The sequence below is a fragment of the Dicentrarchus labrax genome, unplaced genomic scaffold (genome assembly GCF_905237075.1).
Source record: "Dicentrarchus labrax unplaced genomic scaffold, dlabrax2021, whole genome shotgun sequence".
NCBI lineage: Eukaryota > Metazoa > Chordata > Actinopteri > Moronidae > Dicentrarchus > Dicentrarchus labrax.
In genome coordinates this window covers 6,242,467-6,386,645 of record NW_026136704.1, presented here as the reverse complement: position 1 = coordinate 6,386,645, position 144,179 = coordinate 6,242,467, and the positions used below count along the sequence as shown (strand labels likewise).

The 144,179-nt window shown below is 40.2% G+C and overlaps 3 protein-coding genes across 4 annotated transcripts in view; all 3 read left to right on the top strand.

Moving 5' to 3' along the window:
- Window positions 1-8,185, top strand: part of sdhdb (succinate dehydrogenase complex, subunit D, integral membrane protein b) — a 9,589-nt gene extending 1,404 nt beyond the window's left edge. Inside the window, exons 2-4 of the mRNA XM_051397771.1 lie at window positions 1,262-1,372; window positions 3,203-3,353; window positions 6,563-8,185. Of these exons, the coding sequence (XP_051253731.1) occupies window positions 1,262-1,372; window positions 3,203-3,353; window positions 6,563-6,728 (428 nt within the window). The 3' untranslated portion in view covers window positions 6,729-8,185. The remainder of the gene's footprint in view (window positions 1-1,261; window positions 1,373-3,202; window positions 3,354-6,562) is intronic.
- Window positions 8,186-27,833: 19,648 nt separating this feature from the next.
- On the top strand, window positions 27,834-33,361 carry bco2b (beta-carotene oxygenase 2b). Its single transcript, XM_051397766.1, has 12 exons — window positions 27,834-27,949; window positions 28,047-28,245; window positions 28,335-28,546; window positions 28,752-28,867; window positions 29,121-29,223; window positions 29,346-29,474; window positions 30,184-30,344; window positions 30,461-30,628; window positions 30,785-30,922; window positions 31,297-31,479; window positions 32,444-32,554; window positions 32,720-33,361. Exons 1-12 carry the CDS (start codon window positions 27,913-27,915, stop codon window positions 32,834-32,836), a joined length of 1,674 nt encoding a protein of 557 aa, XP_051253726.1. The 5' UTR covers window positions 27,834-27,912; the 3' UTR covers window positions 32,837-33,361.
- A 15,699-nt stretch (window positions 33,362-49,060) lies between these two features.
- On the top strand, window positions 49,061-143,801 carry sorl1 (sortilin-related receptor, L(DLR class) A repeats containing). 2 transcript variants are annotated; one of them, XM_051397761.1, is made up of 48 exons: window positions 49,061-49,408; window positions 66,598-66,714; window positions 69,482-69,616; window positions 73,943-74,104; window positions 74,689-74,756; window positions 84,461-84,641; window positions 100,734-100,835; window positions 102,467-102,636; window positions 105,339-105,531; window positions 107,300-107,417; window positions 112,488-112,561; window positions 113,824-113,912; window positions 114,792-114,970; window positions 116,631-116,817; window positions 118,338-118,466; window positions 119,008-119,093; window positions 120,332-120,504; window positions 120,730-120,861; window positions 121,708-121,799; window positions 122,714-122,960; window positions 123,046-123,184; window positions 123,369-123,542; window positions 123,665-123,778; window positions 123,863-123,985; window positions 124,447-124,566; window positions 124,815-124,940; window positions 125,874-125,984; window positions 126,626-126,757; window positions 127,953-128,084; window positions 128,273-128,407; window positions 128,889-129,041; window positions 129,229-129,405; window positions 130,124-130,252; window positions 130,501-130,627; window positions 130,790-130,959; window positions 131,367-131,479; window positions 131,802-131,906; window positions 132,025-132,091; window positions 132,741-132,823; window positions 132,929-133,019; window positions 133,117-133,307; window positions 134,660-134,779; window positions 135,907-136,071; window positions 136,891-137,065; window positions 138,003-138,109; window positions 138,993-139,185; window positions 139,746-139,958; window positions 140,599-143,801. In XM_051397761.1, the coding sequence occupies exons 1-48, from the start codon at window positions 49,088-49,090 to the stop codon at window positions 140,664-140,666; spliced, it is 6,708 nt and encodes a 2,235-aa protein (XP_051253721.1). In that variant the 5' UTR covers window positions 49,061-49,087; the 3' UTR covers window positions 140,667-143,801. The 2 variants fall into 2 exon arrangements, with proteins under 2 accessions (XP_051253721.1, XP_051253720.1); XM_051397760.1 differs by having other exon boundaries at window positions 129,226-129,405.
- The last annotated feature ends 378 nt before the right edge of the window (window positions 143,802-144,179 follow it).

Sequence of the window (144,179 nt, the reverse complement as noted above, 5' to 3'; positions counted from 1 at the left end):
TCCAAATAAAAGAGGACCTGATTGCTACTACCTGCTGCTGAAATGCAGCTGGGAGAGGGGCCACTTTCTCTACACACTTGTCACGGCATATCGTGTGTTTTTTAGACATGTTATGTTTTTTTAAAGTTTCGATACGAAACGTTGTTGACCCGCTCACAAATGCACTGTTTCCGGCCATATTCTGACCGCACTCCTGACAGTACACGCAGTGCATTGCGTTACGTCCTTTGTTGTACCTCAGCCAGGTAAATAGTTTCAGCCAGTCCTGTCTGAAGGAATATATTTTGACCTTTTTAATTTGGGTCTCGGAGCCGGGCTCTATCCCAGACTCGGTTGTCTCCTCCTCTGGTTCCGAGTCTGATGCTGTCGCCGAAGGACCGGGGATCGGCAGTTTTTAAACACACACAATTTAGCGCGACGAACAGGACCACAGCCAATCAGAGGCAAAGACCCGCCCGAGCCCTGTCTCTTATTGGTTTAGAACACAATATGATCCTACCATGAGTGTGTGAGTTTGCTCACAGGAGAACACAGAGAGATGATGTGCTTATATTTTCACCTGGGCAGCGTCAGGTGCACTCTGGAGCCCTGGGTCATATTCTACGCCCCCAGTCACTAGATCTCAACCACATATTGGAAAGGCTGGATAGAGACAAAACAAGAACAACTCTGGGGATAGATTCAGGATTTTTAAAATATTAATATTAACAACAAGCAGCAAACTCCATCTGATTCGGTAGGTGGCATTGTCACGGAAAACTAAGGTCCTACAAATGTGTTCCTGAAAGTGCCGCCTCTGGTTTGGCTGTGAATGGAAAGCAGATTTGTTGAATCCTGTTATTTTGTTGTTTTTTTTACCCAGTGTTTATAGCAGTATATAAAAGGAATGCACGACTGCTGTCAGAGTTCCTTCTGTTATGGTGGTGAATAAATGTTTTCAAGACAAAAAATATATAATATATAATCAACACTGGGAAATTGTGAAAATTGAAAATGAGAAATTATGTGGAAAAATTAACATATTTGTAAGTTTTTAAACTGTCTTCATAATGTCAGTGACAGGAACAGTTAATGTTTACAGTAAAAGTTTATGTCAAGTTATTTTAACATCATTTGTTTTAGTTGAGGCATTCTGAAATGATGTAAGAGTATGATAGTTTTATTGAGTGGTTTATAGATTTACATTCTGGGTTAAGCTATGTTAGAATGTGGTCATTTCTGAGCCCTTTTGGAAACATGACTGTTTGTCTTCTCTCCTCAGCTCTGTTCTACCAAAGCACTTTGCTGGCCAGGCCACTGGTTGTACCACACAAATACCAGGAGCAGCCCTACCTGCTGACAGCCAAGATTCATGCATCACAGGCTCTGCACGGTCAGTGCTGACAAGCATGCTTGTACATGCAGTGTATATACAGGAAGTATATTGAATAACAGGAAAATCTTAATATACATAGTAAAGCCACAGGGTGAGCCATAACCACAGAGTTGACCCCACTGACACAGTTCCATCAACCAGATAACGTATAAACTACACTTGGGTGGGGTTAGGATAAATCTAATACCTTTTTACTATAGTGCAAACAACAACACAGCAAATCATTTAACGTAAACTCCCAGCACACCATCTAGTGTCTCTCCTTCCAGGCAGGCGGACTGCTGATGACCTGATTCTCAGGACGTTGTTCGGAGTTCTTACATGGAAACAGTTTCTTTTTGATGAGATTAGAGCTGTCTTCAACTAGTGGTGTTCCATGCTGGTAGGCGTTCTTCCGATGGCATTTAATGGCAGACTAGAGTATTTGTAGGCACTTATGCTGCCCCGTCAGGTCCGGAAGAATTTTGTACGCTACTGTAGAAAAACAAGTACCTTAAAGTTTTATAATTTTGGCATCTATTTGGTCAGTGTCAGCTCTCGTGACATCCCTGGTCCAAGTATCACAGTACATTTTGAAATGGTCAGAGTCCAGCGTAGAATGTTGAATATTAATGGCAGTGAACAGGTTAAGGGTGTCTAACAGGATCATTTTGGTTGCTATTGTGGTGATCATTCAGTTTAGTTGCTTTTGACTGATGTGTGTTTTTCCGTTTCACATGAAAGCAGGCGGCCTCGATTTTAAATGGTGGTGCTATCACAACACCAGTTTCATATGAGGTCTGCTTAACTTGAGCAGGTGTCATCTGTGGCCCCATTACAGTGTGACAGAAGGGTCTCTGGAAAGCCACATGTACCAATGTGTCAAATACCAAAAGTGGGTCAAACTCTTAGTCTTGTTTACTTGAGTCTGTTTTCCTTGATTTAAATCATAATTTTGTTTTCTGAAGTGTAAAAAAAGTTATTTGGCAAAAAGTTGGCACCAGAACCAATACATTGGGTGAATTGAGAGTGTGTGTGTGTGTGTGTGGCATCATGTCATCTTCATGTAGCATGAAGTATTAAAAAGTTACATTCTTTGGTTGCATAATCATTGATGAGATATTTCCTGATCTAAACCAAGGAAGCTTTTTATCATGAGACCCACTGACAGTATATATAAGGTTAGACCACATTATTGTTGTTAAAGGTGTTTAACATTGACACATTGACCAATTTGACAGATTTTGTTAAATGAGAGGGGGTTCAACAGTCACAAAAACAGTTTGACACGTTGTTTCATACTAGGACTGTACGATGTGGTAAAAAAAAATCATACTGTGATTATTTGAACAAAGATTATTGCCAAATGATTCACGATTAGTGGGAATATTAGGTCACCATTATACGTTTTCCAGAAAGAAAAAAGGTATGAAGTTCCAAATACCTCGCTGTGTCTTATCCTAAAGAAAGACTTTGACTTTTTAGGAGTAATATAGATAATAAGGTTGATACCACTTGCTTATCTTTAGTCAACAGCCCGGTCAATAAATAGTTCAGTACAAAACCGTCATAAAACCACATTGTGTCTTTTTCATTTTCTTCTTTGGTTTGGTTTAAACAAACAAGATATGACCTGTTAATAAGAGAGCTGTAAAGATGCTGGTACGTGGATTTTGTTACCTTTGAGTCACGCTAGCTGTTTCCCCCTTTTACCCGTCTTTGTACTAAGCTACAAAGAGACAAAAAAACAACCACACAGACACAAAACAACTACAGAGAGAAACAAAATACTACAGAGAGACCCATAATGAAGTCTGCTAATAAACCACTGTTTCTCTTGCTCTACAGCGGGCTCTGGCTCTAAAGCTGCCTCTCTGCACTGGACAGCAGAGCGAGTTTTGAGCATCCTGCTGCTGGCCATGGGGCCCGCAGCCTATTTTAGCCCCAGTCCTATGGTTGACTACTCCCTGGCTGCTGCCCTGACCCTGCACGGACACTGGTAAGACGAGCAAACACTAACTAGAACCTGGTTGTCATACCCATAATTCAACTGTCAAACAGATCATGTCTCACTAATGATGCTTTCCTTCTATCTTTTTAGTTTTTACATTTAACACATTCAATGTTACACCGTCCATTTCCAACCGACCACTTTTACATGAGTGACTTCCTGTTTGCTTGGCAGGGACCCAGCAAAGACCACATACCAGAGGAAGGCCTAACCAAATACTGCTCTTTATGCAGCAGAGCACGTGAGCAGAGTGGAACAGTGAGGATTTCCGCTCCTAGCCCACAGAGCCGTGAGGGCGCTCTGCTCAAAACCGTTCCACGCTTAACTCAGAGTTCACCCCGCTCCACTGTATTTAAATTTGAGTTTAAATCCTGTTTAAGATGTGTGATACAGCTGTATGTCACACCGGGGACACAGGCAGCGGGACAGAAGCCCTCCCTGCTCTTTTTGAATTCATTGTTGCAGGAGAAGAGACACCCCGCTTATCCATGAACACATAATTCATGAGGTTATTATGAAAGTCAGCTGTACGTGTGATTTTTGTGATTTAAGGAAAGCAATACAGCTCATGCATGAATTGACAATGAATAGGAAGCCTGGAAATAATCCTGGTGCCACATACAGTCGTACCAGAGGTAGGCATACGCTTACCAGAGTGAGACTGGAGCAGGATGGAGCTGGAGATAAGGCGATGCTCCAGCTATTTTAAATAACCATCATGAAGGTTATAATCTTCAGCTTTTGTTGTTGTTTTTTTGACATTTCAGAGAGGTGTTCAAATTAGGGCTGCAGCTATCGAATATTTTGGTAATCGAGTATTCTATAGAATATTCCATCGATTCATCAAGTAATCGGATGAAACATACTTTTGCTTAATTAAAGCCCAATTATAAATACACAATAGAAAACAAGACAGATCACTGTTTTCAGTTTTCAGTCCCGGCGTTTGCCGTTCTGTACAGCAAAACTGTCCACACACGTTACAGAGCCCGCTTCCGTCTTCTTCCGCGTTGTGACGTAAGCACGTTGTGTCACACTAAAAAGAATCCGTGCACAATGTGAGCTTTACGAGGCTTCGAGGCAGACGAAATTCCTCGATCATTCTTTGTAATCGAGGTACTCGAGGTACTCTAGGAATCGTTGCAGCCCTAGTTCAAATTCTACTTCATGCTCATTTTGGGGGCTAACTGAATGCTTGCAATATTAGAAACCCCTCTCACTATAAACCAGGGTTTTTGGCTCAATGTCTAATAAGGGGAAACTAAATTTTATTTTTTACCAGCCATAAAACTGCATCATGCATTTTCTGGCTAAAACTAATTACCGTTAGTTTTGAGCCTTTCTGAACCTTCTGAGCATGGTGGTTCAACATGGAGGGCAACCCGCTGCATGTGTAGAAATAAACTCATTCTAAAGCAACAAAAACATAATTATTGTTATTTTCAGGTGATTATACACTAATGTAAACATAGTTTTGCATATTATTTAAACATACATTATATTGGATCCCCCCACACACACACACACACACACACACACACACACTGGACCTTTTACACCAGAAATTTGTTGCCACATCTCTAATAACATGTCCAGGAAAAACATAGACATTGTGTAGTAAGTTGATTTGATTTGATTTACTGCCGTCACAGTTGGTATGGTAAACAATGAGGGTCACATAAGTCTCAGCCGGTACACACCAATGTGGCCAGTAACCTGTTTATTTTTCCCCCAAACCCAAAATGTACCTGCATTGGGTACCTGGTGATTGTTCATTTTGGACCCTGATATAAATAAATATAAACTCCAGCCTCAAGAATGACCGGTTAATTGAAATGACACACTGACTTCACTTATCCTGGGAAAACGCAAATGTGGAGGGTAAATTCCTTCATCACGAGGTCTGCAGGGAGTTGTAGTCGAATGGGATTGGAGCGTTAATTTAGCATCCAGGTTAAGTGCAGTCATCCTCTCCTCCGTGGAGACTGCTCAGACTGCCATCTAACAGATCAAGGGCTTTTGGGGAGTATGAATGAAAGTTCTTCAAACCCTCCACAAACTTATTTCCCAACCGTTCCTACCCAGTAAAAGATTTAGCTTGTTCGCTGACCCTTACCGCACAAAAGGCAAACTTTGTGCCCCGGAGGGTTATTGGTGGGTGGGGTTGGGATTCAGCCATCTCGCCGTTAGCTGTCGGCAGCTATTAATTCAGCTCTGGTTAGTTCTGGCTCTGTTTGCAGACTTGAGAAGGTGGCTTTAGCTTAGCGTCACAGCGCTGTGTCCGTCCATCAGTTAGAGCGCAGAACGAACAGCATGGCAGGTGTAAGGCCACAAATCCCAGTCATGAGTAGTGAGAAGTCTTGTTAAGCAACAGCTTTCGGGGGCAGGTCCATTAGCTCGAAGGGTCAAGCCATGTCTGGTTTGACCAAAACCAGTTCGACAAATGCCCCGATGTCATTTGGCGACGTCATTGCCACGGTTTGAAACATAAGCAAAGTCTGTGCCTAATAGGATTTTATAGCAGTAAGGAATGTTGGAACTAAATGCCAACCTGATGAACATGGCTTCCATAAGTCATTAAGCTTTTTGAGTTGAGGTGGAAGAGGGGGCAAAATGGATGGTTAAACAAATGTGTTAAATTATGAAACTAAACTAATAAAGGCTAATTTTTCGTACTTTTCTATTTTACAGAAAAAATATATAGAAATTGACGTTAATTGATTTTGACTTGTGTTGTGCGCTCCGTAAACTTGCATGCAGTAAATACACTTAGGCAATGGCAGTATCTGATTTAATATGCGCTTGAACATCAACATATGTGGGGTTTTATTCTGTGTCTCAAGCTCACAGCTTTAGTCGCTGTATGCGTATACTGGGGAGGAATGGGAACACTTGGGAACTTTCCTGAGAACCCCCTGGTTTTTAACATTTCTTCAGAATCAAAGTAATTCATCTAATGGTACACAGCAAAAAATGTTAATGGCTAATTCAGCAAACTTCATTTTCCAAAATGATGGCGATACATCAGGAAAGGTGGCCTCTCCGCCTTAGCAGCTCCAGCTCTGTATAAGGTGACGTTTGTTTGGCCATCCTAACCACTTTGTATGAAGCACACTGAGGCCAGTTCTGAAAACAATCTGTTTCTCTCTTCACCGATTGCTCACCCTTTTGTGTTTGCATATATTTTTGTCTCGTAGGGGTATCGGGCAGGTGTTAACGGACTACGTTCACGGTGACACAAAGATCAAGATGACCAATGCAGGTCTCTTCCTCCTGTCCACAGTGACCTTCGCTGGTCTTTGCTACTTCAACTACAACGACGTGGGCATCTGCAAAGCCATCGCCCTGCTCTGGAGCAAATGAATAAAACTGTGGACTGGGAAACTTGGGAGGACCTAGACACTGGGACGCGAGCGATCTTGTCCTGGCTGATTGTAAAAATTCAAGTTGTTTAATGTAAATTCTTATAAATATCATTTTGACAATATTACGGTGATTCACAAGTGTGTAATTGTGATGACGTCGATCAATTCTGGCTCGTCTGTTAAGTTCTGGCTCTGTCTAGATACAATAATGATTTTTCAACTAGCATCCATTTTCGAATATGTGGGAGAGTAGCTTGTTTGTTGTCAGTGTGGACTCTAAGCTACGTTCCACGGTAGATCCTGAACAGCAACATGTCCAGTTATTTAAAGTGTCACTACCAGTTCTACAAATAAGAGATATCCAATATACTGAAATGTAATTGTTATATTTACTGTGGACATGCATGTTTTCAACAAAACTGCTACAACTTCTATCAAGTCGTACAGGAGAGTTTGATCTAATTTATTTTTTAAATGGTCCTTTTTGTGGCAGATTTCCTAAATGTGTTTTGTTTCTGTCACAATGTGTACATACCACCCCACACTTACAAATGAATTCATACACGGTCCACTTTGTGCGTCTGTTGTTACTCACCATGTCACTCAGTTTCGGTGTACTCCAAGGAGCAAATGTTGGAAGCAACTTGAAGTCACAGGTTGTATTATGAAACCTCTTGCATCGGCCTGTTTAATCCAGGAGATTGCTGCTCTGTCAAAGGTTCTATGAAGTCAAGGGAGGCTACATCTGATCAGAAATTCAAGCCATCCAGTAATAGTCAATGTTCCTGTGCATCAGCACAATGGCTAATGAAGTCTAGCAAAGTCTTGTCAGCTAACAGTGTATAACCCACAGCAGGGTCTGAAATCAACAGCTGCACATTGCCGTCCTCACTCAAGACAGTAACAGTGACTAATATGAATGCCTCTAACATATTGAGTCATGATGTACTTCATGTATGGATTACAAAGTCCTTCTACTGTGTGAGTGAGCAAACTGCATATTAAAAAAATTAATTTTGAAAATAGTAACAATGTACTTTAATTTAGACAATTTTACAATTCTTATAGTTAAGTTTACAACCTCATGGCAAATAAAATAAAGTCAGTTTCAGGCCCTGTTCCTGAACCAGTGAGAGCCTGTTTGATAAAATTGTGTCATGTAATCTAGGAACACTTACTCATGGTATACACACACAGTCCTTGCATGCAGCTATTAATACCAGCAATTGCCTGTGTACTGCTGGAACAAGTGTTAATCGCTGTAAAATTCTAAGTCCTGTATTCAATCTGTTGATGAGAGCTTACAAGTACGGTTGATCTGTTTGCTTCCTACAGCAATTGTCCATTTGTAATATCTGTTCAATTCATGTCATTTCAGATTATACGCACAAAATGAGATGTGGCAAGGAAAATGTGCTGTTCCTGCCTCAGCAGAATAAAGTTGGCTTTACAGAGGTTTTCATATTTGGACAATTTATGACCTGAAAATACACACAATATATACAATGACAAGAGTAGAAAAGGTATGTAATAGAGAACATAAAAATGAAGAAACAACACAAATGATCTGTACTGTTACACATTGAAATGAGTGATACAACTAGAAAAACTATATATAAATATAAAAAAAACTAATCACACCTACAAAAAGATGCATTCACTTTGAGTACCTTTCTGTTTTGTATTATTCGTATAAAAAAAACTGACATGAAGTCTTACTGGGAAAAACAAGTCTTGAAAAGGGACATTTTGAAATAAAAATGCCTATAATTAAATATAAATAAAATCCAATAAAACTTAACAATTAAAATGAATACTGAAATACTATAATATTCACTATAATTATTATAATTCAATGAATTGAAGCTGAACAATTTTTCCACTTGTGTCACAAATGGTTGGTTCATGTAGATGTCTCTATTTAATATTGAAAACCTCGGGTTTCCACATGCTCCAAGGTAGTTGTAATTAATTATATTTAAATGATTCAATGAAGAAAAATTTCTTCAACTCAAAACTCTGACACACAAGCTATTTATGAGACTGTCATCCCAGTTGGTTTGTCAAATGCGTCTTTTTGCTATTGAACAGAGCAATTATACTCTACTTATTACTACAAATGACACTATTCTGGCTTTGATAAAGGTCATGGAAACGGTATATTCCGTTTGGATATTCCGAATTAGGCCTCATTCCAAAGGAAGCATTTTCCACTAAGATATCTAGGATATTATTCAGGTTTTAGGAGCAATCTTTTTTTAGAAAAATACATAGAATTGAGCTTGGACCAATGTTTTTGATCACAAGAGTAAGAACTATATTTGTTTATGAAAAGATATATTACACACACATATACACAGATGACCACATTTGTTTGATCGTCATAAGAAAAGTACATCTGTACCAGATACTCGTTTCAGCAGAGTACCCGGCTCAACCCCAATGATGACATTTACAACTCATTTACACTTTGACTAAATTAATCTCGCAAGGCTCGTCCACACTCTCTTTACATCGCAGGACCAGTTTGTACAAAGTGCAATTATCTACAACCATTTCCTTAAATGCTAGGAATTTATCCCTGCAACAAGAGGACCGAAGGTTATACTTCATTGCTGACAACTTCTCCATGTAGAACAGCGCCCTGTGTTCATTTCCATCAATGTTTTCTGGAAGATCCTACACGAAAAAAACATGAGACAAACCTGATTTAATTGTCTGAATGGAAAAGGAAAAATAATTGAAAGTCTAAGCAGTATATGATAAAAAATAAAACCGGGATATCAATTGTGGTATCAAGGTGCAAAGACATTTCAGACAAGTTCTATGCAAGGAAATATGCATAGTTTAGCACAGTTCAGCATACCAAGCCTCAGAAAGCTTCTATTATTTGATCAAGATAAAATATGTTTTATATATTTTTGTCAAAGAAAATCTTTTTCAGTCATAATCTGTCTTCAATCTCATTTTGTGAAATAAAAAAATAAACTAATAAATTGTAAGAGAATCCTGAATCCAGCATTGAGAATTGATTTAACTTCTCTATTATCACTTGTTTATACCATTCTGCAGGACTTCCATTAACCCTTGAGGCACCTTTAAAACGAACATAGAAGTTTGAACCCGGGGACCCAAAATGGTCCCTCGTAAAAGTGTAATAAAAATGTCATATATAAACATTTTTTTTCACTTTCACCACATCAAATCTTTTCAACAACTTCAGACCTAACCATAGATACAGAGTTTTCATTATTTTCTTAAGTTCTTATGCCCTTTTGTCATAAAAACACCAGATTTTCTAAATGGGAAAAACACAATGTGATTATTTTCCAAAAATGAGGTGCAAAGTGGAATATTTGGGATGAGGTTATAAGAGCCTTGACTGGGTCAATAATTGATAACAACATTGATTTGGATGCATTATTATTTTTGGAACAACAATAAAAAACAAATCCTGGCCATGTTTCATACAATTAGCCTTTACACTGACCGATATATTGAGAATCAAACAAGTCAAAAAGGCTTTGGTACCCCAAGGTGCCTCGAGGGTTAAAGTGTAACAACACCCTTCAATTCTTCTAGCTCCCTCCGTCTCAGCAAATTTCAAAAATGGAGGGAGGCTGGGGGAGGTGGGCCGTCCTCCTCTGGTTCGAGGGCATTCATGATGTTTTTAAATATAAATTTCATTGCATAAAGTACTCCCATACGGTCAACTCTATGTCAGTACTGGCCTTGCAAGGTTCAGGGTGAACCGTTAAAACAGTAGACTGCGTGTTGAACCATTTTCAAACCACAAAATGCAGATGTTCATACATTTAGTAATAATGTCACTGTATAGTCAGTTTGCAGCTCAAGAAACAGGTTTTACAGTGGAGTACCTCTAATCTGATCTAATAATAATTTTATCTGATTTAATCTAATAATTGCAATAAGACTTTCTAATAATAATTGACTCTTAATCAGCTGCTATAACATAATTTCCCTTTTGGGGATAAATAAAGTCTCTTTCTTTCTTTCTAATCTCTTATGTAGGACATCTACCATGTAATTCCAGTGAAACTGTCTGTTCACTGTTCTTAATTAGTGCGCTGAAATACCTGTAATGAAAACAATCTGAATATCCAATATCTCATGAAAACATCTCACAATGAGTGAAGTCCTTCTGTGCTACATCTTCTGAACTAGGGACCTGCACCTGGCCTATATCGTTCGGGAAAATCTTGACATTGATTTGAGACAATGACATGACTGAATAGCTAGCTAGTCATGTTGTGAAACATAGTGTCAAATTATATTCACCATTTGTCGACTGCATGCAGTGTTATTGACTGAATTTTGCTAGCATAATGTTAGCTCTCTGACTTGTAGCCAAAGCGATCTATAAGTGGAAGGAACTAGAAACATCTCCCATTGCCAAGTCGCATTGATCGTCCTGTTTACTGGAGTCGTGAACAACATTTCCATTGCATTCTTCCGGGTAGTCGTTAAACCCTCAGGCATTACCAAAGAAACTGAGTCATGGCTTGACTTCGATTACAAAAGGCAAGTGGCCATGGTAGAAGCAAGATAATGCCCTGATTATAATGCTTCCATAATCAGGAATCAGTGGAATCAATATGTTTGATCAATGTATTAAACGAGACAATATGTTTGATCAATGTATTAAATGAGATCAAAACTTCAAATTTTGTCTCCATCAGAATATTTTTTACATGTGACAAATTCACCCCTCTTTTTGGTTTATTTAATAAAATAACCACTCTAATTGGACATTTACATTACACACACTGTAAATAATTGGAATTAATTTATATACACTCACCATTGGCTCAGGACGAACTTCATCATCACTGTGGTAAACCATCAGCTTCTTGCCATTTTTATCTTTCGCATATATCATGACTGCTATCCCATTGTATTCCTGTCCATCTGTACAATCACTATTGTATATCTTGATGTTGAATATGTTGTCTGAAAAGGAAATGCAGGATAGGCAAGAGGAAAAATCAGCATGTCACAGAATGAGGGAGGATCATTTACCTTTTTTTACAGCAGCCATTTTGGCATGAAATAGTAGGGTAAACACGGGTGTTCCCAATTATTATCACAGTGTGACCTGTAATATGCCATTTATGTATTCTTTTTTCCATTATCAGTAGATCAGTTTTAATGGACAGAACAGTTTGATTTTTGGATAATCTTGAAGGACCAGTGTGAAGGATTTAGTGGCATCCTGTGGTGAAGTTGCAGATTGCAACTAATTGGCATCTGTATTTGACAACCTGGGAATGAGTGCTCTCATAGGAGAAACTATGGTGGCTCATTCTAACTAAAAAACATTCCCAATGATTCCCAATGAAAATATACCTATGAATATTATATTAAATTTCTGACAATAGCTCCCCCTAAATGTTACACACTGCACCTTTAAGACAGTTCCTGCATGCTATATGTGCATTGAGTTCTTGGCCTCTGTAATCATTGCTTATGTTCATACTGGCCAGATGCCTTCCTAACAGGACTCCAATATAAGAAATGGGAAAAGTGCTTTCTGCTCACATTGAGGACTGGATTTTTTCATGTTCCCTAGTGGCTGAAAAACAATACTAATTCAATCCTAATTGACAGTTTGAGGGAAGCTTCAATTTTGTACTAATGTAAGATCCAACACATTTCTAACCTCCCCTTCCTCTCTAAATTTCTCTAGAAAGTAGTTGCCAAGCAGTTGTGTGACTTTCTACATAGCAACAGCTTATTTGAGGATTTTCATTCAGGATTTAGAGTTCATCACAGCACGGACACAGCACTTTTAATTACTTCTGACAGTGGACTTGTCTCTGTACCGCATTTGACACCATTGACCATAATATTCTTTTACAGAGACTTGAGCATCAAATTGGCATTAAAGGAACCGCACTAAGCTGGTTTAAGTCATACTTACCAGATCGTTCTCAGTTACCCGTTCCATAAACACTAAAGTTAGTCATGGAGTTCCACAAGGTTCTGTGCTTGGACCAACTCTATTCACTTTATATACAGCGGGTAAAATAAGTATTGAACACGTTACCATTTTTCTCAGTAAATATATTTCTGAAGGTGCTATTGTCATGAAATTTTCACCAGATGTCGGTAACAACCAATGCAAAGAAACCAAAATAAATCATTTCAGAAATTAAAATTATGTGTAATAAAATGGAATGACACAGGGAAAAAGTATTGAACATGCTTACTGAAATGTATTTAACACTTCGTACAAAAGCCTTTGTTGGTAATGACAGCTTCAAGACGCCTCCTGTATGGAGAAACTAGTCGCATGCATTGATCAGGTGTGATTTTGGCCCATTCTTCCGCACAGTCTTCAAATCTTTAAGTTTCCATGGGCCTCTTCTATGAACTCTGATCTTTAGTTCTTTCCATAGATTTTCTATTTGATTCAAGTCAGGTGATTGGCTGGGCCAGTCTAGCAGCTTTATTTTCTGTCTCTGAAACCAATTGAGAGTTTCCTTGGCTGAGTGTTTGGGATCACTGTCTTACTGAAATGTCCACCCTCGTTTCATCTTCATCATCCTGGTAGATGGCAGAAGATTTTTTATCAAGAATGTCTCGGTACATTTTTCCATTCATCCTTTCTTCAATTATATGAAGGTTGCCAGTGCCGTATGCCGAAAAACAGCCCCACACCATGATGTTCCCACCTCCAAACTTCACTGTTGGTATGGTATTTTAGGGGTGACGTGCAGTGCCATTTGACCTCCAAACATGCTGTGTATTATGGCATCCAAAGGGTTGAATTTTGGTCTCATCTAACCAGACTATATTCTCCCAGTATTTCAGAGGCTTGTCTAAATGTTGTGCAGCAAACTTTAAACACGCTTCAACAGGCTTTTTCTTCAGCAATGGAGTCTTGCGCGGTGAGCGTGCATACAGGCCACAGCGGTTGAGTGCATTACTTACTGTTTTCTTTGAAACAATTGTACCTGCTAATTCCAGGTCTTTCTGAAGCTCTCCACAAGTGGTCCTTGGCTCTTGGACAACTCTTCTGATAATTCTTTTCACTCCTGTCAGAAATCTTGCAAGGAGCACATAGTCTTGGCCGGTTTATGGTGAAATGATGTTCTTTCCACTTCCGGATTATGGCCCCAACAGTGCTCACTGGAACATACAGAAGTTTAGAAATCCTTCTGTAACCAATGCCATGAGTATGTTTTACAACAATAAGGTTGCGAAGGTCTCGAGAGAGCTCTTTGGTTTTACCCATCATGAGATGTTTCTTGTGTGACACCTTGGTGATGAGACATCTTTTTATAGGCCATCAGTCGGGACTGAATCAGCTGATATTAATTTGCACTGACAAGTGGCAGGATTGCTTTCTAATTACTGATACATTTCAGCTGGTGTCTTGACTTTCCATACCTTTTTGCACTTCCTTTTGTCATGTGTTCAATACCTTTTCCCTGTATTACACATAACTTAATTAATGGACATCTATGGTTTGATTTCTTTACATGTGTGGACTGCATGGGTTGTTACTGACATCTGGTGAAAATTTCATGTCAGTAGCACCTTTAGAAATATATTTACTGAGAAAAATGGTGACGTGTTCAATACTATTTCACCCGCTGTATGCTTCCCTTAGGCAACATTATTAGGAATCACTCCATTAACTTTCATGGTAGTGCTTTAGCCTCCAGCACCACTGACAGGAGTCTTGCAGTTATCTTTGATCAGGATAGGTCCTTCAACTCCCGCATAAAGCAAACTCCTAGGACTGCCATTTATCACTGACACATCATGTCACAGTAACATGCAGAAAAACGAATCCATGCATTTGTTAATTAGGCTGGATTACTGCAACTTTTTATTATCAGGTTGCCCCAATAAATCCATTAAGATGCTCAAATTAATTAAAAACGCTGCAGCACGAGTACTAGAGGTGTGAATTGTCACTGATCTCCCGATTCGATTACGATTATCATGTCAGCGATTCGATTCCTCGATGCATCACGATGCTTCAAATAAATTTTTCTATTAAAGCCATATAAGATATTTGACTTGCATTAAGATACTGTATAGTTCAATATAATACAGTTTTCTATATTACTTCATATGGTTGTTTTCATCCAAAAATACAAGTAGTAAGATATAAACAATTTATTATTTAACAGTCTGAACACAGCAGACAGCGCGCACACACACACGTCTCCCGATCGTGTCATTGGAAAGAGGGACAGTATTCAGTGTCTCAGCACTTTTCTCACCTATGATTGTGACCATGTCCAATGCTGCCGGAGTATTAGCTCCTCTGCTATTGTATGATGGTTTTTTGCACCTTGTGATGTGGTGGTGTTTGTACGAGGCTAACGGTGCGTTTTTATTTACCGATGCCGCGCTCACTAAATGACCGGCCTGTTGGCGATACTCATCGAGTATCCGATGAAAAAAGTCCAGTGGCTTATTGACATAACTGGGGTGTAAGGTCTCCAGGTGCCGTCTTAATTTTCTTTGGTTTCATGCTGTCCGCTGCCACAGTTTTAAAACATAAAACATACACAGGTCTTTCCTCATTTCCGACAGTATTCATGGTAAACCCAGGGCTGTGTATTTCCTGCTCTTATTAGGTTTATGCCGGTTACCGTCACTTGCTGTTCTTGCCTCTGACGTCTCCTCCGTTTTTCTTTTTACTCCTGTCAGAAACTTCTCCATCTCTCCTCCCCCGTCAGTCCCCCCTGCCTGTCGTGCCCCACTATTTGAGAAGGACTGGTCTAGATGAAACGGGTTAGGTTACTGAGAATGTTATTTTTCATTTGAACGTTTATGCCGCGGCCGGAAAATTAACGAGCGACATCATTGCGTTATAATCGATTATGGCCGGCCACTGCATCGATGCAGCATCGTCCATGTCTGCATCGATTATTCGATTAATTTCAACACCTCTAACGAGTACTGACAGGAACCAAGAAAAGAGATCACATCTCTCCTGTACTAGCTTCTCTGCATTGGCTCCCTGTAAAATTTAGAATAGAATTTAAAATTCTCCTCCTCACCTATAAAGCTCTTCATGGTCAGGCCCCTTCATATCTTAAAGAGCTCATAGTACCCTATTACCCCTCTAGAACACTACATTCTCTGAATGCAGGGCTAGTTGTGGTTCTTATAGTCTCTAAAAGTAGAACAGGAACCAGAGCCTTCAGTTACCAAGCTCCTCTCCTGTGGAACCAGCTTCCAGTTGTGGTTCGGGAATTCATAAACACTGTAACAAAGACTTTAAAATGTATTTCCAGCAAGTGGCTTTATTTCTAAATGCTGAAAATGTCCATATAGAAGCTATCAAAACCATGCTGCAATATGCGTTCTGCCCTGGAGCTGAACTAAGCTTAAGCTGGAAACCTGTCTATACAGGCTAAATTACAGTCTTGTTGTATTTGGCTGCATCTTACCAGTCTGATGTTGCTCGTCGCTACGTTCTTCTGCAAGAAATTGTTTTTCAGTTACGATGACAAATTGGTTTTCGTTGCTTTGGATCAAATATTGCTGGGATTGGCAAACGGATGCTTTGAAATGGTCTTCATGCACATCTGCATTTTAGATAGAAAAACATGTTACATGTTAACACCAGAAACACTGTGCACATGCAAACCTTACATGTACATTCTACTATAGATGGAGGATGAAGAAAAGCATAAAACTGAGGCAATACATTTGCCACAAATGTAATGGACTGTGCATTTCTGAAATATTATATATAATAAAGAATATGAGAATCACCTTACCTGTTGCAGGAGCTTTAAATAGGGAGGACAGTAAAAAAAGAAATGTCAGGATTGATACTGATATAAACATTAATAAAACTGGATCAGGGAATAGGTGTTAGGTTAAAACTAAAATATACACTATATTACACCATATAATAAGAATATCTAATTCACCTATTGAGAATGAGTAAAGTATGAAATAACTTACCTTCAAAGTAGAAGCCATCATTGCATACAGAAAAGAACTTCAAATGGGAGTAGCAATTGGTAGCCATCAGGTACACCTGTTAAAGAACGAGTCATCTTTGGTCATGGAATACACAGGGTGTACATTGCTGCTGACTTTTCAAAGTCTATACATACTGGCTTTAGGTCTAATGTGAATATTACACATAGAAAAAATGACCAGTGTGTAGAATAACCTAATAACTCCTTATTGATAGTAAGTAATGGAGTACGAATGAATGAATTACGCCCTTAATATGCTTTGTTCAGTAAAAGGCTTATCAGAGTCCAACTTTTTTAATATATAATTTTCCAGGTGCTTTTCTTGACAATACAGGACAGCACTTGCTCACAATATTATGCCACACTCCCCTTAAGAAACACGACATTTTAACAATATTCCTAACATGTCCTAACACGAGACAAAGGGCATATGTCTACAGTATATATACACAGTTTGTCTTCATGGATTATAAGAAGACTGTAGAACTTGAGGCAGACTGTTTAAAAATATACAATTTATCAATAAAATAAGTGCTTTTTGACTCATAACAGTGACTCATAACACTGTTAATTCACATTCACAACAGGTCAGTATATTCATTCAAAAGATTTCATGTTCTATTTAGCATTGACTATTTATAGATAATTGTGGGAAGACACTGGGAGTGCACAATTCACCGCAGGTTGGGATTTATAACGAGAAGACTGCAAGGTGTCTGCCGCGTGGTTTTACATATCTGAATATTTTCTTGCAGAAGAAGATTCTGAAGATGTGAGTACGCAATGTTTTATGAATCTACACTGAGGTTGCAGTCGGATCATGTACGCAGAAGTTATGACGAATCCCTCTTTCATGGCGAAGGTTTGAAATTGGATGCCACGGGACGCCACGCCACGGGACGCTACGCCACGGGTACAGTGTTGGACGGAAAAAACTGACTGCACTGACCAATTCTGAAGTAGATCCAATAGAACCTGTAGGAGGAGTTAGTTAAAATGACATCACAGTGTGACATTCGTTCAAAATGGCCAACTTTGTCGGCACGCCACGGACACGCCCTTCAACGTACAGTCATAAGTAGCACAACTTGTAATCAGCAACATTATTCAAGAGTACTGTCAAGTTTTGAAGCAGATCTGATAAATTCCCTAGGGGTTTGTTTGTTCAAATACAAGATCACAGACTTCAAAATGGCAAAATTTGACGGCACGCCACGGACACGCCCTTCAACGTACAGTTACAAAATGAACAGCGTTCATTCAGCACCATGTTTTGACTGTACTGAAGCAGATCCAATAAATTCCCTAGGAGGAGTTCGTTCAAATACAAGCCCAAAAAGTCAAAATGACCACAAAATGATGAAAAATAAAAATTGAAATTGCAGACTTCCTGTGGGTTTTGGGGCATGGGTCCAAGAGGCTTTTCTGCTTCTTTTATCATGATACACATGCGTAGCAATTTTCGTACATGTGGGCCATGTGGGTGTCTTTGGGGCTGATTCTGGGGGCACGGGGACAATGTCATATCGGTATTTTTGCTATGTTTGAATTTTGTGCAAATTTTCATGCCATTTTGAGGATGTTGAGGGGGCCAAATATGCGGCTGAAGTCCCAGAGGTATAATAATAATTCCTAGAGGAACAATAGGGTCCTTGCACTTGTTAGTGCTCGGTCCCTAATTACAAAAGCATATAAAAAAGACTTTTGGTAATGAAAATGGCCATTTCTATAGTATTTTTTTTTTTTTTTTTACCCTCCACAAGTGAAAGGCTCAATAAGTAGAAATGCTGTTGCCCCACCCGTGAGTGGGTTGTAATGACAACATGAAATATGAGCCCTTGGATTCCATCATTGCCTCAAGGGAGAATTCACAAGCTGAAATCTTCCACTAACTAGTACTAACTACTAACTACTTGTACTAACTAGGACAAACTACAGACAACCCAGTGATGCTGTTACGTAGAAATAATAACTTTTTTTTTCTTTTTGTAGCCATGTGCTGAGTGGCACAGCAGCTCCAGGTAATGTGTCTAGCTCACTCAACTTTCCCCTCGGCTGAACTTCTCGGCTGTCATCAAATCGTGGTATCATGCCACAGGTGTGTTAACGAGCAGCCATGTTTGACTGTTTTTTGGAGATGTAACGTACATACCTTTACGGGTGCGGTGGAAACTCTGGGTTCCTTTCTTCCCTTTTAGACGGCACGTCTCCTGAATGAGGGCGAGAAAATAGTACCCATATTTAATAATAAAAAACCAACCAGCCAAAGCCTTAAACTACAGTCTCAAAGCAATGTCAGTCGATTTCAAGTGTCAAGTGTGTTCCCTCAGTGCGGGCAGAGTAAATGCCGCTTATTCACGGTCTAAATAAGTGCACGTTCACAGAGGTGTGTTACCTCGCTCGCAGCCTGCTGCTCTCTGACGCCCGTGCCGCTGAGCGTCAGAGAACAAGAAGCCGATCACGTGATGTGTGTGTCGACGCGCGCGTCCTTGCATTAGGCGGAAGTGAAAATAAATGAGTTTACCAAACGAAAACGCTATTCCTGTTTCATTTTCTCCGAAATGTAAAAATATCCTGATGTACCCATTTGACTCTCACTCAGAGCCGTTTTTAACATAAAAAACCTCGTTAGTTAAGTTATCGTAGAGCAGTTTGAAATGTGTTTATGGGTTATGTGTTTCATTTCCGGTTGCTGTGGTGTGACATTATGGAAGTGACCCACTGTACTGTCTCTTTTTGAATATCATCGTGTTTAGGGGGTTTATGCAAAACACAGATGTTGATTTTTTTATGTAAGAATATTTTCATTAAAGGGTTTACAGGTGTAGATCTTCTAAAAGTTGCTCCAAGCTTTGTGGCATTTATAAATGACTTTCTTTAAATCCTTAAGACAAATAGAAAATAGTCTTAAGACTCTCTGAACTACTTGCATTATAACTCGATTAAACCCCCTTTAAGTTAATTAAACGTCATTTCTTTTTTTCTCTCTTTTCTGTTATAATATATGCTGTTTGTCATTTATGGCGTTAAAAAGCATTTTGAGAATGGTCATTGCTAACTCTAACCCTTATCATTACTACATTATCATTTTTACTTTTATTTTGAAGCCAGTTTCCTTCTCCTCTCCTCTGAAGGTTTGCTGACTGTTGAAGCAGTCTGCCACCAGAGGGCGCAAACGAGCTGAGGGGAAATATCAAGGCTGCAGAGAAGTCAGCAGTTTCATCCTGTGTAATTTCCGTGCATACAGTAATACATAATGTAATAATTTGTCACAAACTATGCACATGTACACAATGATTCAAGTTGCAGTAGCAGTTTGGTTTACCACCACTATAAAAGCTCTAAACAAGCACTACTTCACTCTCACTTGTTCTACAGTATCCTGAGTGACAGGCAAAACAAACACAGGCATACATGTTTACATTCTTTAGATATGTTACTGTTGCACACTGTAAAAGAGGAATTTATGGTATGGTGAAATTTCCCTAATGGCTATCAACAGTAAAAACCAGTTTTGCATGTGTTTTGTAATGTGATTTGATTTAAGATAAACACTTGCAACAGCATGTTTGGTATTCTGGGTTTTAAACTAAAAGAGATTCAACGTTTATTTTGTTCCATTTTTGAAGTTGTTTGTTCAACAACTCAAAGGAGTGTAGACTTGAAGTATACACTATAACAAGTTTAATTTAATTTAATTAAACTAATTGTTGAAATTGATTTCATAGAACATTTTAAGTATAACTAACAATCTTGGGAGCCCGGATAACTCAGTCGGTAGAGCTGGCGACCCATGTACGGAGTTGCTGCAGCGGCTTGGGTTCGAATCCGACATGCAGCCTTTTGCTGCGTGTCATCCCCCCTATCTCTACCCCTCTTTCCTGTCGATCTTCAGCTGATTACAGTCACACTTAAAGCAACTATAGTCATACACCGATCAGCCTTAACATTCTGAACCTATCAAAAGTGCTCCAAGGAAGGAAAAGAACCGGAGACAGGGTCATGGGGGGCCAAGGCTCATTGATGAACATGGGGAGTGAAGGCTGGCCCGTGTGGTCCGATCCAACAGACGAGCTACTGTAGCTCAAACTGCTGAAACAGTTAATGCTGGTTCTGATAGAAAGGGGTCAGAACACACAGTGCAGAGCAGTTTGTTGGTATGGGTCTGCACAACATTGTGACCACCAGGCTGCCCAGGTGCTCACAATGTTATGGCTGATCAATGACACTAGTGTTGGTACAAATGGATAAATGTGGTAAACCCTGAGTGATCTGTCATTGTTAGGCTGCCAATATATATATATATATATATATATATATATATGTTTAGGTGGATATTCAAGGATATTTTACTGTCATTTACAACACAAGGTTATAGAATGAAATTTAGATATAGTTCCCCTTGTGCTACTTTTAAAAAACAAAAAAGAAAATGGATTAATGAATCATGTATTAGTGATGGGAATTCCGGCTCTTTTTAGAGAGCCAGTTCTTTTGGCTCGGCTCACTAAAAAGAGCCGGCTCTTTCGGCTCCCAAGTGGCTCCTCAGATTTTATGTTGCTTAAATTAATTTATTACCAAATTATGTGTAAAATGAATTACTAATGTAAATACATACATTATATCAAATATTTATCATTAATATGGTTTTATTAATATATTCAACATGGAACAGAGTGCTACAAAAATAAATGAAATTTTTAACTTTGCACAGTCTACACTCTCGAACTGTCTATCACATATCACTTTACTACGTTTCCTGTCACTCATTTTCCTCACCTTTCCAGCGTGTAGTCTCTGTCTCCACACGGCACCTGTTGGCGTGCTCACTGTGCCGTGTGTGTCTGTCTGTGGTGGGTGGTGGAGGGTCGGGTGTGGTATGACGTGCAGGCTGTTGTTAGTTTTTCTGTAATTATCAGAGTGACACAGTTAATGGCCCTAAACCCTCAGTGTGAACATAACAGTTATGACCTTGCAACAATATGAAACACTGCTTTATCTGTTAAGTTCAGAGTGAGGACTTCCTTATCGGGAAACATTATTATATCTCTGAATCCCTGTTTAACAGTGGTTAAACTCTGTCTGACTTCAGTCGGATGAGATAAAAAACCATAAAGCAAGTCACTGAAAAGTCAAGGGGTTATATACAGTACGACAAACTGGCACTGAGTTGCACTCGTAAAAACACCCTATACATGTCCAGTCATTAGGAGGCTGCATTAAGCTATAAACCTGCTACTCTTTTCATGTTACAGCTGAGTTTTTGTCTTTTCTTTTCACCAAAGAGCAACAGATCATCAGCCAATTAGGTGAGGTGTTGAGTAAATTATGATCCTATCATTCTGTAGTGGATAGTGGTATTGTATTAGTTATTTGCTGCTGGGCCATGAGCCAGGTTCTCATCAACCTGCTGTCTGATGTTGAAAGACCCAATGATCGCATTGCATCACAGATAGTGTGTCCCATTGCACTGCAGGGTCTATCTCAAAAGCTAGCTCTCTGCCGTGGAGATAGTGGAGACAGATTTGTAAATGCTTACACGGCAACATTATGATTTATATCATGTCACAAATGACACATGTAGATGACAGAAAAAGAAAAAGGTAATAAAAACAACACACATATATCTACGATATAATCTGAGGTGGAAAAAGTACACATCCTTTACTCAAGTAGAAGTACTCATTCACCTTCTTCACTCAAGTGAAAGTGAAAAAGTACAGGCTCTGAAACATTAAAACTCGCTTGTTTTACATTTACAAGGACATTGCTACCGGCTGTTTCTGTGCAAAACTAACTGAAACTTCCCTCTCTTGTCTTTTTTACGTCGGTCATGCGTAATATGCAAAGGTCTTGAATTTGCGTGCAATGATGCAAAAAATACTAATTATCAATAATTCCCCTCAAATGCATTAAAACAAAACAAATGAGCGTGTTTTTAAAAGGTAAGGAGTAGAAAGTATGGATATTCGTATAAAAAAATTACTTAAGTACAGTAACAAGTCTGTGCTGTGTTTTATTGGGTTTACAAGTCATAAGTAAAAGCTCCTTGAACTAACATTGCTAGCAGGCTAGCAATAGCATTCCATAAAGTGAAAATTATTCTTTCACAACTCGAGCGAACCAAATATCATTCAGTACTTGAATTCAGCAGACTCTGCAGGCCCAAAAGCCCTGAAGCATGTTCAAGACTTGAGAGTCTGTATTTACTCAGTATGTAGACAAGCTCAAAAATATATCAGTACAAAGGAGTCTTGTTCATTTTTTCCATCTTCATTCTTAACTTTATTATCCAAAACAGAAGTTCACTTAGTCAAGGGTAAAAAACAGATACACAAAGAACAGCAGTTCATACAAATAGTACAGGGAGCTGCACATCATCAACATCAGTAACTGTTTAAAGGATAGGGTCAGGTCATTCGATGTCTACACTAGGCTACCCATATGTAGGCTGAAGAGGTCAGACTTGAAAAATAGGAGCCTGTCCTTTTATATATTGATTGCAGCTGGAACAAAGGCACAGACTTTTGAAGTCTATACTGCCGAAAAAGTATGAAGGATATCGATCGGTGTTGGCTCCATGCCAGATTCATTTTGTAGTTGTTAACATGATCAATACAAGTGTTTCCCAAAGACACATTTAAAAGCGAGACTAAGAATGCAACTTCATACATGTGATGCGAGTGATGTAAAAATCATATTTAAGATCATTTAAGGCCTGAAATTCAGATATGTATACAGATACAGATATATATAATTCAGAATATAGCAGACACCCTGAAGGCATTACTATTGACTTTCACCATAACTATGGTATATTAACACACATTGTTGACACAAGAAGAATGTGAAAGGCTTTCTCACAGAGGCTACCTCTTTAGTCACTGTTAGTCACACCCTTTTGTAGCCCAAACACTAATGACAGTGTATATTACCTATTGAGAGTTGGAAGGAAGCCTTTGTAACCTAGAGATGCATGGACTGTACAGAGGTCTGTCACAAGATAATGTAACACATAGTGACACCACACCTAATACCCCATGCAACACACTAATTAAAGCAAATGAAAAATACTACATAGTGTTAAAGATATTAACTTTTAGTAGTAAGGACGACCTTATGTGGATTGTTTGTAGTTTATCCCTTTAAAAAATCCTGGGTTCCAAAGTGGCCTTGTGAACCAAGTTAGCCCTTGATGTCTGTGTGAGTGGACCTTTGTGAAGCACATTGCCCAGAGCGCATCTTACCACAGAGCAGCTATTTCTGGGATCCAGTGTACTGGGGCAAGACTGGATGGGCCTTTCCCTCTGTTTTCTGCTTCCCTCATCTGTGCCAAGAACAAAATAGTTTACATAAAATGATGAATCAACTGCCTATGAAGCACAGTATATTGATTTTTCAAAAATAATTTAATCTAATAATAATGATAATAGTCTTCATCACATTAATACATACATGCCTTCACTATAATATTGGTTGGTATTGCCCAATTTTAAATTTTAAAGAAACTGTTCAACATTTTGGGAAATTCACTCAAAAGCTTTCATTCTGACAATTAGCAATCCTAGTCTCATTAAAGATTCTTTAAGTAACTTTCAGAAAATCGTTGTTAATAGTGACCCCAGTAGCAGTTAAGTGAACTACAGTGATTATACTGTTGATCATACTTTCACTCCGTACACGGGCCATGTGGTAAATGGACGGTAAATGGACCTGTACTTGTATAGCGCCTTTCTAGTCTTCCGACCACTCAAAGCGCTTTTACACTACGTGCCACATTCACCCTTTCACACACATTCACTCAGTGATGGCAAAGTCTATCAAACACAAACTAACTCACTCATACACATTCACACACCAATGCACAGCATCGGGAGCAATTTGGGGTTCAGTATAGTGCTCAAAGATACTTCGACATGTGGCGGGAGGAGCCGGGGATCGAACCAACAACCTTCCGATTAAGTTAAGTAACGTTATTATGTATCACATTAACTCATGAAGTAACTTTGCAAGCTAATGTTGGCCAAATAACATATAGTATTTTGTCACTCGTGTAGTCGAGCTCTGTCTAACTCCCATAAACCCAACAATTTGTGTACGGGTCGGAGTTGCAGTCAGTATTTGAGAGAGCCGGTAATGCAAGTAATGCACAGACATCAAGCAAACTGTTCCCAAAATGGTTAATTATTCCTTTAAGTTTCTTTTAAGAAATTTCGAAAGATCTTCTGTATGGATCCCTGTGGTTTCAGCTATATTATCGCTGGATATTTCCATTAGCTGTCAATCTGCAGCTCAAAGCAACAGATACAAGCTACGCTTTGTTCCAAGTTGTGTTATATCTGAAAACATATCAAATAAGGGGAGAAATAGCTTACAGTTGCTGCAATGTAGTGGAGAACTTGGAAACACTAGTTCCTTCTTTCTTGTATTCTCCTGATTCTGAGATGGTCAAATCATAGAAAAGTCAATGCACCAAAAAATAAAGCTGCTTTAATACTAAGACAGTAAATACATATGTTTTGAGTTTTCCCTGACACAGTAGTTTTTTTGTTTCCAGGGATAGTAGCTGATACCTCTGTTTCACATTTCCTCATTCTTATTGTGCAAACAGAAGCAAATGCATCTAGTTTATTGGGGTGAATTTCCAGTATTGACACACCACAGCTTTGACACTGGAAACTCTTTAAAGGGCTTAGTTATGCTTCGGTTTTTGTGCTGAGTCTACACTCAATGAGGGGATTGCTGCAGGGTACGAGTTGTTTTTGTGGGAATTTCCTAAATGAGTCACACAATAGCTGCACAAGTAGCTAGAATGATTTCATTATTTATGTTCTAGACAAAAGTGCTGTTAGAGGATCTGAAACTGGGCCGGGTCACAGAGGTCTATCTGGTGTCTCTCACCTCATCCTACAGAGCCAGAGCCTTCAGCTACCAAGCTCCTCTACTGTGGAACCAGCTTCCAGTTTGGAGTTTTGGAAGCCTACACATTCAAGAGTAGGCTTAAGACGTTCCTCTTTGATAAAGCTTATAGTTAGGGCTGGCTCAGGTGAGTCCTGAACCATCCCTTAGTTATGCTGCTATAGGCCTAGACTATCGGGGGATATTACTTGTTATATATATTATTGTTATTATTATTATTATTATTATTATTACTATTGTTATTACTACAGATACTATTATCTCTATAATCACTGCTCATTGTCCCCCATCGTTGTTGTCGTCATCGTCGTCATCATCTTCTTCGTGTTCATCACCATGAGTCACTACTATTAGTGTAGTTGTTGCTACTGTTGTTGCTGTGCACCTTTGCCTCTGTCTCTGTTCTTCTGTCGTTACCTCTGTTCTCTCTCTGTCTCTATGTCTCTTTCTGTCTTTTTCTGTCTCTCTCTCTTTGTCTCTGTCTGTCTCTGTCTCTCTGTGTGTGTGTGTGTCTCTCTCTCTCTCTCTCTCTCTCTCTCTCTCTCTCTCACCCCAACTGGTTCAGGCAGGCAACCACCCACCTAGAGCCGAAGGGTCTGTCCTAGGTTTCTGCCTTTTAACAGGCAGTTTTTCCTTACCCCCGTCGCCAAGTGCTTGCTCATGGTGGTACTGTTGGGTCTCTGTAATTAATGTTATAAGGAGTTTGGTCTAGACCTGATTATTTGAAAAGTGTCCTGAGATAACTTCTGTTATGAATTGGCGCTATACAAATAAACCTGAATTGAACTGAATTGAAAAAATGATTTAAATTAGGGCCTACTGAATGGTGGAAGTTACACTGATGATCCTTATTCTGACTTTGAAATAAGCTAAGCTAACTAAGCTGATGTGGTATCAATCTTCTTATCTATTTCTCTGACAAAAATGTTTGAGTGTTTTTAATTGTTAAAATATCAAACTTTTTAGCAACAATATCATTTATTTGCACAATTACATTTATAGTGAAAATGTACGTATTGACATTAACAGAATCTATGCTTATGTAGCAGTAATATATACTGAACTGATGTGTTTTTACACTAAAGTTTGGCACTGAAAAATGAATGCTGAGGCCCTCCTTTACATTACCTCCATGGGTCTGACTTTACACAACCAGGGCTGGACTCTATACGATGTGTTTTGGTCCCCCATTATTCACTGTTTTTGTTCGTTTTAAATGGATATACTGTTTCTATACAATAGAGGTGAACAAGAATGAGTATAAGATAGAATTTAAGTTATTTCCACTCCTGCCCCGTGGAGGAAAGACGTGCCCTTTGATTCACCCATAGGCCTACTACACGTTGAACAATGGCTGTTGATATAGGTACTGCAAAATGATAGCTAATAAAGCTCTTTAAGTATGCTTTTAGACCAGACATAGTGAAAAGAATGCATGTCCCCCCAAGCCTGGAATTTGTTCTGTTCTTTTCAGTTAAGATACATTAGTAGAATGAATCCTACACCTTTAATAAATCCAACAATAGGAGCATTGATAAGAGGCCTTAATTAAATATTAAGAAACAATCATATATTTCAGGCCTGTTTTACTTATTGTTCTATAAAAGTTGAAAAAAACAAAAACAAAATATCAGTAAACCAGTCCATAAGGTCCTCACTCCATGGCTGACTAATTACTATCTATTGTATATTGGCAATTTAGATTATTCAGTCCACCCGACCTACACATCTACAACCTTTGTGAAGAAACCCTGATCAACCCTGCATTCCTTGTCCTGTCACTTAACTGATTCACCTTTCAGTGTACCCGTGGAAACCATAAAATGGTTAGTACACATCTTTATGGGTGATATACATTGGGGAAATGTACAGTGTGATAAGCCGATATCAGACACTCCATTAGTGCTCCACATGAACCCAAATGGAAAATCCCAGCCAACGAGAGGAAGTTCCCAAATTCTATAATATTTCCAGAAATAGGAGATTGCAATAACATTGCAATGTTACCAAAAACAGGCTTCTATAAAGATTTTTGCCACTTGTCAGTAAGATCAAGTGATTATCTCTGTGAATAAGTTACCACTTGTATTATCTTGAGATCACAAAGTACTTCTGTTTTGTAGAGGCTTACACAAGCATGAAATCAATGTCTGCTTGCATACTTATCTGACTGTTTCTAGGGGGCGTCACAGCCAGAAGGACGATATAAAGCTGAGTACCAGTCTTGGAGAAACAGCAGCACCACAGGAGGAGCGTACATACTCGAGAGACAAATCTTCAGCCATGGACACCATCACACATCAGCAGAAAGATGCCTCAGGTAAGCATTCGATTCTAGCAGCAATGCACAAATTACCTTCACATCAATTATTTTCTGAATTGATTATAATGTCTCTTGTTTGCCATTTTTTGCATAGAGCTGAAAAAATCCAAGTCTATGAAGAACATCAACCACTTCACAGATGTGCACGGTCTGCCTTGCATTGAGAAGATTGTAAGCTCCGTGGAGGACACCCCCGAGCCCATCTGCACCAACATAACTGGCAAAATCCCAGAATGGATCAATGGCAGCTTCTTGAGAAACGGGCCTGGGAAGTTTGAGATTGGAAACCAGAAGTGAGTAGAAGTTAAAGTGTTAATGCATCTACTGCAGCCGCTACATCACAAGGCTGACTCCTTTCCCCTGCACCCTCCATTCTTATCAGGTTCAACCACTGGTTCGATGGTATGGCTCTCCTGCACCAGTTCAAAATATCCAACGGTCAGGTGACTTACAAGAGCCGCTTCCTGTCCAGTGACAGTTACCAAGCCAACAAGGAGCACAACCGCATCGCAGTGTCAGAGTTTGGCACTATCACAATGCCAGACCCCTGTAAAAACTTCTTCCAGCGCTTCCTGTCAAGATTTGAATTACCAAGTGAGTATTTTATCAAACCGCATGAACAGGAACCAGACTCTTTTACTACAGTGAATGAACTGTAATCTGAATGTAAACTTCCTTAAACAGTTAAGGTCACTTCCACATACCTACAGATATGTGAAATATTGAATATAAGTGAACACAAAGTTGTGGTTGTCCTGTTCTGTGTCGTTAACTTAGGCCCCTTATTCCTCCCCTCTAGAGCCCACAGATAATGCCAATGTGAGCTTTGTGACCTACAAAGGTGATTACTACGTCAGCACGGAAACAAATGTCATGCACAAAGTGGACCCTGAGACACTAGAGACAACTAAAAAGGTAACATAATGTTGAATGTGGTCATTGTTGATCATTCTGAGGAGGCATACAGTATCTGCGCACAGCAGTTCATTTTATTGACCCAGTGCTTTAAACATGACAGTAAAAGCAAGTCATAAACTAATACAATATTATTATGACTTTATAGCAGGCTTGCAGGCTACTGCGTCTCCTCATTCTATGGTTGACGGCTGGATAAAATCCAAAAATATAGTGTTAACAAAGTCTTTGCACTCATGCATTTGTATACTAGGTGGACTGGAGCAAATTCATTGCCGTGAATGGAGCGACCGCACACCCTCACACTGATCCCGATGGAACAACATACAATATGGGGAATTCCTACACCGCTAAAGGTATTTTAGTAACATCCAATCAGCATGTCTGTGTATTAAGTGACAAGTGTACAGAAAAACAACCCTGCTGCCCACGTGTCTGATGACCTTTACTGAGACACTAATTGTATCTGTGCTGACAGGAGCATCCTATAACATCATCCGAGTGCCGCCGACCAAGGAAACCCCTGAAGATACCTTGGAGGGAGCCACAGTGCTGTGCTCTATTCCTTCAGTGGACAAGACCAAACCATCCTACTACCACAGCTTTGGTGAGCAGAAGTTCTCAAATCAAAGCCATGACTATGGATCCATTTAAAGGAGTTAGATTCTATCTTAATGTACTTTCTACCCCGATGTCTATGAAGATTTCCTGTAAGGATGCACTGATCAGATACTCTGGCTCGGTATAAGCACACATACTGACCTTATTAAGTGAACATGGTATTGACCAGACGCGACCGATCCACATTAAATTCTGTTTCTTCGCCAATGTGATAAAAGCCAGTCTTAATCAAATATTATGTGATCTAGGGCTTCACTAATGATAATTTTCCTTTCCTTCCTTTATTTATTCAGTTAATTATCCCTAGATTATCCCTAAAATCCCTAGAGCCCAAGCTGACAGCTTGAAATCCTGTTTTGTCTGACCAAAAGTCCCAAACCCAAAGGTATCCAGTTTATGATACAGTATATGAAAAAGAGAAGAAGAAAATCCTCCCATTTGACAAACTAGAATGTGAGAAATCAACAAATTGTTTCAGATACACAGATTTTGAATTTAGAAAGAAGAGGGCACTGGTATTGGATTGGGACTGGGTACTGACCAATACCCCAAGTTGAGGTATCAGAATTGGTATCCAAAAAGAAAAGGCTGCATTAGGGCATCTCTAGTTTCCTTATGAAAATGAACACAATGCCAACTACAACTCAACTTTCAGAATTTGAAGTAGAAACTAATATAATCTCAATCCATTATAGCAATGTCTGAGAACTACGTGGTGTTCATTGAGCAGCCCATCAAGATGGATCTGTTGAAGATTGTGACCGGCAAGTTGACAGGGAAAAGCATCAGTAATGGCATTCACTGGGACCCAAAACTCAACACTATCTTCCACCTGATTCACAAGCAGACAGGGCAGGTAAGGCTCAAACACAGCCCTTGAGTTTTCTAAAATGCAGCCAATTCATTATGCTTGGACTGTATATTAAACAAATAGCGGTTGCCTTCATTCTTCTATTCATTCCTGCTTTTCAGTTAAGCTCTACTAAGTACTTTGCCAAGCCGCTGTCAACCTTCCACCAGATCAATGCATATGAGGAGGACGGCTCCTTGATCATAGATATGTGTGCTTCAGATGATGGCCAGGCAATCACTAACTACAACGTCCAGAACCTGCGCAAGTCCGGAGAAGCTCTTGATGAGGTAAGCGGGTTAAAAAAAGGTCACTACTCAAAGAATTGTACGTTCCTCGCTTCCTCCACTTGTCCAAACATAGTGGAGTGCTTAAGTTGCTTTCACTTTAACTGTAAAGTAGCTCGTTTTTTTGAGGCTGAAAAGATGTTAATATTTTCCCATCAGGTGTATAACACCTTGTGTAGAGTCTTCCCACGGCGTTTCATTTTGCCTCTCAATGTGGATGATGGTACACCCTACGGCCAGAACCTGAACAACCAGCCCAACAGCGAAGCTACTTCTATAAGAATTGCCAAGAACAAGGTAAGCTGACATGATTTACAAGAGATTCACAACTTCCTAATGGCTGTCTTTGACAGGTGTGTGATTGCACACTATCTTGCTAACATATAGAGTTATGACCGATCAGCCTTGTGTACATCACTGTACATATGGTGCATGTTTTCCCCATTGCCTCATATTCTAACTGCATTTATTTTAAATACATGTTATTTTTTCCAAGCACTGAATCTTTCTTTGTTCTCATAATGTTCTGTAAAACATCCCAACTGTTAATACCCATTGACAGGAAACCTATTTCTTACTTTACCAGTTAACTTTGGAAATGAACTATAGCACTGTAACAGCCAATGTTCCCTGAGTCTCATTACCCGGGTTGCTTTTTTTCCTCCGTGCAGGTCTTCTGTACCCATGAGGACCTCCATGGGGAGGATCTTCATCAATATGGAGGACTGGAGTTCCCTCAGATCAACTACAACAAGTACAACACCCACACCTACCGCTACTTCTATGGCTGCGGCTTCAGACATCTTGTAGGAGACACACTGATCAAGATGGACCTCCACGGGAAACACATGAAGGTGAGTCGAGTTTCATTTCTCCTTCTCGGATGTTTCCAGGCAAAAGTGACCTCTTTCAGTGATGTAGTCGTAGATGTAGTAGAGAGTGATATGCTGTAATATTGTAGCAAATGCAACAGAGATACATTCTAACTTCCAAATCAATGTTTTTTTTATGTAAATATATTTGAAGATATTGTATGATTTGTATATAATTTGCAGTATATTTATATGATAAACAACATAGCTTAAGATTTGTTAAATGCAAATATGATGACAATCAAACTGCAGCAAACTTGAACTCTAAAACCCTATTCGCACGGGACTAGTATTACCTGGGGACCTCATGTGATTCAGTAATTACCCCAGCACGTCTGTGTTTATTACCCCAGCACGTCTGTGTTCCGTGCGGCGCATTCGCACGGAATAAGCAAAGTCTGTGTTTTAACTCGAATTTACTGACATTAATCCCCCGGATATGATGTCAAGGCTCTGCGTAACCTATGCGTAACAGTCCGTTACTGATCTGACGTTACCTTTGCTGGCACCGTCGGGCCCGTGGAGCACCGTGCACTCCTCTATGCTGCCGAACGGCTCGAACAGCTTTCTCACGTCAGTGTCTGTCTGCTGTTTTCCCAGCATGCCCACAAACATCAGAATGCTGTCAACACTTTCATTTAGAATTGCCAACGCAGCCTCCGTAATTCTCGACCGGGAAAAAGGCAGAAAAAAGGCTCGGAAAATACAAAAAACCTTAAAAGAATAAAAAAAAAAAAAAAAAAGAGCCCAAATCACAGAGATGCCGATTCGCACGGGACTAATATTATCACATGACCTCTGTGTTTGGCGGTAGGTAATCTGCGGTGGAAATTATACTTTACAAATTACGGACATGGCAGATTCGCACTGGATTAAGATCACAGACGACCTCCGCAGTTATTCCAAATGACTAGAGGTCCAGACTGACAATTGTACTTTCCTACAGGTGTGGGAACAACCCGGTCTTTATCCCTCTGAACCCATCTTCGTACCCTCCCCTAATGCCACAGAGGAGGATGATGGTGTCATCTTGTCTGTGGTCATCACTCCGAATGAGGTCAGTCGGGTTCAGTAAAAGATTTTGGACAACTGTGCCTCAGATAAAGGCGATCGATTTCTCCTTCTGTAACTGTAACACATACTACACATCACATAGGCTACTACACTGCTTTAGAGTTAACTGTGGAAAGCTTACGTGTTTTTCTGTGTTCACTGTCTCCAGGACAAGAGTACGTTCCTCCTGGTTTTAGATGCCAAAACGTTTGAGGAGCTGGGCAGGGCTGAGGTGCCTGTCAACATCCCCTACGGTTTCCACGGGACGTTCAATGCCACAGCATAGAAACACATGTGAGGGGGAAGTCGTGGCAGAAGTTATACACTATGTAAATATTGTCTGTGATGTTTTGTTTGTCTCATCATACAAGCTTGTATTAGCAAAAATGAAAAAAAAAAAAGGTTTAAAGTTCATGGTGGAGCTGTTATATAGAACTACTGTACTGGGTTAAGAAACTACAAACATGTCCTGTTGTAAATAGGTTGTTTTTTCTAAATCATTGTTTTCAATATTTCAAGTATATTCACATTTTAAGATAAGGACTGTGGGTGGGTGGAAGCATCTGAGGACAAGTGCATTCTTGTTGTTCTCACTGTGACTGCACTAACGTTTTTTACATAACAGAAAATGTTCCAGTTCAGCAAAGACTTTTTATGGCCTCCAATTTTGTAATAAACGGATAAGTAAATGTACACTCTGGCACGGAGCCCACATGTTGGAGAAAGCTAAGTGAATGAAAATGTACACTTTTAAATACGCAGATGAAACACTGTGAATAGTCTGAATAAATAAAACTGGACTTAAACATCATGTCCATGTGCATTCGTTTCCTCCTTGCAGTAATAATTGTAGCCATAAGAAAAGTATTTTCATTCCATAAAAACTGTACATTCTATGAGTCATACATATAGTCCATTTATGAGGCTGTGGCACCTGAGTGTGGCACACTGGCACCCTCTGCTGGTCAGCCAGTATTAACACTGCTTGAATCCCATTTAAAAACGCAAGCTAAATGTATAGCAAAGATTATTAATTTAAAGGCACACTATGCAAGATTTTTATCTTAATATAACAGCTTCTAAGTCATTTCGATGGTAAATGAACTCGTAGTACAGCGAATCATCCCGATAGCAAAGCAGGAGAGGGACGCCGTTGGTAGAACCAGCAATGCAAGTCTGAAAGGTGGCGCCCCGCCAAATCTCGCCAGAATCACAAATTGCTTTAGGCGCGACGTCACATACATCAGCGACATAAGAAGCAGCCTCAATGGAAGACACTAGCAGGCATTCACTCAGACGTTACCTGGTCAGTAGACATCTTCAGAGTCTAACTTTGCCTGTTCGATGACCGACGCTTCCATCCTACTGAACATGTACCGGTATACAGGGGGGAGGGGATCAGGCCGTGGCTGCGTTTCATTAGTAGTTCCACTTCCCCTCGTTCACTTCCCCTCAGCCCTTGGTATGACGTAACAGCATAAAAGTGGGCGGGGGAGGAGTGGGGGATTTAAATGAAACGCACTTGCCCTTACACAGCGTTATAGCGGCAATGACGTAAACTGCAATGCATTGTGGGTGATATCCACCTCGGAGTGACCATCGTTGTTCACTCGCTCCCTCAGCCCTCCGAGGGTCCATCTCACCAAGTTCACTTCAGTTTTCCAGACAACTGGAACGACACCTATGATGGCGACGGGGATTCCGAGGGCAAGTGAACGAGGGCGCGTTGAACAACTAATGAAACGCAGGCCGTGAGTGCAGAGACGCAGAGCCGTATATAGAGACGGCTCTGGTGAGTGGTATTTACGACAGTTACCGTTAAATACAAGTACTCTGCAGCGACTCTAGGGGGAGCTGTTTGACAAAACTGGAAAACTGCATAGTGTGCCTTTAAGATTATTATTATTTTTGTGTGTTTAAGGAAAGGGCATCCCCCTCAGTCACTCTTTATATTAGCTTAACAACGACACATAAACATCTTTTGAATCCTTTGAAATTCTTTATAAACACACATACATTTGTGCATACTGAACTTTTGTTTACTTTAACTTTCTTTTTCACAAATTAAAAGCCTGGTATGAAGAATCAAAAAAAGTAACTGATAATAAGTGATTGGATCTGATGAAGAATAAATAATCTATTCAAAACTTTACTAACTCAATAAACCCATAACAGCACTTTGTCAATGTCACATTGTCACAGAGAATTAGTTAATATGACTAACATATAGACTATAGAAAGCACATGTACAATACACAAACAAAGCTCAGTGAAATAAACCGCTCCGTACACTTAACCCAGCAGTTTATCAGAAATTAGAGCCAACGTTTGCCTCAGATGGTTTTTCTTCTCTTTAAGGTAGGACTCAAGGTTTCGAGCTTCTGCCAAAATGCCCTCCAGCTCCTTCATCTGGGAGGTATCTGCTGCTGCTCTCTCCCTGGAACAAACCACAGATACCAAGAAAATTCTGAAGATTATAGTATATTGCTATGCATTTTAATTTAGAGTAATAATAATAACTTGGAAAGTGATGTTAATGTCAGTGCCAGCTATTGACAGTATATATATAATGGACACAACTTCTGGGTCTGTGAAATGAAGCCAATGTGGAATTGGTATGTAATGGCCAGCAGGGGGAGCTCCATTGGCTGCAACAAAAACCGATACTATACAGCCTTATGGAGAAATGAGCCGACTTCTCACTTGATTTATGAGCTTAGTAAAGAGTTTCCTAATGAGTTTATGGTCTCAATCTCTAGTTTCAGTCTTCTTCTCATTTAGAGTAAAACAGACCATGAAGTAGGGAATGCTTTAGGGCGGGCCTACCTTGTGATTGACAGCTCATTCTCAGTGAGTCGGCCCAGCTCAACGCACCGAACTCAGATCAAACTGTTAAACTAGGCAGTTTACAGAGCAAGACTTTCTTCCTGCGTTGACTATTTCTCAGCTAAAATTGTTTCACAAACATATTTTAGTGTACTGTTTATATATAAACAGTATACAGTATACTGACGAGTCAAAACTGTGCAGCCAATGACAGCAGCTCAACTCACAGTACATCAGCTCCCATTTTTTCCCAACATTTTCAGATGTCAGTTCAGTTCACAACTCTTAATTCTTTGAGCATATATTTTTCAAGGTTTTAAGCATAATGGATAATCAATAGTAAATCACAACATTGTCTAATGCAGTTGTTTAAATGTGACCTACCTTAACACTTCGGCAAATTTTGAAGCCAGCATGCTGACCTCTCTACTCACACCTAGAAAAGAAAGCAAAACAGGAGGGATGCTTAAGAGTTTTCACTCAATGACAAATTCATTCATTATGTGTTACAGTATTTTATATATGTCACTTATAAAAATGAGGTGTGGCTGCAAGTCAGAGGCCTGGAAGCAAGCAATTTGAACTATTTCAATCAGAGGAGGGATCAGCAGCAACAGTTTGGAATCACACTATCCATTTCTTAAAATGTGGTTACAAAACAAGCAAATTCAAGACACTTTTGACATATCCTGTTTCTCTTTTACTCCTCTCTCAAGCAACTTATGCCTTAGTCACACTGCATAACTTGCAATCGGGAGTCTTGATGTCATTGTGGTTTGCACAGCATGTGACTGATCAGCAACAGGAGGTCACGGACTACAAGGAGTCTGTCTGGTCTCCAAACTACATTTCATCAGCAGTCATTAATAACACCATTAATAACAAGCACATCATGTTTAATTAGGAATGTCATTTTTAAAAAATGCACACAAAGGGCAGCCATACTGCTGTTAGTACTACTACTCTCTTTAAGAAATATAAAACACATCACATATTAACAATTCCTAACATGTACATAAAAACATTTAAGTGTCAATCAATATAATCCATCAAGGTAAACATTTGGTCAGCTCAGCGCGCTCAGCCCCTCTTCTAGCTGCACTCTTTCACTGGGAAAAGAGTGTGGGAATGAGAGGCAGACCGATTCAATAATGAACATTTCTCACTAAAACTGTGAGAAAAAAATGTAAAAGTGCTGGTTGGTGGATCAGATACACGTCTAATTGAACACTGACTCAACACTGCTAATTTACCACCTGTTATGTGTTTGTGGCGTTTTTTTAAGCCTCAACCAAAGTAACTACTCGGTTCACTGCTTCCTGTCTGGTGCTGGAGAGAGACTGCTCTCACTGACTGTAGCTTGCTGTGTGGCTCCCTGATACGTCCAGATATCGCCTGCTATGTATTTTTCGTGCGTCCACAACGCATCGGTGAGCTCTTGGCAAACCCTCCGATCACATCTTTTAACAGTTTACACATAGCGAACGTCCTCACGGGAGCGAGCGCCAATTTGCGTCTAATCAATCTGGGGGACGTTTATCAGCAATCTCCAAAAACTGTCAGCGAGTAGAAAATCAAGGCTAAAATCATGCAGCGTGAGCTCAGCATTAGCTGACAAACTCTTTATTTTATCTATCTCATATTCTCATCATTTCCTGCGAGCTCATGTTGCCACAGCCTACCAGTGCTATATTTATTTGTTGGCTAAAATTTTCCAGTACAACTTTTCCAATACTGTCACTGGCAGTAGGACATTGCACATACCTTCAGTTGTAGCCTTAAACAAATCTGCCGACTCCAAAGTGGATGGTTTAGAGGGAGCTTTTTTCTTTTTTGGTGGAGATTTGTCTTGATTGGCAGGTGTACATTCCATCTATTGCAATGGGGAAAAGACTGGTTGCACTAAAACATTATTTACACATTGAAAATCTATCTCAAAACAAGTGAAAGTCTCAATAATATAGCCGCACCAAAAATTCTGTACCTTTTCCAGCACAAACACTACTTTAACCACTGTATGTTTAACTTTATTAGAGAGTCCGGCACACGTTCAGCAGGTCATTTGCTCCTTGACCGCATTTTCTTCTCAGTATCTGTTAGAATAATGTATTTAAGGTGCTGTCAGGGCTAAAAGCAGCTGTTCTTACCTCTTGGGGAGCTGTCTGTTTAGGGCCTTTGTTGTTGTTTACGGGCCTCTTGTTTAGCGTTGGTGGAATCAGTGTTCCGGCCATCGGCGTTGCTTCTTTCATTGTGACGTCCTGTTATAGCAAAATGTGAAATTAAATTACGACAATTGAATGACCAGTTGTTTGACACTCACAAAGGTCTCTTTGTCTCTCAATACCATCACATGCTACAGTATACTTTGTGCTGAAATAAGCCTTTATAGCAGTTTACATTCATATTGTAAACAGTGGAAACAGCCATTGGCTACTTCTCAAAGTAACGTCACAATACTTCAAAGCCAAAATGGGCCTAACTAAAGATAAGAAACACACACTGGATTTTGTGATGCTTTGGGCTGGCAGTTGTTGATCTTGTTAGTGACACTTTAAGCCACAGAGGCCTTCAGTGAATCTGTGAAGTCCAGCACCATGTTTGTCCTGCCGACGAGAATAACCTCTCTGAAAACCACAGCGTCTCTCCAACCCTCTGTTTGTTTGTTGTACCACAAGCACAGCTGTGTGCCTCTCTCTCTCCTTAGTTTTCTCCACCTTGTCCTCTCTTTTCATTCAGGCTTCTCTGTGCTGGACCGTCAGCCGTCCTAGGACCTCTCTCCCTCTCTCTCTCTCTCTCTGTGCCTCATTTAGGATGTTTAGGATCTGGATCTTCGTCCTCCTCGTCTCTCTCTCTCCCTTGTGTGCTTGTTTCCTTTCTTCTGTCTGAATGTTGTGTTTAAGCTTTTCCTTGTGTGTGTCTGCATAGTCTGTCCCCTTCCCAGCCATGGTGGAGAGGAGGTCGTGTGGCTCAGCTCTTATCTGTGTGGCGACACCTGAAGTTGCGTCCATATTCTTCAGATGTTCATCTATTTTTGGCATCCTGATTGTTCACACTGTAATGTTACTATGTTGCTTGGTTCTGTACACATGACATGTATGTAGTGATTTGTGATCTTGGGCTAATATATAAATATAAATTGACTTGACTATGAGTGACTATGACCTACATTTAATAGTGCCTGCTTCCTGGTTAGACAGATGATGCCATTTTATTAGGGCTGCAGGGACAATCCAAATATTGTCAAAATTATAATCCAAATTGCATAAACTGCCATTTTTAGTCAAATGTGTGACAAAACAGCATTATAATGAAGTATTGTAGTTCTGAAGAGCTGGAACTGGCCTACAGATCGTGTCCTCCATCATCATTACATAGAAAAGTTAAGGTTAAATTTGTGATGTAAAGATATGCGTGCAATATGATAGCCTTTTTACGATATCGTGCAGCCCTACATCTGATTAAGTTAACACTGATAAACCACTAACTAAAAGTCTTAATTTACACAAGAACTAGCATTATGCTGCCCAAGTTGCAGGGACAGGGGACAGTCATTATATAACTTATAACGTTATATATATATAGCAGCATACATTATAATCTGTAAAACCACCTTCACTATCTTATCTCTGTTCTTAATAACAATAATATCGCTAGCTTTCAGGTCTTAAAAGCTGAATCTAATGTTTAGTTGGTCAGCTCAGCATTAAATAGTCTATCCTGCGGCTGGCATTAGGCTAACTAACGTTAGGTAACACGAAGCTAAGACAAAGTGAGAAAATGAAATATTAAGTTAGCAGTTTAGCTAGCCGTTAATCTAACGTTACCTACTACTAACGGTAACCTAGCTAGGATTTGTTAAAGAGGCAACAGCTAACCTTGACTTTACTTACAAGGAGTGAATTGGTCTGTGTCGAAGAGTTGAGTGTTTCATATAACGTTACTCATTTAGCAGAAGAGAACATGGCCGTTAACCGCCGGTAGCTACAACCGACTGACTCTTCCTTCAACTCAAAGTCAAAATAACGCTCGGCCACTAGCGCGTGTATGCAAATGATGCATTCATGGTTCCTCGTAAATTCCGGTGTCACGGTTGGGCAGGTGGAAAGTATTGGAAAAATATCTACATGTTGGATACAAAACACATTCATTTAACTTTTTTTTAAAGAACAATCCGCATACACACCATAGACTAGTTTTTGCTTTAGCTGTCGAAACTTTATTTTAATTTTTAAATGTTATCTGACTTTAATAGCTTCCATTTGGTGTACTACTGAATAAAGGCAATGCCGTAAACATACAGTCAGTGAAGCATCATATCCGTTTTATGTACCAGGCGTGGGCAACTCTGTGGACCAGATTGACAAAACATTGTGTGATGGTCTGTTCATTAAAGCTGCAGTAGGTGATTTTTATTTCATCAGTTTTGCTGTAACGTCCACTATATCATGACAGTAGTACTATGAGACAGATAATCTGTGAAGAAAACCAGGTTCCTCTGATTCCCACCAGTGCTCCTAATGATGTTTGTCTATGTCCAAAATGTGTGTATCTAAAATAGTCTTGTGGATGTGCAGGCAATGAGAGATAACTGCCATTTTTATTTATTTACTGTAATAATAATATTATTAGCAGTTTCAGTGCTTTCGTATCTGGCACTTGAATCTGTGCTGTTTCTTTATAACAGATTTTAGTCGCTGTTTACAGACCTCTCCAGAGGAAACCTTTTCCACAGCAGCCACCAGTGATAACAGTTAAGGTTTTATTCTGTTCAGGTCAAACTGAGTGCTGGAGCTATTGAGAATGTTGGCTCACTTGAAATGGAACAAGATTGTAATTAGTATCATTAATAACACCTGTGTTTACCCTACTATTTCATGTAAAAATAGCTGCTGTGAAAAAAGGTCTTTTAGATCATACCTCCCCAACCCAGGGGCCATGTTGTTTTTCCTCTTTCCAGATTTAAAAGCATTCGGTATCCATTAAACATTAGTTCTTGCTAAACCAAGTTTCTACTGTCCATATTCACATAACAACTGTTGATGATTACTATAAGCTAAACTATTCTTACCATGAAGCAAAAGAGGCACATTGCAGGACATGCAGACGCTGCAGAAGAGGAGCCGCTCCCTCTGTATAAAAACAGCTCATTGTGTGTGTGTGTGTGTGTGTTGTGTGTGTGTGTGTGTGTGTGTGTGTGTGTGTGTGTGTGTGTGTGTATGTGTGATAATGATTTGATTTGATGATTCCATGGAATGGCGCCGGTGACAGCAGCAGCCTGTCATGGCAGCTCCTATCATTGTTGTAGTGTCAGTGTGTTTTCAGTGTTTTTAGCCTGTGTGGTTTTTATTATTTTTATTTTTAACTGTTTTCTTACTTTCTTACTTTCTTACTACTTTGTTCACGTCGCCTCAATACTTTTTGGGCGTTTTTGAGCAACGAGATTTTTGTTTGCACGTGTCTCCATGGCGACGGCGAATTGCATTGTTTACACCCGCGACCAGATGATCGCCCTGAGGTACCCGAGCATCCTGACCGGAGAGAGACCCTCCATACCGGAGGAGCTGAGGAGACGGCGAGGCTGCAGAGCGGGGGTTAAACGGAGGATGAAGAAGAGGAGCTTTAAACCCTACAAACGTGGCTACACGAGCAGATACCGGACTCCAACGTCACCATTCCCGGCTTCCAGACGGTTCGAGCCGACAGAGACACCACCGCGACCGGCATGAAGAAAGGAGGGGGACTGTCCGTGCTCATAAACAACATGTGGTGTAACGCCAGAGCGTCTGCAGCCCGGACATCGAGCTGTCACCGTCGGACTTCGTGTTATCTGCCACAGGAACTTTCCAGTGTTGTCGCCATCACTGTCTATATTCCTCACAGTGGTCTTCATCATCACCATCACTGTTTACATTTATGATGTCTTATTTATTCTCCTGTACAGCACTTTGGTCAACTTTGGTTGTTTTTAAAGTGCTTAACAAATAAAGTTGGATTGGATTGGATATAACGTAATATAATGTATATCATGTAATATAAGTTAGGCTATATGTTGTTACAACCAGAAATATTGTTTGTAAAAATAATTTGTAATTTAATGAAAAAACGATAACAATAACAACAAACATATCTTTGAAATACGAGGAGAATATTTTTGTCATGGCCGCAGCAATACACTGTTGTAGTAGACTCACCTTTATTTTAAAGCTATACCTTTAAAGGGTTATTTTCAACGCTGCCAACCAATTATTCAAGCAGAGCAGCTCTAAAAGTGACACATACTCTCCCAGATGTGGATTAAGATGTTCTTTTGCACATGAAACATGTCTCTTTCAACATGACTGTCATGGACATGCGATATCTTTAAATCCCTTCATATAGCCTGGGTGGATTACATCAATGGGATTATACAAAGGAAGATTAAAACTACACTGTGAGTAAAGTGGATACCGGACAAAGCTGCTAAGGTGGTTTAACTACGGATCAATTCTGCTGCTAAATGGATTATTTCATTGTGTCAAATAAAAACATAAAGCGCAACATAAACCAGACAGAGTAAATTCGATCGAGGCTGTGTAATCAAAGTTTTGAAAAATATATAATAAAGTAAAGAAACATAAGGGTACAGTATCTTCACAGACACATTCAAATTGCAGCTTTGCATTGATGGTTATGCAAAATGATCATGTAGTACATCACATGGGTAGTCTGTTTTAAAAAATCGGCAACCACTGTTGCTGGCAAATTAAGCCAATCTGGAAGTAACAAAACCTGCAGTTCCTAGAACGCCCACTTGAGGCTGGCTCCAAAAGTGAGTAAATCTCAATAAGGCCCCATATTAAAATGCTCAACTTTACAGCATAAATAAACCCGTTGTCACTCTGATACAAAAAATGGTTTTGGTCTCTATAGCTAATTTCACCATTCATGACAACTGTACAGGGGGTGAATTTTTATATAACTCAAGGCTGTTGCGCATTGGCAGAGCAGGTTGTCCTCTCATCGGAAGGTTGTTGGTTCGATCCCCGGCCCCTGGTGCCACATGTCAAAGTATCCTTGAGCAAGATACTAAACCCTGAATTGCTGAATTCGTATGAATGAGTTAGTTTCTGTTTGATAGACTTTGCCATCACTGAGTGAATGTGTGTGAAAGGGTGAATGTGGCACGTAGTGTAAAAGCACTTTGAGTGGTCGGAAGACTAGAAAGGCGCTATAACAGTACAGGTCCATTTACCATTTACCCGCTTAAATTATATGAAGGCTTTAAGGTGGGTGCCGTTGTAGGTGGCTGTTTTCAGCAACCACGCTTCACGTGGTGTGTCTTAGATCCATTTTTGGATTAGCCGGGAGCCAGCAGAGTCAGGACTGCCAAGATGGCGACACCCAGAGTGGACCACACTGAGCTTTACAACGGCTCTTCAGAAAGCTGTGGGTGACGTCACAGAAACTACGTCCATTTTTATTTATACAATCTATGGTCTTAAAGAACCAAAAATTTAGAGATCTTTTGGCAGAAATAGTCAGAAAAATATATAATCCATAAGTATATATACCTTTAACTGCTAAATATATAGATATGTTTTCATTAGTGTATAATTACCTGAAAATAAAAATTGTTGTGTTTTAATTAGAATGTGCCATTTATATCTACAGAGGGAGTGGGTGCTCTTTTATACAGTCTGCCATGTTGAACCACAATGTTTCTACAGTAGCCTCGAATGGACAAACCAAATACTGACTGTAGATAGGGTCTCTAGATTGTTTTATGGTCACCATAGTTTCTCTGACGCACTTGGAACGGGAGGGTGAGGCGAGGGGCTGTAATCTGCAACTACACTGCTAGATGCCACTTAATCCTACTCACTAGACCTTTAAGTCAGCAAATCAAGCTGTCATTACAAAAGTAATTAAAGTGCAAAAAAATAAAGAATGTTGTTCTCCATTTGTCTTAATTGCATATTATTTATTATCTGGCCACTGCATGTAATACAATTTCTAACGTATATACTGTATGCACTGCTTGTTCAAATTATATGAAGGACAGTATAATCAGTACAGTCTGTATGGTGTAGACCATGCTTTCTCAATTTTCGGCTCGCGACCCAAAAGTGGGAAAGAGACACGTTTTTTTTTTTTCCCTGGGCCACAGTATAGTTTCTCTTGTACGTTTGGAAGGGGAGGGTAAGCAATCTAAAATTCACTTTTTAGTAAGAGGTTAGGGAAAGTATGATAAATAATACAGTCTTAGTGAGATTCCATGAATATACTGAGTTGTGCTTTGAATCTAAAACATCTTATATTACTAAAATTATATTCTTAAAGTGAAATGTTTGTACACTGGAAATACAGTGAAATATGACCTGCTGCCATAGCATTAGCAGATGGTTAAGTCAGTTGTGTTTCCAGCTGTTAGATACCATATAGGTCAGTGGGAACAAGTGAAAGCTGGCCACCTGCTCTCATTAGCAGGTGTGAAAATGTTGACATCCATATGTTCTCACACTCACAGGTCTGCTGTCATGCTAGCTTGGGGACAATGGAACTTTAATCTCAATCAATCAAGAAAAGGAATTTGTGAGTCACTCTGATAACAGCACAGTGCTGACTTGGTTGATCCTTGTCACTGCAGTCCATTATGTTGTGGCAGAAAATATGGAAACAACAGGCCTTTTTCACAGCAGCCATTTTAGCCGCATTCAGACTGCAGGTGATCAGTTCATGTGACTTTTATGTCACTATAGACTGCCATTCGTCATGTGGATCACTTCAGGATTGTGACCGGCAAGACGTTATTTTTGTTTCTAAAAAAAACATCTAATTTCAGGAAAACTGTATATAAAGAACCAACAACCATATGCATAAAAACAAATTTATGTTTACTTTTTTAATGCTTCTGCATTTGTATTTATCACAGTCCCTGTAACATCCAACATCATAGTTCTCAGTTTACAACTCTGCTGTCTAGCAATTGGGGGTTTAAATTGATAGAGAATTAATAAAATATCAAAATACAAAATATCACGATAGTCAAGTGAATCGATATTTTCCTCCTTTTAATTTGCTGCTTGTAATAATTAAAAGGCATAATTTGCACAATGGGTGTAATATGTTTAATATTTTTTGTCATAGCAGGAAAAGCACAGATAAAAAGTTACAAATTTGGTTAACATGGCTCAGTTCCATGTACTAATAAGCCATGCCAGCCAGTGAGCCAGCACGCACAGTACCAGCTCCCTGGAACAAGCTCACTTAAATGGAATGCAGTCGTATACAATGTCATTAATTGCACTTGTGGTTTTCCTCTATGACATGCCAAAATGTCTGCTGTGAAAAAGGTCAAGTATTGTTGTTACTACTTGAAAAAAATTTTGTTTGATTGGACCTGTTCATTGTGACACTCAGTAAAGTAACCAGTCAGTTTTCATAAGCTGCTGGAGTTGTGTGTGTACTCATACAGTAGACTGTTTTTTCCCCGCAAGACAGCTTTTTTCTATTTGGTCCCAAAAAGCTACTAAAATACAAACATAGTCAAATAAATAAGACTTATTTTATTTTAATGAAGTATAACAGTCAAATATCTGTCTTATCTAAAATGTATAAGAATAAGCTTCAAACAGCACACATTTCCCTGCATGAGTGGTTCTTAACTGGTCTCACCTTGGTCACAATCCCCTTTTATAGAATAAGGCTATAAACACAATTTTTTTTAACAATCTACACATATTGTCATCCCGGCAATAAGAGAACATTACTCTAATAATAAACTGAGTATGAACATTACAACTGCATGCTGCAGATCCATATATGAACAAAGTTAACATCAGAACTGCATAACTATGTTTACACACAAAATAAGTACAGCCTACAAAAGGGGTTTTCACTCTGTTATCACTTAACAAACATTTGTGGAAGCTTTTCTATCAAAATTAAAGTCAAACATCAGATAGCTAAGCATTTATAATATTATTATTTTTTACCACACACTCCCAGAACAATTCAGAACGAGTCTGTTTCCCACTTTTGGGTCGCGAGCCGACAATTACACCATACAGACTGTACTGATTGTACTGTCCTTCATATAATTTGAACAAGCAGTGCATACAGTATATACGTTAGAAATTGTATTACATGCAGTGGCCAGATAATAAATAATATGCAATTAAGACAAATGGAGAACAACATTCTTTATTTTTTTGCACTTTAATTACTTTTGTAATGACAGCTTGATTTGCTGACTTAAAGGTCTAGTGAGTAGGATTTAGTGGCATCTAGCAGTGTAGTTGCAGATTACAACCCCTCGCCTCACCCTCCCGTTACAAGCCCGTCAGAGAAACTACGGTGACCATAAAACAATCTAGAGACCCTATCTACAGTCAGTATTTGGTTTGTCCATTCTAGGCTACTGTAGAAGAATGGCAGACTCCATAGAAGAGGACCCACTCCCTCTGTAGATAAAAACAGCTCATTCTAAGGTAATGAAAAGACAACAATTCTTATTTCCAGGTGATTATACACTAATGAAAACATACATATGAATATTATATTCAATTTCTGACAATAGACTCTCCTAAATGTTACACACTGAATCTTTAAAGAAAGTTGTCATCTTGTTTCACTAGAAACACTCAAATAGATAATCCATCAATGCACAAAGTCTACACTAGCCTTGAGTGAGTTTCTAAACTGCATAGTTAAGAACCAAACGAAATTCAGGAGCAAGCCCTTCACAAAGTTACTTTTTAAACCACAATGAAATCTCTTCAAGGGCTCAAGGTCTACCTGTGGTGTTGTTGTTGTAACACAATCAATATCCAACTAAGTCAAAGGGTTTGCAGGAAAGAGAAAATATTGGAGGAAATTTAGGATGCAATCCCTGAAAATAAAGTAGACTAAATCAATCTCCGAGTAGCGACAATGTGGAGAAATGTGTGTGGGTGATAACTGTTGCAGAGCTAACATACACTGAGTTTAACTATTCACAAAGCATAGGCTACACCTTGTCACAATCAGGGAAGAAGAAAAAGTGCAAGAAGTGACAACACTTTTAGGGCTCTATCTTGCACTGAGCGCAATTGACTTTGTCCACTGGCGCTTGTATAGTTCCTATTTTGCACTCGACGCACATTGGAATTTTCCCTCCACCGACGCACGTCCTTAAATTAGGGAATGAACTTGCTCTCCGGGGGGTGGTTCAGCGAAAAGAGGAGGCGTGTTCCGGTGCAAACGTTCCCTGGTGCTATTTTGCTTTACTTTGCAGCATCCCGGACAGCTCCCGCTCCAGCATGTCAAACCTGGTTTGCTACAGGAACGGGTGGTCCTCCGGCGTGTAGTGGTCTGGACTCCCTTGGTGTTTGCGCTGCTCCCTCCTCAGCTGGCCCTTGCGCACTGCTCGGCCCGTGCGCACTGCTCCCGAGGCCAGGGTCTTCTTCCTGCGAAGCTGTGTTACATTGTTTTGATTTATTGTATGGCTGTGTTACATTTATTTCATGTCAATAATGTCACATCTCGGTATTTTACGGCCCTGACGAGAATGTCGGTCTCCTCGGCTGTGAACCGCTCCTGGCCAATCCGCCGTTATAACAGCAATCCGCCATGGAACAAGCGCGCCTGCTTTTAAAGGGAACGTGAGATGACGCTCTGATTGGTTTATTGCACGTTACGCCCAAACCACACCTATGACTAATGTAGCTCCTTCAGACCAACCCATTTTAGATTTGCGCCGGGCTCAAGAGTCATTTATCCCGCTGGCATAATAGCAACAGCGCCGAGATCCGCCCACAAAGCTGCTTGCGTTTCAGATCTGCAAGATAGGGCCCATCAAGTCATTTGAAGCCATTAAGATGCCCCTATCACATTGTCAGGTGATAACTGTTGCTCCTTATCAGCTCTAAACACCCATGAATTGAGTATAGAACATTTGAGTTAATGTTTTACAACAAATCAAACACTGCCATGTCAACTATAAACCAAGAATCTAGCACGAGTGCCAAATACCCCCATGTAGTTAAGAAACAGAATCATGATGTGACTCTGACAGGAGTGTGTTAGTACTTTCTCTTACTACTACTATTTACTACTTCCGGTTGGTAATGTCTAAAGTAGGAACTTTTTAGGATTTATTGCTAAACCCAAAAATGTGTTAAAGGTCCAGTGTGTAACACTCAGGAGGATCTATTGGCAGAAATGGAACATCATATTCATAGCTATGTTTTCATTAGTGTATAACTCCTGAATATAAGAATTGTTGTGTTTTTGTTACCTTAGAATGAGCTGTTTTTATCTACAGACGCTGCGGGTCGCCCTCCATGGAGTCTGCCATGTTAAACCACCATGTTTCTACAGTAGCCCAGAATGGACAAACCAAACACTGGCTGTAGATAGGGCTTTTGCATTTTTCACTGCCACTGTATTTTCTCCTTCAAACTTAGCAGCCAGCGTCAAATACAGACATGAGCAGTGTTCAGTTAGATGCAATCTGCAACTTCGCCACTAGATGCCACTAAATCCTACACACTGGTCCTTTAAGTTTTGCCATACTGTTTATACCAAGCTAGCTATCCCTTCCCTTTAAAGGGGAACTGGGCAACTCTAGCCATTTCTTCGCTGGTTTTCACTTTTGTCGTCACATGTTTTCTCAACGAGGTCTCCCTACAGCTCTGGGACGTATATTTCACAAAACTGTCGTAAAAAAACTCACTTGCGGCACCCTCCTCCCCCTTTCTACCGCTGCTGATGTGCATTTGTTGCCGGGAAACTTTTTCGTGTGGAGCAATGTCTACCGAGGTGGGTAATACATTCATCGTCGCTTGTACTTATAGCCAGCGTGGCTAACCGGTATTGAGGGGGTGTGCTTTTATGTGGAATTGCCGTAAAGCAGTTCGTGTTTCTCGCTCGTTCTCGCTTCTCACGATACTTCCTATTTTCAACTTAACGGGACGGTAGTCCCAAAGTTGCAAGCTTGGTTTTCCGCCTGGGGACGCTAGGGGGAGCGGGGAAAGTCACCATTTTCACCGGAACAGGCCATTTAACCATCCAAATGATTTCTAAACGGGTTTATTAAGTTGAAATAGTTGCCAAGTTCCCCTTAAATATATCTGAGATAATAATAATAATAATAATAATAATAATAATAATAATAAAATAATAATAATAATAATAATAATAATAATAATTAATTAAATGCTCAATTGTAGCTAGATTCTTATAATGCAAAATTACCATAAGTTTTAATATCAAACTCTGCATCACTTATTATCTTTTCACCATGTAAATGAATGACATGTTTTTAATTGGAGACGTTATCATAGCTGAGCCTTGGTAAAAAATGTGTATAAGATACACAAATGTAATACATCTTCTTAAAGAAAATCATCCTGAAAGGTGGCTTATTCCCCAGTTCTTCATATAATAATAATAATAATAATAATAATAATAATAATAATGATAATAATAATAATGTAATTCATTCGTTAATCGTATGGTAATCTATAAATCCATTTCATGTCTTGTTTTTCAGTGGCTGACACTGTGTTTCTCTTGTGAAGCACCGGAGGCTTGTTAACTGCCTTTGTGTGTGGTAGTAAGCCAGGGAAGCACGTTTTAAACCGAGAAGTCTCGTCCTTCCCGACATTCCCATGGCCAGTGAATGCAGCATCACTGCCAGTAGAAGGAGCTCTTCAGTCTTACCTAATCCAAAAGCCAAACATACACAAACATGGCGATATCACAAGCAGGCAAGATGCAGTCCTCTCGTCGCTCTTCGTTATATTTATTAGTCCTCTGGGTTGCTGGAGTAAATTCGTCGACCCTTCGTCTTCACCCGGAGCAGCGTTACATGCTGCCGCAAAACAGAGGAATTTTTACAATAGAAGCGAGTGAGGATTTACCGGACGGAGATGGAGGAGGCGCCGCGGCTCCAGCGCTGCCTCTGGCCGCTCGCAGCGCCACCGAAGGCTGGTCGGGCTCCGGCGCCCAACCGCAGCATCGAAGCCGCCGGAGCACGGGTGAATCGACCATGCTAAAGGTGTACGGGCAGGTAATGTCTCAGCGGTCATTACTCTCTTATATCTGAACACTGTGCATCACCTCAGACTGTCCTTAGCTGGCAAAGATGTCTTGAAGAAAATACGCAAGCCCCGGTGTTGTTTTCTAAGTCACATAATGTCTTGCACCTTATGCCGAGGCAGACCCGACAGTGTTCACTGTTGTATGGAGAGAAAGACTCGGAAAGTGACCTGTTTAACCTCAAAGCGACATCCCCAGTGGGTTAAGCCAGTCGGTTCACCTGGTGCTTTCGGTGTAGCTGCATTACGTTATCGTTACAGCTCACTATACATAAGTAAGGAGCTACTACGTACATTAAATGTATGCCGAAGTTGCCAGAAAGCCCCTAAGATTGTGAAAGTGTTGTTGTTTTTGTGCTAGCAGGTGTGTACGTCCGCCGACAAACATGGTTTTGTAATAGTTGTTCTCCACAGAGGAGGGCGCGGAGGTAAGAGTGGTGCTAACGCTAGGTGAGGAACAAACGCTCCAAACCGCTGGTTTCCTTTCACCCTCTGCCTCAGGGAAATGTCGTGCTGAAATTGAATCGAAAAGTTTGTATTAAGGTGCCACAGTTTCTCAGACGTGGAACACAGAGATGCAAAGTGGCTAACTTCATTCAAAAATAATGCAATTCAGTCCGGTAGCGGCTCTGCTGGTTGTCAGACTCTGTACACACCTGGTGGAGCATGACCCCACACATCTCTGAATTGCTAGCAGTCATGAATATGAAAAAGAGCTTTATTTGAATAGAATGAATAGTTGTCAAGTCCAAATGTCAGCTATGTTTGGTAGATTGGGTGGAAGCAAAGGACATACAATTTCTATTAAAATATACAGTAAGTGTCAAACGTTTCACGTTGCAAGGCTATATAATATATCCACATTTTAAATGGGGTTTGGTGTTGAGGTTTCACACATTAATGCTAGCACCAGGTCACTAATCCCATTCTATCCAAATTTGAAGGCAAATATTTTCCTCCCATTTGTACCTTTGTACCAGTCCAGCAGCTGCTGCCATTGTTTGTCCAGACACTATCCCAAATTGTCTGTATTTGGACTTATTAAACCCCTACGTAAACACGCTCCATTGAATGTAGTTGCATTTCTTTTTTGGGTAAGTCCATGCTTGATGTCACAGTCATCCTCATCCCCCTTTGCCCTTGTTCAGTATGATGCAGCCAGAGTCCTGTGTTGGTTATTGGCAGTGGTGCAGTCATTAGTGCTGGTATAGCATTGTCATTTGTTACAGAGACATTTAATCCGGTACTCTGACGTCTTGCACTGGGTGTTGCACTGTCCTAGCCTCCCGGCATTATAAAGCTATTGATCACACTCAGACAACACCGCGATGGAAGAAGGGTAATGAAGCATCTCAGAACAAACTGCAACGGTCTCAATGAAACATGACTGCCTGGGAAAACATTTCACATCCAAGTGGAGACCGAAAGTGAGAGGTGGGGCAGGCGGCATCATAGTGAAACTTTCAGAGGACTGAACTGTTTCTATAAAACCTGTTCGTTGGTTACAACATAAAGAAATGAGCTAGAATTGTAAAGGGGAAGTGGCCGTTGCTAAAATGTTGGAGCTTTTGTACAAATGTTACAAGCTGTGTTGAAACAATGAGTTGATTGGCAGATCTTTGAACAACTCTGATCACCCTAATTTGACCCCCTCCAGTCAATAATCAGTTGTTCTTCTCATCCCTACAGTGTGCTGTCTGAATGCTGTCTGTACAGAGTTTGACTCTAGAAGGATGTTTTCACATTCATCTGCTGAAAGAGGAAAGTTTCTCTGAGCTCATTGAACATCTGATTGTAAGGGGCGGGGCCTACCAGCAGGATTTGTGACATCACAAATAGTTAGGAAGTCAGTCCTGGTCCAGTATACAACTTGTACAGTGTGATGTAGAAACTTGAAGCCACCAGTGCACATCCACTGAGAATGGACTTTACAGTGAAGGAGGAGACATCTTGTGTCCAGCAGCAAAACTTTAGAAATGAACAACATTTGCATATTCAGAGATTCTGGAAAGTCTAATGTGGTAGAAGAAACAGTTTAAAAAAAAACAAAGATTTTAATGTGGAAATTACACCTTTTTGCAGAATAAACATATATTTTGCATGTATGTTTGATGTCTAGAGGGAATCTATAAGCAAAAATGGCCCAAATTCACCGGTCCAAATGTGAGTATCTATAGGTTGCTCGTATAATAAGATAGAAAACTGAATATATTTTGATTTTGGACTTCAGATTGAGTATAACAAACCACATGAATATTATAACCCAGCACTCTGGACAATTGTGATGGCATTTTCCAACAAATGATTAATCAAGATGAATGATTAATCATAATGTTCAGATTCATCAATAATGAAAGTACTCTTAGATTGCAGCCCTAGTTAGAAGCTTGTACAAGGAAGGTGAAAACAGATGAAAGTAATGTTCATGCAGAAGGGAGGGGCAAAATCCTAGAGGCCAGATGATAAGTGTGAATGTCTGTGGTCGGCAAACCCAGAATGAGCTCTGTAGAGAAGGAGAAGTGAGCAGAGGGAAGTGTTTTTCTCACCGTCATTCATCATCAGCCTGCTGTCTCATGCTGACCGCCGCTTTCTTGTCTGGTGACACCCGCAGTCCAAACACAGCAAACAGGACAAATAGCCCCCAGGGAGTCAGATCAGGATCAGGTTTCGTCACTTGTGAAAGACGCGGCTGGTGGAGGTTGTTATTAAATGTGTTGTTGTTTTTCCTCAGCTTGTTCTCCCTGCTTGTAGTCGTATGACTGGACTTGTTAAGAAGCTTGAGCAGGCGTTGTGATAAGAGATAATGGCTTGGTGTGAGTTGGGTACAGTTTGAATACTTAATCACGCATCCATTGACCTGATCTGTGGGTGGCTGACCCAACGTTAGGTTTGATTGTAGCTCTTTTAAGACTGGGATAAAATAAGCCTTCATGTCTTAAAGGGCAGGTAGGAGCTGTGGTAGATGTACTTTGGAAGGCTTTTTGGTAGTTTTTTTGCCAGATAGGTGATCTTACTGACAAGTATTTCCCCTGTGGTTGAATGTGTGCGAAGTTTGTTCCTGATTTGATTCGTTACCACCCTCTTTTTTTTTTTTTTTTTTTTTAACTGTTAAGTGTCACTCCAAGTCGTAGCAGTTGCAGCCTTCAAGAGCCCTTACACATGTTGGGGTATAAATATACTGGAAGCCTGACAGCGGACAGTGGAACAGCCATCACCAAGGCAACCAATGGATGTCTTGATTGCTCCGCTCTTGTTATCAGTTCCTAGTCTTAGTCAGTGGACATTAAAGGTGGGGTCAGTCATTCTGGTGAAAGACAGTAGATTGTTGAGTCTCTGTCGTATTTGATGACCTGGGAGCACGGACGCTACCTTTTGTGTTGCGTCTGTTGTTGTCTGAGTATTACTTTCTTATGCTGGGAAGAAAATGGCAGATGGGACACTGCTGGGTAATAACAGGGTCCTGTTCCTTGGGCATAGGATTGGTGCACAGACACGTGTACTCGCCGATACCTGATACCGCATTCCTCCGATACTGGTATCGGTACAACTCTAGTCAAAATGTCTCTTGTAAAAATGGCGCCCCCTAAAAAGCAGCAGCACGTTTCACCAAAATGTACGAAAACCAGTACGCACATGTATCATGTCCAGACGTACAAAAAAGCCATACCCTCAACCCACCAGAAAGTCGGCCATTTTGAATTTAATGGTAATTTTTTTCTAATTGACTTTAAATTGATAATAATTAATAATCTAAAGACCATCACGATGAAAAGTTATCAACAGTCTGGTAGATTCAGGGGGTGTTTCGCCATGAAACAGAAAGTTGTTGAAACTTAAAGGTAAATGGTCAAATGTGTCCGTACCTGAACGCATCTACATGCCAATATTCAGTCATAATAATAGCACCACCTACTGGCAGTAAGCCTTGTGTGACGATCATCATTTGATTTACATCTACACTTCATATGCTGAAACATAAGGTATGATTAGTAGACATTCTATAGCACAGCAGACTGGATATAGGAAGGGACATTTAACTACTAGTTTCCGAAAACATGATAATTTAGAGCTGTATCAACTGACCTCCGCTAATAGCGCTGTGGCAGACCCTGACACGCATGGGGTGTGAGGGTCTGTTCATTGCTGCCTGCAGCTTTAACTTTATAATGTCTTTTTCATTCATTTGATATGGACAAAAAATGACAATAGAGTTGACAGAACATCTTGCAGGGTCATTTGGTACATTGTGTAGCTGATGTGCAAGTTTCTAGGCTAAAATATAACATGCCTGATTGTTTAATTAATTAGCTTTTTAATTCATTATCTGTATTTTGGTCTCTGTGCTGACGTCTTACAGTCAGCTGTTTAGAAATATGAGACATCCTAATGACAAGTCAAACAGCTTTAAATCCTCATATCTGCTGTTTGTTGTTCAGAGACAGTGTCACTGCTATTTCCCGATGTTACAATTACCTCTCTTAATGATCATGTGCTCACACCACCGCAGAGTGTAAACAAACGGTGAGAAGCCACACTGAGAGTATGCACAAATTTGTATGTTGTGGCATGTTAAGAGATCCGTGTCCAGGAAGATTTTATTCTAACACAATTTCACTAGTAATATCAGAACCATGCATGCGACTGTTTTGCTTCAACCTGTGGCTACTTCATTAAAGCGTCTTACGTGCAATACTTGGACTCTGACAGGTCTTTGCTTGTGAAGAGTCTTTGAGTTTTTTGGAAAGTATAAGAGAACTTGGTCTTACCTTGGAGTAATGCTGTAAGGGGTGTTAATGTAGCATGGAGAATGGTAAGCCCGAGGTCGGGGTGTTGGATTAGTTGGGTGTGTGGCATTTTCTTTAATTTCTTAACCAGCTGCTGTAGATGCCATGAACATGTAGAAGAACAATGAATAATGTATCAAAATTAGTTTTATATTCTCAAACTTTAAATCTGCTAAACACTTGGAGATAAAATAAATAGAAAATATCAAATTTAAGTTTCTCAAGTTTCTTTTATTTACTTCCTAAAACTTTGGGGAGATATTTTGTTTATTTTCGGTTTATAAGAAACGCTGCTTAGCTTCCTTCACTTTTTTCTAAAGGTAATTTTGAAAAGTTCTCTTTTGCAGCATTTAATTAAGCATATTCTTAAAGTAGTCAGATATTTTATTAAGTGTAAAAGTCCTGCAATGAAAAACTTAAAATACTAAAAATAAAAGTGCAGAATGGCCCGTTTCAGCATAATATCATTTATTTTACTGCATTATAATTATTGATGCATGAATGTGTTTATTGATGTTGCAGCTACAGCTCACATTGCCAAAGATATGGAAGCTTGTTGTTGTTGTTGGTGTTGTTTTTAAGAAAAAGAAAGTGCTATTTGCTTCCACATATTTACGTATTTTCTAGAAATAGGTATCTAGAGAGGGACTTCTGCCGGCAGCCAATTGCGCTGTGTCGTACATCCCCCCAGTCAAGCAGCTCTAGCGGACCCATAAGCTGACTCTGTCGGACTGAGAGCTCCCGGTGAACAGCACGGCCAGACTGAATGCAGCGTCTGATTCCAACAGAGTCCGTTTGACTACAGGGAGTACCAAGGTGTTTTTGGTTGGGTTTGGCTCCTGCTTACTAACGTAAGCCGCACAAGCTAACTAGCTAACGACATCTAACATTACTGTTACCGACATTTAGCTTCTTTTAGCAACAAGTCCATCTGGAAACTCTTCAAGTCACCTTGGCACTGCTGTCATCAAACTGTCCTGTGTCAGTCTCAGGTTGTGTTTACTGGGAGGCTGCTGAGCCCCGTTCGGTTGCTTAAAGCAGCAGCTACATTAGCAGTTAGCGGTAGTTGTGGCGGAGCAACCGGAGGACATCAGACGGAAAACCAGACAATATTCTCTCCATAAAATATGATCCAGTGATGAAGTTTGTTTTTGTACAGTAACCAGTCAGGCCCCCAGAAACACTCCACTAGCTAGCCATGCTGTTGCTAGCAAGCCAGGTAACTAATGAATCTTGAATCAAAGATTGATTGACAGGTGAATGGCAGGATGTTATTGGTTGAATTTGGTCAGTTCATGCTTACATAAGCAGGTGTCAAATTTTGTTTTACAGGAAGACAAAATGATTGGCTTTTGATATGAAAATACATTTTTCATTTCACCTGGACTTTAATTAGCTGCTTTAAGGACAGAAAATCCAAGTCAAAAGGTGTCGCAGCAGTGTATAGAGATGCCCTTTGGGAAGTTGCAACTTTGACACAGATGTTCACACACTACCGCTCTGTGTCAGAGTCGTGTACGTGTGCATTTGAGTGACTGCATGCTGCATTTGAGCTAATGTAAAATCAGACTGGATGACCCTAAATCACCCGGAGACGGAGCAGTGTTCACAGCAGCGTCAATCTCCTCAAAGCACCCAGACACACTCCTTCTGACACACTCTGACACACACACACACACACACACACACACACACACACACACACACACCTTCATAACGCACACCGCTCATCTTTACCCTTAACGCTTGCGTGCCGATTCTGATTCTCAAAGCCTCCTTAAAATTCATCACTGACTCTCACTCCTGAGCTCGGGCTGGAGGCATAACAGCCGACTGAGTGTGTGCGCATGTGTGCATGCGTGTGTGTGCGCTTACGCAGCACTTAGCTCCAGTATGAAAACATCTTCATTAGTTTTTGTCTGGTTGAGTTTGTGCAGCTGCTGTCAAGACGTTTCAAGCAGAGCTTTCTTAGTGTGGAGCAACTTTAGCCCACTTCTCATTCAGCCATAAAGAACTTGGATATAATATTTATCATTTTCTATGAGTGCCTCCCTTACACACAATAACAAGCCTGGCATTAGAGCCTTTAAGTTCCATCGACACAAATGCATAGCTGATTTGCCTGCATCTTCATATCCTTTTTAAGTCTCTCAGTTCGTCAGCACCATGCCGTCTGTCAGTAAAGGCTAACCTGAAAAGAACCCAAACGTGGATGTCCCCTGCCACATTGTAAGGACAGTGGCTCAATTGTGCTTCCTGCCTGTGGCCATAAATATGCTGATGGCTAACAGCACAGCAATGGCTAACTTAACACATGCAAACTGGAGAGTGCTCAGCGTCTGGTGAGCGAGCCTTCATTGCCTGCCAGTCCTGCAGAGATGATGTCATTGTTTGGGACTGGCTCTGCCGCTGATGCTCTCCTGGCCACGATGCCCCCACCCCCTCCACTCAACCCCCACCCAACCCCCACCCCCCTCCTCACAGTTGAATAATGGAGAGCTCAGAGCTGAGGAGATGGGAGGGTGGAGAGGGTGGAGGGAGAGCGTAGGCTAAATGCCCAAGCGTATTGTTGCCCCGTTCCGCTCCTTGGTAGTACCAGACACAGAGCCCAACTCCTCCACGCTACCAATAGGATATCAAAGTGCCAGAAGGGTGGGAAGAAAGGAGAGGAATGCAGCAGATAGAAATAAAGTGGTTTCCTGCGCTGGAAAATAAATCCTCTCAAGTCAAATCAAGTGTCATTTTCTTGATGCTAATGCACAAATCTGCCTTGTGTTAAGATTCTGGTTTCCTTTAGAATTGTGAAATGACAAGAGGACCTGTCTGGCAACATGTTAAACGATCTGCTGGCAGATATATTTCATGGTTGAAGAAAAACACAATTTTAAGGCTCGCAGATGCAGAGACTTGAAATGACTCCAACAAACTGAGCTACACTTTCAGTGGGATGATGGGAAATAATAACTAATAGACTATATGTGCCTACACGTACCTAGGGAAGGACTTTCTAGCTTGTTGTGATAGATTGGCTTAGCAGCACTGTCTGGAGTTTATTTAACTGTGTTGGTGGTGTTCAAGTTTCACTTACATTTCTAGCCCTCTGATGAGATATGTCTGGCCTGCACTTGTCTGGTGTGGATGACTAACACTGCAAGAGGCTGGTTTCTAGGGCCTGGTCATGCTTTTTATGAACACTTTCCCATTAATACACTTTGGGAATACTAAACACTGCAATCGAAACTGTTCGAAATGGCGTTGGTTTCATCCCAAATGATCAATATACATTGATGAGGCTTTTAAGTGTTGTCAGACAGCCAGTTGAAACCCCTGCAGCTAGAGAAGACCAGAGGCTTTTTATTTGGATCCAAGCGCAAATAAGGAATGCAGCCAGTTTCTCAGTTGCATGTAATGGCTTGTTAGTGAAAGGAAAAGCCTCACTCGCTTGCTTGGGACAACACATGCCATTTGAAGTGACTGAAAACAGTGTTTATTTTTGGCACCTGATTCTGATGTAGTTTTAGTCTCAAGCAATAGCAAACCATCACCACAGTTGTGTGAACATTAAGGGAACGAAGAGTTATTATGGCTCATGTAGTATAATATAAAGTATACACTGCAAAAGAAGGGAACCATTATGAGACAGTCGGTTATACAAATCTGTCTCTTGACTGAACTGTGTGAACGTATTGTCCCCTTAGCGACATAGCTAACTGCAAGAGCTTTTGTGACCGACTAGTGGTAGTATTTTCTTGGCAGGCCTGCTACAGTACTTCACCAACTAGTCCTGGAAGTTTTTAAAATTGTAGAAAAAAGTAGTGCCTGCACACCGACCAAATTCATTTTAATAGCCATTTCAATGTAATTTCTTTTTGGGAGATTTACCAACTGGTTGAAGTTAAGTGATCGGTACTTCAGAAATATATATTGCTGTATTAACCTTTTTAAAGTATTTTTTAGACAGAACATTCAGAACATTCAGAACAGTCCAGGGCTGGATCAGCTAATGTTAGCTGCAGGAGCTAACTAGCTAATGGAAGCCAACAATACTATTAGCAGCAGTTAGCTACTTAGTTTACAAGTCCATCAGGAAGCTCTGTAATACACCTCTGTACCTCTGTCGTCAAACTGGCCTCTGTCTCGGAAGTTGCGTTTACTGGGAGGCCCATTCGGTTGCACGCTAACTGAAGCTACAGCAGCAGTTAGCGGAGTTGAGGCAGAGCAGCTGGAGGATGTCAAACGGGAAAACCAGAGAATATTTTCTCCACAAAATATGATCCAGTTTCACCAAAATCAGAGATAAAGTTGTGCTTTTGTACACTAATGAGTGAGGCCCAGCCCCAAGAAACACAGCTGTGCTTTTGCTAGCTAGCTAACTAATGAATCTTAGCTCGGTATTGGTAAAAGGTGGATTTCAAGATATTATTGGTTGGTTGGAACACTTACAAAAACATACTTCACATTTTTTTGTAACATTTGAATTTTTATATAAAGAAATAATTTTTTGGGTCATATTTTGCCATATATTGTTATTATTGTTATTATTATTGTTAAAAAGGCATTTTTCTTTTCCTCTGGATTTAATATGGCCAATCAAAAGCAATGACAATAGATATTAAAAATTTGAATAAATAATTAGTACCAATTTAAAAAAAACCTTGTTACCCTACCTTAGTTATTTCTTTCAGGAGTAAAGTCATTTTGTGTCCTTTAGTCTTTACTTTTAATTCTGTTTGGAGCAATGTAGCTAATTTCTTACCCTGTTAAACAGATTTAATTAAAGCCCAAACTGTTCATCAGTTCACTGACTGATAGACTAAAGTTCCAGCAGAACAGATGTGTTGTGTTTAAAGGTGGAAAGGAGTATTTGGATGTTTTATTACCTTTTCTTGAATTTAATCAGCTCTGTGTGTAATCTTGAGTTCTGTGTGTAGTGTAGTGGCAGGACAAAAATGTTCTTTTGCTAACCTGATGGATACAAACCCATTTAACACCAACTTACAGTCCTATTTAAAGCCCATACAGCAAAGAAAAATCATTAGCAGAGCCCAGGAGCTCATCAAAGGCTCCCTTGTTAATGAGCTCCTGCACTTGCTTGAACTGCTCCTGCACAACTTGGCGCCTTTTATCAGTCGCTTTAAAGTCCAACTTAATTAGTTATTTTTTGACTAAAGCTGTCTGTGGAAAAACTATCAGTAACCAGAAGGGAGGAATTCAAGTTTTGGTCAAATTTCCCTTGCTAGCATCTCGCTAGGCATGCTAAGGCGCTAGCTAGCTAGCACTATGAATGAGTTTTTGTTGAAAGTCAGAGGAGCTGAATTGCCTTATACAGAGAGCTGTTTCTAATATTTTGTTAACCACATTTATATCAGTGAGGGTAAACTATATATAACAATTTTTTCCCCAGGAAAATTACATATACCGAAAACCTTGGGTCATTTTTTTCTTTTGTGCTCAGCAGCTGTTAGCATTTGACCCAAATGTGCTGTGAATGCCCTGTTGCTGTGGCAGACTGAAGGCTAAATAGCACCACATTTGGCTTGTGATCCCTGCCTGGTATCAACCAGTGAAGGTGGACTGGGATCCAGTTCAAGATTTGGTGACCAGTGTTGCCTCTAGAATCTGAGAAAGAAGTGGAACTCACCAGACCTCTGTATATGTTTTTATTAGAGTGTAATGCTAAATCAGTGAAATACAATTTTGGCCATAATCTATCAAAATTAGATAGATCCAGGTCCATCATTTTTTGTCACTATAAACTTAAATTTATTGAAGGACAAATATAAGTAAAACACTGATTTGGAATTGATCAGTTTACACACTGACAAAAATGTCTCGAGATACACTCTTTTACATGTTGCAGAAAATGAGCTATGCTGTGGGGTCTAAAAGTTTCCCAATTTACCAAAAACAAATAAACATTTTCAGTCCTATTTCTCAATGTGTACCAATTTAAGTAACTTTGTTTTTTTTCCAAGTAGTAATTGGTATTGTTTTCAGTATTTGAGCATGATGTGGCTGTGTGCCTCCACCATAGAGGGAGTGGGGAACTATTAAAATGGCGATAAACTCACTGGTCCAGTCCGTCGGCTCTCAAGGTCTGTCTGAGGAGTGACCCTTCACCCTTCATGAAAAGAGTGAAATCCCTCCCCTCTCTGCACTTTTTGACTCGTTTGCTGGGTTTACAGAATCCTGTCTGCTCTGTGAGGTATGAAGCGTTTGCACAAGATTGCTTCTGGTGGGACATAATGCATTATGCATTTAAGTGCGAGAGTCAAAGACAGAAGCCGTGGCAGTACAGTATCCTTGTTGGCTGTCTTCAATGTGCTCGACTCCACCCCCCTCCCACTAGCCCCCCAACTCCCCAAGTGACCACAAAGCTGTCAAGGAGATTGATGGACGAGAGCAGATAAGGAACACCTCTCCGCCACTTATAGAGCCACCTCTGGACTATGCGCCATGTTGCAGTGCAGTGTGTGAGCGGGGGAAAAAAGAAAGGAAACAAAACAGCACAGACAATATGCTAAATAGGAATTATTACCATGACCAACACTGTTTTTGTTAGCCTTAAGGTGTGCATTATTTTCAGACAAATGCATGGCTCTGACACAGCAGCTTCATCTGTGTCTTGAATTAATATGCAGGGATGGGAGGTGTCTCTTTTCAGATGTTACTAGGCTACAGCTTCTCCTCTTTGTTACAGGAGTAAAACAATGTTGCTAAAATTTGACAAAGATAGTGTTTCTATGTATAGAGCGTATTGCTAATTCATGATCAAACAGTACTTGGTAACAATGAAATAATAAAACCCGACTCATGTACTAATTCAAGATAAAACATGCCACATCTGTAGAGTTTGTTTGGGCATCCCTGTCACAGTAGGAGTTTACAGTATAAATACCATTTACAAAAAAAACCAATTTGAATAATGTGCTAGTCATTGAAGGATTCTTTGAGCAAAAACAGCAAAATCCTACAATAAAAAAATATTGAGCACTTGTTATTCTTGAGATTATTGTCCTGTTTGCTGTTTGTTTTTGTGATATCCGTAGTTACCATGCTAACATCAAATACAATTTAATTACTGTATAATGCTTAAGGAGGAAATCTTCCAGCATGGGAATGGCGGACTCTGCCACTACCAATAAAAGCTACTATTTAGAGAGCTAACTACTGAATATAAATGCATTAAATTGCTGTTGCAGAAAAATGGACGCCCATAAATAATGTGGTCAAAGACAGATTTGATGATCTCATGGAAATCTTAAGGATTATGACTTGAAGATGTCAAGCTATAACAGATTTTAGTTTTTCCCACAGATTTAGTTAGGTGTTGTGCAGAAGGAAGCAGAACTATGCTTTTAATAGCTACGGCTCCAACACTTCTCATTATAAAAACAAATAGCAAAATATAGCTTACCTTACTAGCTAGGCTCCTTACATGCTTGCCTATAACTTACTTGAAGAGTTGGGTCTCCGTGATTGACAGCGCTGTGTCTGTGTCGGTCTTTGGGTGTGTGCATAGCGTGTATGAGGTAGAGTGAGAAAGAGAGTGTCAGAGAGTGACGGTGAGGAAAAGGTAAGCAGTGAATTTGTCAGTTTAGCAGTAAATGTACAGTGTAGGTTACAGTTTGTCAGTGAACGAAGGCTGTAGCTTCTCAGGACCAGAGTAAAGCTCCCCTGTGATGAAGATGTCAGGTGTGCACAGAGAGGAAGGACTATTCACAGATGGGTCCATTGTGTGTGTTTGTGAGAGAGAGAGCAAGAGTGGGGCAAGGTGGGCTGCTAATCAATGCGGTGATGGCAGCTCTACAATGAAGTAAGTAAGTAATTTTACCCATTTTAAATAGTAAAAAAAATAGAAAATCAATATGTGGTGGACAGTATTGATATTGTGGCAGTCTGTCACAAATATATGAATGTATGAGAAACTGGATTTCAACTGATTATTCGTTTGTACATGAGATCAGTGGCCTACAGTAGCTGGCTTGAGAGTTGGTGGCAATGCTTGGAAGGGGAGAGTGAAGTGACGGAGTTCCAATCTGCAACTTCACCGCTAGATGCCACTAAATTCTACACGCTGGACATTACTGCTGTAATCCTTCAAAGATTTTCAGTATTTCACCCCATTTTGGATATTATATATTATGTTTAGTAGGTACCTCTCAGTATAGTTGTATTTATTGTTAGTGGCGGACTCTGCCATTCTCACGTGCGATTCAGGTTACCTACACATAGGCTAGAGATGCACAGAAAGAAAATAAAAAAATGTACTTAAGCAATACTGTTGGGAATGTAATCTCATCAGTAGAAGCCTCCCTTCCCTGCAGCTCTCCTGTAGTCGAATCAGAGCTATTGCAACATTTCACAACTGCTTCTGCTTCATTAAAAGAGTTGCAAGGCCACAGAATGGCTTTTATTGTGATGCAAGCACAGGAAAAACCATTGGCTTTGTCACTCTGTTAGCACTGGGGGCTAGTCAGATTATGGACTTTCTTATAAAACAACATGAGCTGTCACTAAATCTACCAGGAATGACATCTTAAAGATTGTAAAAGCCTGCCTGGAAGTGCACTTCAGAGTGCAGACTGCCACAATGGTGCATTCATGTGCGGTCACATACATTGGAAAAATCACTCCCCATAATGTGAAGTCAGCTGGAGAATTCAGTACTGTTTTGCAGCCCTTTTTAGAGTGTTCATAGCTGGCCCTCCCTCTTTCAGCGACAGATCACTACAGATAAATTCTGAATTGGTGGTAAACACTGTAGCTGCAAATGTGGGAGGCATCAGTTATGATGTACTTACACAGTGCATTTTGCAGTTAACATTTTAAATGGACCACAAAAATGTTGTAAACTAGAGTTTCCTTGGTCAGGATCTAAGAAAAATAGCTGCGGTTGGTCTAATGTACAACTATCTGGGTATCCATGAAAATGCTTGTAAAGCCCTGGTGTGGTCTTGTGCAAGGTCATGCAAAAGTCGATCAGTTGAGCTTAAAGGAGAGCTGTGAGACTTTAGCTGTGGGCCAAACCACAAAGTCTGTGCTCTGCAGGCTCAGAGCAGTTTGTGGAACTTGTAACAAAGATGCTGTGTTGCGTAAGAAGATAACAGGGAGCTTTTATGGTTTGCAAATGCTCGTCATTATGGTGTCGACAGCCCGTGCTTAGTGGCGCTGCCTCCATTTTGAGCCTCTACCTATAAACAGGGCAGCGACCGTCTATGGATGGACCCTCGCAGCGTTAACTCTCATGCCGCAATTTGCTGCAACCTGGCAAATAGTTTTTATCTCACAGTCGTTATCGTTCTCTAGATTCAGCTGTGTCAGTCTGCAGAGCCGCTGGCACCCTTTTGGCCCACTCACACTGCAGCCAATGAGGCCTAAAATGCAAAGATTTACTGCTGCGACACCTCGGCCTGAGAGACAGCCCTGGCTTTTACTGAGGGGGCCCTGAGGGAGGCAGACTGAGGAAGATGGAGAGGAGGAGGAGCAGGAGACTGATGGCTAAAGCAAGCGATGGAAAAGCAAGTTGTGTATCAGTGAAGCTGGCTTCGTGACAGTGGCTCATAGTCGTTCCTTTGTTGGAAGTTACATGAGGAAAAGGTTAAACTGGTGTGTTGCTGGCGACACATAGTCTATTCCTGCAGGATGTTGGCTTTGCTGTTTTCTGGCAGTGACTTCAACGCCATGAAAAAAGAAATATCCTCACACGGGTGTCCTTGTATATCATCAATCTCTGGTGCTTTCCAGGAGCTATTTTGTGATAAAGTGTTGTAATTTTCCAGAATCAGCCACCCCCTTAACCAAAAAACAACATGTGTTGTTGCTGCATTGCTTTATATATTTTTGAGGCCTCTGTGGGTGGTGATATTGATGTCTCTGCCTTTTCTTCTAAGTATTTCTCCGTGTAAGATTATTGTTGAATGTTGCAAAATGGTGCATCCAAACACTGATGTGGACAACAGAACAGGCCCAGCAATGCACGCTGCCCTGCCAGCAGCTGTTCCTAACTGCTGAAATGTTTCAGGCTGAATATTCTATTAAACTCTGGTTCCTCGTACCTTTGTAATGCCAACGTTTTGGCACTGTCATCCACATCGTTGTTGCGATAGTAGAAATTACAAATCCGAAGAGGGTCGTTGCGTCTGATCACAGCTGACAGGGCTAGCAAAGATATTTGTTGTTCACTCCACAGTGTGAGTCGCTGGGAAAGTGCAGAAAAAGCATTTGAAGCAAAAAAGAGGCCTTTCAGAAGCCTTGCAGTATCATCAATAAAAGATAAGGGAAGGAAAGCAGCATGGATGGCGAGGCAGTGACAATGAAAAAGATGAAATAGCCTATTTGTTTTCATTGATCGATGTGTCCTATGGGAGGTGCACTGAGTAGGGAATTAGTATGTGTTATAGCAAGTCATTGCATTACCCACCCTATACATAGAACTAGAGTGTTATTTCATTACCATGTACACAAACACATACACACACACTGTAGTTCATTTTGACTACCAAATTAGGGGTGTGCCATATTGTATCTTTTTTATATGATGAAAAAAAATCATATTGTGATTATGGCAATATTCCGACTTGTTGATATAAAGACGTCATACTGTTGTGCTCAGCAACAACTAGGGCTGTCCCCTAATAGTCGAGCGAACTGTTAGTAAGTCTTACCACCAGGCATGGCTGGCTGTACAAGCTGCTGCCAGTTTGCAGTCCTAAAAGCTGACTGCACCCGGACTGTGAGCTTGAAGTTCTGTGGGAGCTTTGTTTACACCACTAGCACAGGCGCTTTGGACAGGTGTGTCTGTGGGTCCGGGCTGATAGTGTCTAGCTAGTCGCTAACTTTGTATTTTGATGCTTGGATGTACTGTGGTCTTCATCAGAGCTTTTTCCTGCTGCCTACTGGCTAGAAACAAAGTTAATGAGACTGGAGTGTACGGGCCTATCACATTACAGTCTATTGGAACAAAATATTTACTAGTGCGGCTTTAACCTTGTTGCTCACTATTCAGACTATACATACAATCTTCGTCAATAGATGTGATCTGACCTGTTTTTTAAACTACTGTGACAGATACAGCCTCCACAGAATGAGGTTATGTCAGGTCATAGTCTTGAAGGGTGGTTCAGCTCCTTGAGCGCTATTGATCTTTATCTTTCCTCATTGTTTTTAGTTTGACAGTTGGGCTGTTGAAGAAATTTAGTATGTCTTTAATTTCAAAAATGAAAGAAGTGAAATGAGCTTGACTAGATGCCTGGGTCTAAATCGTTACAGATTTCCAAGCTTTATGGTTGCGGTTTTACTGCAAAGACACAAGTCATTGCTGTCTGCTGCGGCCTCAGATTCAAGCCATATGTTGAGCTGATGAGATGTCTACATCTACTCTTGTGACTGTCAGCCGATCAGGTTGATTTCTTACACCCGTCCGTTTCCGTGAAACATATTCACAGTGATAATGAGAAGGCATATTTATTATTTCTTTTTTAACAACCTCGTCTTAAAGCTGCAGTAGGTAACTTTTATAACAATATATTTTTGTCATATTCGCTGAAACTTTCACTATATCCTGACAGTAGAACATGAGACAATCTGTCTCTGTCTAATCTGTGAAACAAATCAGGTTCCTCTGGCTCGTCCTAGTGCTGCTAATGGCATTTACAAGAATCCACTGGGCATGAACTAAAAACAACCAATCAGAACAGAGGAAGATAGTTGATTGTTGAGTGTCATTCCCAGCATGGAAGAGTAAAAACATCTTTTCCATGGAAAAGCCTTAAGTGCCGTTCTTAGCTCGTCCTTCAAGCAAGAAAAAATCTCCAGTTCTGACATAAATGATGCTAGCAGCATCTATGCTAACCTTGTTAGCAGCCGCCATTGTTGTGTCTTCTTGATGGATTTTTGCATGCTTTTATGATCTTGTGAGTCCAGCTGCTTTCAAGGTTAATTTTAAGTGCCCGCCAACGCAGATATTGCAGCAATCAAAAGTACAGTACCGACATTGTCTGAACCAGAAATTCATGCCCCCGAAGAACACTAATGTAGGGGCACGGCAGAAAAAAAAATAAAACGTATCTTTCTTTTTGTTGCAGTGTTGACCTGTTAAGTACACAATTTAAAACAAACAACAATGAGATACTGATTTCTTTGAAAAAAAAAACTGTATTTTAATTTCAGCCTGACTTTAAGATTTAAAGTCTTATTACAATAATCCTTTAATCCTTCCATTTGCTACATTTGTATTTTGTCTTTTTCTCTCGCTTTGCAGTGACCCAGTATCTGTGTAGTGTAGTTTAATTTTGCATTAGTCTGAAGGGAGATTCTGTGCCTGCTTGCCTTTTCCCTGTGGTGCATCTTCAGTTCAACCTGTTTTTTTCCTGCAGGCCAACCTGAACGACTCCCATAACCAGATGGTGGTCCACTGGGCTGGGGAGAAGAGCAACGTCATCGTAGCCTTGGCCAGGGACAGTGCGGGGGCAACTGGGCCCAAAACCAGCTCTGTAAGTACACCTGGACACTTCAATGCATAAGAAATACAGGAAAGCCGCAACTAGCACATCCATGAGCTTTCATTGTCTGTTATAACGTCACATAGTGTTGATAGTACCTCACCAGTCTTAATCTCCCTTTTACATTTAAACCTAGCCACTAAATTGCCTCGATTAATCAGCAGTGCGGCAGAAGGTGTGTGTTCACACTTGTGTAACATGTTTCTCATGTTTCTGGTGATTGTTGAGCCACAGATTAAGCCTTCCATCTGCTACCTTAACACACACACACACACACACACACACACACACACACACACACTTCAGAAAAAAGCTTTTACTTTCTGTTTTGACTTCCCCACCTGGGTTGCTGTATGCTTCATCAGTTTTCAGAGCTTGCCTGAAAAATTGGAAGTTAAGAGACAGAAACTGTCTTTAATGGTGACTCATGAGGGGTTTTGGGACCAATACCAATGTTGACACCTTTGGATTTGAACATTTATTTTGTTTTTTTGTTTGATTAAAAAAAAAAAAATCAATATCTGTATTTGTTTAGCTTCTTCTTCAAACGTCTAAAAGTCCAAATGTTGACCATTATCTACCAATAAAATCAAACCTTATCATCTGTCATATAAGAGACGGACAACACCAGCTGGACAATAGGGTCCTGCAGGGATGTATTTTTGTTGTCCATCCGGGAACTTGGCATCGCTCTGGTTCCCTCGACAAAAAGTCAGTGGGATTTTTTCATTTGAACATTTAGATTTTTCATGGACATTATACAGGGAAAAGTGTGTAGGGACTCATAGGGCTGGCAACAGCAGCAGCTGCAGACACACAGCTGACACACTCGGTGTGAGACGGCCGTCATGTGCCGTCAACGCCATGCGCTGCTCAGGCGGCCTATGTGAACGAGGTCTTAAGCTTGTGTTAACCACAGAGCTTAAGATCTCGTTCACATAGAAGGGGTTTCTATGAGAAGAGGGAAGCAGAGGTGCTAAAATGCTAACTCATTTCTGGGTTTTAGGACTAATTTCTGCAGCACTCCAGATATTACTACTATAGAGTAGTAATATCTCATGTGTCAGTGTATTTGCATGTCCAGAAAAAGTACTGTAATGGAATAAAGTCTACATTAACTTGGTAGATAGATTTTAACTTTTAACACTGTGAATTAAGTGACTGTCCTGTATCTATATTTGTGGTCTTTTAAACAAGACATGATTGTACCAAGCGTCCACATCAGTAGAATCAGATAAAATAATCTAGTTGTCCTGAACTCTCGCCTTTTGTTCCCTAGGAAAATCTAACAGTAATATCTGCTTAGTTGGACAGTTATTATAAGAAGTCACATTTAAGGTCGGCTGTGGCTCAGCGGTTGTCGGTTCAACCCCCGGCTCCTCTCCCTGCATGTCAAACTGTCCTGTTTGAATGTGTATGAATGCTTAAGTTCTGATGAGCAGTTGACACCTTGCATGGCAGCCACTGCCATCAGTGTGTGAATGTGTGCGTATGGGTCAGTGTGGCATGTAGTGTAGAGCGCTTTGAGCGGTTGAAAAGACTAGAAAGGCGATATATAAGTACAGTCCATTTACCATTTACATTTGACAATGTTGTTGATATCTAACTAATGACACCTAACACTGCTGTTGACAGCTCTGCACCTGAAGGTACCCCGTGGAGTATCTTACCTCTAGTAGAGCTGTGGAGTTATTTTTAAATGAGTAGGTCCCTGTGGGTGACACACAGTTCTACCGATGGTTTCACACTATTCCAGTGATTTACAATGTTGGTGGTAACACACCAAGAAATGCAGGTAAAGGCAGGGAAGAGGGAGGCTGCAAGCTAACAAACATGGATGTAAACAACCAGGATTTAAAATACTTGAATAATCGGCTGTTTAAATGTTTTATGAAGAAAAAAATACATTTGAAGAAATGCATCCTCAAGTTGTTTTTTTTGCTTAATTTACGCTGAAACTGAAACTTTGTTTGTTTACAAGAAAACTCCACTTTTAAGCGTTAACGTTAGCTTCATAGAAGAAGAGGAAGAACCACTTCAGTCCCAAAACCTGGAGGTCTCAATTCTGAAGTGATGAGCTTAAATAAATAATTTGATGTTTAGTTAAGTTATCTGGAAATAAGTGGAACCCTGTTCACCTGCTAGCTACCTGTTAGCCTACCTGTTAGATTATTATTGTGTCTCACCTCACTGGTTTAATTATAAAGATACTCCACACTCTATGTGCCAAGTAATTATCATCCGTCACAGTAGTTAGGTTATGAGTTTAGCATAAGATAGATTTATGGACATGACCGTGATCATTTTAGCTGACCTTGATATTTCCCGTTGAGTTTACATGCATGTTTGTTTGAGTTTTCCTCACCATTATAAGATTGGGCGCTGTGCCTAAGCCAGATGAACAGAAAAAACTATGCTAAGATGCAGCATTTTCTCACATTTGTATTATAAATGTCTGAACATTCTTGAGAATTAAGAGTAATTAATTGCCCACATTATTATTATTATCTCAGTGTCATAAAATGGTCTTAAAATGTCAATAATGTTATTTATTGCAGTTATTTCTGGGACAATATATCGTCCAACAAAAGTAGGCCTGGATAACAGCACTTTATATTTGAAAATGTGTTCTTTCAGATTGCACTTTTTGATAAGAAACTGAATTGTTCAACCCTGATCTACATGCTATATAACACAGGTAACCAGTGAGCACAGGGTGTAATCGCTGAATATTCCCTCTGCTCCTCTGTGCCTCCAGGTCTATGTGTCCTATGACTACGGGACCACATTCACACTCGTCTCAGAGAAGTTCCAGCTTTCAGGGGTCAAGGCCAAGGAAGGCAGCAAGCAGGTCATCTCCCAGTTCTACCACAGCCCCGCAGACAACAGGAGGGTAAGTCCCAGTCAGTGCTACTAACAGGCTCGGCTGTGCAATATGGTCACATGCTCTTTAAAACAAGCAACAATCTCAGTTCCTGGGCAATGAGGAAGTTCTCTACTAAAGGTGAGGTTATGAAAATGAGCTGAAATGTATAGTAGGTGGGTGTAGGCAGGACTGGAAAGACAATATATTGGCTTTTGCCCAGAATCACGTGTAGTTGTCCATCCACAGCCAAAATGGAAAAGGAAATATGCCAAATAAATAAATAAATGCATATAGTCATTAATAGCATACTACATAGCCTAATATTGTGTGACCTATAGGACATGTTGCCAAGACAACTTAAAGGAAACTTGTATTATGCAAATGTTTGATTGTGCCTCTACTTTCATTGAGAGATTCACAGAGTGCCCTCTGTCTGTATGTGCCTAAGTGTGTGTGTTTATGTGATCGACTTCACACGAATTTGGTGCAATTTGGACACACGGCATGTTCAGTATTAATAAACACAGAATAAACAAGGGAACCGCGCTCTGGGGTTTCAGTGCAGCACGGAGCGTCTCTCCTGCCGGCTGCTGACAGTGGTGTCAGCTGAAGAGCTGATCACACAGCACAGTTGGAGGAAGAGATCTAGAGATGCTGCTACACGTGTGTTTTAACAGGAGTTTAGCCCAGTTTGCTGCATTTAGGCTACTGTTAGTCTATTGGAGCTGAGAGCGGAAGAGTATGTATTTAGGACGTTTGTCTGTGTTTTTTTGGTTTTTTTTGCTGCTATTTAAGTGTAATGGCAATTATATGGCTATTTAAAACATATGTCCAGTAGTTGTTCTAAAAAAACTAGAATATTAACAGCCATGTTTGCTGTAAAAAAAAAATAAATAAATACTACTGATGCCAACTGCGTGGATTATGAACACATCAGGTACAGTAGGGTTTTAAATTTGTTAGAAAAGAAATTAGAAAAGAACTGCATTAATCCTGAGAGATCCCACGAGGTTCTTGGTAATGTCTTCGTCCATGACACCGCTCTGCTTGGTTACGGAGCCAAACAGTTCTAGGGAAGTGTCTCAGGTATTTCACAATTTTTCCATTTTACAGTGATGGAAGCCATTGTGCTCCTGGGTACTGTTTATACTTAAGGATTGTGATTTTTGTATTATACCTCTTCTTTTACAATCTGTTCCTCAACACATATCTATCTTGGAGATCTACCAAAGGTCTGTGGAGTTATTTGGACATCCTGGCTTTGGTTTTTGATGTGACATACACTTTTAACTTTTGGTCCTGGCCTTTTTCAAAAAATCGGCACAGTTTGACTGAACTCCATTAGGGTTTTTCATGTACTATTACTTGCTGTACTTCTAATAGCTAGCATGGCTGTAGTGAAGATAATAATGGAGTCCAGATCAGTTCCAAGACCCTGTTGAGTCCGATATGAGGTCCAAATGAAGTGGAGTTTGTAATGAATTAATAGAGATGAATAAATCTCAGCAGCTTTAATACAGCTTGTTAGTGTATAGAAATTGAAAAACTGTTGCAATCAAGGATTTTGTACATTTTCATTTCACTTTGGAAGCTACACTGCTGGAACTGAGAAATATGATTCTTTTTTATACCTTTTCTGCTATCTGTTTCTCAACACAAATATATCTACCAAATTCAGAGGTCTATGGAGTTGTTTGGACAAGGGCTGCACAATTAATAGAAATATTATCAAAATCACAATATGGCCAAGTGCAATATGCAAATTTCAGAAGCTGCAGTTATTTCATAAAGCTAAAATGTGTGACAGATCAGCATTATAATAAAGCACTGTCGTGCTGAAGAGATGCTCTAGCCTACACTTATTGTTCTCCTGATCAAAGTATGACACATAATCATGATTTTAATATTTTTTTCTGAAAATTAAATTTGGGAAGGAAAAATGATCATTCTCACACTAATCACGAGTCATGTCACAATATCTGTCCAAAAATAAATAATAAATGATGTTTTAGCCCTGTCGTGCAGCCCTAGTTTGGACTAGATTTGTGCCGATGAGCAATGGGATCATATATCCACGAATGAAGGGATGATCGAATGTAGTTTTTTCCTGAGCTGATATCAAGACGATTTTAACTAATTTACTATCAGAACTAAGATATTATGAACATAATGTATATTATCTGCACCCTGTTGTGCATTTAGAAATGTTTCTGGTGTAGCAGTATGTCTGCCCACTGAGCCTTGTTAATCAACACGAGTGAATTTGAAATGCTTAATTAGAAGGTTTTGCATCTCTTGTCCATGGATCTGCATCTCCATATCTCTTTTTCTCCATATTCAGACTCACCAAGACTTTTTTGCACTATAAGAGTTGTTAATGTTATGGATACGAGTGTGATATTAAAGATAATAAGCCGTTGCTAACCCCTAACCCATGGCTTTGGTTTTCACATACACTCCAAACTTCAGGTCATGACCTTTCTAAAATAAACAATTAAAGGTGGCACAGTTTCCTCCAATAACGTTCTAGAGGCATACAAGGTTGATCAAAAGGAATGGAAGCATTCTCACTAGCACTCTAACAAACAACAAACTAGTTTGCATGACATGTTGTCCAACAAAAGTATTTTATACCTGTGAAAGGCCACGCTCGAAGGCAGGGCCAAAAGCCAGCTGTCATAAAGTGGGGAGAGTGGGATAATCAAATGGCTTAACTAACCATATTCCTTACAATGTACTTCATAGGCAATTAATGATAGATTTTTCATTACTTTCCTTTATCATCATTACATACAGAATTTAATATTTTACCAATTACCTGCTGTGTGCCAGAACAGCAGGGAACACAGCGGTGAACATAAAAGCTGGAGGATGCACATGGTTTCACAGGGCTGACAGAGTCAGGGGGTCATTTGTCTGACTCAGATGGGTTCAGTATGAGATGGAGTACAGCAAAGGAGCCGGGAGTGGATAAGAGGAAGTAGAAAGAGATAAAGCGATGGTACTGGACAAATATAGGTTAGGCAGAGAGAAAGCACAGGATCTTCTCTGGGTTTCTGCATAATGTCAGAAAGCACCAGGAGTCCCATAATCAAGTGAACTAAGCTTCACTGTGTATGCTGGCATCCACCAAGCTAAGTCTGAGTAAAGAGTCAGAGGTTATTACACCTTTGCAATCCAGACTTTAAGAAGAATGTAAGCTGTATCAACTCTCACTCACTGCTAACTTACTTTTTAATTTCTTAGCACTTCTCATCTTATGCTGCTTTGTTTTTTGTGTTTATTGTGTATTTCTTATTTCCCAAGTTTTGTATGAAACTAGATGTTCACAGATACCTGTACTTGTTTTGGGGCCAGTGCCAGTTGTGCAACATACAGGTTCTTCGTACCATTCAAGTGAGTCAGACCCAAGAGGTCTGAAAGTGGTGCCAAAATAGTCAGTAAACAAGAACTTCATTAGAATGAATAGATATAAAGAAATCTCAGATTACAATGAATTCTTTTCAATGCAAAGAAATTAATTAATCATTGTATTTAATATTTGCATGCATTTGCAGTTACATTCTGTATTTCTAGGTAGAAAATGATGAAATATGGAGTCTCTACAGTAGCTGTTAGTACAAGCAAACAAAACACTGGCTGTAGATAGAGCCGTACGCATTCCTTTGCACTTGGAAGGGGAGGTTGAAACGAGGGAGTTGAAATCTGTAACTTCACTGCTAGATCCCACTAGATTCCACTCCAAACTTAGGTCAAGACAGCACAAAGTTTAACAAAGTGCTGATATAAAAATAGACCTTTTTAATTGAGGAAATTGAACATTCCAGCACAATCAAGTGCGCCTGGATTTATTTGCTTCTTGGTACATAGTTATTATTCAGTTTTCTGCACTCCTCTGAACAGCCTCTGTTCCCAGTGGGACTGAATTAACAAAGCTCGACTGTACATTAGTGATCTGGCACCTCAGCTCTCCACCGCAACGCTGCTCTCAGATACACCTGAGAAACACTTGAGCAGACATTTGCTTCAGTACCTTGTGTTTTCTGCTATACTGTGCCCTGCTGACACAGAATTGAGTGGTTATTGGGAATACCGTGACACAGCACATCAAAGTGAGCTGAGAAAAGTGGGATTAGCGCAGTACAATTACATAATCAAACTTTGTAATGGAGCTTGGGAATGCATGTGTTTATGGAACACTGAATATGCAGGACTATATATTTTTTTCCTTTTGAAGTTCATTATTTATATATGTCAAATTAGCTTAGAAATTACATCATATTTCTATTTCAAACAAGGTATCCAGAGTTGTATGTGTTGTTTTTGTGCTAATGCGTGTATTCTCTTCTTCAGTACCTTTTTGTAGACTCCACCAACAACTACCTGTGGAACACCTTTGACTTCTGCAAGAACGTCCAGGGCTTCTCACTGCCCTTCAAGCCGACAGACCTGCTGCTCCACAGCAGAAGATCCAACCTGGTGCTCGGCTACGACAGCTCTCACCCAAACAAACAGGTAAAGACTGGCTCTACCCGCAGCAGCACCTTTATCATAGTTTATCAGGATGTAGTCGGATCATTGTTTTAGGATCAAATCTCCTGTGTGATACCACAAGAGTGACATATTCAGAATAAAACCGATTTGAATTTATTTATTTGACTGTTTATTAGAGTCTTGTAGAGCTTCCCTCCCAATTGTTATACCATCAGTTTCCCTTGTTATAGTCAAGGTGAGGAGAAAGTTATATCGATACAAATACTTCTACTACAACTATGAATATAATATATATATATATATATATATAATAATGTCATTTTCAGCACTTGTCTGATTTAGCACTTCATGTATGAATCTGTATGGTGAGCAAGAGAAGAAACGATTGGTTGATCAGATTTTTGCATGGATGCTATTTTGGTTTCCTTGACTTGAACACAATAGCACCAAACGGCTCTCAAGTGTTCTCCTTGTCACATGTGTAAGAGCCAAAATGAAGGAATGAGCTTGACCTACATTTTTACAGTGCACCATCCCCCCTCTTCTTCTTCTCCTCCTCCTCCTCCCCCCCCTCTCCTCACACCGTCTCTCTCCCCCTGCTGTAGCTGTGGAAATCGGATGACTTTGGGGAGACATGGGTGTTGATTCAAGAGCACGTGAAGACCTACTTTTGGTAAGACAACCGCTGTCTCAGCTTACAACAAGCACAGTATGCAATGAAGGGTGTATGATGTAAGTGTGAAATGCCCTGCCATAACTGCTTGCTTTATTTTCTATTGACAGTACATTGATTATTGTGCTACCACCTACACATTCAAATTTGTGTGACCACGTTGACCATAAAGAGTCTATAGAATGTCCTAATCAAGCTACCTTAACATCTTTAAACAAGTCGAAATGAGTAACATCTTTTTTTGATTCAGATGTTGTTTTTTCTTTTTTGTGAACACAGCAATTGTTTGAACATATTTACAGTGATGAAAGGCAGTGTTTATCTTTTGGGAGGGGAAGTGAAAGAGTTCAATATTTAAGTTACTGAACAGGATGAGGCATGAGAGCTGAAGTGCTTCATGTTTACTTTCACTTTGTCAGTTTATCTCTGCATGTGTGAGTGAGCTGTTAAAAGTGGCCCTAGTACTTCTTCTCATGGCTAGAATTTTAGGATTAACAAATGATTGTGTATTTTAATGATTTGTATGTTTGTTTGTCTCATGGTGGCTGATAGCTCATGGTCTGCAGGTACCAGTGTGTATTTGATGCATATTTTATGACACCTGCAAATTACTTTTATAAAAAACATTTTTTCATCAACAACATCAATGCTCTGCTCAGTGGGGGATCTATGAAACACTGTCTCAAGCACAAATCCCGCTCTGGATTGTTTAAGGAGCAATTTAAATATCAGGAGGAATAAATTCTTCTGGATACCCAGGAAAGTGGGTACATCCCATTCATTTATCAAATACATTTCTTTTAAATGGGCAGCAATGCCACACTATAAAAGAAATGATATTCATATTACAGAACTACATGGCCTGTATCTTAAAGCCCCTGAAAACTTGGTATCAGATTTGATTTTTAATCGTATTTCTTATTTAGTATTTCTCTAGAACATGAAGTATTTGTGACTAAATCAGCAACAATCGCAGTTTAGCTTCAAGTTTGACACTCAAGGTGACCAAGCAACCTACCCACTGTCTTCAGATTAAGATTCAGATGTTGGTATTAATCCTGATTGGTGCACTGAATATTTGACATCTAACTCCTGCCCTCTTCAAACCACTCAGAAAAGCACAGAGAAAAAAAACAACTGAAATCTCAACTTTGAAATAACCAGAACTGTTGGCAGAAATCAGTCTGTTCATGTGTCCATCGCTCATAGTAAAAAGTTGATTAAGCACTTTAAAGTATGGCTGTGTATTGGTAAGAATTTGGTGATTCGATATGCATCACGATTCAAGAGTTACAATTTAATATATTGCTATATATTGCGATTTGTTTTTAAATCTAGTTAAAGAATAGACCACCATATGCGTAACATCTGAGTATTCATCCAGCATCACAGTCCCTGTAACATTCAGAATCATAGCCCTCAGTTTAAGTTGGGTGGTTTAAACACAAAGTGTTTTTGAGAATCACTGCAGTATCACAAAACAAATTTGTCATGATACGATATTTTCCAATATTTTACCACCCCTACTGAAAATGCCTGGGAGTTTTCTTAATTAACCATGCAGACGCACTTTATAGTGAACTGCAATAAGAAGTTGTGTTTTGTACAAGACCTGATTCAGCCCTTCTGATTCATCTCCTGTAGACCTTGAGCGGCAGCACAGACGTTGAGCAGAAACAAACTTGCTTAGCTTTGGAAGCACAGGAGATCAAACGTGATCCAGATTATCTTGGATCATTGTGAGAACCCAGCCCCTCCTCTATGTGCTGTTCATATTTCATTGGTGCATTACTTTGAAAATACAAGTCAAAGCCTAACATCAATCGATGATCCCCTACATCGAAGCCCTGGAGTGATATATATGTCTGGTTCAACTTTACATCTCACCCCTCTAATTAGCACGAGTAGAGACTGTTGTGTGCAAGATAACCAACAACAAAGCCAGTCACATTTGAAAGTTTCAAGACAGTGTGAAACCAGCAAACTCACAGGGCTAGGACAGTCCGGATCAAGCTCTTTTGGTCGAAAAGTTTAGCTGGAGAATGCGATGCCTGACATTGATGTTGTATTGTCAAATAGAGAGAAGTTGTTGGAACTATAAAAACACTCGGCCCACTTTTGATGCTTCTTTTACCTGATAAACATGCCCTGTCATCCAGTTACTCACAGAATTAGCACTGATCAGTGACAGCTGATATGACCTGTAGCTAGTGACTACAAAGCGACGGTCTAACCTGACTGCCACAGAACCATCTGTGAAGTCTTTGTTGGAACCTGTTCGGAAAAGGGCAGGCACTTTCAAAAAATACTTGGCAGGTGATTGGATGAACTATATGACCATTACGGGCAAACTTCAACCAATCAGGTCAGTGTACCATATAACGTAGTCAAACTCTTACCGAAGCCAGTCTGCTACTGTAAAGTTTGGCTGTAACAAAGAGCAGCTGAGCATCAGGAAGCTGATGTGGAAAAAACACACTACAGTAAAGAAAGAATCACATTTTGATTAACCAATACCTATTAAAATATGTCAGGAAAAGTCCTAATACCGATCCTTAGAACCATCATACCATCATTATAGTTTGTTTGGAGTAACCTGATGATCTATTAACATGGAGGAGGAATACTTCTTGTCTACCAGCTATCTTAAGTGTTGTCACCAATCTGACTGTTGGCTTTTGAGCACCATTTTTGCAAGACCGTTTAATCGGACACGCACTTTCATTTTAGTGGTGGGAAGTTTGCAAGTCATTGAAAGTGTGAGAGAGCCATTGCCACCTCGTCTTTGTGGTGTTTAAGAGCATCTTTTATCAGACGGTGTGAGGTGACATGAGGTGACACGCCAGTCAGTCTTCATTTGGTGCTAGTTCTTTGAAGTCAGCTTGGTTTTTCAGACCCCTGAAGGTGTTTATTAACTGTTCATAGGTCTGTGCTCTGCCCTGGCTGTTTGATGCCCCATGTTGTCACCGGGGCAAAAAGCCTATTGGCAGGCAGGGGATGAGTGAGCTCTGGTTTCATCTAAAGACTGAGACGGATTGACTTTAAACCTCTTGTACTCTACTCTGTCTTTTGAGCGTACCGTGATGCATTAGGATCTCTTGCTCACAATATTATGAGATTTTGCTACCTCAGGGTAGCATGTGTTTAATGGCATTATTGATGATAGGCATTACTTATGAAGGATAGTATTACATCCTTTATTCAATTTGTGCATGGCGACTTACAGATACCTCTCCAAATTGGCGTTAATATACAGTAGATTGCCAGCGGAGTTCAGGCAGGGTAAATGGTACTTTTGAAAACATGACAGTGCAGTTTGAGTCATCTAGTATACATTGTATTTAAGGATATGAATATAAAACTATTAATGTGTTAATGTGTAAAAAAAACAAAAAACAAGTGGCATTGCAACTTCGTTGTTCTCATAATTGCCAAGATTGGTGGATAAGCAAATTGTGTTTGAATGATTTACTTTTTGGAAAATGCAACATGACTCACTGCAGTCAAACATTCAGCCTCATAAACTAAACATAAACAGACTGGTAGCAATTGCCTCTGAACAAGAGAAAAGGTTACTCCTGATGTGAATCAAAATAGTTGATTGCTTCAACCCAGTTTGACAGAAGCTAATTGATAGCTTTGGTGTAGAAGTTGCCTTTCTTTTAAAGCCTTTTGAACCGCACTGTTGTCAATAACCAGACAGTGAAATCAGCAATTCCATTTCCCTTTTCCATGCCAAACGCTTCGTCAGTCTGAGTCTCTTACTTTAAATTTATATGAAAGCAGTACAGGGCTGTGCTTAAGACTCTAAAACAAAACAACAGCTGAGGGAAAATGAGAAGGCAGCACTGAGCAACACCATCAGACCACTCTGATGTCCGCTCGTTGATACATACACAATATTCAGATGAATTAATGTCTCCCACCTCCTGTCAGAGTGGGTGCTGAAGAGCCTTTAGACAGGCCACATGGAGCTGCTGATCTCCCTTGCTGCTGCTCTTGGGTGAAACTAAATTACTTTTTGGTCTGTGACTGCATACCTCACCAAATCATGTTTACTAGATTGTAGAATTGAAAGGCACCTGATTTAGATACTGATACCGTGGCAACCAACTACAGGAAGCTGTTTTGTACTTCCTTATACAGAGAAAACAGAAGAATTACGAGGTATATTCAAGGCACACTTTGTGGACTGAAACTTATATTCAGATATCTTCCTGTGTTTGTATAAAGGTATTAAGATTTCAGCTGAAGCTTTAGCTGAAGCTAGTGATAGTTAAAACGTCAGTTAGCATGTAAGCAGTGGCTGCAGCTAAAATATCAGTTGAAGTGGAGAATACAGTTTAGTTGACTGCTTGAGTCAAACTGAAACTTCAGACCCTATGATCTCTCCATAAACAAATTTTTCCTCCCTACAAATCGTGTATTTGATGCAGCTGAGGTCCATTTCTAAGCACTTATCTCCCCAGTGATTCCACATTTTTGTACACACTATCATTCCTCATTATTCATTGATGTAATCTAGCCCAAATGTCTTTAATGAATTCAGGAAGCTCTACTTAAGACAGCTGGGTCAGCTAATTTATTTATATGATCAGAAAGAAAAATACGCTAACTCTGATATGATAGAAGCTTAATATTTGTAACTATGCGTCAGTTTTTGTAAACTAATTATGGCCCACTTTTCATCTCAGCAGAACATAATTTCATCCTTCCACACATTTGTCTTCCTGTCAGACAATTTCTGTACTGTTAGATTAGGTGAAAATGAGTGAAAACCAAGTCATTTTTGTCCCTGTCCATTGTGTATTCAGGCATACACCCTGCAGTCACTCCAGACTTATTTAGAAGACTTCCTAACACTGCAGCAACGCGAAGACCTCGTCTTTGCATGCACATTTAGAATTAGGAGACATTTTGTTAGAAAAGGAAAGTTGAATTTATAAGTAATAAAACACAACCCTGCTGGATTTCAATGTGTCTTTGTTCTATAGGCTTACTTTGTCTGGTATGACCAGTAGCTTATGGTGGGTGTTGTTATTAGTTAATGTTAGCAAACTGTTGATAGATATTGTTGTTTAACTGACATTACTGAGTTAGTTCTGTGACTTTCTGACTCTTCTCTATTTGTGCTTCCATTACGCTACGTTTAGCATCTCAAAGGTAGCATTTCAATGGATTTATCACAAAAATAAAACGAGTAGAAAACAGATAATACCCTTGCTCTGCAGGAACACACTCACTAACTTACTTGTTTTGCTAATATTAGCTAACCTAGGATGTGACTATATGTCACTTGTATTTTTTAATTATCTTCAAAATGTGGTTATCTTTTCAACATAGATTAGCCTAGCACATAGCATATCTAAGTACAGGAAAGAAGAAAGTTGACTGAGGTTCTGACCCAGGCTTGCTCAACTGTTATTGGAGCACAGAGCAAAAAGGGGCGGGACTTAGGAAGGGTCAATTATGCAGTAATATCGTCTCTCTCTGTTTAGTCTGAAGACACTTAATGACATGCAGCCTTCTTGGCCAGTCTGTTTGGCAGCTTAGCAACAAAACTCCAAGTGTTCTTCATAATCTACAAGTACTCTTGCTGTAGTGCAACAGTAATCACTGAACAGAAGCTCTAGTGTTGTCATCCCATGTTCATAGATTTCCTGATGATTTAACCATTGATGGCATTTAGCAGTGAGCCAGTAAGATCTGATGAAGTCTGTTAAAGCTACATCACTGCAGTGGTACACTAGCCAAGAGAAACAGCAAATTATCTGAGGACAAAGGCAGCACAAATAAAGATTGATCTCAAAGTCCCGTCCCCCCCCGTGCCTCCATCCAATTTGGGTCTAATCCTGTTTGTTCTGGCTTTAGCAAGGGGCGCTACTGTTGTGCTGCAGATCAGTCTGAAGGCGCTGAAAGCCTAAGAGACTGAAGCCTGACTCTCAATCTGCTGCTGGATGCGTTAAAAACCAACCCAATCTGATGGGTTGGTCCCCTACCCAACTCCTAATCCTCTGATCTCACTGCTAGGAGACGGACTGAATGGTAAGATCCTCTGTGTATACAATGAGAAGTACAATCCCTCTCTCCATATGGATTACAGACAGTGATGCAAATCCTGCACACAGTGATTTTAAATGCATTAAGAGAAACAAAAGGGAAAAATGGGGCAGAGGGGGAAGGTTAACAAGAGAAAACACGAGAAAGCAAGGACTAAATGTCACTGCTCAAGAAAGGAAAAGAACAAATATGCCTTGTGAAGATTTTTAGTTTCGTAAAACAGACCAATTGACATGTTGACTATGAAAGCACGTTGACTTAAAACAGTCAGTCTGTAGTGATCTGATTACATTTACAATCCACAATTTATTAGCATAATGGATGGAGTCTTGTCATTTTGATCTATTGTGTGCCCTATAAGTAAAGTAGGCTACTGTTGTTATTTTTGTTACCATAGTTTGAAGGAAACCAACAAGCCACGCTGAACTGATGATTGCGACACCAAACCATGCGAGAGCTAATGTGTGGTGGCATTTTTGATTTGACACCATAGATAGAAAAATTGTGCATATAAATTGAAATAAGGCTATTTGCTGGCTTTATAAAATGCAACTGCCGTACTGTCATGTTAGCTTGTTATGTTTGGGGCTGTCAATGAACATTCTAAATTTAATTCTATAATCGAATTGCAAAATATAACAGACTGTAATTTTTAACAAACTCTGGCTTCATCGGCTTCAACAGCTAACGGTTTAGCTTTCAGGGAGCGGAGCTGCACTTCCTAACCGTTGCATCCAGCACAGAAAATAAACTACATTTATTACATGTACCATTATTACTAAAGAAGACTAGCTAGGAATAGCTAAACATTTGACACCAAGCAACAGGGAGCAGGGGGATAAGGGACAAAGCCGCCAAAAGGAGAGCGCTATGAGCTCTGAGCTATTGAGCGAGACTAGCATACGTTTAAATGTATAGCGAATTATCTGATGTAATTCAGAATGTAACACAATGAACTAGTTTTAGCTAGAGCTGCAAACATATGCTCCCAACACAGAAGAACTCAACTAGAAATGATACGCTGACGGCAGCACGTCAGAGAGGGTTATGTCTTTTGGTTTGGTTATCTTGTGTATTGGTATATAGACATAATGCGCAATAATAGAAAATTATTTTTGGAATGAATAATTTAACCTCTTTTTTTTGGCCAGTTTTCACAGCACTATTATCTTATCTTATGTTCTGAGTGAGTGAGTGGAGGCACTGCAAATTAATCAAACAACATGAATTTTACATTGTAATTTAGGATTAGGCTATGTGGATCAGATTTAAAATAATTACAGTGACTTATTTACTAAATTGAACTTGATTTGTTGGACTAAATTGGTAATCTATTAGCGTTCACCTGATTATGTTATAATGGTTTGTTTCATTGTATATTTTTTCATTGCATTTGAGAAGCCATGAATGTTTGGCCTGTAAGTAATCACATTTAATAATAACTCTGTGGCTGTTGGCAGCTCAATGTAAATAAGGTGGTTATTTTCCTTCAAAAACATTAAAGGGAAACCCTAATCAAATGACAAACAGAAATGGCAGAGAATGAGAAGCTGCCAAAAAGGGGAGGATGGGTGTGTAGGAAGTGTTCAGTGGGGAAAGAGATTAATTCAAAGAAGGGACAGAGACAGACTGCGAATAGCCTTCCATGCACTCTCAGCCCAGACAGCGTCCATCAGTTGAACGGGGACCTTTGAAAGAATGCCACAGAGGCCAAGCCGAGCCGAGACACTACTCTCTCTGTTTAGCACTCGAGACTCCTGAGGAAAACACACTGATTTGGAAGGCAGACGATAAGACCCAGTGAACCTCCCTTATTCATTCTGCCTGACTCTCAGTGCCACGGTTTCGGAACACCATTGCTGTACACTTGTGGCCACAAATAGTTTGACCACGCTGTTTTTCAACGTTGACACACAGACAGATATTTTCAATTTGAACATGCTGATAGTCTGTATTTTGTGCTGACATTTATAATCTTGAAATGTTGCCATTTTTATAGCATAAAAAAGACAAGGATTCTTTGTCAGAGTGAAAAGCCTCTGAAACAGCTCAGTAAAAGCCAGAATAATTCAGTTATTTTAGGTGGTGTAGCAGCCTCCTAAGGCAGAATTCAGTACACGTTTTTCAGGCTGACACCTCTGATGTCAAGTGAAGTTCTCCACGCTGGAATGATTTCCTAAATGAGACATTTAAAGGAAAACACCCGAGATAGCAGGATATTCTGGGTATAGTTACATGGCAAACTAGGTACCATTGCAGGGCAAACACAGACAAAGATATTTTCATCTGTGTGCAGTTTGGAGTCAGAAGCTCACATTACCTTCGTGCCTGGGAACTGTAGGAAAAAAGCACAACACTGAGGAAACTTAGACCACAGACGGAACAGGGGTGTGATTCAAACCCCGAACATTCTCGCTGTGAGGTGACAGTGCAAACCACTGAGCCAGCGTAAGGCCCCTGGGAAATATCTCTAACATCAAATGTTTTTGGCTAGCTTTGACTTTGAAGCTAGACAACTGGGCCATTTCAGACCTGCCACTACTACCAGTCCATCGGTAGGCTAGGTGAAATCACTTTGGCACAGATGAGTTGAAGGAGCAGAGCAGCCTTAAAGCAGCCATGGTGGGACTTTTTTGACGCTTAAAAAGTAGACCGCGTTGGTAGGAGCTTGTGGGAGAAGTAAATAGTAGAGATACAAACTGGTTTAATTATTATTTTTTTAAAGCCAAGACATAGCAAGCCAGCTAATATTACTGAGTAGTCCAACAGCAAAAAGGCCAGCCTGCCGTCTGTCTGTAGCCTTTTATTTCAGTCCCACGTTTACTCTTGTCCGGCTGCTTTCTCTTTTAACTTCCTCTTTCAACATCCTCTTAGATCTCTTTGCCTTTGCAATTAGCTATGACCGTATAAGCTGCTGAGCGCGGTTACATTGCCCGCTCGCCTGGGTCAGGTTCTGGCATGACACCGGCGCTACTGTCAGCATCCCCCCCACCCTTGTTCCAAGCCTGAAAACCTTCTCCTTCTGGTGGTCCAAAGCTCCTGTGATACCAGTGTAAACACCAACACACCCTGAGCACCAGGGGAGCGGCTACATTTTACCACAGTTACTTTATTGTCCATCAGGAAACTTTTCCATAAAATATTAATAAAAAGTACATGATGGTGCTTGATCCTTGATGTTACTCTTGGGGCACTCCTGGATGATGTAACGATTGAATATGTTTATGTTATGGCCACCAGTTTGAATTATTTCAGCTTTGTTTCTGAGAAGTCATGTTTTGTTGGTAATTTTGGCATGGTGGACTGGTCTAAATACCACAATACCCATGGACCTCTGCTGCCATTGCTATGGAGAAAAGGCCAGTCAAAGGCAAGAATCAGAGATCTAGCAAACACAAAATGTTTCGTCTTTACAGTTGAGGACAAAACACGGCGTGATGGTTGCTGATCCCTGCTTTAAAAACCTATGCGTATGCATGTTATTTCAGGGAGAATCGGCTAACAACATGTTTCTTGTGTTCTCCATCTTCATCCCTCACTTTCTCCATTTATCTGAACTTCCTTTCCTCCAATCTACCCCTCTGATCCTCCTTCCCTCTGTCACCTCGGTTCCTTTCCTCCTGCTCTCTCTTAACCCATCTTAGGGGCGTGGAGCCCTACGACCCCCCCACCACAGTGCTGGTCCAGAGACATGAGCCCCAGGGTGTCTCCACCATACTAAGCAGCACCGACTTCTTCCAGAGTGAAAAGAACCGCAAAGTGATCCTGGAGCAGGTCGACAGCTTCCAGCTCCGAGACAAGTACATGTTCGCCACCACCACACGGGTAAGAGAGCTGGATGAGGGGCCAACGGTTTGAACATGTTTGGTTAAGGACCTTCTTTTGATTAAACTTGGTAGGGTGAGGTGTCTTTGAACTCAAAACCTGCAATTTAGAATGGTTTTCTTGCACATAAAACTTGTATAGCCTTACGGTAATCCCCTTATCAAAGGTTAAAATCAAGCTGAAACAATTAGCTGATTAATTGATTAGTCAATAGACTTTAAAATACCTCATGTTTTTACAGGTTTGCTAGTGTACGTGGAGTTCCTTTGGCTTTTTGGATTGTTGAATAAACAACTAAAGCTTCATTTTGGGACTTAGTTGCGTAGTGACAAATCTCTAGAAACAGATATCTGCATATAAATGCAGAATCTGTAGCTAAGGGACCAAGACTTTGGCATTCGAAGTGTTCTGGTTTCCATTTGTAGTCCGAGTAGAATTGACCAGTCATGTTTGAGCTGGCTTTGGTTGCCTGCAGGTAAACAGTCAAAGCGGCGAGCAAAAGAGGCTGAACGCACTGGCTGAATAACAATCTCGGAATCAATGGGCTGGGAATGTTTTAGCTTTTTATTAACTTTTTAAAAAATTATCTGCATTCATATGCAGATATTTGTTTATACAGATGACCTGAAATGTGTCTTTCTCGTCATTCTTGTGTATTTTGTGTAAATTGCTAATTTGGCCCGGATATCCGCATCTATTTCCCAGATATCCACAGTCTAAGCCAGAAGCCCTGAAACAGAAAGATATAAAGATGCTTTGAGTTGTAGGCTTGAAGATAGATGATGATGTTGAGTCTCATTACCAGGGTCCCAAAGTGTCTGTATTTGACGCACTGGAAACAATCCAACCAACAATCAACTATGTTTCTTGTCTCTGATTGGTAGTTTTTATCCAGGCCCATTGGATTCTTCTAAATGCCATTAGGAGCACTACAACGGGCCGATAACCTGATTTTTTTTTAACAGATTATCTGTCTCATGTACTACTGTCAGGATATAGTGATATAGTGATAAGTTATTTTTATAAAAATTACCTACTGCAGCTTTAGGTTAATTCCTGTTGCTAATTTAAATTATCAGCAGGAACTATGCACTCGCATTTAAAACAATTATTTCATTTGAAATGTGTCCCTAAACTGAACTGGACTTACTCAGACTTAGGACAGTATTATAAATGTGTAATACTAAAGTATACTGATGACATTTTTAAGATATTGAAACCATAAACGTCCCCTTTATCTGTCTTGAGAATAGCTGGCACAGCTGAATAGCATTGACTCCTACTGACGGAAGGAGCTCGGTCAAGTGGGGCCTTTCCTACTTGTCAAAGCTTTAATGAAAGAGGATAAAGATTGCTACAGTACAAACAGGAAAAGAGTCCAAGCAAAAGCAAAAAAAAGGAAAGTAAAAGGATTAAGCTTGAAAGTAATGGTTGTAAGATTTGGCAGAAATGAAAAAGTGTATTGTTTTTTTCCTAATTTACTTTGATTAGTCAACCCTGATGATGCTGGTGGTGTTTTCGTGTTGTGTTTAGTTTCCCCATGCCTGAATAAATATCATCCCCCCCAAAAGGCTTTATTCAAACGCAGGCACAGTCACCAGTAGACAGAAATGTATTGTGGCAACAGAAAGTAGCCATTTCGTCCTGTTCCTACTGTGCACCTGCATACATTTTTAAAAGCTTGCATCGTTTTACAGCATACTTAAGCAATGTAGCAAGCAGCCAGTTTCCCACCTCAGCATAAAGTGCAGAGTGTAACAGACGTTAGATCAATATTTGGCCGGCAGTAACGTGAAGCGCTGTATGTTTGTCATTGTTAGTTTCCAGTGTTTGTGTAGTGGAAGCCTTAGTTAGGCAGCAGACAAACAGACAACGGAGCAGATGGTGAACACGGTTTGGATCTCATATCCTCCCTCTTTCACAGGCTGCCTCGGACAGATTTGCTTTCCTCCGCGTCGCATGCCGGCTCTGGCGTGGGCCGGCGGCAGCCTGTAGCTGCTCAGCTTCAGAAACAGTTGATTGTAAAAGAGGCTGTGTCTGATCTCATAATTGATATCAGATGGTTTATCATACTAAGTTATTGCATTTTGCTGTCCTTCAAATCAGCAAGGAATTAAATGAACTGTCAGTGCTATGATGAAGTGGCTATTTATGCTGCTTACATGGTTCACAGTGAGGAATTTCACTTCTCATCTGTGCTCCAGCTGAAGATTTATATTTATACAATTATGCATTGTAAAATATGCAATGATTTGAATGCATCTATTATAGCTTTCTTGCTTGCAAGTAACATTTGATTGATTGGCGGCTGTGGCTCAGAGGCAGAGCGGGTCGTTCCTTAATCGGAAGGTTGTGGGTTCGACCCCCGGCTCCTGGTGCCACATGTCGAAGTATCCTTGAGCAAGATACTGAACCCCAAATTGCTCCCGATGCCGTGCATCGGTGTGTGAATGTGTATGAATGTTAGTTTCTGTTCGATGGACTTTGCCATCACTGAGTGAATGTGTGTGAAAGGGTGAATGTGGCACGTAGTGTAAAAGTGCTTTGAGTGGTCGGAAGACTAGAAAGGAGCTATACAAGTACAGGTCCATTTACCATTTACCATTGACAAAGAAAGTGATCTGTCTGTACACTCTGTAAATGTGCTGTCATCTGTTGGTGCAGACAGCAAGCAGGCAGTCATTAGTACTGGGCAAATGAAGTCAAAGGAATACAGAGCAGTCTTAATAAATCCCAGTGGCTAATGTGGTCAAACCTAATGAGTAATCCTTATTTCCAATTACCACCGTGGTACAGTAAGACACAGAGTTTAACCTCAAAGTGTTGAGAAGCGAACAGCTGCTAAGTGTGGTTCAGTTTACAACCAAATGTGCAGCAAGATGTTGGGAAAAGAGGCATGTGCAGGATCTGAGCCAGAGACCTGCTTAAAACATGAAATGTCACATCACTTCAACCTAGAGCTTAACGATAATTCGATTAAAACGATTCATTCGGATTTACGTCTTTAAACGAAGCAAAACACGGCTAAATTGTAAAATCGAGATTTGAAGTATGAACATTATGATGCGGGGATATAGGACTGTAAAACAACCCCCAATCCACTCAAGTCCCTCATTTACACAGAGCATGTAGAATTAGTTTCCCATAGTATCCCAGGGTATGAGAAGACGGAGCCCCAGTAAAAAGACATTACAGATGTGGTGGTGTTTCACAAACGCCAAGGACATACTGTCTTGTGTAGTTTGTTTTTAAGAAAAGAAATAGATTAAAATCTGCAATTTTATTTTTTTAGGCCATATTGCCCAGCCCTACTTCAACCTTCCTGCACCCAATGGACTTTTTTCACAGCGGCCATTTTGAGATGAAATAGTAGGGTAAACCCAGGTGTTACCAATAATACTAATTAAAGTTCTGTTCCATTTAGTGTAGCAGAGCCTTTCCAGTGAGCCAACATACACGACAGCAGCATCCTGACTCTGTCTGACCTGAATGGCTGCTGTGAAAAAGGTCTAATAACTTGTATCAGCATTTATTTTGTGAGTTAGCCCAAATACAAAATAAAACTCCTTGCTGGCAGAGTAAATGTGGATTGTAAAGTGGTTTCTGTTCGCTTAACCAAAGATGGTTTCTGTCTTATTTTAAACTCTTTCACTCCTATTTATTTGGTTTTGGGGGATATTTAATCAATTCTATAATTTAATCAATCTATTGCCCCTGCACAACATTTCTCATTTTCCTCTTCATATTGCATCAGCCTGTGTGGCTAGCTAGCTCAACTGAAAACACTGAACACTGCTGAACACATTGAGCACAAGCCATTTCAGCTAGCTACCTCACTGAAGCTATCAGATATAGCTACTGCAGAGTACAACGGATGTGCATTATCTGGTGTGGGTATTAACTGACACTGTCAGATGCAGGAAGCTGTAAAGTTGTGCATCAGCTCTAAGATATTGTTGCACAATAAATAAACACTTCAGTACAGTTTGGAAGCTGTTTTGAGATGATGATTTTTTTGTCAAAGTCAGTGGTGAACTGACTGTTATGATCATCAACAACTGCATAAAAAAAACTGCATACTGTGTAAGAAAAACATCTGGATTATAGTTTGAATCTTGACATCAGAATTCACTAACTAGCTTTTTCTGGAGCTTTCAACCACTCATTAGTTCCGCTGTCATAGATATGGCTCAGTAGTGATCATGTGACCAAAGTATAAAAAATAAGTCACATGACCGAGACCACAAGATCTGGTCAAAAACTGCAAAAAATTATAATAAATGGACCTTTAGATCAGATTATTTTGTCAAACTATTTCTAAGGTCAAGAATGAACCTTTCACGCTCAATACAGATCATAGTTTGCGCGCATTCTAACATCTGATATCACCTCACTTACATAACAGATTGAACCACTGTGCTAAATCGCATCAAATCCAAAAATGTATGTAGATTGGAGAACAAAACCTTCTCAAATTAGTCTGTGACCTAATACTGATCCATCTGGGGCTTGCTGACACGGAAAAGACAGAGAGGCTTTGAGGACAAGAGGGCAAAATAATACCGGCAACACTAGGCCTGCTTGTTTGGGTTTCTCGTTTTCTAGTGTTTCCTCAGTGACAGTCACAATTCATCAGTGCTGCTGTAGGTGATGAAGGAAGTCAGGGGGGAACCACAACATTACTAATATCCAGATAAGCTCAGAGAGAGTTTAATGTTGTCCTAACCGTTCAGATGGAATCTCACTGTCTGCATCTCAGTGTCTGCACACTGTCTTCTGAGTCCTGCTTTGTACCACTCATTAGACAGCATGGAAAAACCTTGTTGAGACTGTCACAGGTTCCTGCTATGGCCCATTAGTACACAATTATGACCCGGAAGGCAGTAACAGTAAGACTTATTACCAAAACAGTTTTTCTGCTAGCTGCTGGTGCATACAATAGGCCTAATTCAGCAACATTCTCTTAAATCTCTTTTATTTTTCTATTAAGAGAAAATATATGACACTCCAGATTAGTGATGGGACAGTATACGATATTATCAGGATTAAAAAACACAACATTTGTTGTGGTGCATTTCCATTGTCATGATAATTGGGAATATTTTCACATGGCTTGACTTGAAATAGCTGTCTCGCTCGCCAAAAAACAGTCCCATATGGGTTTCCTGATTCCTTTTGAAAAGGGGAGACAAGAGGGAGTCCATATCTTTCAGTCATTCCAAAATCAACAGCCTGTCACCATGGCTGAAGGCTAGGCTTGTCTTATATCCCTCACAAATTAAAGTTAAACAAGATGTGTGGACATAATATAGATTCCAAAATAAACAGTGAGATGACGATCTGTGATGCAATAAATATGTTTCCTAAGTGCCATTTTAAAAGTATAAAGTATATTTTCATGTTTATCTGGATAATATTGTGTATCACAATTATTATGGCCAAGATAATCATCCCATGCCTACTCCAGATTCACCAAAACTTGTTAACCATCCTAATCTGCTCTTACCACGGTGTGCGAAGTGAATCCCATTTGATCGTATATTAGATGTGTGAGGCGAGTTGTTTGTTATTAGCACACACTATATAAGGGCATGTGTTGTGCAAGGCAAATACTGGCAATGCTTAAGAATTAGAGACCTGCTTTGTCCTGTAAAACACAGACATACAGAGAGCTTCTCAGTGTTGGACAACAGGGTTCACTTACAGTTGCTGTGATTTGACCTGTCTGTGACCTCCCTCCTCTCTGAGCTCTGAATCTGACCCCCCAGCGTTGAACAGAGCTGATGAGACAGACAGACCAGTGCAGCCCTCAGCCCAGCCACTGTTTCTGTGGCCTGTATAGAACTGATTGTTGACGCAGGGGAATGGAGCAGATACAGACTGACCTGTCACAAAGCATTAGCCACCTATTGCTAGCAAGTAGCTACTGCTAGCAGAGCTATCTATATTTTCTACTATGCTCATTAGGTATAAAAAGAATGATTCTTCTACTCTAGTCTCAGTTATTCTCTCTCCTCTTCTGTCTTTGGCTTGTGCTAATAGGATTAGAATAATGGAATATCACAAGTGCTTTTGGCAGTGCCAAGCTGCTTAAGCTAATTAAAGAGCCAGAAATGGAGAGTTTTATCTAACAATAGGGATCCTGAGGAATAGAGTGCTAATCAGACCTTAAAGACCCCAGCCTTTGCTCCCATCGAGGAGACCTGGGGAAGATAACTGGCTTAGGAGATGTAATGGGGATGTCGATAAGGCCCATCTCTTCTCTGCACAGTTATCTGTTAGCCATATTCCCTCTCATTTAGATCACAGATTCTCTGCACAGAAAGTCTGGGACAGAGAGAGAAGAAAACAGGAAGTGGGGATTGGAGGAGGAATGATTCCTCCCGATCAAAGTGCAGCATACTTTCTAGTAGCTTCTGAAGGCCTTGCTGACTTGCAGTTGCTTAAACAATTCAGTTTAGTAAATACCTCAGACTGCTGCGGATTCCTGACAGTGTCCTCTTCTGTGTTTTGGTATTTTACAGGAAATTCTCAGGTTGGCAATTGCCGTTGCTGCTCAATAAGGAAAGTAGGGGTATTGTTTATTTAAATACTCAAAATCAATCAGAAAGTAGGGCAGTGACAAGATGAAAGAGAGCTGATAAAAGTGCTTACATGAATGAAATTTTGCTGCCCTGGGTTCTGCGTCTCTGTATGGATGCCATCTGATTGGCTGAATCTTGTTTGAGCCTTATACACTACAGAACATCATCCATATAGCACCTAGCAAATGACAACTGTTTTTGAGGCAAAGCTAGAGAAAAATAAAGAGAGAAAGAGCATATTATGTGACTCTAGTAGGTTTTCAGGCGATTTTTGAAGACAGAAAGAAATTCTGCTGACTGAATTATGTTCTTAAACTCATTCCACTGACGAGGGACCACACAGGAGAAGAGTTTGGCTTAGGATTGGCATTTCCTGCCTCGCAGTGATGGTAAGACTAGTCGTTGTTCATTTGCAGATTTTAGTTTTTAGTAGGGCAGGGAGTGGTACAATGCTGCTGCTGAAAATGATGTTGATAAGAGTTTATGTAAACAATATAAAGTAGTTGTGGGCCATAAAACTAGAGCTGATAGTTGCTAAGCTGAGGAAAACTGTAGAGTTGGGTGATAATTCTCTATAGGTTTGTCCATATGAGCAAAACCTTTCAGAAGGGACATAATCATTTCATTCATTGTTTACAGCAGCGTTAAAGGGCCAGTGTGTAACGTTTAGGAGGGTCTATCGTCAGTAATGGAATATAATATTGGAATATAACATAGGTGTGTTTTCATTTGTGTACAACCACCTGAAAATAATTGTTGAGTTTTTGTTAGAATAGAATGAGCTGTATTTATTTACAGAGGGAACCAGATAGATGGATTGATGGATGGATGGATGGATGGATGGATGGATGGATGGATGGATAGATAGATAGATACTTTATTTATCCCGAGGGAAATTCAAGTACCAGTCCTCTTTGGTGGAGTCCACCATGTTGAACCACTATGTTTCTACAGTAGCGGACAGACCAAACACTGACTGTAGATAGGGCCTGTTGCGTTTTTCCCATTCCCAGGTCATCAAATACAGACGCGAGTGGTATTCAGTTAGTTGCAATCTGCAACTGCACCTCTAGATGGTACTAAATCCTATACATTGGTCCTTTACGTATTAGCTCACTTTCAGTCAAAATGAATGTGTTTTCAAGTAGGATTAGTGCATTTATAACAGCTGTACCATTATTATGCTAAACATGCTAACCATTATCTTTCTAATAATGTTACTCACTTTGAACTGTCTATAAATGAGGTAAAGGTGGCTCAGGATGTCGTCCACTAATCAGAAGGTTGGCGGTTCCATCCCTGGCTCTTTCTGCTGCATGTTAAAGTGTCCTTGAGCAAGATACTGAACCCCAAATTGCTCCCGTGTGTGAATGTGAATGAATGAATTAGTTTCTGCTTGTGATGAGTGTTTGCCATCACTGTATGAATGTGTGTGAATGGGTGAATGTGGCATGTAGTGCCAAAGTGCTTTGAGTGGTCGGAACACTAGAAAGGTGCTATACAAGTGCAGTCTATTTACCATTTACCATGGTGTAGCCCCACTTCTGATACCAAGCCATCATCCTCCGTCCTAGGAACTGTGCTGGTTGCATATTCCTAGATTCTTAAGCCTTACATGATATTTAAACTACGAAGATGTTTTACTTTGAAACTGTGGTAGACACCTGAAAAGCCATCATATCCCTGAATAATATCTGTCTGGAATCTAAATGTTGTTCTTTGGAAAGAAATCAAGTCCCAAACATGAGATGCAGCCTGTAGCAGGACATCAAAGCAAAACTTTGCACAAACACATTGTTAAGTAGGGCTGAAAGAATAGTAAAAACATCATAATGCAGTTATTTTGACAGAGATTGCGTTTGTGATTGGTGTGGGATTTATCATTTTTGCATTACAAATTCAAAATCACGATGATGTGACATTTGTTGGGCTCTGTACCAAACAAACATGTTTTCTTACATCTGAAGAACAAGATTTGTAGGTCAGGGCATCTCTGCAGCTTTACAGTACTTCATTATAATGCTGTTTGTCACACAGTTTACCTATCAAAAAATTGCATCTTCTGTGATTTGCATATTGCACTTGGTCATATTGTGATTTCAAATAATATTTTGATGAATTGTGCAGCCCTAGTGTTGAGTCAGGCAGCCTGGGTAGAGGAGAAAAAGTGGTGTAGAAAATGCACATTATCTTTTAACCATTCTTTGTTAAATGAACAACCATGCACTAGACTTCAGGTGGGACAAAAACAACTTAACTGCCTAAAACACACTGGTGTGCTGTGTTGATGCAGTACGTGTAGGGGACTGTTTTCATCCATTTGTGGATTTTAAAGAATCCCACATGCAAGACAAACACTTGACATAAAACCATCTACCTGTAAGCACCTGAGATCCTCTTGAAGAGAGAGATTGCAGATGTAAAAGAAAAGACATGTCGGCTTTACGATGTATTACAAGCCCATCTAAAAGCAGCATTGCCTGAGGTGGGTGGCCAGTGGGTCATGAATATGTAACAGCTGATCTCTTTGATATAGGCTCGGATAGATCCGAGAGGTAGCTTTGGTGTCTAAACTGTAAAGCACATAGAGGTCTGATAGGATTCAACTGTACAGCAGTTGGGTGAAACAAGCAGAAGGTACTTTGCCTCAGAGAATTTGGCTTGTGACATTTCCTTGTTGCTTGTTTCGGTGTCAGTGCAGGTACCTTTCGTTTCAGTAAAATGTCAGCCTAAAAAAAAAAGCAACAGTGAACATGCGCCTGGGCCAGTCGTTAACAAATGTCACCTTGTGGCTGTTTACTGTGTAGGAGTTGAGCTCTCACTGTGTGGCCTTGTGCATTTCAAGGAAATATTAAAGATGCACTTGTGTGTTTGTGTGAGGTTCATCCTGGAAAACATATGTGTGTGATTGAGCTAAAATGCCAAATACTACAGTGTGGGAGAGAATTTCTTATTCATGTTTGAGCAACTGGCACTTTACCATGGTGAGACTACTGATACTGCCTCGACCTGCAAGGCGAGGGTCATGTGATGGATGGAGACAGCTGAAGGCGTCACTTGGCCACTTTTTGGTTGCTTTGCTAGTACTGTAAGAAGGTTTTTAGTGAATACGCCAATTACACCACTGTCTTTGAAAATTGAGCATAACTCTACAGCAAAGGGTAAAATGCACTGAAGCTTGTCAGTTAGCCTGATGCATTCCTTTATTCTTTAATTTCTACTTTGTTTTGACAAAGCAGTACCTTGTCTCTGTGATTTTAAAAAAAGAAATGCAAAACAATTCAAAGGAAAAAATTAGGACGAGAAAGAAACAAGATACAGAATTATACCCTCCAAAATATTGTAGGTTTCACGAATATTCGTGCAAATATAACTTAAGTTTTTAATGGATCCCTTACATTTCAATTTCTGAATTAAAGTTGCATTATCACAGAAATTCCTTAAAATGATTTATGTGTGGTTCTGTCGCCCAGCAAAAGACTTCCACCAAATCTGTTAAGACTGTCTCGAGAAATGTCAGATGATGAGAAGATAGCTCAATAATAAAAAGACAGCAAACATTATTTCCATAATCAATTCCTTTTTAAATCAAAACTCAAAGTAGCTATTTAAAAGCCACTGCCACTGTGGTTTGTAGGACAACATTGTAGTAAGCCACGGCCAGTAGTGGTCAGCTGAGCTGGTAATAAAAAAAAATGCTAGCAGATGACCTCACTAGCACTAGTGCTATCTTAGCTACTCCTGTCGGTCACGTGACCTTTACTTTGCAGGTCACACGCCAGCGTTGTGTGGTGCCAGGATTCTGGACTAGCTGAAGATTTCTGGTGTCTAATGCAGGGGCTCCAGCTAGGAGGGATTTGTAGCAGTCCATCCAGATGAAAAGTGCCTGAATGAGCACTATGGACATCTTGTTAGTGATAAAGCTGCAAATATTCTTGATGTTATACAGGAAGAATCTACAGGAGCAGGCTGCTGCTACAATATTTGGTCAGAACAACCCTGGTTCCTCACTGTTTGCATCACTATTGGCACCATTTGGGTTGTCAGTTTCAGAAAGTTAGAAATATTGTCGAACACAGCCCTCCATATTGAATCAGAAATGTTTGGGGAAATTGTTGCCCTATGTTGTTTCAAAGGATTCAATTCTGACCTGTAGTTCGTAAAGCCTCTCATAGGCCAACCAGCCTGGTTTGGTAAACACTTTTTGAGAGGTTTGCTGTCCTGCCATGAACACAACTTTGGAGGAATATCAGAATTGTTTTGTTAAGCAGTGGGTAGTGCATGTATATTAGCAACATTGTTCAGTGGAATAAAATGTAGCACTTTGTTTAAATTAGTTGCACATTTCAGCTTTGTTTCTTTCATACAATTTTACTCTGACTTTAAAGCCTACATGTGTATGTATGTAGAATGTTGTATTCCATTGAGAACTGCTGTAATTGTGTCTGTTTGCCACCCGGGCTGAGTTGATCTGGAGCCCACCACATGTCATTTCAGGGATTTAAGAGTTTAGAGAGGATCAGTTTGAGAGAACATGAGCACATTGTGGAATGTGTGGCTCACTTACAGTTATCATTGTGGTTTCAGCGGAAAAATGTATAATTCCAATGCCACTTACATGTGAAAATGCATAGTAGACATACTCCTGTCCATTTTTCCCTTGACTCACACAGTAAACTGACCTAAAAAGCTTAATTCGAGTATATAGGGTGAAGCAGCAGAACAAAACTCAGTTCCAAACCCACATTTTATTTTTGAGCTGCAGTGGATAGAAATAGTTTGTTATTGTGCACTGTGGTAGTAATGCAGAGTCATTACTTCTTCAGTTTAATAGACATGTCAAAAGGAAAAATACATATATATAATTGGGTTTTTTTTAACCTAATTTTATACCATATAAAACTTTATAATGAGAGCATTTCTGCCGTTTTATTATTCTTTATATGTTTCTCTTTGTGCTTTACCTCCATTTGTCCCTCCCGCCTTTCCCTCCATTTGTCTCAGTGTAGTTGCTGCTTTGCTTTCACATCACACCACACAGTCGATGTGGGCACTACACTAGATAAATCAATAGACTGAATGGAAAAGGCTAAAATGCTCTGCTGGAGACTGGGGATGCTCCGGCACTCAAGGATGGACACAAATCAGGGACACACACACACACACACACACACACACACACACACACACACCACACACACACACACACACACACACACACACACACACACAAACACACACAAACACAAGATTTTTTAGAAACCAGCACCAGTATCTTAGAATGGAAGTTGCTGATAGCTGATATTGTGACTTTGTATTGTGGTATTGTACATGTTACAACAAATCTCTCCAGAAATTGATCTCGTCAGAGTGAAAAACAGTATTTAGAGTCAGACAAAATGGCAGCACTGGCAACTGTCCAGAATAATAACTGTTTATACTTTTTCTAGTGATAATAAAAAGACGTCATGAACAATTTTAATAGTAATCTAAAGTAGAAATATAATCTGCATCGTATCATTCTGTACTGTTTATCAGATATATTCTGAAATCTGGATTTGCTGAGTGCTGATGCTAACACAAACAAGTCACTTTCACTGGTTGAAATGACATCACTTGCATATTATATTAGCTAAAATTAGCATTCATTCTCAGTCCCTCCAGGATTTCACTAGCTTTTTTTGGGATTGTTGTGTCCTAAAATGCCTGATTTCACAGCAGATTTTTAAAAAACAATTGCAATGCATGTTGTGATGTTTTAAGGCATTTTTTGTAATGAAATTGTGGGAGAAGGCAATTTTTTCATTTTTCATTTAAAATAATTAGTTTGGTGATGCATGGCACAGGATTGGAGAAACTCGCTAGAAACTACAATGATTGGTCAGATTTTTAGAAAATTGCAGTGCTTGGACCAAATTGCAAGGTTTGCTTAGAATTCACATGGGTTGGTTGAATTTGTGTTAATTGTTGCGATAACAACATTGCAAGGGAGGGACTGAATTCTGTCACTAAGTTGACAACGGGCCAAAGTGGAACTTTTGGCTGTTGCTCAGCAAAATTATAAGCAAAAAACAGCAACGATTATTTTTGTTATCAATTAGTCTGTCAGTCATTTTCTAAATGTATCAATTAGTTATATATAAATAGCAGAATTTACAATTTTCTGCTGAATGTTGATCAGTGTGACGTCCTCACTTAATTGAATAGGCAACTAATTGTTACAGCTTTACACAAGACCACCAGAGTGGCAAATCTTCCAAAGTGAAAGGATTTAGCTGAGCTCAAGGAGAATCTGCCAGTTAAACTGAAACACATTTTATCAGTATTTATAGGAATAGTTTGGCATTTTGGGAAATAAGCTTTCTTTTAATATGTGATTATTAATACATGTCCCGTATTGGCTCTTTATATTCATCTAACCAGTATATTAATCTAATTCTACCATCCCAGACAGAATGAATAGTGGATGTACTGCTCTGAATTCCAGTCGGACTTCTTTGTTCTACTTCAATTTATAGCTTTCTAAAGCTTCTCTCTCCCGAGCTCTCTCTATTCAACTCCCTGATGGCATTTTTCTATCTCTCACCTTCATTTTCCTCACTATCTTTTTTTTTTTTATCTCTCACTCTTTATCTAGAGGGTGTTGCTGTTAAAGCCTCCAACAGGGTGGTCCAAACTTACCCAAAGTAAAATAATGAAGCTGTTCGGCTCTCTCTCTGTTAGTTGAACAATCACATAATAAATGCACAGCTGGGAGAGCGAGGGGTTGGGACGGAAATGGGACGGGCAGCGAGTACCTAAGCTGTGACAATGTAATTAGGAGTATAGAGGAGAGCCTTAATAAGTACAGCGGGCTGGAGAGGAAAGCAGACACCTCTCTTCTGTTTTTAGATTTTAGATGAGAATAAGAATATGGAGGTGTATTTAATGTCAAAGATCTAGTACAGGGGAGATGATGTCAGGCAATAAATGACAGGCAGGTAGGTTATAACCTAGTTTTTACAATCAGACACATCCAGGAATAAGGAAGTTCAGAGGGTTCAATTAAACTTTGGAAACCTGTAGTGAAAGTTTCCAAATTTTGAGCCTTTGTGACCCAGAAATCAGGTAACATGATTTTAGGGAACTGCACAGCCAACATGTGAACTAAACCTGCTCTTTGTGGATGATGAAGCCACAGTTCATCATCAGGGAGTCGAGCTGCTTCTGAAAGCGGGACTACTTTATTGATTTTTTTATTGTCCCTTTCTATTCGTAATGAAGCATTCCAGAAATTAAATGAGTCAGGAACACTTTAGCAAACACTATATGTTTTTAAGGTGTAGACAGTTATTTAGGCGTTATTAGTCTAGTAATGATTCATGGATTCAATTTCAGACCCTTGCTTCATATCATTACGTTTCAAAAGTCAATACTCCACTTTCTGCCAACTGTTTTGTCCAATACTGAGCCCTGACATCTTATTTTCTTAAATAGCTGCTCCAGTGATTTACTGTTGCACTTAAATTAAGTTGGGGGACTCAGAAAAAAAAAAGAAAGAAGGGTCAATATCAAAGCGGCAGAGGCCTTTGTATGATAGATAGGCCGGGGTATGCTTGAAACAAACTAGCTAGTGTGAAGTGTCATCTGACCACGTCTAGAGACGAGAGCGTTCAAATGGCCGCACTCAAAGGCGGGGTGAACAGCCTGCTGTCACAGAGAGGGATGAGACGTGGTAATCATTTAAATGAGCTGCACTTTCAGACTCTCTGTGTAGACATTTATGGTGTTGCACTCACTCAGAAAGTGACAGGAGTTATGAGAAGAGCGAAACAACAGAGCTCGAGGGAGGTTTCAACCCACTTTCACACCTCCGCACAACCGACCGATCGCTGAGTGCTGTGGGTGTGGTTGTTGGATTGTCAGTTTTGAGACAAAAATGATCACTATAGCATCATCAGGGTCATTAGCTCAGGGTCAGGAGCTCCTCCTCTGTTTCCACTGAGTAGTGCTATCCATGGCTTGGAAAACTCACCTTGATGTATAAAATCAGTCATCACCTTTAAAGTTATTATATGTGACATTTCTGCATTAAAATGTCTATTAACACTAGAGCTATGTTCTATATGTAGTTCAGTTGTGTACTTTCATTATCCGAACTGTTTCCCACAGTCTAGCTAACTGAGCCAGCTAGCTAACAGCATTTAGCAGCAGTTTACTTTACTGTCCATCAGGAGACTGATTCCCGAGAGGCAGAGCAGCGGTGGAACCAGAAAACATTTAGTTAGACTTAGTGTTACGCACCTGTCCTGACCCGGAGCCAAAAGTTACATAGTGCAAGAACAGGCTTACGGGGAACACAGTGTAGCATTAAAGACTTAGCTGTTATTTTAAGGCAAAGTTACATAACGTTGCTTTAAAAATCTACAAATCTTCTTGTTTCATTGTCATGATACATTTGGGATATTAGATGGACCGTATCCATACAGTCAGTATCTCTTTATTGACAGAATTCTCTTTTGTTTTATGAAAAATATTTGTTGAAGGCTCAATATAAGACCAAATGACTTCTTAAAGTGGTTGTTTTTGCAGTCTAAAAAACTCAATAGATAAACTTTTGATGTTCAATTTTAGATGGACCTCTATTTTTCGTATGCTTAAACAGCACAATGTATCACAGCATACAGTCTATGCATCATGTCACTAGTTCACTTGTCATGATTCAAACGAAAACCTGAGTCACTTTACTAGAAATCTGGAGTGTACCCCCAGGACACTGATCAGAAGATGTTTCTGTTTCTCCTTCACTCACTCCCTCTCAGGTGTCCACACCCAGAAATGAGATATAAGTCCTCTGCTCTGGATGCTGGTAATTCATAAAAGATCAGAGCTCTGCTCCTTCCAGCAGCCAGCTTTCTAATGTATTTGTAATGACAATGAAGACGTACCCTTGGAGTTTCTCTCTCTCTCTCTCTCTCTCTCTCTCTCTCTCTCTCTCTCTCTCTCTCTCTCTCTCTCTCTCTCTCTCTCTCTCTGTCTCACTTACACACACAGATTTCTGTACCCCAGTGGGAGTCTTTTTAAGTCTGGAAGTTTAATGTTTTCTGACTCAGCTGTCGAGCTTTGTACTACTGGGATATTAAGAAAAAAATCATCCGGACAGTCTAGATAACCAGAGTCTATCCTCTTTGTCCACAACCTCACCCTGCTCTGGGGGACAGGGGTGTCTACCTTTACTCTGCAAGTGTCCCCACATATATGCACATATAGAAACAAAAGTCCGGACTTCCAGAGAGACACCTCGCTGGCTCATCAACATCTATGTGTCTTCCAACAATGAACCAAATATCATTAGATGTGCTTGAATACATGTGTTTTACAAGATTCTGATCAACAAGATTTGTGCTAACTCATTCATTCTTCAGTGACAGATGTAGTCTGCCTGAGAAATGTTCAAGGGTTTCACATAACTGATGAGTAGTTGAATGATCTGTGCTGTCTCTTGTGTCTGTGTCCTCTGCTTCTCCAGAAACTGTTTGGCAGCCACGAACCTTCATCTGTTCAGCTCTGGGTCTCCTACAACCGCCAGCCAATGAAAGCTGCCCAGTTCATGACCCGACATCCAATCACAGTGAGTCTCGGTTACATGTACCGCTGTCTCAGAAGTTGAGAATTTCTGAAAGCCTAATTTGTAGACGATTAGTTGATGTTGATGTATGTCTGGGTATCAACCCTCAATACTTTATTGGTACAGACAGGAAGGTGTATTGAAACTAGCAAAAGTTTTATGATCTTGTTTGGTTACTCTATAATCACATTGTTTCTGACTTCAAGCTAAATTTAGTTTTAGACCATTATTTTAGTCAAAGGCCTTGTATAGCTACTTGTGTAAAGACTTTAATATTTGAGAACTTTGGTTAATGATTTAGCTATTTGCAAAATTTTACATAAAATGTGTACATCCAGTTGTCCTCAGATTGAAGATTTTTTAAAAAGCATCAGGTCTCATGCAAGAACATTTTTATATTCTTATCGTATACCTCTGTGTTCAAAGGGTTCAAAGGCAACTCTTTTTTTTATCATTAGCATAATCAACGCCCCTGAAATTGCTATGTAAAGCTACTGTTGTGTTCAATTTGTGGTTTCTCTCACAATGTGTCATCTGAGCAGAGGTGTACTGTAAGGAAATAGACAGTGAGTGTTTTGACATGAAGTTAGACATTAAACTTTTTAAACTAAAACGGTCCTTGACGAATATCAGAGGTCAAAGGGGTCGTGACAGTCATGGAGATATTAGACAGGAGAGTACAGTATGTTATATAGAATGAGATGAGAGCTTTTGCTGAGCATTAACAAAATATGCAGCTTATAAGGTAATAGACCTCCAGAGTTCCTAATCATGAAGATCATGGTCCCCAAATGATCATCCACATTATGAGCTTGTATAAAGTTGGTGATTGGATAATTTTCAAGTGAATCAAAGTCTGGCTCTGCTTCATTTCCTGTCTGAATCAGTACACTGCGGATTACTTAAAATAAGCAAGCTGCGTATGAACAGCATGGTTTCCATTTCTAAAGATATGTGACTCAGTCGACTTATTTGGGTGGAAGAACCACCTACGCTACACTACACGGTATACACGGCCATGTTTCCACTGTGATATCCAGTCACTAACCTGACTGCGTCAGATGGTTTGTTAAATGGTGGTTGGAAACTGTTTAAAGAAGGGCAGACACTTTCAAAAAATACTTGGCAGGCGATTGGATAAACCATCTGTCTATCATGGGCAAACTTCAACCAATGAGATCAACAAACCATATAACATAGTCAACCTCTAACCAAAACCAGTTGGGAGGAAAGCTTTCTGTGTCGTTCTTTGCTCTTTTTTCAGTGAAGAAATACTCTCCATTTCTGATGGAACTGATGCTAGCAGCATCTATGCTAGCCTCTTAAGCAGCCGCTACTGCTGTGTTCGAGCAAACACTATAGTCTCACGCACACGTCGTCACACACACCTAGCGTTAAACCATGCCTGTAGCTCATGCTGTAGCTGCCAATAGTTCCTTATACTACGCTGATTGGTCCGGTACCACTGTGGTAGGATACACACAACATAACTTGAAGCCTGGCAAGACAGATTCTTGCATGATTTCATGATCTCTTGATCTCTCAAGTCCAGCTGCCTCGCAAGCTTATCCAGTCTTTTTACACTGTAGGTCAGCGCAGTAAAGATGACCTCCTCTCTCCCCCCCTCCCAACAGGAGTACTACATAGCCGATGCATCAGAGGACCAAGTGTTTGTGTGTGTCAACCACCTGAACAACGTCACACACCTCTACATCTCAGACACACAGGGCCTGTCCTTCTCTCTGTCACTGGAGAATGTTCTGTACTTCAGTCCTGAGGGCTCCGGTAGCAACACACTGATCAGGTACTGCACACAAACATGTTATCTAAGATTTATCAAAAACCTGTTCGGCTGGTTGGAAACAAAGTGGGAACTGACCATTAGTAAAGTGCCAGTATTACTAACAACTAAAACTAGAGATTCTGTGCATTTTCTGGTAGCAGGCTTAGAAAAGTAGCCCAATCACCTGCTTACACATCACCTATGTACGTCACACAAGTTGTGAGAGATGGACAGCTGTGATTTTTCAGGGTCCAATTCACAGGAAGAATTTAGTGACCATCTAAAGAGGTAAGTCGGTGTTTAGTCGGATGTTGGCATCAAGCATGAAAGTAGTTTGACAGTAACTCAGTAGTAGCCTGATGCTAACTGATCCATTCCCATGACAACTGAGCCAACTGTATCTGCTGATTAAATGGTGTGATACAGTCCAAAGCTCCAGGAAAAAGTTGAGGTTGTTTTGTATATTGGAGGTCAAGAAAGAAATTTAATGCTTAATATGCATGCAGCTGGTTGAATATTAGTAGTTCATTTGCTCCTGTTGCCTCCATGAGTCATGGCATCAAGCAGATTGTACCGGCATATAAAAATGAACCTGGTGTGTACCTACAGCATAAATTAAGCACAATCTGCAGGCTTGCCAGTAATTGAGTCATTCCCCTAGCAACCTGCAGGAACTGACAGGAAGACCTTTAGTTCCCATTACATATGCTTGATAATATAAAGGCTTTGCAAACACAGACGAGCAATGCTTCTTTATCTAATAAAAGACAATCTGTTGATCCGACGCCACAGCTCTGTCTGAACTCTGAGCTCTGTATTCATTGTTTTTCTGCTCTGTCTTCTCTTTAATCACATCAGGAAGATCCGGTGTTGTTTTGGCAGAAGCAAGTCACATTGTTGGCTCAGGTGTTTGCCTGCAAGTGATGATTCTTTCTGTTTATTTGACACCGTATCTTCTGCTAATGAAATTAGCTGTGAGTCCTTCTGTTTATGTAAGCACAAAGCATCCTGTGCTGGACAGATTGGTCAAAGCGTGTGTGTTGCATGCATGTGGTTTTATTAGATCATTTCTGGGTAATGAAGTTCAGGTTTCCTGTTTACCTCTATCTGCTGTGTGAAAAGTTGCATTGTACAGCTGTAATTTCAAACTGCTGATGCTTTTAGTTTACCTGTGTTTGCCCTCTAGTGTTCTCAAGCCATCTAAACAAGAACATGTACAGGGAATACCAGAGATTTTTTTTAAATCCATGCAAAGAAATGAATCAGCAAAATTTTTCTTTAGCAATACTGAGGCTGGAATGACCACACATTACACAGGGTTGCCACAGGTCTGGAAAGTACTTAGAAATGCTTTAAAAAATCAAGACATTGAAAGTGCTTGGATTACCCAAGCAATAAAGATGTCCTGAAAAGTGCTTGGATTTAAACTACCAGAATCGAACTTCAGATTTTCTGTCCATCTGGAGTGATACACTTTCTTTCTATCCATTACTCTCTGCTTAGGCTACAGGCATACAGAGATTTTCTGATCGCTGTGCTGTCATTGGCTGTGATCGGCCCCCGCTATCCACGCTGTGAAAATTTCACATGATAAGATTACGATCGCTTTACAAGCCAGTAGGTGGTGCTATGACATGGGGAATAAAATAATCCTTCAGATTCAATTGGGCCTTCACAGTGCTTTGCTGTTCAGGCCCTAATAATATGTTGACAAAAGCCGATGACCATTACCAGATATTAACTTACTGATCGCAATAAAGCAAGAAAAAATTCAGACTTTATTTGTTTGGCCTAAAATTGGTTACTACTGATCTAATGATTAATAAAAGTCATGGCAAAGTTTCATCCTGCTGGGATAATGGGATTTGTTCACCTCTATTGCTGGGTGGTGCCTGAGCTTAAATTTATACTGCCATCATTCAAGTGTTTGTTCTGTACTGTACTGGGTTAGACTGGTAACTATGAACCGCTCAGCTATAACATTGTGAGCATTGACAGGTGAAGTGAATAACACTGATTATCTTAACTTCTGTCAGTGGGGGGGGGATATATCAGGCACCAAGTGAACATTTTGTCCTCAAAGTTGATGTGTTAGAATCAGCAAAAATGGGCAGTGTGAGGATTTGAGCGACTTTGACAAGGGCCAGATTGTGATGGTTAGATGACTGGGTCAGAGCATCTCCAAACCTGCAGCTCCTCTGGGGTGTTCCTGGTCTGCAGAAAAGTGCTCCAAGGAAGGAAAAGTGGTGAACCAGAGACATGGTCATGGGGGGCCAAGGCTCATTGATGCACGTGGGGAGTGAAGACTGACCCGTGTGGTCCGATCCAACAGAAGAGCTACTGTAGCTCAAACTGCTGAAACAGTTAATGCTGGTTCTGATAGAAAGGGGTCAGAACACACAGTGCATCACAGTTTGTTGCTATGGGGCTGCAGAGCATTATTCATAATATTATGGCTGATCAGTGTGTGTGAAAATCACAATTAATGGCCCCTTCATTTTGAAATTATTTGTCCTTGAAAAGTGCATCAATTACAAAAAGATTGACAACGTCTCTATTCTAAAAGTAAATGGTGTTTTAATGAAAGCAAATCATTGCTCATTAATTTGCTGTATCAGCTGTTGTGGTACATTAAGCAAATATGTGTTACTCCCTGACCCTGATGATGATGATGATGATGATGATGATGATGATGATGATGGTGTATCCTATCTCTGTTTCAGGTACTTTGCCAATGAGCCTTTTGCAGACCTGCACCGCGTGGAGGGGCTGCGAGGAGTCTTCATCGCCACACTCATCAACGGCTCGGTCAGCGAGGACAACATGCGATCAGTCATCACCTTCGATAAGGGGGGGACGTGGGAGCTGCTTCAGCCGCCTGCTGCCGACAGCCTGGGAGGAACCGTGGACTGCCAGGTACACCGTTTGTGTTACTGTGTGACTTTGGTGATCCATACTTGTTAAAACACCAAAGTGGTGGCTTTGAACAGAACATGGATAGATATAACGACTCAGTTCCCTGTTGGAAAGGGCTGTCTGACTGCAAGGTTAGGTGGTGAAAATATTCTAGATATAGCGTTCGATTCCAACCTGTGGCCCTTTGCTGCATGTCAAAAAAACATAAGAAGCATCCCCCCAAAAAAATCCACAAAGACATTTTGAGAGTTTGTAAGTGCTTCTCATGTAGATAATCACTTCCTGGCCTCCATCGGCAGTTTGTGCCATACGTCATGTGCAAACAAGCTATTGATTAATAGTTAGTCCGTGGCAAAAGCTTCTCTAATGTAACAATTGTCTCTGTAAATGGAATATATGTGGATTCTGGACTGTGGGTCACAAAGCTGGGTTACAATTGGGGCAGTTGGGCCCTGTGGCCCCAGTCCCTGAAGTGCAGAGGTTTTTTATATATTAATTGGTTTTGGTAGTTTGATTAATTGCAAATTTGTTGTGGAAATTGCACCACTGAAGTACAAAATCAACCATAAGGCAGGTGGTGTCATTGTATATATTGTACTCATATGATTATATATTTCAATATATACGTATATTCAAGGTATGTTTAACTAAATGATAAATGAACAGGTATTATTCCAGCATAGGAGTACTGGTTGCACTGGGTACACGCACACACACTTAGTTGGGGCTTCAGTAGCGGATAAACAGGTTAATTAATCCAGGCGTGGATTGGGTCAGACAAAACATGCAACTTAAAGCTCTGGTGATGGGCATTTTACCCTACTTTCTGACAATCTATAGACAAACTCCAATTAATTAAAGAATTGATAGATAAAGCAAAACTTAAAGTAATCGTGCTTACAGCCTTGTTCTCATGCATCCTAGTATCCTAGTTAGAATTTACTGTTGTACCAATACTTGTGCATTAGAGCTGCTTGGTTATTCTGTGTTCGGATCCATTATTTATAACTAAATCACTGAATTGCAGACTTTTTTATGTAATGAAATTGAAAGTGATAATGTTTGATAATGACAGGCATGAATGTCACAAGTTTTGTTGAGTTATGCAAACTGACTCCTGCTGGTAGTTTATGGTATGAAAAAAATGGATCAAACCTTTTATACTGTAGGTGTTTTTGATCTGTATTGAATTCTTATAGCAGCGTATTGCTTCCATGCCAGAGAAAGAAAAACCAATCAGTATCACATAATAACCTGAAATGTTTATTGCTGTAATAAAATATGTTTATATCACATTATAAAAACATTCTTTCACGCCATTACAGCATACAAACATATCACATTATAATGTTGTTATAGCAATATAATATTTATCTTAAAATATTAACATTTTTATTTTTATTTCACATTAAACATTACAACTTGTATTGTTCCACGTTATATTGTTATGACATAAGTCATCATCTTATACCCTGAAACATTTACCGTTATTACAAGATAGGTTTCTTGTTATACCAGGATATAACTATGTCGTAATCACTAACTATGTTATAACAACCTTTCACAATATATACTGATACTGATCCATCTTGGCAAACCAACATTTCTAACCTTACTTTCTATTTCTAGTTCGTTCTTTCTCTGTCTAGTAGTTGACCTGAGTCTTGTGACGTAACTGAGTGTTAAAGCAAAAAGAAGAGTTTTGAAAACTACTAAACGACATCCTCTGACTCTCCTCTCCTCTTCTCTCCCTCCCTCTCCTGTTCAGCTCAGTAAAGGTTGCTCTCTCCACCTGGCCCAGCGCTGGAGCCAGCTGTTCAACATCCAGCTGAGGAGGATGCCCATTTTATCCAAGGACTCTGCACCAGGACTCATCATGGCCACAGGTGGGACAACTAGCAGCAGCATCACTGATAAAGACAGATTTTTAGGAATCTCTTATTACCAAGATAGCTTTGAATCTCTGGAATCTGTGTGATGGACAGAAAAATAATCTTTTATAAAAGTCATTTGGGCAGGAGTGTCTCTTTAAGTATTTCTTAATCAAGACAGATGAAAGTCTTTGTGTGCCATCCGTTGGGGGGTGATCTCTCTGACAGAGTCATTTTTCTGTGACTTCCTGTTGTTCTGATAACACAGATAGTCCTCCCCACACAGGAAACAAGCAACACAAACCATACAAGTCTTCCTCTGCGGTGATAAAGCTGGGTTTCTAGTCTGTCTTAGTAAATGTCCACTTCCTGTTTTGCCCAGAACACAGGAAATGCAGTTGCAGTGCCAGAAAGTCTGTCAGTGTCTCAAAACCATAGCTGAAAATCAAAAGTCACTGGTACAGGGAGAACAGTTCCAACATGTTGCAGAGAGATGAATTCCTCAGGGTGAATTGGAATGAGTCCTCCTGCTGAAGAAGCAGAGTTTGACGCCTCTTTGCCTCTTCACAGCTGGTGAAAAGCATCGATTTGGTGATACTCTCCAGTGTCAAGGAGACCTCTTCCCCTGCACCCAGCCAGTCCCTCTAATTAAATTCTTATTAGATAATGGGCAGAGAGAGAGAGAGAGAGAGAGAGAGAGAGAGAGAGAGAGAGAGAGAGAGAGAGAGAGAGAGAGAGAGAGAGAGAGAGAGAGAGAGAGAGAGAGAGAGAGAGAGAGAGAGAGAGAAAACTGGCAATCGCCGGCACCGTCCTCTTCGTTATCGCTCTCAAACAGATGGGCTAATTACTGCTGCAGCACCCAGCGGGCACTCGACGGGTCAAACACACTCATGAATACAGGCCTGCATATACATACACAAACTGCACAGACATGTTTACATAAACAACAACCTGAATAAACTGCTCATATATTCCTCTGCACTTTGATCAGTCTGTCATTCCAGATTATTAATTACAAATATATATAGAAAAACAAATATCATGAGTTTATATTATTAGAGTGTATCATGCGGCGCTGATAGTCTGTCATTGCAACCAGTTACTATAATTAGTTTTTATTTTATTTAGTTTTTTTGTTTTTAATTCAGTTATTTTCTGTTTATTTTTTATTGTTTGAAAATGTTTAGTTTTAGTTCAGTTTTTAGTGTTTCAGTGTGAGTTTAAATTTTTTATTTATTTAATTATAATAATGGGCGTATTTGTCAGTGGCAAGATTTAAGACTTTCAGAATGGGTATTACAATACAAACACATTGACCTATGCATTATTGAATTATTTTTATTCCAGTTAACTTAAAATGCTTTTTCACAAATGGAGTGAAGCCTGCGAGCTAGTTCAGGCAGTCAACTCGAGCTGCGCTGCTATACACACACGACATGCCTTATTCCATAATCACTCACCAATCTGGCGGTCTATTTAAACTGCACAATTTCCCAGCTCTCCCTCTGCTCTGTCAATGCCGCTGTTGCCCTGCATCCGTATTGCTGCCTGCTGCGCTGTAAGCCCCACCACCACCCCAGCATCCACCTGCTGGCTCCGGCTAGGGTTTAAGGTATTTGCTCATCACTCCCCAATATCTCTATGTAAACATATCTGCGGGGAGTGATGAGGTCGGAGCCTAGACGCCAAAATCTAAATACGCTATACTCCTGTAATAAACATTTCAAAGGTGAGTTGTCTGACTGAACTAGGTTTAGATTTTAGTTTAGTGGTAGCTAACTATAATAACCTTGATTGCAACTGTAACAGACTACAGCTGTAGTGACGTTTTGTTTCTCCTTGGACTAAAATGTGAAAACAGAAAACACATCAAACGAAACATAAAAGCAGCAGACAAAATAAAAGAACATCAGAGGAAACATAAAAGCCTTGAGACCAAACATATGAACATCAGAAAAACCCCACCAACAAGCGTTTAAGACACGGCCCAAAATTGTCTTTAGCTCATTTGCCAATGGCAGGTAAACTGAGAAAATACAATAAAAAATTACAGGCCATAAAATTGCATCATTACTGACGGTACCTAACTGAAATGATCACATGTCACCAGGGTCTCGGGGCTCCTGTGTCGTTCGGACGCCACCTCTCACAAAAACGGAGGCATCTGTGAAATTTCTCTTAGTCATTCTTCTTGGTGGCTCAATACCGGGAATATGTCACCATGTCTCTGATAACATGTAACACAGGGGCTTCTTACGGCAAGAACATAGACATTGTGTAGAAATATTAGTAAGCTGCTTTGATTTGATTGGCTGGTGTCACGACTGGTATGGTGGACAGTTAATAACCGCAGCAATGTAAACCTGATTCCAAATGACTTACCAGCAACCTGCCCCCATATAGCCCAGTTTATTTGTCCACCAAACCCAAAATCTACCCACATTTGGTGCTTGGTGGATGTTAATTTTGGACCCTGGTTCAATACATACCTGTCTATATGATGTGGTAGCACTACTGTAAAACATAATTACACTAGTTGACTTTGAATTCACTCTGAGGACACACTTTTAATAATAATAATAATACATTTTATTTAAAGGCGCCTGTCTGGGCACTCGAGGACACCGTACGACACATAAAAAATATCTACGTAGGTATGCAAAAATGTTGTTCACAGTGTTATTTTCTTATTTCTCTTATTTTTGTTTTATTATTGCCCTCACAGTCATACACTTTTCTAAGATAATGCTCCTCCACTCGTCCAAAAATAAAATCCTGGAAGAAACACTGACTCACAATGAAACTCTTTTAAAACCACAAGTTTAAAGATATTGAATTTTGGCAGAACATATTTCCTATCAGCAATTGGGCAGCAAAACCCTGCTTTTTAGCCTGGTGGTATAAGTTATTGCTTAAACAGTGGTGCCGATGGGACTGATAACACAGACACAGTGTTTCATATTTGTACAATGGCACAGAATCTTCTTTGGAACATTTGTTTATTGTCTCCATTCTCTGGCTCCTGGTGTGATGATGTTTAATGAGAGTCATTAGCCCATTTTACACAGAGACAGAGCGTAATTCATTTCAGAGGCATTTTTACAGCCCTCGACAGAGACACAGCAACCATGTTACTCTTGTTTTGATCCGCGCTTCTTGAAGTCGTTCACCCTGAAATGAGATTTGATTAACACGATTGATGTCTGCAGACATAATCAGGTGTCTGTGTGCTCTTCAGACACTGCTGGTATTAATCATCCACTCCATAAATTCCATTGTTCTTGATGGATGGAAGCAGGGGTGCATATTGTAAATGGATGTGTGTGCGTATGTCAGTGTGGTATTATTGTATGTATGTGTGGGTTATTTACCATGCTCACCATCTTGGTTTAGCAAATTAGCACGGAAACGTTTGCTGGTTGGCAATAAACACAAAGCACACCTGAGGCTGATGTGAATGGCATTAGTTTTGAAGATACAAAGACATTTTTACCATTCTTCTGTGGGGAAGAAGAATTTATTTGCAAGATTTCATCAATCCATCCAACCGTTGACATTTCAGTATGAGCTGAAGCAGTGGACCGACTGACATTGCTGTCCCTGGAGCCATGCAGCCCGCACGGCTAATAAGGACATTGAGTCTCGTCTTTTCTTAAAGGTCCAGTGTGTGTGTCCAGGAGGATTTATTGTTGGAAATGGAATATAATATTCATAGGTATGTTTTTATTAGTGTATAATCAGCTGAATATAAGAATCATTGTATTTTCTTTACCTTAGAATGAGCTGTTTTTATCTAGAAATCCCACATGTTGCCTTCCATGGAGTCCACCATGTTGAGCTGTACTACTGTGTTTTTACAGTAGCCCAGAAGGGACAAATACTGGCTGTAGATAAGTGTGTTTGCGTTTTTCGCACATGTTGTGGTCAGCATAGTTTCTCCTAGAAGAGTGTCTGTCGATAAAAATGTGTCATTCTAAAGTAACAAAATCACAATGATTCCTATATTCAGCTGATTATACACTGATGAAAACATAGCTATGGATATTATATTTCATTACTGACAATAGATCCTCCTAAATGTTACACACTGGACCTTTTAAGATGTCAAAGTAAATATATTTTGCAAGGCTTTGAAGATGTTTTTCAGTTATATCTTAGTTATGTACATCACATCACTTAATTACTGAAAAGTTGTGTCTTTCCTGTATTTTGCCAAGGGAAGTAAAGAAGGCTCTGTAATTATTGGCAAAATATAGCAAATTATTGACTTATTATTTAACACAATGCCAAATGCATAATTCTAATCATGTTGTAGTCACTGGTATTTTCTAGCTGCGCTTGTTGCATGGCTCAAGACATTAAAAGCACTACAGAATTATAAAAGAGATGTAAAGACTGTGGTCCATACTGATGTATCTCAACAAGTACTAGATGGACTGCTGTGAACTTATGTACAGACATTCATGAATCCTACAAACTTTGGTGATCCCCTGAATTTTCCCCTTATTCATCCAGCAGCATCTCAATATCTACTGGATGCATTTGTGCAACATTTGGTACACATCATTTGTAATACCTTTTGGTGATGATATGCTACAACATAACACTACCAAAGACATACTCTAACACCACCGTCATCCCCGCTCACCATGACTGCTAAAAATCAGACACAAACCTCATCTTTTATCTGCCTTTGGTTTGCTTTACAATGAGCATTGCAGCCTCTGAAGTGACACTGACAAGGCTGCAGACTCTCAGACTCTGTTCTGTTTCTTTACAAATGGGAACTTTCCATTTCTGCATCTTTGATTTCATTATGTTTCTTTGTGAATTGCCTGAGCATATCATTCCTGGTGATTGGCCTTATTATTTAACAACATACTGTCAAAGGAAAGTATTGGTCAGTGCATACAAATGCTACATGCGTGAACAGATACAGAATGCTATGGTTTGAGCTCTTGGGTTACAGATTTTCCATATGTGAAAGCAAAAACAGTGGTCACATCAAGTCTGTAATATTCAGGGAAAACCCCTGTAATGTGTGTGTGTGTGTTTGTGTGTAAAATGTCTTTTTGTCCTCTGCAGGATCTGTAGGCAGGAACTTGGCCAACAAGCCTAATGTGTATGTATCCAGCAGCGCTGGAGCCCGGTGGAAAGAGGTCAGTACAAAATCTGACACAGATGACACAAAAACACAGCTTGTTAAACTCAGTCACAAGCAGCTCGTCTATCAAAGAGAGTTAACGTGTCACAATGCGTTACTTTTCAGTGCCTGTACATGTACCCAGGCATTGTAAACCTTTCTGCACTTTTTGCTAGGACTCACCCTTTCTACAATTCTTTTTAATTTTTTCTGGCCTTTTATTGGCTTTATTCGATAGTGGAAGATAGACATGAACGGTAGGTAGAGAGAGAGACACGCAGCAAAGGGCCGCAGGTCGGATTCGAACCCGGGCCGCTGCAGCAACTCCGTACATGAGTTGCCAGCTCTACTGACTGAGCTAACTGGGCACCCACAATTCTTGAAAACACATATAGCAATAGCTAAATATGAGTCCGGCTTAGCTTGCTTTTGTTTGATGGATATAGTTCATTGTTAGTTGATTAGTAGCAGGTTTGGTTTTTTCACTGAAAACAGCTGCCAAAACAATGAGCTAAAAGACACTGAAATGAGCCATAGAGCTGAGGGGAACTGAAGACTGGGGCAGTAACTGTTTGTTGGTCAATATGAGCAACCTGCAAAGTTTATGCAATTATTCAACACAATAATTGATGACATCGGGAAGTAGCATGGGATCATGGGAGTTGCTGATGAAAATCTATCTATCTATAAATCAAGATATATTGAATTTAAACCCCTGTATTGTGATATGTATCACATTGCCAGATTCTTGCCAGTACACAGCTGTAATACCAATCAAATAACAATCAAATCAAGTGGCTGGGGTTAAGTGGTATCTCCTTCACAAAAACTGCATTCAAATTCCTGAGCCCTGATAAGAAAATCAAATGTCCCTTAAATAAATTAAATAAGGATTGCTAGTCTTTCAGTTCATGAGAGGACGTGTGACATTGTGTGTTTCTGGTGTGTGTGCTCGGGGGAAACAATTGAATAAAGGATTAAGGGAAGGGAATTCAGTTCAGTTATTTTCAGTTAGTGGAGTTGAGAGGAATATGTGTGTGTGTTTGAGGTCAAATGTCAGTTAATAGTGACATAAAAGTCACATTTCAATTCTGATATGACTTTTTACACTGAGGTCACATTGCAAAGAATCAGACCTGAATCTGAGTTGGACCACATATGAAAGTGGCCCCAAATCAGAATCAAAAAGATCAGATTCCATGTGATTTGTGCTGTTCACACTGATCTTTTATGGCCTGTTACGTGCATTATGCTCTGACCGTGCTTCCTGTTGTCCAGGCACTGGCAGGCCCTCATTTCTACACATGGGGTGACCACGGTGGCATCCTGATGGCTATCGCACAAGGAGGCCCCACCACACTTCTCAAGTAAGTCTGAATGACCTGTTTAAATGTTCCTCCAGGACAGAAAAATATCAGATTTGAGGTCAGAAGCTAAATGTGTCATTCAGTAGGTGGAAGAAAATATCAAAGAATATTGTATCGCTATGTATGATCGTATGTATCTATCGATTTTGGCGACTGTGATGAATACAAATGATTCCACTGTTCTGGTTGCTTGTTGCTATGTTCTTTATACTATGAAAGTTTTCCCAAGATTGGATGTTTAAAATGAATTTGCAATATATCTTGCCAATACACAGCCCTATCATTCTGTTGGTTCTACCTAAACTAACAAACATAAAACCCAGAGAGACTGCTCTGTGAGTGGAAGGCTTCCATTTGAAACCTCCAAACAACTTGAGGAAGTCTGGGGGAGCGAAGCACATAAAGCCCCAGTGGATGTGCTCATTAGCCAGCAGGAGCAGATTCTGTGAACATGAAGCTGTGTGTTGTAGAAAAAAAGTAAAAAAAGTGTCATAAAACACCTCTATGCCAACATTGCAGGTATTCATAATGATGTGCACGTGACACACACACAACCTTGTTTACGCGCAGAGTTCCCATACCCTGGTTACTGACTAACCTGGTTTTGCCTTTATATATTATGTCAGTATAACTGGGATAAATCACCCAATTCCAATGCCTGCTTTACTCCCATATTACCCCCATATTAAATGGGTGTTTTCCAGATGATGGTATCTTCCTCTCTGTTGCTATGTCATAGAATGAATGGGCAGACCGCAGATGAAAGGAAATTAATATAACAGATTTATTAAAAAGGAACACACAGTACATGGGGAACAGCTGAAAAGTCATTGTTGCTTAATAACATAACGTGTTGAACACTGGCCATGTCCCTGTCAGGTTCAGCACCAATGAAGGCGAGACGTGGACCGACTTTAAGTTCTCAGACAGGGAGGTATATGTCTACCAGCTGCTGACCGAGCCCGGGGAGAAGAGTACCATCTTCACCGTCTTCGGCTCCTACGCCGACCAGAGACACAGCTGGCTCATCCTGCAGGTCAACACCTCCGACGTTCTGGGTAGGTTGGAGAGCGAGAGGGAGGTTCGGAGGGAAGGAAAGCATAGCCAGCTTTTATGTTCCAGATCCTCAGCTCTTAGCAACAACAGCTCACAACAGCTATTCATAAGTTTATACCTCTTGATATACCAGATGTGGCGCTCATCAGAAGGTTTAATTTATGGAGATCCTGATTTTTAAATTATTATCTTCAATGCTACAATAAATACAGTGCTGGGTAGTAAATAATTACATTTATTCAGGGTTAAGTAATCAGATTAAACTCAAATAACTATGATCAACCCAGATTACATTTGAAAAAAAAGGGTAGTTAGATTATAGGTATGTTGTCAAAGGATTACCTCATTACATTTTTGATTACGTCCTTACAATATGGCAGTTTTAAAAATGTTGGAACAAAGATCTTGATAAGTGAATAGGGACAGATTCAACCTAAGGCATCATGGGATTAACAATGGACGGCTAACGACCATGCTAGCAACAAAAATGTGATGTTATTTGTTGTTGTGATGTTGATGTTATTTGTTGTTGTGATGTTGATGTTATTTGATATGACCAACTGTAAATGCTGATTCTACTAAATGCATTTCATTTACATTGAACATTTTTTTGAGAATATTTGTGTAACCCAAATTTTTGTGTCCATGTCCATTTTGTTAGTATGAGGTGCGATATTGTTAAAGTTTGTTTGTCAAGTAATCCAAAAGTAGATAAAAAAATGTGTAATCCAATGGATTACATTACTAATTACAAAAAATGCCATGTAATTTGTAATCAGTAACTGACTACATTTCAAAATAATCTAACCCGACACTGATTAAGAATAGTGTTAATAGGTAACACATCAACAACAAGAAATGTAAAAACACTATGGGGCAAGTTTTCATTGAATGGTAACATATTTTACTTTAAGCATGATGGCTAAATAAAGTCCCGTTAGCTGCTGTTGCTGTATGGCCTGGGCTAGATGAGAAGACTGGCTTCAGTTCATCTACAAAGGAACAACAGTTTACATAGCCCTGCTATCATAAAACATAGAGTTAATGTCTTCTCCGAATGTATTGTTAGCAAGGTCTTTCGTCAGCATATGTCTTGTAGCAGCCAACAGTAAAAAAAGGAGTGAAATAAAATTGATACTATGCAGACATTTGGAAAATGTAGCTAAAAAAAACTATTAAAGTTAGGAGATTAAAGTTAAAGATTGTAAAAATGAAAGTTGTAAAATCAACATGGCCAGTTTTCAGTTAAGTTGTTTGTGATGGGATTCTTGCTAATAGACGCTAGGTATGCTAAGTGAAACATACTAGAGTATTGAAATGTGCTACCTACTGCAGTTAAATGAGCTACAACAAATATAGTTGTTTACCTCACACTTGGTAGCCATGACGGAAGTGTATAGCAGAAACTGCTGTGTGCAAATGATGGCTAAATCTATATTAGATGGGCTAGAAAAGGGGAGAAATGCATGTATTCTCTGGAGCTTTAAAGAGCTGTGAACCTTTTAATTGAGGCTACTAGATGGAGCGCTTCATTGCTCGAGTCCTCTACCAAAAGAAATGGAGGTCTGATTGACAAATGGACCGCCAGGAACATTAGCGAGTAACTCTGAGTTCCTTGTCAATGTCAAATATCTATAGTTTCTCTCCTTTTTTTGTCTCCAGGTGTTCCGTGCTCTGAGGCCGACTACAAGCGCTGGTCACCGTCAGACGAGCACGGCAACGAGTGTCTGCTGGGCAGGGAGATAACGTTCAAGAGACGAGCTCCCCACGCCACGTGTTTTAACGGAGAGGACTTCGACCGACCCGTCAGCATCTCTAACTGCTCCTGCACACGCCAGGACTACGAATGGTTAGGCACCCACACATTTCATCAGGGCTTGTTGTCTGTACGATGGAAACAGTTGTGTGTTAATACATGTCAGTAAAGGAAGCACATGTCGGACTACTTTTTTAAAGAAACCCATTTCTGCAAATAGCTGCCAATAGGAAGTATTTAATAGCTTCAGAAGCTCCATTTTCAACTCAGAATGAGCTATTCACACACTGTTTTGCATGTTTCCCACGGGTGCTCCTCGAAAGTTTGTGAATTTGAGGTGGGAAAATCAAGGCCTTGAACGTTTTTGAATATAGACATAAATAAACATGGGTCATTGAAAAGTGCATGAAGTTCTTTTGATATTTAATATTTTATTTATTTATTTTACTCTGTTTTTAATTGCGGTCTGTGAGCTTCTGCAAAGCCTGCTAGTTCTGATTATAGAAATACTCAGTGTAACAGTAATTTACCTCTATCAATTTGGATGTTTAATAAGGTGTGGAAACCCTGTTTTTGTATACATAAAATACCTCATAATAACAAAAATGTTCAAATCTAAATGCAGAAACACCTCACTTGAGTATTTGGTGTATTCATTGTTATGTGTTCTGTTACTGTATTACACAGCAATGGAATCAGGTGTATCTTATCCCTTTGATCATCCTTGATCGGTGACAAATTGATTTGATTGAATATAAATTATTTCAAACATTACAACTACCAAAAAACCAATGTGCAGGGAATTTGGTGAATTGCTCACACATATAATCCTTTTCACTTTACCTTCTGTGAAAGGGTTTTTTGGGTACATATTTTCATTTATACATTTATACAGGGACCCACATGTCCTGGAAAACCTGGTAAATCTGGAAAGTTAAAGACTAGTTTTCCACTCATGGAAACGTTCTCTTTGCATTTTGGCCATGTCGGTCAGTCTAGTTGTTCACACCAGATGTGGAGTCAAATGGACTTGCACCCATCTTTTTGACGTTGTAATGAACCTGAGACACTTTATCATGAAAAAAAGAGGCATAAAACTGGAGTTAAAGTCAATGCTAGGTCTACTGGTTAATTATACGACTGTTTGTGAGCAAGTGCTGTCCTGAATTGTCAAGATGAACTCCTGGAAAATGTCCTGAAACGACTATATTTTGTGCCACAAATCTGACCATACGATTGTTATTACATTTATTATTAATTGGTAAATTGTTTTGTAAGACGAGGTGAGGTAAATCCTCCCACACAGTAAAAATCTATATTTATCAGCTTTGGTGTGAGTGGGACTTCTTTCATATCAGAGGTCGATGGAGCTGGCTGGCTGTTATCTGACTCTTAATTAAATTTCAGTACTGGCAAACCAATACATTGGTTTAAGCCCACTCTGCACATTGTTATTGCTCCTTGAGCTCTCATCACAACTCATAATGAGTCTGTTTTAAAATGCACATCAGGTGCTGCCATTCATCACAGGCCAAAAGCTAACTGTTTTTGTTTTGTCTCCCTGTGTTTACTCCCAACCTGTCTCCTCCTCCTCCTCCTCCTCCTCCTTGCAGTGATTACGGCTTCAAGCTGAGTGAAGACTTGTCTCTTCAGGTGTGTGTGCCTGACCCCGAGTTCTCCGGTGACCTCTACGCTCCTCCAGTGCCATGTCCTGTCGGTACCACCTACCGCCGCAGCAAAGGGTAAGCTGCTGCCGTCTGACATTACAGTGCAGAAATGTGCAGCCAGGGATTCTTTTGTGTGCTTTATTAGCATAATGTTGGCATCTGCAGCACTAGCAGGTTTACATTTACATGAGTTTCCATATGGTAAGCTGTTTTTCCTGTGCAGTTTATTGACCCGTTGTACTTTTCTTATATTTTCAAGTCATGGACGTCTCTGAACTGCCATGCTTTCAGGCCCCACTTTTAATTTGACCAAATCTCAATCCATAGACCCTATTATGTGACACATTTATTTTTGTCATAAAACAGGGCAAGATAACAGGTGAGAATGAAACCTGACAAGTAAAAAGATCTGTTCCTTGTTGCTTCTTGTGAAGCCTGTCTGGTTGCACTGTGGAATTACCTGAGAGTTCCCCCAGAATAGAAAAAGAAGAACCAGCCTTTGTTCTCTTTATTTTATTACTGCTATGGAGCGAGCTGCCACTGCCGTCCATCGATGTGTTTGGTGAGTACGCCACCAAGTGTTGAACTGTAGTAAACTCTTTGTGTCCTGCTGCAGCTACAGGAAGGTACCAGGAGACAGCTGTAGTGGAGGAGACGTGGAGTCCAGACTGGATGGAGAGATGCTGCCTTGTCCTGTCGGAGGTAAACCTGCTCTCTATTATAATCATCAGTCATGGTGAATAATAGGTGTATAAATCAGAATGTGGTGGCTTCAGCTTATTATTTGCAATCCAAACACACATATGATCTGTATTTTCTGATGTACCTCCTCTACCAGCAGCAGTGTGCTTTTCATTTTGATTTCATTATTTCATCTTCATTTATATATTTATGTTATAAATATAATAGATTCTTGTTCATTTTACTTGCTACTTAAGATATTAAAAACTTGTCCTTTAGACAAAAAATATTTGTTTTAAATAATGGACAATGGAGCAGCTTAATTTTTGTCTGTGACTGGCTGTTGCTGCTCACAACACTTTAGAACTGTTGTTAAATATTACACCGACACTTCACTGTCAGAATTAAGTTTCTCTAAGTTGGCTCTTTATAGCACCTCAGGCCTTGAGGTGTTTGGAAGGATGAAGACTGGTTGTAGGGATGGGACGGTATCCGATTTTATCGCCATAAAAACACTATATAAGTTGATTGTAGTGAATTGTGTGACTTGAAAAAGCTGTCTAATGTACGGTCATATATTTATATCCTAATTTATTTTAAACAAGGGGACAAGGGGGACTGAGACTCTCCAATGACTCTCCAGTCATTCCGAAATCTTGTCCCAGTCAGGGAGATGAGGAGCCTATCCGAGGTGTCCTGTCTGTGATGCAATAAAACAATTTGTTTTTTAACAGAATGAGAGGTTCAAGGTCCAGTGTGTAACATTTAGGAGGATCTATAGTCAGAAATGGAATATAATTATCATAGTTGTGTTTTCATTAGTGTATAATCACCTGAAAATTTTCATTACCTTAGAATGAGTTTTCATCTACTGACAGCGCGGGTCGCCTTCCATGGAGTCCGCCATGTTGGCTCTAGATAGTCACTATAGTTTTTTTAGGAGTTTTAAGCATATTTTTAGGATTATCATGATAATATCAGTTATTTTGAAGATTATCGTGACAGGAAATTTTCATATTGTCCCAATAAATAAAAATCTGTGAATCAGGCTGACAATAAGACAGAAGACAGACGTTTATATTCAAAAAGCATTAATATCATAAATTAAAACAAGTTGAAATCTCTGATAGAATATACTTTTTCCAATCTTGGTTTACTACACATTACACTTAATATATTATTTCAGTCCAAACAGTATTGGTAGTGATTAGATCCAAGTGTCTTTTTTCCCATCAGTCTCGTCTCCTGTTCTGTTTCAGAGAGTAACGAGTTCATCCTGTATGCTGTGAGGAACTCCATCCATCGCTACGACCTGGCCACAGGCACAGACCAGGCCCTGCCTCTGGCCGGCCTCAGGGAGGCTGTGGCTCTGGACTTTGACTACGACAGGAACTGCCTGTACTGGGCTGACATCTCACTGGACACCATACAGGTTAGTGAGAAGAAACCCCCCCCACTGGGAGGCAACCAGACCGACAGTAGACTGTCTTGGCCTCAGGTCAGACTGGACCAAACACAAGAGAAGCAGGGCTGGTAGAGATGAGTGCAGAGACTGGAGAAGAGCTTATGGTTTAGACACAAGCTAAAATGTTTTGCTCCTGTGTGAAGTGAATGTAACTGCTCAGCAGTATGTTTACCTGTCTCTCTCCTCCCGCAGCGTCTGTGTCTGAACGGCAGTACAGGTCAGGAGGTTGTAGTGAGGAAAGATCTGCAGAACGTGGAGGCTCTGACCTTCGACCCCATCAGTAGACTGCTGTACTGGGTTGACGCCGGAGCGCAGAAGATTGAGGTACAGAAGTGTGTGTGTGTGTGTGTGTGTGTGTGTGTGTGTGTGTGTGTGTGTGTGTGTGTGTGTGTGTGTGTGTGTGTGTGTGTGTGTGTGTGTGTGTGTGTGTGTGTGTGTGTGTGTGATAGCAGTGTTAGAAGACAGCATCGGTCTCGATACATGTACTGCTGCAGATGCATGTGCGCCCTGTCCTTTAAACGTGGTTGAACTAATCCTTTCATTTCCTTTTGTTATTTAAAAGCTTTTGTTATGAAGCAGAAGCAGTAACTTGACACGAGCTGAGTGCAGACATGAAACGGTAAAATAAAGCAGATATCTGAAAGTACAAACGGAGATGCAGGAGAGAAACTAAACTTCAAACAACAAAGATTCAGTCAGAAGATGCAAAAGTGCTGAGAGCTGAACACTTTTAGAAACATCTGTTTGAGTCTCAGAGCACACTTTTCTCAATAATCTGCATATTCTTCATACTCATGAGAAGAGTATGAAGTTCATAAATATGGGCTCACCGTTAAACCTCTGCTGGTTTGGGTTTAAGGACTGTTCCTCTAATGACTGCTGGACATTTGAAGTCAGCTTGAAGAACTGAAAAAAACAGATTTGTGTCAAATCGAGCGAACTTAGTTATCCACATATAAAAAACTGGCCCCTGCACTGCTAAATCCAGGAAACACCGCAAATACTATCAGACCTGTGTGTGTTTGTGTTAGTGGAAGTTGTACTTGCACATCATACTCTTAAAATGCTGCTTTTCACACAAACCTGGAACCTAACATTTTTTTAATTAGTTGATTTTGAAGTTATCAGAGTCTTAAACTGAAACTGATGAACCTGTTGTTGTGTTTGAAGGTGTCTAACCCTGACGGCGACCTGCGTCACACTCTGCTCAACTCTTCTATACTGGAACACCCCAGAGCTCTGGTTCTGCTGCCTGGAGAGAGGTAACCACACACACACATTTGTAATTCTATACTAGTGAGGACCGTCTTACCCTTAATCTTAGTATAAAGGTACAATCTGTTATATATTATATATATTTTTATATATAATGTCTATATATTATATAGACATTAGAATACTTGTATATAAATAGTCATACATAGGGTTTATGTAGGTCATATAGAGGCATCAGTATTAAACTGAGACTGTTGACTCCTTGTATTGTATATAAGTATGAGTACGTTTTGTAAAAATGGAATTGAAAAAATCCAATACATTCAAACAAGAAATAAAACATCAGCTCTGTATGAATATTATTCATTGTTGTGGTCAGAAAAGCATGGATTGTGGCTTTAACTACTACAATATAAGCCTAATCCCAACCTTGACCTAGACCAACAGTCATTCTCCAGACATTGGAGGAAGGGATGACCAGAAAAAATGTCCACACTTGCCAAAAAATGTTCTTACAGTGGATGTCGGAAACTGCCACACTCACTCACATATACCATGACAAAGAGTTGCTTTCCACTTCTGCAAACATGCTTCTGCTTTTGTTAATGATGAGTTCAGCTTATTGACAAAGTTACCCCTCTGTGTTATTCTTTTTTTCCCACTCGTTCCCTAATTCCTTTTTTTATTTTGGTCAGAAAATGAATTTCTGTCTGCCTCACTGAACTCGCTTCCTCTTTCTCTGCTGTCTGCTCTCTCTTAGGGGTAAATAAGGCCATTTTTATAGCCAGCCATGTGTGAATTTGTAAGGAAAAAGGAACCTTAGACCAGGCAGGGTGTAGTTATCTGACATTGTACAGATCAAATATTTGATGAATCTCCATGATAATTTATTACATTGTTATTTTTTCCTTTATGGCAAATAAAACCTTCAGGTTAAATTTATCCTGTGTATGTCCCACAGTCTTATGTTCTGGACTGACTGGGGAGACAGAGCTGCCGGCGTTTACCGGAGCTACATGGACGGAACCAGTGTGTCCTGCATCGTGTCTGAGGGCGTCCGCTGGCCCAACGGGATCACAGCCGACGACCACTGGCTGTATTGGACCGAAGCCTACAGCGACCGCATCGAGAGGGCCGACTTCACCGGGGGGCAGAGGAGCGTTCTCATGGAGGGGCTGCCCCACCCGTACGCCATTGCGGTCTTCAAGGTGAGACTGAATAAGAAATAAACTATCAGAAATAATTTTGATTCGATTGTAGAATATGTTGACTTTTCATGTCTGTTGTCTTCAGAATGACCTGTACTGGGACGACTGGTCCAGAATGGGGATTTTCAAAGCTCCAAAAGCTGGTTCCCAGAACAATGAGCTGATTGTTGGCAGACTGACCGGAGTTATGGACCTTAAGATTTTCTATAAGGGGAAGAACAGAGGTGAGGAACAGAGAGTGGAGGCATGTCCAGAAAGTTGGAACGCTTAGCAGAATAAAGAAGAGATAGTGAGAAATGAATCAATATTACTATCTTAATCAAGGCAAACTGTAGATTACAGGTAGAAATTACCCACTGTAACACTGTATTACTGCTCACACTGAGGTCCTGATCTCTTGTCCACCAGGCCATAATGCCTGTGCCGACCAGCCCTGCAGCCTGCTGTGTCTTCCTCAGCCCGGCTACCGACACACCTGTGTCTGCCCAGACGGCGCTCCGACTGTAACCATGCCCAACGGAGAGCTGCAGTGCCAGTGTCCCACCGGCTACCAGCTCCAAAACAACACCTGCGTCAAGACAGGTGAGACAAAAGCACATACTGCAGAATCATGATGATCTCATGCTGTAAGATATATGATCTTGCTTGAGTTTCATATTTGATTTATTAGTGGCCGCATGGGTTCTTTTCTTTCCTCCAATCAGAGCACAGCTGTTTGCCTAACCAGTACCGCTGCTCTAACGGCCGCTGCATCAGCAGCATCTGGAAGTGTGACAGCGACAACGACTGTGGAGACATGAGTGATGAACAGGAGTGCCGTAAGTATTCAGCCACATCACTTCACAGAAGCACCTTCTACATAAAGAACTTCACATGTATGTTTGTGTCCTGTCCGCTTTCAGCCACTACGACCTGTGACCCATCCAACCAGTTTCGCTGCGTGGCCTCAGGTTCCTGCATCCCCCTGGCCTTCAAATGTGACCACGAAGACGACTGTGGAGACAACAGCGACGAGGAGCACTGTGGTAAGATGTGACTGTTCTCTATCTGCCATCACTTTGAAGATTTGTATTCAGAATTTCTTTTGTTATGTACAGATGATAATAAGCAACAAAACAAACTAAATCAAAGGTTTTTGCCCAAATAAAGTGTTAATAAGATTGAAAAGTAACATCATTAAAAGCTTGGTTCTAGTATAAACTAATGACCTGAAAAGGCTGGCTAGATTCTGTATGTTATGTTTTCTACATTTGACGGCATACTGAATCCCTTGGTGGCTTTCTCATTAAACTGCCAGTGCTGCAGGGATTTCTGAGTGACTCCAAAATCAAAAGAATTGCAGTAATCTCAGCAAGAGTAAAATAAAAGTGTAAATGATTTTCATGTCAGCTAAACAAAGGTTTAATTTCTCCAGACCTCTTAACTGCAGGCAACACAAATGCACAATCCATAATAACATTAATCAACAAGTTCTTGCATTTCTCAGAGTCCCACCAGTGTGGCCCAGGAGAGTTTACATGTGCACGAGGTGTTTGTATCCGGGAGGCATGGCGCTGCGATGGAGACAATGACTGCAGAGACTGGTCGGATGAGGCCAACTGCACAGGTGACAACTGTGTTACTGACTACATGATACATCATAAAAAATAAAGCTCTAAGATCCGTTACAGTGGAAATAGAATGTCATCAGTCATGAGAAAAAACAACATTGTCTTTTGGCACAGTCACAGGAACGCAAACAATATGGTTATTTATGTAACCATTTTAATACAAATCTATCTAATGGTAGAATGTGTTGCAGCTCCAAGCCTTTCCAGCTTTTCAAGCCTTTCATCTCTCTCTGTTTGTCCCTAGTGGGCCACCATACATGCGAGGCCAGTAGCTTCCAGTGTCACACAGGTCACTGTATACCACAGCGGTGGACGTGTGACGGTGATGACGACTGCCAGGATGACTCAGACGAAGACCCCCAATATTGTGGTAAGTAGAGACAGTCACATACTTGTCATCATGACAGGCTGTACTAGTGTTAACCACATATTTATAAAATGTGATTGTTGATTGCTGTAAATTAAAATCAGTCAGTATGTACTGACAGCATGTAATTGTAGAACTCATCGTGTAAATTTAGAATAAACTCACCAACCAGTCCTGCTAAAAATACAGTCCTAGTGAAGAATAAAACACTAAATCAGAACAACTGCCCCTATTTTGACCTATGCATATCCCTCTCATCGCTGGCGGCTAGATGCTTGCTGGTACCTGCGTCACTTCACGCCATTGCACTTGAAAAAACGATCCCTGTTGGTACATCCCGACCCCAGTAGCAACTCTCCTTCTCTGCTTCTGTGACAGCTCTCTCTCCTGCCCTCCTATTGCTCATTTGTAAAAACGGAGAGAGAGAACAAGAGATTAGTTGTTGAGAAAGAGAAATATCCAGAGCTATACGACTCACAATCCCAATATTATAAAGACAGTGGGAAAAAAGACACTGCCTAGCGAGCCATAGCGGTGGAGATTGGCTCTTTCCACAAATGATTTTAAGCTAATGTGTTATGGTAAACATTTTATTAGTGTGGTATTATGGTATACAGTACCATACAACTGACTTGATGAATTGTTGTGTTAAAGGATACAAAAAAATTTAGCTACAATTAAGCTGCTTTGAAGGTCAGGTAATAGTCCGTTCTAAGAATGTGAATATCAGCTCTTTTTAAAGCTTCAACCAACAACTTTAGTATTAACTGTGTGTATGCACTGTCACACAGGAAACACGAGACACAGACCCACACATTTACCTTATAACAAGGCTGGGCATTTTAGCAGTCATAAACAGCTACAGCTAAAGAACATTAAAGCAATGGTTGTCTGTTAGCAATAATATGGTATTTACTTTATTCTGTGTGTTTTCAGAGAAAACTTTGTGTAATGGCTTCGTCTGCTCCAACCGCACGTGCCTTCCAGCCACCGCACACTGCAACGGCACCCAGGAGTGTTCAGACGGTAGTGATGAGCACAACTGTGGTGAGTGATCCCATTTGTTTAGCAGAATGCACAGTAGTCATCAGATGTGGAGTCAAATGCCTAGTAGTAAATATAAGTTGGTATTACACTAATCACTATTCCAGAGTCCAACAGGACAGTTAAAAAATAAATTGAAGTAATATCCTGTCCAGAAAGGTACTGCTTCTAGAAGAATTACAAAAGTTATACAAATATCAAGAGAGTTTTAGATAGATAAAGGTCTAAATGACCTTTATGTCAGCTAAACATAGGGGAAGCGAAAATTGGATTCATAGAGAACGCAGGCTGTCAAGAGAGTTAGAGGTCAGTTTAAAACAGGCATAGCTGTATGTAACATTTTTTGCAGACTGTTCCACTGCCACATTAAATAAATAGAAAAAAACAATGGAAAGGCTTAATACCAATACGTTCATGCATAGTGTCACTGAGCCTTAGCATATTTTCAGAGAATAAGAATGGGCCAAGAATAGAGCCCTGTGGAACTCTACGGGCCATGTCTAACTTAGAAAATTATTATTTTGTTGTCACTTTCTGCATCTTCTCCACTAGACGCCACCGAAACCTACCGCTGGCCCTTTAAGTATGAAGTTGGAAGAAGTCCTTGTGTGTTGATGAGTCATTTTGCATGTTTTCACCCACAGACCCCCTGTGTACTCGCTACATGGAGTTTGTATGTAAGAATCGAGCCCAGTGTCTGTTTCAGTCCCTGGTTTGTGACGGGATCAAGCACTGTGAAGACGGTTCCGATGAGGACGCAGAGTATGCTGGATGTGGTAAGGAGCACTTACATGCCTTTACTGTATCACTGTATTGTTTTTGAGAAAGACCTCCATTGATTACATTTGTTTCTTGATGATGATGATGAGGATGATGATGATGAGGATGATAGATTAGAGCTGAAACACATTCGGTTTGTTTTTTTTGTTTTTTTTTGCCCTCAATAAACAAGATGTTTATCTGTGAGTTTTGTCCCTTATGACCTTTCACACAATACATTGGTAGAGTTTTGGAGCTGTTCTATCTACATTTGTTTCCTATCCTTTAATCCCTGCTTGTAACCTTTTTACAATCCTTGGAAAACTATTGAAAGAAGTCATCTTAAAAGCAGGTCTGGACAGAAGTGCAACATGTTTTGACTGTTTAGATTCTATAAACTGTTGATTTGTGGGGATGCGATCAATATGTTTTTGGTAAAAGGGCCTTGAGTGTATAGGTGCATACTCTTCCCATCATTTGTTGCCTTTGAATGAGGAAAAACTGCAGTACCTGTATCAGTTGAAGGTATACACCAACAGTGATGTTTATGAAATATGAGCCGCTAAAAGAACTACACTGACAGAAAGATGAAAAAGAAGTTTGATGGGATCAAACATTTAAGTTAACTGGAGGTCACACACCTGTGCACAATAACAGGGACTCATTGAATCAGGTTTATGTGTCAGCAGAAGGTGATATTTGGATCTGTTTACACAGCAACAAGCTGTTCAACAACAGCTGCTCTTTGAGTCACTTGTTTTCTTGGTTGTAAAACTAGTTCTGTAGTATCAGTTTGTCTGACCATGTATCTCTTTGTGTTTCTGCCAAACTCAATGCTACTGGATTCTTATCTGACTTAAACTAAAATCTATTCAAATCATGTAGTTTATTATCTGAGTTAATGATCATTGTATAAGGGGAAAATCACACAAATAGATGAAGAAAAATAATGTAAATGTATTTCCCTCAAATTCCCACATTTGTTATTTTGTTTAGTTTGTTAAATAGCATTTTATATATTTTCCTCACACATTTAAAACTCATTAGCTGTTTATCCATACATTTCCATCAAACAAACAAGCAAAAAAACTTATTCTGCTTCACACCTACAATGTAATACATACATTGAGGGTGTACACACATTTTTTCAGTGCTATGCTGCAACATTCTGATTTTTGTAACCTGCTAACGTGCCCCTGTGTTTTCTCACAGCCACGCCGTCTGAGTTTGGCAAAGTGTGCGACGCGTACACCTTCCAGTGTGCCAATGGAGTGTGTGTGAGCCTGGAGTGGAAGTGTGACGGCATGGACGACTGTGGGGATTACTCTGATGAGGCCAACTGCGGTGAGGAGGAAGGGTTTATGCAGAAATACTGAAGAGCACAACTATTGTTTATCCTTTATTATACACTGTATACACATGTTGAACAGATAACAGATACACAGTAGGTTACTTTTGTTGCTGCTGAGTCTTCTGAAGAGTTATGTGGAAGCAGCAGTATCTGATGCTAACGTTTGCTCTGTGTGCTACAGCTGCCCCCACTGAGGTCCCGGGCTGCTCCAGGTATTTCCAGTACGAGTGTAGAAATGGACGCTGTATACCAACGTGGTGGAAGTGTGACGGAGAGAACGACTGTGGGGATTGGTCTGACGAGGCCCAGTGTACAGGTACAGTTAGTCTGTCATAAGACTACTTGGTTGTTAAAAGCAACATAAGCATTTAGTTTAAGTTATAAGTGACATCACTTCCTATAACCTTAGTATTAACAATGACAAACTTGTAATCTGTTACAGCACACCATGTAATGCGACGTCCTTAGTTTGACGTGGACCGTCACACATTGTACCCTCATCCCTCTGTTTTCCATCACTGTCTCGTAATTAAAGGACCCTTCCTAAGTCCCGCCCCCTTTTGCTCTGTGCTCCAATAACAGTCAGAACCTCAGTCGACTTTCTCCTTTCCTGTACTTAGATATGCTATATGTTAGGCTAATCTATGTTGAAAGGACAACCACATTTTGAAAATGGTTAAAAGACGAAAGTGACATATGTATAGCCACATCTTAAATTAGTTGTTTAGCTCTCTATTTTGTTCATATTTTGAAATGACCAAACTCTTCTTCTTAAACTTGAATCTCCATCCTTGTAGGTGGTGTTACTCCTCACACTGTAGCCCCTGGTCCCTCTACTTGTGCCCCCAACCGCTTCCACTGTGGATCTGGAGCTTGTATCATCAACACCTGGGTGTGTGACGGCTACGCTGACTGTCCCGACGGCAGCGATGAGCTGGGATGCCCCACAGGTACACACTCTGTCTGTTGATCGGTTGAGGTTCATGACTTATGTGCAACAAGGAGATTTCAAATTTAGTTGAGCAAACTGAACAAACCTGAATAAAATATACAGTTAAAAAGAAAATAAGAATAACACCAATAAAGTAACACAAATGTGAATGCCCACTGTAACATTCTGTGTTTCTGTGACAGCAGCTAATGGCTCTGTGACGCTGGCTCCAGTACCCACCCAGGCCCTTCCTCCCCCGCCCTCCCCTGGTCGCTGCAGTCGGGGTCAGTTCCTGTGTCGCCGACCCCCACTTTGCATTCCAGACTGGCAGCGCTGCGATGGCCAGCTCCACTGCCAGGACGGCTCTGATGAAGCCCACTGCCGTGAGTCTCAGCGGTTCCCAACCTTTGTCCTCAGTGCACCCCTTTTCTATCATTTACTAAACTGGTGACCCCTGTGTGACATATTTTATGGATATTTCATATTATATTCCAAACTGTACAATAACCCAAACAGTGAAGTCAGTAACTGCAAGAAGTTGGTGTAAAACAAGTTATCACTTTGAATGAATTTCAAGCATTTCCTGTATTATCTATTTTGTATAATTTCTAACAATCATAGAACCTTAATAGGCTTCTTTTTGAGATATTCAGTGTTTTCTTGTCCCAGACACTGATGATTTCCTTTATTTTACGTTTACTTTCCTTCACAGAATTGAACCAGAGTTTGAGATATAGGCCTACTGTGTATATTTTTTTTTAGTTTTCTATCACCTTAAAATCAAGAAGCCCTGTCCCCCAGGTCGGGAACCACTGCTGAACACCTGCAATCACAAAACACATACAAAGAAAAAAATGTGTATTTGGCAAAAATTTCTATTGATCATGTTAACAAAAAAAAAAAAACAGGGACCAATACCCTGTTCCTTCATATCCTTTGTAAAACAATTTTTGTCACTAAACGATGTAAAATAGATCTTTAGTTGCATTCATAATGGTCTTAAAAAGTCTTAAATGTAACCTGTTGACAGCTGCAGAGAACCTGTATTCAGATATTCCAATAACAAGAACAGTGAAGTAAAACCCGTTTCTCTTTGTCCAGCCACTCGTGGGCCTCTGTTCTGCATTAACGGGACTCGCTGCTCTGACGGTGAGGCCTGTGTGCTGGACAGTGAGAGGTGTGACGGCTTCCTGGACTGCTCCGACCACAGCGACGAGGACAACTGCACCCGTAGGTCCCAGATACTCTCACTATGACCACGTGTGTTTAGATTACATGCAGGTTGTTAGAATTAGCCTTCAAAAGCAACGTGAACCACTCAGGGTGAGCTCCATTGTCAGGGCTACTTGAGTATTTTGAAAGCAGTGCAAGGCTGCCACCTGCTGGCTACTAGCATTCATTTCAGGCTGTGTGTGTTTCATTTAACACTCAAATGAGCATCCTAAACATTATAATGCATCTTTCCCCCATTTGCGTAGTGGACACATTGGCCTATAAAGTCCAGAACCTCCAGTGGACCCCAGACTTCCTGGGTGCCATCACTCTGACCTGGTCTCGCCCCAAAAACCTTCCTCTGGACTCCTGCTACTTCCTCATATACTACAGGTGAGCCAGCATCTTTGCACCAACTGAATGATGCAGGAGGCATTTACTACTACTGCAATGTGCAAGTTCATTATTATTATTATTATTATTATTATTATTATTATTATTGTTGTTGTTAATAACAATGAAACATTTTTGCTGATGTTGTGTTTTTGTCATCAGGCTCGTGGGCACCCAGCAGTGGACCATCATGGACACTCACAGCAACAAGACCAGCTACAAACTGAACGTGCTGAAACCAGACACCACGTACCATGTCAAGGTGCTCACTCAGTGTCTCAGCAAGCTGCATAAGAGCAACGAGGTGATCACAGTGAGGACGCCAGAGGGACGTGAGTATTTTTTACGGGAACCAGAACATGGTTCACATGTTTTTCAGTCTTTATTGAAATAAATGTGTACAAGTTGCTATTACCACCCAACAAAACATTTAGTTATCTTCTTCCAAATTTACAACCACAACCGAAATTACCTACTGTAGTTGATAAATATTAATATTGTTTTTCTGAATCCACATTATGAGAAGACGGCATCAGAATGGACATGTCAGTATCAGTTGTCCACAAGCACAGAGTATGGAAGTGTGGAAAAGTGTTAATCTGAGCTGAAATGTGTTGACTATTAAATATTGTATTGAACACCCCAACGTGTTCACTGACACATATAGTTCTCATCCAATAGACAGTAGACATGTTTTCACTCTGGTTGATGACTGCGTGTTTTTCTGTGTATCCTGCAGTGCCCGACCCGCCCAGGAACCTGCAGCTGTCTTGTGATAACGGTAAAGACGGGACGGTGGAAGTTTCCTGGACCCCTCCCGACAAAGGACACGGCCTCATCAGAGAGTACATTGTGAGTCCTTTTCATCAGCGTGGCACAGATTCATTTGACTTCACTATTTAGTTGCCATGAGAAACGCAACTCTCTGCATGTTTATCCTCCTTTAGTAAACAACACACTCTCTCTCTTGTTTGATATCATATCACATTTCATTTGACAATGATGTTTTACACACAGCTGTTTTGTCACACACAAGCTCATGGATTCTGCATCTGCTGTAAACTACCGTATGTCTCACACATCTGTGTGTGTGTGTGTGTGTGTGTGTGTGTGTGTGTGTGTGTGTGTGTGTGTGTGTGTGTGTGTGTGTGTGTGTGTGTGTGTGTGATGTCAGGTTGAGTACAGCGAGCGAGGAGGTCTTGATTGGACGTCACAGAGGTGCACCGCCACCAAGACTGAGGTGAAAGAGCTGCAGCCAGACACTCAGTACAGGTTCAGGGTAAGACACACACACACACACACACACACAGACTTCCTTGTACCACTCCACTTTGACATTGTGATATTCTCATATGCAGTACAGTGTGTTTAAACATATCTGTGATGCTGTCTCCCAGGTGGCAGCGGTGACCAGCCGAGGCGTGGGCAACTGGACTGAGGTTAAATCCATTACCCCTAAGAAAGGTGAGCTGGTCTCCCCAACAGTGTCTCACACATACGCACACACTCCGATTTGGAAAACCTTTCCAACACTGCCACTTACTGGTGTTTAGTAGGTATTTCAGGTTGTGCAGGTGTGCAGAGTTACACCAGTGTTTGTAATGTGAATGCTGCATGTGAGATAGTTCGTCTCCCCTGCCTGTCCTTTAGGGGATTCAGATGTTTAATTGTTTTGAGGATTTCTTTGTCCCATTCATCAGAAACACCTTGAAAACCACTCGGGTTCAATTCCAGCCATCTCTGTCTCTCCCCCTTTCCTGGCTACCTTTGGCTGTCACTATCCATTAAAGACATAAAGAATTAAATAAAATAAAACCATAATGAATCAACATTTTAGCTCAGGTTCTCATTAGCAGGAAGTGTCCTATTATACATTTTGAAAATAAAGCTAGTTATTACTAGACATGGATAAAAAAGGTGGAAGAACTAAATTGTCATTGTGGTCCCTTCAGTGTAATGTACATTCAGATCCATCAGAGGATCCACTCTGTTGCTCTTTTCATTAATACAGATATTACGTTTTTTCTTTGCTTGAATCCATCGGAAATAAAACAAACATGCAAATAAAATGAAGCGTTAACTTCCACTTTGACCGGCTCTGTCTCTGCTGCAGCTCTGCCTCCTCCCTCTGTGATTGCTGACAGCATCACCGCCGACTCCATGAGCCTTTCATTCAGCTTCAACTCCCAGTACGAGGTGAGAACTTCTCTCGGAAACACCTCTTCAGTGTGTTATCTCACAGTCTTGTGCCTGTCTGTGTCTGTGTAAACACGACTGATGTCTCTCTTGTGTTTCTTTAAGGTGAAACAGTACATAGTGATTCTGTCCTGGCAGTTTGACACGCATGTCAAGGAGAACAAGAACTACACAGTCAGAGAGGGGATCCTCAAAGGTACTGTTAGTGTAGGATTCTTCATCCAGGTGAATTTTTATCAAGCATTACACACATTTTTGAATGAATGAAATGAACGTGTGCCGCCTGTTTCCAGCTACAAACATGACAGCGGGGACAGTGTATGAGGTGGCTGTGTGGGCTCACACCAGTATAGGAGACAGTCCCACCGCCCTGTCCCATCATCAGACCGCCGGCACCCAACCAGACCGGCCCCTCCTCAAAGCCCGGGCCCTCAACCAGACGGCTGTGGACTGCAGCTGGACCATCAGCGGACCTCCTGCTCAGGTAGACCTCAATGCATCAATTTATCATGATCCATGCACAGGGATAAAGTATCAACAGATTCCCAAAATGGTTAGATGGTGTAGGGAAAACACATAAAAAATTTTTTTAAAAAAAATTTTTATTTATTTTTTTTAATATTTACAATTTTAAACTAAAGACGAAATATGTTTTGAAATTATGATAAATTTATAGGGCCATCCAAATGCTTATATAAGTATACACTTATGACAGAGTCTGCTCATTGTGCCCAAAACTTGGCAGTCGCAAGATACATCTGAGGGGTCACAAGCAAGTCCCATGTGTCCTGGAAAATTTAGAGACTAGTTTTCATAGGAAAACCTGGAAATTGATTGACCAAATACCATGGAAATAATCTTATGCTGTCCTTGTAGTTTAGCCCCTCTCTCACCTGCATAAATCTAGGGGCATATTTAGTTTGAAAGTCAACAGCTGCACAGTGTGACACTTCAACGTGGGTTAACCAGACCTGAAGCAGAATGGAAAAACATTTTAAACACTCCCTTTTCATTTCAGCTATCTCAGTCCATGTTGTTGTTCACACCAGACGCAGAGTGGAACAAACTTGCATTGATCTTCTCAGAGTCATAATGAACCTGAAACACTTTATCATGAACCTTACATTGTTAAAAAAAGGAGACATAAAACTAGACTTTAAGTCAGTTCGAGGCCTACCGGCAAATATATATTTCAAACTATTTCTGAGCAAGTGCAGTCCTGTATGAAAAAACTCCTGGAAAATGATATTTTTTTAAAGAGCGGGAACCTCGTCAAGTGTAAACCCACTGTGACGTCACCCATTGGTTGTGGACAACCGTTTTGAAGCCTTGAGTTTGGCATTATGGCCATTATAATCTTGTGTTTTTTTTGGAGCTAGAATTGACCACATTCTCGAAACTGATAACTGAGCTAATAACTTAAGTAAGAAGTTTGTCATTACAGTCAATACAAATTCACCTATTTTTGCAACCAGTGGAGTCACCCTCTGCTGGCGATTAGACAGAATGCAATGTTCCACATTGGTTTAACTTCCCAGACTCAGAAGCTCTGTTCACTAATCATATACAATCAATGGTCACAAGATAATTAACATAATGACACATTTAAATATTCCTGGGCCACTATTAAAACATTTTGATTAAATTTGAAAAATATTACAAAAATGAAACCACCTGAATAAATCAAATCTAGAGACGCAAGTAGACATTGCTTTATTTCAAGAGTTTATAGACCAAAAAGCCTGCATACCTCTGCACTAACAATGCTTCCACGTAGAGTAAAAAGGATCACGTTCCACTCACTAAAGCACCTTTTTCTTCTGGGTTTGTGTGTAGACATACGGTGTGTTTTACGCTACATCCTTCCTGGACCTGTACCGCAGTCCTCGTCAGGTCCACACCACCTCTCTTAGCCTGACTGTCACAGTAGACAGCGATGAGCAGTACCTCTTCCTGGTGAGTCTTCTCAACATCCTACCAGCTTCCTCTAAGCCCTTTACCAACTGTTTCACCATCAACAGCCTGATCCACGTCTTTGTTTGTCCTGAATTATATATTATATGATTGAGTATTTGCTGATGCTGAACACTGCACCAATACTTTTGTTTAAGTGAAGTTTATTACCCATGTGTACTTAAATCAATCCAGCGTTCATTCTGGGGAGACGTTTGGGCAGATGTTTGAACCCCCAAATGTCTCTAGTGAAACCATTCACATCTTTCAGCCTATCCCTCAGTGTTTTCACACTAAAAAGCCAAATTTCTTCCAGCAGAAATGTCTGTGTGAAGATAACATGTAGGGGGAAAAGGAGGGTTAAATTACCCCCAATCTTTCCTCCTTAAAAGAAGAAAGTCAGAGCAGCACAAGTCTAAATTATTCGGTGTCAAATTGGAGGAATGCAGGTGCAAATGGGAAGCGTGATCTGTCTGCTGTGTGAGCTGCTGTGGGAGTTGATCAAAGCGACATGAATGATTGAAGAATGAATTTAAATTCAACCACTTTAGCGTGTTTAACTGCAGGTACACTGTATTCAAACTAGGGCAGGGATCTCAAGCTGCCCTCCGTCCCCCTCCCTCCGGCATGTGACATGATGTGAAAAATATAATACAACCCAGCCCGCAAGATTATAGGGCCCTATTGAAACTGAAGGAATTATTATTTATTAATTTTAAATGCATTTTTAGTGCCCACAACATGCTCTAGAACTCGTGGCACAACGTGGCAATGCTGAAAATGTACTTTTACATGGGTATCGCATAGGTAGGGTATAACTTGACCACGCCCCTAAATGCAGCCCCCAAGGCACTTTTTACTGATATGGATGAAAATCAGTGATTACATCTGTAATCTTTACAGATCATCATGTCTGACATATGTATTTGCATTTGCCTCCCATAGACAGCCAATGTAGTAATAATTCAATTATATAAACAGACATCATGTTAGTAGTGGAAGTTCTGTTGGACAATAATTACCCAATTATGTCAACAAATTGTAATGTTGGCCTGTTCCGTCATTGTATGACTTACACATTTTGTGGTCCGGAGCCGCCATGACATGTCATTTTTTCGGTCTGCATTCAGGTCCGTGCCGTTACTCCTTTCCTGGGTCCTCCCTCCGACTACGCTGTGGTGAAAATGATTCCCAACGAGAGGCTGCCGCCCAGGAACCTCCATCGCGTGCGAGCAGACAAGACACAGGCCATGCTGAAGTGGCAGCCGCCCTACGACGCCCCGAACTCACCTCTGGTACCACACTGTCATGTTCCTGTGATATTGATACATGATGATAAGAATCAAGATAAACAACAAACAAGAGAAGGACTGCATTCTTTTCGCCTTAGAATCAGTTATGCAAATCCTGATGTTTACACCTGTGCTGGCAGGTGCCTTTAATCCAGAGCAGGACATTTCATGGGAAACTAATCAGGTTTTAAATCTGATTTATTTGTTTATTCGAAAGGTTCTCAGGAATACATAATCTAATTATTTGTCACTCTGTATAGACTTTATAATTTGTATCAATACCTCTGTAATACTAGACTGAATATTTCAAATCGTGTTTCTATGTACCCGACTTTACCCAACTCTGATGATACACAACAGGGTTCCCACCAGGTTCCCACACATCCTGGAAAACCTGGAAATTTAGAGACTAGTTTTCCAGTCATGGAAAGACCTGGAGATTCATTAAAGTGGCCAAATATCCTGAAAAAAAAATCTATTTGGTCTGGGAAAATTGCATTTTAGCCTGTGCTGTGGTTTAATTAATGTTGTGGTTAGAGGAAAACTTTAGTCAATTCGGAAAGCGGAAGAATTAGCTGTGGTGAGAACAGCCAAGCCACAAAAGCAAGCTAATGCGGAGTGTCCCATAAACGCTGACCATCTACCACCATTTATAAGCAAGTGCTGTCCTGTATTGTCAAGAAAAGCTCCTGGAAAATGTCCTGGAAAAGTTCTTGGAAATGATTTCTTAAAAAGACTGGGAACTTGTTTTGTAACCGTATCTGTTTTTGTTTTTGTTTTTGTGTCTTCCTGTCCTCTCTCTGGCTGTCTGCGCATCTGTAGACGTATGCGATCCACGTGCGGGACGTGATCCGTAAGGTGGAGCGGGACTACAAACTGACAACCCAGAACAACACAGTGGAGTACCTGCTGAAAGACCTGGAGCCAGGCGGAAGATACAGCGTCTCTGTCCGCCTGCGCAACATGACCAAGGAGGCCAGCTTCACCCTCAGCACAGGTACACTCACTGGATACAAGCTGTGTGTGCATCACAAGTCAAGCCACCCCTTTTCTGTCAACTGACAACCCCTGACCTCCTATTTTATGAATATTTTATATTATATTCAATGAATTACAATAACAGTAGGGAACAACTGATAAACTGTACAATGAACCAAAACAGTGAACTGAGCATCATGGATGAATTTTAAGCAGATTATTTCCTGTGAATATTCATAAAAGATTAGGTTTTTTTTTTAACAGTCATACATATTTAACATGTTTTTGGTTTTGGAAGGAAAATTAAAAAAAGACTTCATCCTCCAAAATCTTGAGATGCTATTTATTGGCCTTACTACTCTACAATACTTCAGCATGTGGAGAAATCTAAAACTTGGCAGGCACCCTATGCTTAGTGACAGTTGCTTAGCTATGTTCGGACAGCTGCTGTACAGTGGGTAAAGCCAACTGTCAAGTGATTAGTCAATCAACAGAGAAATAATTGGCAGCAAATAAACTAAGAAATGTAAGTAATTAAGTAAAGATTTGTAGGTTCCAGATTTTCTGTGTCTGTTTGGATTTACAGCTTTTATCGATCCCTGTTCCGATAAATGAAGCAATAGAGAGCTGACGCCTTGTTCTCGTGACAAGCAATATGCTAATTTTGTAACATTTTAAGCAGAGAAAATACATAAATTGATACAATTGAAATGAAAATAATCCTGAAAATCCTGTTTCACTGTGTGCAAATTCATACATCTGGTTAGGATTGTGTAACACAACACATTCCATGGCACTGTCTGTGTTTGTGAGTGTGGTGCAGGCTCAGGGCTTTCACTGCTAAGAGATTAAGTTCCAACATAATTAAGTATGACCAGTCACTTCATATAAGCTATACATGTACAAATAAATATATTGCTTAAAAAATATTTTTAAAAATTCTCCCTCTGCTGCAGTTCCTCTTCCAGCTCCTGAAGCCGTGAAGATTTTGACAGAAAAAGACCACGTGTTCCTCTTCTGGAAGAGCTTGGCTGTCAGAGAGAAGGGCTTCAATGAGAGCAGGGTGAGACGCCACTGACCAATATCTTTGGTTCAATATGAGTGTCTACTACTGTACTTGTCTAGGTATAAGACCTTTGTGCTCCAACAGCTGAGCAAGCCTCGGTCAGAACCTCAGTTAACTTTCTTCTTTCCTGTACTTAGATATGCTATGTGCTAGACTCGTCTGTGTTCAAAACACAAACACATTTTTAAGATGGTTAAAAGGTAAAAGTGACATATGTATAGTTGCATCTTTAGTTAGCTAATGTTAGCAAAACACTAGCTACCTAGCTAGCTAATTTACATTCATTGTTAACTGGCAAGTAAGCTGGTTAGCTTGTTAGCTAGTATTTTGCTACATAGTAAAACACTAACATTAACTAGCTAGTAAATCTACATTACGGTAATTGTTAGCTAGCTAGTTACATCTAATAGCTAATGTTAGCAAAATAAAAGCTAGTTAGCTAGCTAACAATTGATTGACTGATGTGATGTTTCACTTTATCTTTGAGCCATCTTCAAAGCGTGGTTTCTTTCCAAGATAGATTAGCCTAGCATATAGCATATTTAAGTACAGGAAAGGAGAAAGTTGAGCGAGGTTCTGACTGACTGTTATTGGAGCACAGAGCAAAATGGATTCATTGATTAATAGACAGTGAGGGAAAACCGAGGGATGGGGAACAACGTGTGATAGTCTACATCAAACCAGGGACCTCGTGTTTACATGGTGTGCTGTAACAGATTACAAGGAGGATTTGGGTCGATTATATAATATAATATTATTATTATATATAAAAATGGCAAGATCTAATCAGCAAGCACAGCAGTAGAAACCCACAGTCCAAAAGAAGCATATTAAGTGTGTGGTTTTTGCTCTTCCATCAACCTCTATATGCTGTTTATAGGGGTACGAGGTGCATGTGTATGACAGTGTGACCAACCAGACGTCCTACCTGGGAAACACCACTGAGACCTATTTCCGCATCAGCAGCCTGCTGGTTGGACACAACTACACTTTCTCTGTGCAGGCCCGCTGCCTGCTCAACGGCCAGCTGTGTGGGGAACCTGCACTCCTGCTATATAACCAGCTGACAGCAGGTAGTGGAACCTTTTTATTTTTCTGATGTAGCCCACAGTCTAGTCAGATGAACTCAAGTACCCCTTCATCAACTCCACCAATGGTTCTAAATCTGTTGATTTCAATTGATTTTAAACTAGATGGTATTTAACACTATTGATAATAGAAGTCAATATTAATAAAATACTTATTTTCATACAGTTAAACTTTCAGTGTTTTGGTTTGTTTAACATTTGCACTACTTGCTGAATGTTTCAGCCATTTATCCATTTTTAGTTAACTTTATCCCTTACTTTAAGCTATTTCAACCATTTATGACTTTTACACTTCTTACTAATTAGTTTCCATGCACATCTGCTGTTCAGGTGTTACAGCTGACTCAATATGTTGACATATATTTTTAATTAAATTATAATTTCAATTTATTCAAATGAGTTACTCCACAATATTTTCACATGCCCTCTGGCAACTGCAGAGGTGTACCCCTGGTTGGGAGTCCTTGCTGTAATAATAAATCTGAAAGAAAACACAGACTTGCTTTCCCATTTATACTGTACTTGTCACTTTCCCACCTCTCCAGGGGCCAGCGATGCCTCCCGTGCTGAGGGCCACTCAGGAGACATGGCAGCAGTGGTGGTCCCTGTCCTCTTCCTGCTGCTGCTCGGAGTGTGCGGTGGCTTGGTGGTGCTCTACCTCCGACACCGCCGGCTGCAGAACAATTTTACCGCCTTCGCAAACTCCCATTATAACTCCCGCCTGGGCTCTGCAATCTTCTCCTCCGGGGATGAACTGGGTGAGACAATCAGATAGTTTTGACGCTGTGGCCTGACACCGCAGAGATCATTGGGGTTCAGTACCTGGTGGCAGTACTTTGATTGGCCGCTTCAGGGAGTGCAATTTACACAATTGCGCTGCATTGGCAACTCCCAGGGGTTGGTCGGGGTGCCTGCAAAGTGTCGAAGGTGGGGATTCTAAGGGAGCTGTCACTGACAGGTGTAAAAGGCATGTTCCGATGCAAATTGGAGGAGGCACATGGTCCACCAACAGGGGAATGGCAAAAAATAATTGGGAAGAAAAGTAAGAAGTGATTATACGGAGTTGAGATGTCTGGTATGGATCCACCTATCAGAACTGTTGCTGTCTGAAACCAGAGAAAGACAAATGGTTTATGATTCAAGACCATTTACGTACTGCAGAAATTATTAATTAATTTATGGTTAAGTTTACCACTTTCCGAGCAGAAGTAGTTTTGTTTTTTGCCCCAACTTAAGCAAACTGTGACTGAAAACTGAAGTTAAAATTTGTCATACAAGTCTAAAAAAAGTCTAATTTTGTGCATCCCCAATTATTTATAGAAAAATATTGATTAGCTTTAACAGCAAAGATTTTTTCTTAAACATTTCTTCTTCTTTTCTCCCTCTCTTCCTCTCAAGGTGATGATGATGAAGATGCTCCCATGATCAGCGGCTTCTCAGATGACGTTCCCATGGTCATTGCGTAGCAAGACGTCCCTCCATTACCTGTTTCTCTCTTCTCTTCTCCCCCTCTCTTCTTCTGCCCCCACTCCCCTTTTACTCCCCATCACTCCCCTATCAGTGGCGCGGTACGATGGAGTGAAGAGGAAGCGGGCGGAAACTTCGCCGCCATCCCATATCTGTCGATGGGAAACAACACAGATGAGCAGGAAACATGAAGAAAAATGGAAAAGAGAGAAAGAGATATTTTTCAAATATACAATGCACTTTTTTTGGATGCGCAATAACTTATTTTTTATAATATTAAATATATATATATATGGGGTCAAAAAAGGACTGTGAGGAAGAGGTGGACACTGAAGCAAACTGTGAAGGATTTGAGTTTGTCGAGCGTGCCAGGGAAAGAGAGACCCTATTTGTAATGCAAACTCACTATCCATAGGAGCGGTTCATTGCTTAAAGCCAAAAAAGGCATCCAGAGACTGGAATATAGAATGCAGAAAACACACATTAAAAAAAACAAAAAACAAATATATAGACAAATGCTGTATACAATATGTACAAATAGAAAATATCAGAGCAGTAATTGTTACATATTTTGGTAATAGTACAGTGTGTACTATAGCGGTATATGTAACTGGTGGCCAGTGCGAGGCAGTTGGAAGAATTAACTGTGGATCATGTTCCATCATTTATAAATTCTGAATTGTTTGTCTATTTGAATGATCAGCAGTTTAGAAAGTGTTGATTGTTATAAACGCATTAACAAAGTTTTTGACACTCGCAGCTCAACCAAACAGCCCAGTGATTTGATTTACCAGTGGCACCATGCAGTGTCCTCATAGATACACCTTTATTTTCCACCACCAGCACACTGTTGTATGTCTGTATGTAGAGGCAACACATGTACTATGATAGGAGAATATTCCTGGCTGTGAGTGGGAGAGAATCCCTCACAGCACTGTTGAGATCATCAGAACTATTTGTAAATATTGGCTTTTAATATGTCCTTTCCTTGTAATGCTGCACCATATCATTCTGTAAAATGTGTATTTTTTCTTTTTTTTTTTTTTTTTAACGTTCAGGGCCACAAATTATCGTCCCCAGCATTTTGCCATAGCTGTAGTCGTAGAGGAAGTGGGTTCTCAGGGAACTGTGTCGGAGTGGACACCAGCGCAGCACCACCATCACCACCATGGCTTAGGCAGCACTGTTCATATACTGTTGAATAGATAAAGAAACCTTTTGAAAGGGTACTGGATCTGCTGTGTGTGGGATGACTGGCAGATGAAGATTATTGTCAGTAGTTGTGATGAAGAGTCAGGCTCACCATCTGGTTTAGAAAAAGATTTAAAGGGTTAATTCAAACAGTCACAAAAATACATGTCTGAACTGACGGTAGTATCTAGTAATGCAGATAGTTTTGTTTATATTTTCTTCGGTTTTTACATTATTTGTGCGATTTTAACTGCAGCATGTCTTTCCAGAAACAGTGTGCTTGCTACTATACATTGAGTTTTACTGGAATACTTTCTAATGAAAACTAGTAGCTCTGTTGACACTGTGGTTTATCTGTTTATCACACCAGAAAGTGGCTCAATTCATTTACATATCCTCATGAAATAGGGCGCAGTTCAGTGGAAGTTTTTTAACATTAATGTGGGGCTAGTTGGCAAGCTATTTGCGGGCTGGCAAGCTAACCAGCGTTATGCTAGCTAGCTGTTAACATGCTAGCACTAGCCAGCCTGAACAGGCAACCAGGCTAGCTTGTTATCCAGTTAGCAAAACAGGGTTAACAGGGACACTGTTTCTGGAAAGAAAATTTAAAATGGAAACTTGTCAAGCTGTGGGCACCACAAATGACATTTTTAATCCAACTGCATGGCTAGACACTACGATGCGACGAAACACGTGTTTTTGTCATTTGGATGCTTCCTTTAAGTACGTGAGACCAATCTTTAGTACCAGTCGATATCGTCTCTCTGTATAGAGTCTAAGTGTTGCACGTCTGTAAATGTATCAACACAAAAATAGATTTTTGGGAGTCATCGTCTTTGTTCTGCTCCTCACCCTCCTCACCCGAGTCTGTACTGTAGTCCATTAACTGATATTTGTGTTTTGCCTCTCGGCTTGAGCCATTTGAATTGATGGTGTTCTGCTTTCTATTGACCTTGTTCTTGTTTTGTTTGTAAAGATGTCTTCATGAATGTATTTTATATCTGTACTTTTTACGGTACTGTCCCAGCTCATTATGCTACTATCACCGCCTGTGAAGTTAATGCACACTCTCTGGTTTTTGCCCTCGCTACAATGTATCAGTAACCCATCCCACTGTGGACAACAAACTTTTTTGTCATTACTCTGTAGACTGGCCTCTGCAGACAAACCTTACTGTTTTAACACAAGCCCAATTTACTAACCCCCGAGCAACAAAGCATTTTTGTCAGAGCCCACATATTTCCTGCATTGTATTACTTTCCTCATCTCTTTATTCCCCAGATTGTTAAACGGTGTCTGTACTGACATATAAGGTTTCCTCGAAACTTAAGCTTGATTGAACGCAGCTCCTCACCCTGTTCATTACGTACTTTGTTCTGTTTTCTTGGCCTTAAAAACAGATTTTCTGGCATTAATGCTGTTTTTTGTTGGGTTTTTTTTGGTTTTTTTGCTCTGTTTTCTAATGTTCTGTTTTGCCACATAATGCCTTATTAGAACACATTGGGTTTCTATGTAATGTACTGTTTGTATGATAGAACACAAGTGCACATGCATGCATACACACTCGTACTCGAGGCTAAGGAGGATGAAGAGGAGGTTACTGCTAGGGCATTTTGTCAGATCACTGCTCCTTTCTGTGTCGGCTGCTGTGAGTCAGCCTCTCACTCTCTTTTTAGTCAGGTTTTACACATGTACAAAGTATAATTATTGGTTATTATGTGACCGTTTGCTCCCCACTTGTCTTAATGTCGACTCTCGTCAGATAGTTTGCTTTAAAATGTCGTTGGGCACAGAGTTTGATCATGTTGGACTTGGCCATGTTTGAAGATGTTAATGTCTTGCTTGCTTATCTCGGAGGTTGCAAGTACAATGAGATGTGTGGAGAACCAGTGTGAGGTGTTTTAAAAACCACTTATACTGAAATAAACTTGCGGAAAATCCAACTCTCTCGTCCCTTTCTTTTATTCTGTGAAGGAAGATTCATAATGTCAGTAACAGATGTAGAAATATAAGGAACAGTTGTGTTTTCTCACTGAGGAATGTAGAGAGAAGATTTGGTGTCATGTATGATCAAAGTGCAAGAAGCATGAACACTAACATACAGTATACAGATGGTATGTGTTTGCCTCCCACATGAACCCTGGGAGACCATAAGGGGTGCCCTAGGAATGACCCTGAAAGGTAAATTGGAGCATGAAATGCCACAATAATCTTATTGTAGTATTTAATTATAATCAATTCATAAAATAACCAATAAAAAACTGTTATTCTATTGTTTCTTGTATTAACATCTACACTTCCCATTTTGTGTTTGATTCTGT

What these genes read in the sequence shown, in the direction of transcription:
- bco2b (XM_051397766.1), top strand. Translation starts at nt 27,913, where the DNA reads ATGGACACCATCACACATCAGCAGAAAGATGCCTCAG. An exon ending in TTTGAGATTGGAAACCAGAA is followed by an intron (nt 28,246 to 28,334) that starts GTGAGTAGAAGT and finishes CATTCTTATCAG; the next exon opens with GTTCAACCACTGGTTCGATG. An exon ending in TAAGAATTGCCAAGAACAAG is followed by an intron (nt 30,923 to 31,296) that starts GTAAGCTGACAT and finishes TCCTCCGTGCAG; the next exon opens with GTCTTCTGTACCCATGAGGA.
- sorl1 (XM_051397760.1), top strand. Translation starts at nt 49,088, where the DNA reads ATGGCGATATCACAAGCAGGCAAGATGCAGTCCTCTCGTCGCTCTTCG. An exon ending in CGACGAGGACAACTGCACCC is followed by an intron (nt 130,253 to 130,500) that starts GTAGGTCCCAGA and finishes CCATTTGCGTAG; the next exon opens with TGGACACATTGGCCTATAAA. An exon ending in AGGGCTTCAATGAGAGCAGG is followed by an intron (nt 138,110 to 138,992) that starts GTGAGACGCCAC and finishes TGCTGTTTATAG; the next exon opens with GGGTACGAGGTGCATGTGTA.